At 36.1% G+C, this 144,179-nt stretch overlaps 1 protein-coding gene across 7 annotated transcripts; it reads left to right on the top strand.

The window, feature by feature from the left end:
• Window positions 1-30,027: 30,027 nt before the first annotated feature.
• On the top strand, window positions 30,028-115,321 carry CHD1 (chromodomain helicase DNA binding protein 1). Of its 7 annotated transcripts, none has more exons than XM_079915298.1 (37): window positions 30,029-30,512; window positions 32,580-32,777; window positions 55,880-56,081; window positions 57,116-57,220; window positions 58,490-58,554; window positions 60,484-60,633; window positions 60,772-61,046; window positions 62,100-62,325; window positions 62,511-62,611; window positions 63,041-63,219; window positions 64,472-64,599; window positions 65,280-65,496; window positions 66,164-66,253; window positions 67,136-67,326; window positions 68,038-68,226; window positions 69,544-69,706; window positions 70,565-70,717; window positions 72,411-72,482; window positions 72,938-73,087; window positions 75,629-75,777; window positions 76,145-76,241; window positions 76,351-76,446; window positions 78,157-78,333; window positions 81,038-81,198; window positions 82,485-82,526; window positions 83,220-83,350; window positions 84,274-84,412; window positions 84,638-84,788; window positions 86,107-86,229; window positions 87,244-87,372; window positions 87,836-88,099; window positions 88,447-88,587; window positions 92,665-92,843; window positions 100,189-100,285; window positions 101,252-101,303; window positions 101,822-102,032; window positions 103,572-105,704. In XM_079915298.1, the coding sequence occupies exons 2-37, from the start codon at window positions 32,725-32,727 to the stop codon at window positions 103,915-103,917; spliced, it is 5,394 nt and encodes a 1,797-aa protein (XP_079771424.1). In that variant the 5' UTR covers window positions 30,029-30,512; window positions 32,580-32,724; the 3' UTR covers window positions 103,918-105,704. The 7 variants fall into 7 exon arrangements, with proteins under 7 accessions (XP_079771427.1, XP_079771424.1, XP_079771428.1 ...); XM_079915302.1 differs by having other exon boundaries at window positions 101,985-102,032; window positions 103,572-103,789; XM_079915301.1 differs by lacking the exon at window positions 101,822-102,032 and having other exon boundaries at window positions 30,028-30,512; window positions 105,569-106,133.
• Window positions 115,322-144,179: the final 28,858 nt, after the last annotated feature.

Raw genomic sequence — 144,179 nt, 5'->3', positions numbered from 1 at the left:
GTAATTTGTAATGGACATAGACTATATCAAAATGCACTGCAAGTAATAAAAGTAAGTTTTTTAGGCAAAACTGTTGTTTCTGTAACATATATATATACTAAATATTATACATATATGTGAACTGTGTCATAACACAATGTTTCCTATTGTGGTTAGTGGTGCTTTGAAAGTCTGGTAGCTATCAGGCCTAGCTTTTGATACGTTAAATGTGAGTAAAAAAAAAGATTGGGAAAACCTTTTCACCCTCCAGGTTTGCAAGACAATTATCTTCCTAAAGAGGTCAGGAAAGTCAGCTTTTGAGTCTAAAGCTCATCTGTGTCTTTTTTGGTATAGCATCCTTTGTGTAATAGCCTTGGGCTCCTTTTGTGTAATAAGCCTCAAACCCAGGGGGAGGAAGGCTGCAAAGAAGCACTAAGTTGTATCAGTATAATATTATAAAATAAAATATCATCCTATTAAACATGCCAATTATAAGTCTTGGGTTTCCATATGGATTTGCAATTGCTTAAGTAAGAAAGGCAGTTTTGGGAATTCCAAGGCAGTCCATTGTTTAGGACTCCATGCTGGTCGGGGAAATAAGATCCCACAAGCTGCTCAGCATGGCCAAAAAAAAAAAAAAAAAGGCAGTTTTTCTTAGTGACCCCAAGACATATTTGAGGAGATGAAGCAGTGACGGCTTGCAGATCCCTTAGACAGCTGTGGGAGGAGCTGCTGATACCTGCAGGACAAGCAGTTTCTCTTTTTTTGTTTTGTTTTGTTTTTTGCGGTATGTGGGCCTCTCACTGTTGTGGCCTCTCCCGTTGCAGAGCACAGGCTCCGCAGGTTCAGCGGCCATGGCTCACGGGCCCAGCCGCTCCGCGGCATGTGGGATCCTCCCAGACTGGGGCACAAACCCGTGTCCCCTGCATCGGCAGGTGGACTCTCAACCACTGCGCTACCAGGGAAGCCCCAGTTTCTCTTTTTAAGCCAAGTAGGTATGTATAACTATTGTGGTCAGCATTCCCCTCCCTCATATCTGAGCTTCAACAGATGCACTTATCCCATTAGAATGTAAGGATTTTTGTTGACTGCCCTATCATTAGTAATCAGAATAGCATTTAGCATACAGTGTGGGCTCAAAAAATATTTGTTGAAAAAATTGCTGATTTAAAGTGTATTTTTTGCATATATCTTTTAAAAGACTATGTTCCTAGAATCAACAGTTAGCAGCAAAATATCCATTGTCTCCACACAGGGACTGGGAATTAGGCTTGCCTGGGCTGCAGACCACTGGGCATGAGCATGACTATGGTGACTAAATTACCTGCAAAGGTCCAGAATAGAGAAGGCCAACGCACAGTCCCAAATTCAAGATTTAAGGGCCAGAACTTACACATAAATGCCAAGGTTAGGAAGTAGAAGAGATGGAATGAGGGATCACAATATGTATAAGAAATGGACCAGAACCAAGGAAGTAGAGGCCAGAATGGTTTCTGCAAACACCAATGGGTAGTTTCTTTTATAGCCTACAGGTAAGTGGCATGGTGAGTAACACTGCTTAAGAGATGCAAGGTTGAAAGAGAAAATGGAGGATGATTAAAGAAATAAGATATGTAGGTATGGTTTGGGGCAATAAAAGAAAAAATAGTGAGGGCCTGAATAAAGCAGAGGGAAAAATAGATTTTAGATACTCTTCTGATTAGAATTTTCAAGACTTGGTGACCTGTACAATACAGGGAATATAGCCAAAATTTTATAATAACTACAAATGGAGTAAAACCTTTAAAAATTGTGAATCACTATATTTGTACATCTGTAACTTACATAATATCATACAACTGTACTTCAATTAAAAAAAAAACTTGGTGACCAATTGTTAGTATGATATAAAGGAAGAATAACAATGATTAAGGTAATTTATTTGGGAAACTGGGAAGGTAGTGACTGTATAAAAAGAGATGGAGACTCTGTGAGGGAGCAGTTTTGTTCCTCCATAAGCTCAGTACCTTTATGAGTTTAATTTTGAACATGATGAATTTGAAGTGCCTGTAGAAAATTCAAGTTGAGAGGTCAAAAAGATCTTTGGAAATTTTCATCTAGATCTCAGAAAAACGGTTAGAGATGGCCAAAATAATCTTGAAAAGGAAGAACAGAGCTGAAGGTATTAGGTTCCCTGACTTTAGACTATACTACAAAGCTATAGTAATCAAGACAATATGGTACTGGCACAAAAACAGAAATATAGATCAATGCAACAGGATAGAAAGTCCAGAGATAAAGCCACTCACATATGGTCAACTAATCTATGACAAAGGAGGCAAGGATATTCAATGCAGAAAAGACAGTCTCTTCAATAGGTGGTGCTGGGAAAACTGGACAGCTACATATAAAAGAATGAAATACACCCTAACACCATATACAAAAATAAGCTCAAAATGGATAAAAGACCTAAATGTAAGACTGGAAACCATAAAAATCCTAGAAGAGAACATAGGCAGACACACTTTGACATATATCATAGCAATATTTTTTTTGACTGTCTCCTAAGGCAAAGGAAACAAAAGCAAAAATAAATAAATGGGACCTAATTAAACTTAAAAGCTCCTGCTCAGCAAAGGAAACCACTGACAAAATGAAAAGTCAACCTACTGAATGGGAGAAAATACTTGCAAATGATCTGAGTGATAAGGGGTTAACATCAAAAATATATAAACAGCTCATACAACTCAATAACAAAAAAAAAAAAACCCAATTAAAAAATGGGCAGAAGACTTGATAGACATTTTTCTGAAGAAGATACATAGAAGGCCAACAGGTACATGAAAAGGCCAACAGGTACATCAACATCACTAATGATCAGAGAAATGCAAATCAAAACCACAATGAGGTATCACCTCACACCAGTCAGAATTGCCATCATCAAAAAGTCTACAAATAGGGGCTTCCCTGGTGGCGCAGTGGTTGACAGCCTGCCTGCCAATGCAGGGGGCACGGGTTTGATCCCTGGTTGGGGAACTAAGATCCTGCATGCTGCGTGGCACAGCGAAAAAAAAGTCTACAAATAATAAATGCTGGAGAGGGTGTGGAGAAAAGGGAACCCTCCTACACTGTTGGTGGGAATATAAATTGGTGCAGCCACTATAGAGAACAGTATGGAGGTTCCTTAAAAAGATAAAAATAGAACTATCATATGATCCAGCAATCCCACTACTAGACATATATACAGAAAAGACAAAATCTCTCATTTGAAAAGATACATGCCCCTCAGTGTTCATAGCAGCACTATTTACAATAGCCAAGACATGGAAGCAACCTAAGTGTCCATCAACAGACGAATGGACAAAGAAGACGTGGTATGTATTTATACATATATAATGGAATATTACTCAGCCATAAAAAATGAAATTTTGCCATTTGCAGCAACATGGACAGACCTAGAGACTATCACACTGAGTGAAGTAAGTCAGACGGAGAAAGATAAATCTTATATGATACCACTTACATGTAGAATTTAAGAAAGAATACAAATGAATTTATTTACAGAACAGAAGCAGACTCACAGACATGGAAAACAAATTTGTGTTTACCAAATGGGATAGTGGTGGGGGGTGGGATAGGCAGGGTGGGAGGGATAACTTAGAAGTATGGGATTAATACATGCATACCACTATATATAAAATAGATAACCAACAAGAATTTACTGTAGAGCACAGGGAACTACATTCAATTTCTTGTAATAGACTATAATGAAAAAGAATCTGAAAAAAATATATATATGTGTGTGTGTGTGAGTGTATAACTGAATTGTTTTGCTGTATACCTGAAACTGATACAGTATTGTAAATCACCTATACTTCAATTTTAAAAAATGAGAGTTAGTTAGACAATTACTAAGGACCCCTCATGTCTAAGAAAGGCAACCAATGTATAAACAATTCATCGGCAATGAGTTTAGATAGCATGAAGCACCTGTTACTGAAGCAAGAGTTTTTAAAGCAGAATTACAGGATTTTGCCTCTGAAATATATATAAGCTATAGAATTCTTGAAAGCAGTCTATGACTGCCCTCTTCTGTTAATTATATGGTGAAGATAACAAAACAAATACACAGTGCTTTATTTTTAACTAATTTATAAGATTCCTACCACCCCTCCTGACAAATACTCATTTACTCAGAAAGGAGGAAATATGTTAAAACACTACATTCATGTGGGTTTGATTGTAAAATTTTACAGTGAATGAGAAAGCCCATGGCTATCATTGCATTAAGAAATTTACCCAAGAAAATAATATTGTTAGGCATCATGAATTCATGTCATTAAATATGTGTAATACTTACAAAGCATAAAAATGTTTTTATGCCAAAAAAGGAGCAGAGTTGATCTAGTCACAATTTTGCCTCTCAAAAGGCAGCAAAGAAATTTCTATTTTATATATGCTTGCCAAATCTCAAAGTTCAAGGATGTATCCCACGTATCTTTAATGTCTCCTGACAACTAATTGTGCTGTTTAGATATTTGATTTAAATTTCCTTCATTTTTATCTTGTGTTATTTATTTGTTTTTTTGTTTTGGTTGTTGCTATCATTTTATTCCAAGCATCAGAAATCAGCATTTTAAAACTGCAATGAATTATCTTACTTCTACATTCAAAACACAACTATTTTATTCATTCAACAACTTTAAAAAAAATTGAGGTATAACTCACATATCATAAAATTCACTCTTTAAAAGTGTACAATTCAGTGGTTTTTAGCCACAAGAGACAGCAACTATTTATTGAAGGCCTACTATGTACTAGGTTTCTGTTCAATTTGATATTCATGTACTAGAAGTCAGAATTTTCTAATTACAATATGAACATTTCATAGCTATGCCAGATAAACCAGGCAATGTTGGAATAATCATTGGTTCCTGACCAGAGATGAATTTAGCCAATGTGAAAAATAGAATAAGCTTCCAAAGTTAAAAACAATACAATGTGCAGAGTCAAGAACTGTTTCCCCTTTGCATAGCCTGGCCTGCTCGTGAGCATAGACTAAATCTCTGGTATTAGCTGAACAGATGAGGAATGATTTGTCACCAGGTAGAACAGGAGATCATAGAATTTTAGAACAGGGTGATGCCTTAGAGATAATTTATATCCTATATCTCCACTGTACAGATCAGGAAAGCAAAGACCATAAGAGAGTTAGTGTTCAGCTCAATTCTTACCTAATGCTTTCAGATTCTTACCTAATGCTTGTTCCTCTAGAATAGTTTGCAAACTATATTTCTCAGGGACCCAGGATTCTTGGAGAAACCTACAGGGCTTCTAGGATGATGGAGGGGTGGCTAAGTAGAAGAGCCTCTGCATCTCTCCCTAACTTACTCGAACAGCTTTGACTTCATAAGATTCTAAGCAAGCTTTTGTTTTAAAACAGCTTCACTGCTAAAAAAAACACATTTAAAAATTTTGGCATTTGCTAAACTCCTCCACAGTGTCCAGAGGAGGTACATACCTGGTACTGCACCCACAGTTTAAATATCCTGCCTAGAAAATTGCTCAACACCACCTAAACACTAAACTGGTTTCTTAGTACGTGGTATATGTTTTAGGAATTGCTCTTTTTTCATGCAAGAAGATTTTTTAAAATATATTGTCCATGTTTGAAAGCCCCCTGAAGAAAGCATTTTTCATTTACTGACCTCAAGTTCAGGTTCTGAAATTACAGAGAAAAAAAAACAACAACAAAAAACCCACACACAGGTAGATGACTATATTTATTAACTGAATGCAAATCTATTCACATTCAAAAATGTATTTCTGACTATAGTTTCTGTAATATTAATCTGAATTGAAAATAGAATAGTATCTTCCCTAGAGTACTTCATTTTTAAAAACAAAGTATTTATAAAGTGTTTGAAGTCAAATTATGCCTAAAGAAGTAATAAAGATGCTTTGCTAAAAAGTCTATTCAAATACATATTCTAGTACTAGCATAGTTCTACTACTAGGATAGCAAGTATTTGTTTATTTCCTAAGGCAACTGGCCTTCAAGGAGTATGAAAGTCTGACTTGGCACCTGGAGTACCCAACATGTGTACTAAGTGTCACCAAAATGTGTTGGAGTAAAAAGAGTGGGGTGTAGACACTCACTAGATCAAAGCTCTTTGAAACTCATCTCAATAAATTTACTTCTGTAGAAACTTTAATGCTTTCTTGGGTCACTCACTATATTCTAGGGTTGCCATTACTAAGTGCCACAGACTGGGTGGCTTAGACAAAAGAAATTTATTTTCTCAGCGTCCTGTGATGCTAGAAGCCTGAGATCAGGGTGTCAGCAGGGTAGACTTCTGAAGCCTCTCTCCTAGGCTTGCTGATGGCCATCTTCTCCCCAACTCTTCACGTGGTCTTGCCTCTGTACCTGTTTCCAAATTTCTTCTTATAAGGACACCAGTTATATTGGAGTAGGGCCTACCCTAATGATCTCATTTTAACTGAATTACCTCTTTAAAGACCTTATCTCCAAATGCAGTCACATTCTGAGGTCCTGGGGGTTATGATTCAATAAATGAATTTTGAGAAGACACAATTCAGTCCACAGTGCTCACCATGCACCAATAAATGCTGCTGGTAAATGTTTAATAATTGGCTCTCCAAAAAGAAAATATCCTGAATTTTAGCATTTACTTATTTCTTTGGCAATAAGTCTCCTATTTCAGCCAACGTCAGGCTACCAATGTGATTCCTCTGAGTGCAGAGTTGGGAAGAGATAGGCGGCAGCACAGCATTTTATAGTATTTCTACCACAGAAATAATGCAGATGTAAAAAACTTAACAGAGGTCAGGAGTCAGCAAACTTTTCTGTATATGGCCAGGTACTAAGTGTTTTCGATTTGCTCAACTCTGTGTCGTAGCAAGAAAGCAGCCATAAACAATATGTAAATAGAAGGGCATGGCTATGTTCCAACAAAACTTCAGTTTGCAGTTGGCCTTTGCCCAGTGATAAGAAGTTGGGGACATCTAGCATTCTCATTGTTTCTTCAGCAGCTTTCAACCAGCCTTCATGAAGGTCCATTCCCCCGATCACGTTCTCCTGCTCCAGTTGCTGGTTCCCCCTGAACCTTCTCGGGCTAGATCAATAGGGCAGCCATGAAAGTGCACTTCGTCGATCTCCCTTCAAGATATAACTTTGCCATTCAGCTGCCATGAATGCTAATAAGCTAACTGCCTCCATCTGCAGCAATTTTAAGATATGCTACAGACTTCCAGTTGAGGCCATCTCTTCCCTAGCAGCCCTCAGCCAGTGACTGAGCATGTGATGGTACTAGGGTCGAGCCATTTCTGCCCACTGTAGGATTTCCATGACAGGCAATATTTGCTCCAGAGCTCCACATTGTGTTGACTGAGCTTTTGTCTTATCTGTAGCACAATCTGAAGATGTTTCCCATTCCTGCCTTCTCCCTCTTTTTCTTTTTTACAGTAGACTTCTTGCACACCTAACTTCATGTCATCTTCTATTTCTTGGAACACCCAGAGTGACACAGTGGGTAAAAGGAGTAGTCCAGGAAAGCAGGCAGTAAGATAGGGGTTGGGCTAGATCAGAACTGTCCCACTATCAATGAACCTAATTCCATATGGTGTTTGGGGCACAGATAGTCCCTGGCAGAATGTGGTGGCCTGATTACTAAAACTCTCACCAGTTATGACTTGGAAGATCATTCTGATATGGAGGAATGCCCTGGCTGGGGAAAAATGCAGGCAGTTCAAAACTTTATGTATGTGTATGGAACAATGGATACAGGCTATTGTTGGCTAGCCATTATTAACTTGCATTGAGGCCTACAGGAAGTTAATAAAAAACCTGAAAGCAGTTAACAAACAAGTGAAAACTCATTGCCAGATGGCTTCTTTAGTAGCTTCCAAAGAAGGCCTTATCTCTGGAAAAACAGAAAATTGAACACCAAACTTAGAACTTAATCGTCAAGATGCTTTAAAGGTCATTAAAGCCAAGGAGAGATAACTTGTTGAGAGACTTGGTACCCTGACACACAGAATGGGGACAGCTGGGTGGATGCCCCCAAAGATTCTGGGTCCTGAGACTCCTCTGAACACTCGGAGCCTGCAGAGGTCATCCATCTTCCTTATTAAAAGCTAGCACTCCCCCTAAGCAGAAAAGCCACTGCAGTGAGTGCTTCTGAGCAAGACAACAGAAGCCCTCTCAAAAAACTACCCCACCTCCTCTCAGGGCTGCCACACCAACAACTAGTGGCAAATCACAGCATAACCCACATGGGAATGTGCTAGGTCTGATCTATACCCCAAAGAAACGGCAAGAATTAGTCAGCATATACTGGCAGGAAACAGGGGAGTATTTGGGACTGGATTTTGAGGGTGCTTGATCAAGAGAGCTAGAAGGTGAGACTGCATAAGGGTGAACTTATTGAGTTGGAGGCATTTTTGGAATATGGGATTTAATACCTTGACACTAGGGGATGGTGCCAACTTCCTGTTAGGATGGTTCCTAAAAGTCTGCACAAAGTAATAGTCTGTGCTGAGATGCTGAAATGTTCGAATCGCAGACAGTGGAGAGTGGGATTAAAAAGCTGAGAGAAGTGGGCAGGCTGGACTGAATATATTATGGGAGGCCAGAAGCCCACAGGGAAGGTTATGTTCCATGGGAGGGGCCAGAGGGTACACACTTCACCAAGGTCATCAGGAGTGCCCTGCTAAGAGAGATAACTACCCTAAGAAGCTCAGTGACAGCTCACCTCTGAGGGTCAAGGCTCACAGTAGGAAATGCTATCACAGGCTTGGTGTATTAAATTGCAATGGAAATGATGGGGCCTAGAAGCATAGTAGATCCAGGAGGCAGAACTTAATGCCAAACATCAGGACAGTCAGAATTATCATAATGACTAGCAAAACTGGACTGACAGTTAAGGGAGCTTGACCTGGAACTAGTTGAGGTGTTTTATAGAACCCAGTGTTACAAGGAGAAAAACTGATGGGCAGGCAACAAGAGTACCGCCTACCATTCATAACCAAAGAAAGCAAGACTGGATGAGGAGACTGAGGGTAGTTACTACAATAAGAGAATGTCATTATCTCTTGCCTAGTTCCCAGATCTGAGCCAACCCAGAACGTGCTGACTGTAGAAGTGGCCAGGTCCTGGAGGAAAGTACCCCACAACACTACAGCAAGTGTATATTGTAATAATTCTTCTAGTCCTTCCCTAAAGGCATCTAGGCCATTTTCTCAGGTGACTGCATACCATACTAAGAACCAGGGAATATCCAGACAGTTCATGGAAAATCAGACACAGGGTCTGAGTTGACATTGATACTTAGAGATCTGGAGTATCATCATCTTGGCCTCCCCATTAAGGGTAGAAACATTCAGAGGCCAGGTAATAAATGTAGTCCTGGCTAAATCCTGGCTCACAGTGGGTACTGGGTCCATCAAAACAGCTAGTGGTCATTTCCTCAGTCTCTGAAGGTTACAATTGTGATTGACACACTTGGCAGTTGGAGTAATCCCCACACTGGGTTTTAGCTCCTGAAGTAAGAGCTATCATAGTGGGGAAGGCCAAGCAGAAGTCTGGGAAACTTATACCCAGCCCACTTCAGACAAAATAAACCAAAAGCAACATATATTTTAGGTGAGGATGGTGGAGATCAGTGCCACTCAAAACTCACAAGGGTCGTCTGAGATGGTTAATTTTATGTGTCAACTTGAGTGGGTCACAGGGTGCCAAATATTTGGTTAAACATTCTGGGTGTGTTTATGAGGGTGTTTCTGAATGAGATTAACATTTGAATTGTTTGACTGAGCAAAATGCCCTCCCCAGTGTGGGTGAGCCTTATGCAATCTGTTGAAGGCCTGAATAGAGCAAAAAGGCTGAGTAAGGGAGAATTTGCTCTCTCTGCCAGACTGTCTTTGAACTGGGACATCAGTCTTCTCCTGCCTTCAGACTCAGACTCTAACTAGAACTTACACCATCAGCGCTCCTGGTTCTCAGATCTTGGGACTTGGACTGGAACTATACCACGGGCTCTCCTGGGTCTCCAGCTTGCCAACTGCAGATCTTGGGACACCTCAGGCTATACAATTGCGTGAGCCAATTCCTTACAATAAATCTCTATTTATAGATATCCTATTGTTTCTGTTTCTCTGGAGATTCCTGACTAATATGGTCCCTATCATATCTCTATTTGTTTTTAATAAATTTATTTTTGGCTACGTTGGGTCTTTGTTGCTGCGTGCAGGCTTTCTCTAGTTGCGGCGAGTGGGGCTACTCTTCGTTGCGGTGTGCGGGCTTCTCATTGCGGTGGCTTCTCTTGTTGCAGAGCATGGGTTCTAGGCGCACAGGCTTCAGTAGGTGTGGCTCGCGGCTCTAGAGCGCAGGCTCAGTAGTTGTGGTGCACGGGCTTTGTTGCTCCGCGGCATGTGGAATATTCCCGGACCACGGCTCTCAAACCCGTGTACCCTGCATTGGCAGGTGGATTCTTAACCACTGTGCCAGCAGGGAAGTCCCTATCATCTATTTAATTCACCTGTCTGTCTCCTACAAAAACTGGATGAATCCTGGAGAATGACCATAGACAACAGCAAGCCCAACCAAGTAGCAGCCCTAATTGTAGGTGACAGCCTTGAATTGTCTTTACTCAAGCATATTAACATGGCTTCAGGTATACAGTATGTGAAAAAGCAAACTGAGCACAGAACGTTCTGAATGTTTATGCTATTTTCCTGTTTTTGTTTTTGTTGTTGTTTTTACAGTTGTTTCATCCACACCTCACTTATCTGAATATTTTTAGTCAGTTGCCTTTGGTTTTTAAAAAGCATTCCACAAAAATTTCATGGAAAGAACCGTTTGCCTTCTTAGTTCATCAGTTTACATAAATTTTTCAATTACATAATTGCAATAACAAGTATAAGTAGCAAAAATAGGCTTAAGAACAAAAACATAATCTCTTAAAATACACAATTCAACATATAGGAGCAGAAATGTGTGTGTGGTACTAGAGTAGTTTACCACCTGTAAGCATTTAGAAATTCAGCATTCCAGTGACAGCAGTGTATTTTACAGATGGAAAGGAGAGGATCTGTTATTCATTCCAAGGAGTTAGAGTAGATTTAAAGATTAAGTGGAGCTCAGTTATGAGTGTGTTTACATTCAGAAAGGACATGATTCTCATCTCTTTTTCCCTCCCCCCATGTGTGTGGGAGGAGCATGGAGGATAGTGGTAGGCGAATGTACTTTTGCTCTTTTTCAATGCTAAAAAGATCTGATCTTATCATTTGCCTGCTTCCAAACCACCATCAGTCCCCAATGCCTTCCAGAAAAATAAACTCCTTAAAAGTAGTGTATCAGGCCCATCACCGGCTCAGACTCCCTATCATTTCAGTCATATTTCTACCTCATGCCATTTCCCCCCACCAACCTCCCTGTCATGCCAAACCAGAGAAGATCATGCTTTTTCACTTACTCATGACTTTGCTGCTCAGTCTAGAATGACTTTTTTCCTTCTTTTTAGGGTGACTTACATAATTTACTGTCCAAACTGGTACACATTTGAGAGTGAAAGGGGACATTAATCAGATGGGACATTGAGAAAACAGGTATGAACTGGGGTAGCCCTATGCAGACAGGTCTATGGTTCCCCTACTCATTATGGGCCCACCAATTGCTTCATTAATGTGATCTCAGTGCCTAACACTCAGTTTGTGCTCCAAAAAGCTTAGGTGAAATTGATCATATATTCTATGACCTTCTCCTATTGCTGTTTTTATTTCCCTCTCCAACCTTGTTCACCACTAATACATAGAGAAACTTGGTGTGAATGACAAAATGTGCCCTTTCTTCCTGGAAGCAAAATCCAGACTACACAGTGTGTGGACACAGGCTGGATTTCAGCCACCGCTTTCCCCTCATGTGGACACTTCTGTGTGTACTGAAAAAAATTACTCAATGTGTCTCCAACTATTTAGACTGTATAAAAATTAAGTGGTTGTGGAAGATACTGAAACACTCCACTAAAATATATGTCAGATGACACTTGAAATCTGGATGAGAAAAGACACAAAGTGAATTTGTAGTAGGAGTAGGAAAGTATCAAACATCTGAAATTTTATGTAGAGTGAACACGAGAGCACTGTGACCATCTACTGGGGAGTAATAAATTTGCTTTACATAGAAAAAGTTTTTTACAAGAGGAACATGGGCCATAATATTATGTAGGGAAAGTGTATTAACAATATCACTCTAAGAAAAAGAAAAGCTGATATTCTTACCAGTCAGAAACAGGCTATGATAACCATATATATAAAATGTCCATTTCATTTTAAGAAATCCGTCTTAATAAACAAGCATTCAGTACTTTTTCGGTTCAACACTTTCGCAGCATAGTGCATACATTTAAAGATATTGGCCATTAGACACTTAAACAAAGACATCTTCAAACTTCTTTATTCTTTTTAGATCTAGAACACCAAATATTTTAATCTTTAAACTGCCTTATTAAAGGGAATTCTCTGGTGGTCCAGTGGTTAGGACTCCACACTTTCACTGCCAAGGGCCTGGGTTCAGTCCCTAGTTCCCTGACTAGATCCCACAAGCCACGCGGCAGGACCAAAAAAAAAAAAAAAAGTAATTAAATAATTTTTTAAATGGACTCAATTTAAAATTCTAAACTTCATTAAGTTCTTTTTGAAAAATCTAAATAATTAAGGTACATGTTTAAGAAATCAAATAGTTTTGTAAGGCGAACAATGAAAAAGAATAGCCTGGGGCTCATCTCCCTTCCTTCCATCTCTCGGCCCTGTTTCCAAAAAGAAAACACTTCAACTATTTAAAGCTATTTCTTCTGTTAGCAAGCTCCACTTTTCTAAATAATGCATATTAACATATATACATATAATTTACATATTTTAAATATCTCTTGACTTGTTAAGAGAGAGTTGGATTTTGTCAGTTAGGATGCCTCAATTTCTAGTAATCCCAATCCCACCTGGTTTAAGAAATTAAGAAATGCACTGATTTCCACAATTAGAAGCCCAGAGTGTGCAATGAACCTGAGTCAGCTTCATGCAGTGGCTCTAGCTCCAGTTCTCTGTCATTTCCTCAGTTCTATTCTCCTCTGGGTGACACCCCATCCTTAGACTGCTTCTCCTGTGAGGGCAAAGACCTATAACACCTCCTGGTTTCACACGGACACACCCAAAATCCAGAGGAAGAAAGAGGTTCATTCTCTGATCTTTCACATTGGAATAAGGAAATCTCTTTTTTTTCTGAATTCCTAGACAGCTTTATACTACAAACTGGGTCACAGCTCATTCCTGAATTATCCCCTATGGCCTAAGGAATGTCATGAATTTTTTGGTTTACACCTGCCCACCTATAAATTTATTAGAGTGGCACGGGGTATTGGATTACATAAGTCAATTAGGATTAATCAGGCCCACTTCTAAAGCTGAAGTACATGGCCACTATGCAGGGGGGAAAGGTGGAAGGGATGCTGAATGGCAATGCTGACTTCCACTGTGGGCATCTAGCACTCACACACCCCTCCCACCCCAACCACACTGAGAGAATTACATCATCATATTTATCTGAAACAGTAACAGTGTTAACTTTATCATGATCATGGAAAAGATGGCCATAGGGTACTAGGATTTTATTTCCTTTCTGTAGAACTTTTACACTTTACCTGTAACTTTTTAATTACTTTTTTAAAAAAAATCCTACAAAATTTACTTTCCACATATCCTTTACTTTTCCAAATGTTTCACTGTAGCAGTCTATCAAGGAGCTCACCTTCTTGGTAAGAAGGGGAGAAAGCAATGGGCAAGTAAGACAAGTAAAATGAAGTCATTGTAAATCATGATCATTACTATGAAGAAAACAAAGTAACTAGAAAAGTCACTGACGAAGCCCCCTTTAGAGTATGTTGTTTAGAAGACCTCTGTAAGGAAGTGACATCTGGCCTGCGACCCAAAGGATAACGAATAGCCTGCATGAGAAGAGCTGAAAGAAGCATTCCACACCTAGAAACAACCAAAGCAAAAGCCAGTGAGTGGAAAACAATTTGTAAGGCATGAGGATAGAAAGGAGGCCAAGTAGCTGGAACATAATGAGTAGGGGGGAGAATGATGGGGGTAAGACTTTGGAGAGCTAGACTGAAGTGAGATCATGCAGGCTCTTGGAAGACCATGGAAAGGAGTTTGGCTTTTTCTGAAAGGGTGTTAAACAGTAGAGTGATATGATTTGCTTTATGTTTTTAAAAGACCCCTCTGGTTTCTATGTTGAGAGTGGATGGAAGGTAGGGGGCAGGGTAAGGCAGAAATGGAAGTATGAAAATCAAGCAGGGTACTACCGCCACTCTCTTCCTCATAGCAATTCTACTGGACTGTACATTTTGTCCTATAAAGGCAGTTTTTAAAAAAGAGGGTTTTTTTTAACGTCTTTATTGGAGTATAATTGCTTTACAATGGTGTGTTAGTTTCTGCTTTATAACAAAGTGAATCAGCTATAAATATACATATATCCCCATATCTCCTCCTTCTTGCATCTCCCTCCCACCCTCCCTCTCCCACCCCTCTAGGTGGTCACAAAGCACCGAGCTGATCTCCCTGTGCTATACGGCTGCTTCCCACTATTTTACGTTTGGTAGTGTATGTAAGTCCATGCCACTCTCTCACTTTGTCCCAGCTTACCCTTCCCCCTCCCCATGTCCTCAAGTCCATTCTCTACATCTGAACCTTTATTCCCGTCCTGCCCCTAGGTTCTTCAGAACTTTTTTTTTTTTTTAGATTCCATATATATGTGTTAGCATACAGTATTTATTTTTCTCTTTCTGACTTACTTCACTCTGTATGACAGCCTCTAGGTCCATCCACCTCACTACAAATAACTCAATTTCGTTTCTTTTTAAGGCTGAGTAATATTCCATTGTATATATGTGCCACATCTTCTTTATCCATTCATCTGTCGATGGACACTTAGGTTGCTTTCATGTCCTGGCTATTGTAAACAGAGCTGCAATGAACATTGTGGTACATGACTCTTTTTGAATTATGGTTTTGAACAGTTTTGAAAATGTCTAATCAGCTTTATTTAATAATGTATTGTCACTTTAAATTAAATGTTAATTTTAACTATGAAGACCCATAGGACATCAAACTTAAACAAGGTACTCACATTTATTTTTCCTTCCGTTCAAATATGTCTATTTGTCTTGGCTAATTATTTCAGATGAATCATGTAGGCTCACTTCCTCTGAAAGTTTTGCTTGTGATACATATGAATTGATAGTTTCATGTAATTTTTACTTACATTTCTCTAATTATAGTGATATTAACTGAACAGAGGAAAAAATAGGTGATCCATAGTTACAAATAATACTAAGAAACCATAGAATCAAATTGATTTCTATTTTTTTAAAAAATAAAGCATTTATGCTTTATTATAACTGTTATACCAAGTTTCCAAATACTTCAAATTTCAGGTTGAAAAATTAAAATCTATGGAGAAGCTTCTAGCTAAATAAGCATTCTTACTTCCTGAAATTTGTCTTAACACAAAAATTAGTATAAATGCAAACAAACAATTTTTAAAAATTAGTATGTGAGTGCTCATGCTACTGAAATCACATTAGATTCCTTGCTGTTCCATAAACATAATAAGCCCACTCTAGTCTATGGCTTTCTCTCACTATTCTACATGGTGGAATGCCCCTGCCCTTGCCCCTGAAATATATCTGCAAGTCTCTCTTCTTTACTTTATGCAGGTGTTGGCTCACATATCTATTACCTTTTCAGGGAAGCTCTCTGTGATTCTGTTTAAAATACCATCCCTATCTCTCTCTCTCTCTATATATATATATATGTATGTGTGTGTATATGTGTGTATATATATATATATATATATATATATATATACACACATTTCATGTCTTTTCTTCATAGCACTTACCACTATTAGGTATAACATATGTTTATTTTCTGGCTCCCCTCACAGGAATATAAGCCCCAAACAATGCAGGGACTACTTTTGGTTGTTGTTGATTGCTGTATCTCAAACACTTAAAACAAAAAGCACAATACACAGATGTTCAACACATACTTGTTGAATAATAGTGTGTCCTTTTCAAATTAAGACCTATATTCTTAACATTAACTGAGTCTAGGCTGTCTTAAACTCATGATTCAACTATATCCTTTTCAAATGAAGACTTTCTTTGCTCCTGTATTATGAATCTCAGGATTAGGATCTGGGGCCACTATTCTTTCTCCAAGAATATATGCTCCCTTGAAGCTAATGTTATCAGCTCTACCACTGATCAGTCCTCTGTTGCTGTCCATTCTGGTTACTCTCTTATTTATTATCAACTTTAGTTCCTGGTTTACTATCATATTTTCCCTTTTCAAGACTATATACAGAGTTTCCCTGGTGGCGCAGTGGTTGAGAATCTACCTGCTAATGCAGGGGACACGGGTTTGAGCCTTGGTCTGGGAAGATCCCACATGGCGCGGAGCAACTAGGCCTGTGAGCCACAACTACTGAGCCTGCGCGTCCGGAGCCTGTGCTCCGCAACAAGAGAGGCCACCACAGTGAGAGGCCCGCGCACCACGATGAACAGTGGCCCCCCTTGCCACAACCAGAGAAAGCCCTCGCACAGAAAGGAAGACGCAACACAGCAAAAATAAATAAATAAACTCCTACCCCCAACATCTTAAAAAAAAAAAAGACTATATACAGTCATTCCCAGTGACTTTCAAAAATATATGTAGATGGCCCATCCAACAGCACAGTCTCTTAATTCTTTTCTTTTTTAAAAAATTTATTATTTTTGGCTGCACTGGGTCTTCGTTGCTGCGTGCGGGCTTTCTCTAGTTGCGGTGAGCAGGCTTCTCATTGCGGTGGCTTCTCTTGTTGCGGAGCACGGGCTCTAGGCGCACGGGCTTCAGTAGTTGTGGCTCACGGGCTTCAGCAGTTGTGGCACACGGGCTTAGTTGCTCTGCGGTATGTGGGATCTTCCCGGACCAGGGCTTGAACCAGTGTCCCCTGCATTGGCAGGCGGATTCTTAACCACTGCACCACCAGGGAAGCCCTTAATTCTTTTCTGTTTCACTGTTTATTTGTTTTTTTGGTTTGGCTGTTTATCCCTAGCACTTCTTTTTGGTTTTCTTAGGTTTTCCATCTCTCTGCTTACATTATCTTCCATGATGTCTACTTTATCCATTAGAGCCTTTAGGATACTAATAATAATTGTTTTAAATTCCCAGTCTGATAATTTCAATATTCTTGCCGTGTCTGGGTCTGATGCTTTCTCTTTCTCTTCAAATTATGTTTTTTGCCTCTTGATATAACTGGTAATTTTTTTTTATTGATATCTAGATATGTTGTATCGGGTAAAAGAAACTGCTGGAAATGGTCTTCAGCAATGCAGCAGTGATGTGTGGGGACAGAGGAAGCATTCTCTAGTCCTATGATTAGGTCCCAGTCTTTTAGTGAGCCTATGCCTATGGACTGTGTACTTCACAAGTGTTCCTCAGTTTTCTTTCTGCCCTCTTGGGTGGGACAGGATGGCTAGAGTGGGCTGGAGTTGGGTATTTCCCTTCCCCTAGGTCAGTTAGGCTCTGATAATATCCCAGCAGATTGGGCTCTGGTTAACTAGGTCCCCCCCGAGAGCAGGCTTTCTTTAGAACAGAGTGTTCTTAGATATTTCAAAATGGGTCCTTTTCCCTTCCTCCTGCCGGAAGCCCAAGAAGATTTTTTGTCAGATATGTACTGTGGGAACCTAGTCGAACTCCTAGAGGTAAACGTTATGATTTTGTCCTCCCTACCCGCCCATGACTGAGTCCCCTGAAGTTTTTAACTCTTAGAGTTGTCTGCACTGGGCTTCCAGCAATTCATAATTATAGTTCAGATTTTCTTACCCTGGACTGATTCCCACAGTAGTTTATGCTCACCTCTGCTTAGGTAAACTGTGACTCCCAATATTCTCCTGTCTCTCCAATCTCGGGGACAGAGGTTTGTCCTGTGTCCTCCCCCATCTTACGGATCCAAAAAGAGTTGTTGATTTTTCACTCAGTTAGGATGGAGCGGAAACTTGTAAGCTCCTTACACGCCGAACCAGAAACAACTTAATTCTCTAACTTTATCACCTCCAAAGACTATTACACAACCTAAACTCATATCTTAGACTAACCCCAGACCACGTAAGCCCTAATAACTGCACTACCTGTGAAATGTCAATTTTGGGCATCTTATTCAGCCCACCATCACTTTAGGTTGGCAATAAGTGTTTGGCCTCTTAGAGATGTCCAGTCCATTGACCCCCACCTCCCACCCTCACCCCACTACTTTTTAATTATCTGTATTTACTCCCACATTTACCCAGCTTGAATTTCATGGTTCATCATTATATTCATTCCTTTTTAAGCACAATCACCAACTCTCTCTGTTGAACTCACTTAACAGAATCCCAGAACTGCTTGAACTCAGTTTGGTTCCTTGCGCAGAGAACCAAGCAACTTAATAAAGAAACAATACAATTAGCTGACTGATTTTTTTTTTGAAATTCATGACCACAGACTGCAAATGAACACTCAAGACAACCTAGCAGTCCTACTATGCTTCCCTAGGAAGTTCACGTTCACATTCCCTGAGGTAAAAATGTGTTATTTTTTTCCTGCTTTGTCAAACTCCTTCACTCTACCCATTTTCAGCTGGTGATCCTACTCCATAATTCATTGTGAATACAGAAACCATCAGAGAGGATTTACTTCATTTTCATTCCAACAAATATTCACACCTCTCTGCATCTGTACTCACCTTCTCAGCCTCTTTTCTGTAAAAAATTGAAAGAGTGTCATTTTTCCTATCATGGGCAATTCTAACTCTTAACACCTACAGTTTCTTTTCTTCTCAGTATTTTGCTTCTTCAGTTACTCCATTTGTCTACTGCACTTCATCACATTTTCATTCTCTACTTACTATTCATGCAACATACATTAGTTATTATTCTTCCCACATACATTAGTATTTCCTACTTAAAAATCCTCTGACTTCCTCCATCTATCACTACACCTCTCTGAACTTTTCACAGCAAACGTTACACATAAACACATTTACACATATATATATACAATTTTTATAAGAAAATGATATTGAATATTTATAACAAAAAGTAGCATTCTCTCCCCCACCCCTCTCCACTCCCAACTATCTTCAGCATTTCTAGCTCTTTGATATGTCTCCACATTTCCAAATAATATGTTTGTATTGCTTTTTATCAATTAACGTATTTAGATACTAATGAATGGCAAATGAGGACCTCAACTCAAATGTTGTTACTTTACCATCCCCAATTTATCTTGATTCCATCTTGTCTACATCTCTAAAGCTACTCCTCTAATCCTAACAGGCCATTATACACTAAAGTAGGTCCCTAAGTGGAGAGCTAGAGAGTGGAGAGCCACTCTTGCTACTACTATTATCCATTTTCTACACAGCAGCTAGAACAATCTTACGGAAGGCAAATCAGATAATGCAATTCTCTGGTGTAAAAACTTCCAATGGCATCCTGCTGTGTTTGGAATTAAACCCCAAATGCTTTCCATAGCCCTCAAGGCTCTAGATCAAAGGAGGTTCCTTGGCCATCTCTTCAATCTCATGTCAACCCAGCTTCCCCCTCGCTATGCTTCAGCTATATTTGTCGCCTTCAGTTCTTCACACGTCACAAACCCTTTCATACCTTAGGGTCTTTGCACTTGTTCTCCTTACTATTCTTCTTGTGGTTCTTGCCACAGTAGGCTCTACCTCACTCTTCCAGTTACAGCTCAAAGAGGCCTCCTCTGACCACCCCACTGCTCTTCCCATCTGAGTATGTCTCTCTCTACTCTCTCTGACATTACACTATCTATCTCTCCTTTATAGAGCCCATCCCAGCTTGTAAGCTTATTTCCTCATTAACCTCTCTTCTCCTCCTTCCCCAAACTAGAATGTCAATTCCAAGTAAGAAAAACCCTTGTCCATCTTAACACTATTTTGAATGTAACTAGCCCTAGGATAGGTATATAAAGCCCATACAAGAAATACTTGGATTAATTCTGCAATCTGTGGACTAAATATAAATTTAACTAGCTCGCTAAAGTATACATTGTACCCAGCAGGAGTGGGATAGTAAATAATGGCCCTTGAAATCTCATAAGGCATAGGTTAACTGACCACATTCCTAGTCAGTTATTAGAAAATCTGTCTATATCCAGTTTGGATTCTCTTGTTCAGGGTCCTCCAGGGCTACTCTTGACAAGGGACACTAAGGTTCTTCATTTCGGGAAAGGATACCCACTTCTACCTGGTGCAGATTCTTTTGTACTTGAAAACAGGAGGTGCTTGAGGGATTGAGATAGTCTGTGGTCTGAGTCTACTTTGGGATTTTACGGCATGCAACTGCTCTACTGTGGAGGAGAGCCTGCTAATTTTCTTTTAGGCAGATTCCTTTTCCATTTAGCTAATGCTGAAGACTTTAGTGAGTCTGGTTTCTCCTTAAGTTGTCAATCTGGACTTGTTTCTTAGCAACAGTTGAGACTCTGTCCATCCCCGTTGTTCTCTGCTTTAGCCTCAAAGCAAACAAGAGAAAAAGTAGGCAAGGCAGTTTGCAGTTTGTCATTTAGTAATATTCCCAGACACATACTGCATTCCAATCCTAGTGGCTATTGATAAATAATGTGAAGGATCATCACACTTTTGTGAAGCATGAGAGGGGATGGGAAGTGGAAAATGTTTTGGAAGGAGCTGAGGAATTAGTCCTTAATATCATTTGTTCTTCCTTGAAAGTCCTATTCCTATTACTAAAATTTCACTTTCTGGTATTCAATGTCAAAACTTTAGTGTTAGAAACAGGTGGAAAAAAAAAATTATGTTGCCATTCAATGAGCCCCTTGAGTAATCTCTTGATCTAGTTGTACATTCTCAGCCCAAAGGCAAATTGGCTTCCAATAATTGCTAAATCAAATTTGCTAAATTTCACACAACCCGTTCCAATCTACTTTCACCTAGGAACTCTGTTCAGAATTCCTCTTTTCCAACATACTTTTCAAAACTCCACACATAGAAACCAATGCACTCAATATTTTTTATATTTGGCTACCAAGATCTCTGGGCCCTACCTCAGTGACTACATTAGTCTGAGTTCTGAGACAATATTGGAGAAAGCCTGGGTAAAAGATTCACTATTGCACAACAGAAGCTAACAGGTTCCCATCTTAAGGTAGGAAAGTCTTTATTACCTGCAGCCCCACCTCGATTCAGTCAGTTTTAGTTTCTTTGAGCTTTGTTATTTGCGTTCCCATTCATAGTCAAACTAGAGCAGGACACTTTCAGTTGCAATTGGCTGATCCACTTAGGCAAAGACATGAAATTTTATCATAAGGATAAATTATGATAAATAATTCAAAGATAGGGAGCAGACTACCCTTCTCAAGGGACTGAGCTCAGGAACTGGAAAGCTATCAGGAACCAAGGCAGCTATTATACATGTGTCTGATATGTCAGCACTTCATGAAAACACAGACTGGATTCAAACTGCCCAGGTTTTATTTTAGCTTCCAAAAAGAAAGAGAGAAAGAAAAGAAAAATATTTTAGCTTCAGCGCTTCAGCACGTATTTTTAGTCAAGCTTCTCAGTTTCCTTGCCTGTAGATAACAGTACCAATCTCATAGTTATAACATTTATAACACCAAGTGATACAGTAAGTAATCTGAGATTATTCTTGTTTTTGCAACACAACTCTGACTTTCCATGTGCTGCTTCCAAACAAAGTACCCTGGCCTAACTTTACGTTTCTCAGGAAAAGATCAGCTGTCTGATGAACTTTCCAATTTTAAATTATCAGAACAATCTGATTGGTCCAGATAGGGTTCAGTTGTTCATCCTGGCTAAAGCTAGGATAGTGTTCCTATGAAACCTTTCGCAAACCTAAATGAGGTAAAGCAAAGAAGCAATTACCTTAGGACACATCTTGCTAATGGATGCACAAAATAAATGGAGATAAAGCATTGATGCTCACAGACACAGTTCAAAGCATGATGGCTTGATGCTGAGAGGCTGAGTGTAGTTCCCAGGGAAGGAGCTTGGAAGTGCCACTCTTGCTGCTCAGGGCGCATGCCACCTGGTACAACGGCTCACTGCAAAACAAATGCTGAATGCTATTTTCGCTTTTCATCTTATTTTGTAAAAGCAAAAGTCCTCTTCGGATTTCTTTTGTTTAGTGAAAACAGGTACTAAGGTATGTTTTTCATAAAAGTGAAGTGGCATAAAGTGAACTTTTGAAAAGGGGATACCTATATATATATAGCTGCTGAGGCCCACCCTAAATGTCTCTGGATATTCCTCAGTGGTAGGGGATCATGAATCAAGGCTGAATTTTTTTTTTTAAGAATTTTTTTATACTTCTCCCAACTCACTGATCTTCTATTCTTCCATAATCACAAAGATAAGGTCCCAATGTAAGAACTTGCCCAAAGTCATACGGTAATAATGGATGAAGGTGTGGTTCAAAACTAGGTCTGACTCCAAATCCAAAATTTACTTTCACTATACAATGCACTAGAGTTGCTTTTATCTGTTGAGAACATGTTAGGTAGCCAACCCTTTATTTAACCAAGTCCTTAAGATACAAGATTTCAAGTAGTTCAAAATTAGGTTTCCTGATTTTTTTTCATAATTTTTAATTTTTAAAAATTGGGGTACGGCATATGTAAAGTTCACAAAATTTAAATGTCCAGCTTGATGAACTTTTTCATATGTATGCATTCATATAACAACCAATGAGATCAAGATCCAAAACATTTCCATCATTTCATAAGGCTCCCTTTTGCCCCTTCTAAGTCAATACCCATGCCCAGAGAGGTAACTACTATCTTGACTTCTATCAACATGAATTACTTTTTTTCTTGAATTTCATATAAATGGAATAATATTGGGTTGGCCAAAAAGTTTGTTCGAGTTCCATCACATCTTATGGAAAAACCCAAACAAACTTTTTGGCCTACCCAATACAATATGAATTGGTTTTTGTCTATTTCACTCAACAAATACCTATGAGATCCATCCATATTATTATGTGTAGCAGTTTATTCATTTTTATCGCTGGGTAATATTCCATTGTAAGAATATATTTCACTTTGTTCCTATTTGAGGCCATAATGAATCAAACTACTATGGATATTTGTATACAAGACTTTTAGAAGACACCTGCACTCAATTTCTTGGATATACACTCAGGAGAGAAACTGCTGAATTACAGGCCTAAATTCAGCTGTAATGGATACTGTCTATCCATTTCCCAAAGTGACTGCAATCAAAGTATACCCCCACCAGCAATAAGAGTTTCAGTTGCACTATATTTTTTAAACTAGGAAAATAATGTAACCAGTCTATTGAGCTAGTCACACTTCATAGTTCTACAAATTTATTTTATTTGAGGTTCTCTTGTTGCTGGTTATAAGCAAGGCTAAGTTGTTAGGTGGAGCTAAGTTGTTAGGTAGATCCTCATTCATTAGCACTCTTACTAAACTGTAAGCCCCACCCGTTAAGACTTTACTAAAAAACACTACTTAGGGCTTCCCTGGTGGCGCAGTGGTTGGGAGTCCACCTGCCGATGATGCAGGGGACGCGGGTTCATGCCCTGGTCTAGGAGGATCCCACATCCCGCATGCCGTGGAGTGGCTGGGCCCGTGGGCCTTGGCCACTGAGCCTGCGCGTCCAGAGCCTGTGCTCCGCAACGGGAGAGGCCACAGCAGTGAGAGGCCCGCGTACTGCAAAAAAAAAAACTACTACTTAGCTTGTCATCCTATTTTATAGCAGGGTTTCTCAACAATGACATTATTGTAATTTTGGGCCAGATAATTCTTTGATGTGGGGGGTTGTCCAGTGCATTGTAGTATCTTTAGCAGTACCCCTGGCCTTTACCCACCATATGTCAGCAGCTCCAACCCCCTTTCCCATTCATTGTGACTACCAAAAATGTTTCCATATTTTGTCAAATGTCCTGAGAGGCAAAATCTCCCAGTTAATAACCACCGTTTTCAAAATAAGTGACCTGGCCTCTCCCTACTTCATCTAAACTAAATGTTGAGTCAATGCAGTGTTAACATGATGATGTCCATAGTTTTTAAACGTCAGTGGCACATTAGAATCATCATTTAGAAAGCGTTTAAAGAATGCATATGCCCAGGTCCCTTTTCAGAACAATGGAATGGAATTCCTTGAAGTAGGGCTTCAGCATTTTTATCGTGAAGTTCCTCAGGTATTTCTAAATTTTGGCACAGTTCAGAACTACTTTCTTAACAGATTACTTTTCCCATGAATATATGCTTTAAAACAGATTTCTACCAAAAACTTTTCAAACATTAGTAGAGCACAAGGCATGTATTTGGGGAGTAGAAGGCTCACAGAAACTCTCAAATCACAGCAATTAAATGGCCACCTATAGTCCATAACTATAAACACTGGTTATCTAGTATTCAGTTCCTGATTGAAAAAAAAAATTCTATTTTTTCCCCAAATTACTTTGAAATGTTCATGTATTTTCTTTTTGAATGATTATTATGTGGTAATCTTTCCAGCTAATTCTTGTAGCTAACTCATATTCACTCTCTCTCTCATAATGACATTTTCCATTGTCTTTGAAACACTCTAAATCTTTCACCTAAATAAAAATCCACAAAAGCCAGCAAAAAAAAAAAAAAAACTCATATTCCCTCCCAAGTCAAAGTTAAATCACCTAAATGAGAAATTCAGACTCAGATTCCACTTTTTCATTTATCACGTTCTACTCCAGTCTGGCTTCTAGCCCTATTATTCCAACAAAATAGTTCTTCCTAAGGTAACTGATGACCATCATGTTACTTAATCCAGTGGCTATTATTCAGGCCTTATTTCACCATAGCACTGGACACTATTCACCACTCCTTCCTTGAAGCACTCAGACCTTTGTCCTCTATTGCACAACACCCTTCTGACATTGCAACTCCTTATCCAGCTAATCTTCCTCTACCTAGCCAAAAATTAATTGAAGTTCTTCACTGTACAGTCCTAGGCTGTCTTCCAAGCCTATTTCACATACACTAAAGATTTTAATTTCCCCCTACACACTTAACAGTTTTTATTTTCAGTTTAGATCTCCCTTCTCAGGTCCAGACTTCTATCCAAAAGCTTCTTGGATGACTCAATGACACGAGAAACTCTAAACTAAATTCTAAACTAAATCTATCATCTTCACACCTACCCATTTCCAAACATATTACCATTCAGTTCCATTCCATTGTATGTACAGCTTCCCTCCTTCTCCTAACCCTGAATCCAACTGCATCAACAAATCCTATGGACATTTCCTTCCAAATCTACTCTCTCTACTTCCATACTACTACCCTGCTTCATTAAAGTTATTTCTAATCTTTTAGCCTCCTAATTCAAGAATTTTGTGTCGACTTTGACCCACCTTTAATCCATTTTTGGAATTTACAGTTAAAATTTTCAATTTGTAAATCTTATCATTACCACCCAATTTAAAATCTGTCAAAGGTTTCCCTTTATTCCAGGCAAAGAACCTACTTCTTAACCTGGCCTTTGGGCCCTGAATGGTCTGGCCACCATGCAGCTTCATCATCCTCAGTTGTTGCTCCAGCAGTACTGTACTTCTTTTAGTCCCTTATAGAGTGACAATGTAACTTATCCAAACCAGAACACTTCTGAAAGTAAAAAAAGGCCTATCCTTGGCAAACTGGGATGTAAGTTGATATTATCTTTCTGGCCCCCGAATTTTTGCCATGTTGTTACCGTTTACCTGTTACGAAGCTCTTCACTTTCCTTTTATCTAATCCACATTAAATTCTTAGTTCTCATGGTTTGCAAGGCAGAAATAGAGACACAGATGTAGCGTACAAACGTATGGACACCAAGGGAGGCAAGCGGGGGTGGGGGGTGCGGTGGGATGAATTGGGAGATTGGGATTGACATGTATACACTGATGTGGATAAAATAGATAATAAGAACCTGCTGTATAAAAAAATAAAATTCAAAAAAAAATTCTCAGTTCTCAGATGTCACTTCCTTTAGGGAGACTTTTGGGACTAGGGTTCTGAACTATGAATTCTCACAGCACTATGTTTCTTCATACCATTTTTCTCAGTTATGATTTCCAAGTGTGTTTGTTTCTTGCACTAGACTTTAACTCTTGAAAGTGTCTGTGTTTGCTCTATTATAACCCTCCCTCCCCCACCCCTGTAGAATGCCTGGTATGCAATGTATTGAATAAATGTGGATATAATGCAATGGGAAACAGAGTCTGCTCAAGGAGCTCACAATGTAATATGGAAACAAATGCTTTATTACAATATAACGATATGCTGTATTTGCAGAATACAAAATTTCCTAAAAGGGAAATGAGAGAGCTACATGACATGTCTCGTAGGGTTTTGGCACAATTTGTCAGTGTACTCAACAGCTATTGATTTACTTACATCTAAAATAAAATGATTCATAAGACAGATGGACTATATCCATTTACAGTGATACTGATACATTCCCAAAGACCTGGAGAAATGTATGGCTGGAGTGTCAAGTGTCTGCTAGGAATGATGGGATGCAATGCTGGAATCATATTGTGAACAAAGTAATTAAAATATTACGTATGCAAATATATGTGGTACACTTAAACATATGTATTTGAAGCAGGGGAGTGATATCACTAGATTTCAAATCTGAAGGAAGCCTATAGGGTGACCTGGAGGGAAAGGTGTAGGGAATAGAACCTAAGTAAACAAAGTAGTGGGGATTAAGGAGAAAGGCTGAAGACAACATACATGAGGTAAAATGGACACTAAACAAAGGATTTGGGGGAGAGGAAGGAATGATACAGCATCAAGGCACCAATCTGATATTTTGAGGTTAGCTACTTAAACAACACTTTTCCCCATCTGCACACTTAATTTTTAAGTGAAATCTTTGTATCCACTTCAATACCTATTAGATTTTATACACAGTTGCTTCTTAGTATCATCTCTAAGAGCGTTACATTTGAAATTTTACTTACTATGATTTAAGAATTTATCACTAAAAATCTCCAAATACAGTGGCCATAAACAAGGTGGATGAGCTGTTGGTGGTTATCAGAACAATCTAGTTTTTCCAAACACTGCTTAGAACCTAGAAATTGTGCATTTCAGAAAGGGAGTGTTCAGCATGTGTAATTAGGAAAAACTTTCCAAGGTGACTGACTCCTGTCCCTGCCCAACACTGGGAACCACAGCTACTCTCCTATAATTTTTAAGATCAAGAAAATAGAAAATGTACAGTAAATTTTCACTATAAGGTGACTTGGGATTTCATGGGTTCTATTTATAGCAGACTTTGTAAATTTAAGTATCATATTTGGAGGACACTTTCTCTGTTTGGCAAAAACCCAGGAAATGATGTCATAGATTGAGATTCTAGAGTATTTTAATATTGTCCTGATTGTTTTAGCAGCTTTTTGTATACAAATCCTCTAGGCAACAAGAACATAATTATGGAATTAAAATACTATCTTGGCATCCAAAATGTTAACAGAAAAGCAAGAGTTGTTACTGTCTTTATGTTGCACATCTCACAATTCTGGGTAAGTGGTTTTCAATCTATTCCCACCTAAGGATACCATACCCATTGGTAACTAGTCCTAGTAGAGCATGTCAGAATTAAGAACCTATAAAGTGCTGTCCCAGATTTTGTAAAAGTAATATTCTTTCCAAAGAATATGAAATTTCCCAAATGGAAAATCAGATAGTAATAAAGACCTCCTGGTTGATGTTAATTTTCAGGGATTTTTGCTATTCATGTGTTCAGATTATTTACTGTTTGTCTATTGTTTTCAGTAGACTTTTCAAAAAGTAGACATACAGTTTGTTTAAACAAAGTGAAACTGAGAATTTAACTATGCAGATAAAATATGGTCAAAAAATATTTTTGTCTTATTTATCAACTGACTTTTAAAAAACTAAACTGGTAAGATTTTTCAATTTTCCACTTACCTTGTATTTCTCCACAGTCTCAATAGTCATTCTAAAATCCTGTGACGTCATAAAGTATATTATAATTTTACCAGAAATATAAGTCTCCAAGGTTCAATATATTATTAAAAATTTGGCAAGGTTTTTTCTTTTGTCTGCAAAACAAGTGTCTCAAAATTATACGTAGCATATCACATCCAAACACCAACTCAGTTTAAAAAGGTGCTTTCAAAAAACATATAAAACAGATTAAGTCAATACAGTAAGCATTTTTTGGTGAGGTAACAAAATGCAATATGGTTATAATTGAAGACTTTATTATCTGAATCACACTTCTGATTACAAAATTCTTTACCTGCCATGGTTTTCTCGGGTTTTTATTTTTTACTTACCACTCTAGTAATCCAAGAAATAAATTAGTCCGAGGAACAGGAAGTTCCTATTATCAAGGCACCTTATCATAATTTTATAAAGCACAGTATTAAAAATTAGCACTTAGTTTCTAAGGACTTCAGAGATGAATATTTGAAAGATCTTTTTATTCCTCACAACCCAGAATTATAGCTATTTAATAACTAGGATAAAAAAAGAGGCTGCGCATAGATCATTTTGCAAACTATGGTGGTGTTTCATTTTGTTTCACTATTCATTGACCACAGACATACTCATTTTTTTCGAGAGACTGTGTCTACCTGTTTGCCTTCCCCTACTCCCCAAGGGTGAGTATACCTTTCCATATAATAAATACATATTTGGTGTTATGTTTGGAGATCTTTTTGAGGGCTCGGAACAAACTGTTTAAACAGACAGTAGACTAAAACTTGAATATTTCCCACATGTGAAAATAATTATTTTGGGAATGAAGCTACCGCATTCAAACTCATTTGACTTGGAAGGCAGTCCTTTACATCAGATCAAATAACTGAAGAATGGGATTAGAAAGTTTCAGAAATTATCATTAACCTGGGCTGACTCAAGACTGATCTGTGGACGAGAAAAATAATGGAAGTGTAAAATAATTCTGACTTAAAAAAATGGTTTAAAGGAGAGAAGCGGAACACTCCCGTGCTTGAAAAGGTAGTGTTTCTTTGGACAGATCTAAAAGGTTGTAACTGAGGCCCTCAGTTACAGTTATGAAAGAAACCGTCAACTAAGTTGCAGTACGCTAACCTGCGACAGTTACTAACGTCTCTCGCGTTGCATTTTTTGTAGTGATTTGGCACCGCACCCTCCACCAGCCCTTCAGGAAGCGACCTGGAAACGTTCTACACGTTTTATTCCTGAACCGGGCACGGGCTACCCACAAATGAGTCAAGAAGGGTCACAGGGTGTCAACAACTCGGTCTCTGTTTTCTCTCCGCCTCCTCAGGTGCCCGGCTCGCACCTCCCTTAGGGAGCCTTTGTCTCAGGTCGCCTAAGCGTAGGAGGCGGCGGGAGGTGACCACAGTGGCCCAACAGTTGGGTTCCCAAGCTGCCTGGTGTGACGCAGCATTCCCCTCCCCGCCTCTCCAGACAGGCGCTCAGACCCGGCGCGGGGCCGAGGCCTGGGCTACCGACCGCACGTTCGACCCCGCCCCCTCGGCTTATCCAACACAGCCCTTCCGCGGCTCCCCAAGCCCCATCAGTCTTCAATATCTCCCCACCCCTCTGTTTCCCTAGTTCCTTCTCGGGCTCTCGGTTGTGACGTCCTTACGCAACCGCCCCGAGTGACAGTAGCCTCCATACCCGCAAGGAGCGAGCCTGCAGCTCCCACTTCCCGGAATTCAAGTCCGGGCCGCTAAGGGAGTGAACCCGGGCAAGGCTCAACAGCCCACCACGGTAGCCAGAGTCCAGCAGCCTCTGCGCGGCCGGCGTGCGCGTTCCCATCAGTGCGCGTGCGCGCACTCGCCCTCCGCCCCGACACAGCACCAATCGTCTTCTTCCTACGCCCCACGACTCCAAAACGTAGCCCCTCCCACTGTCCGCGCGCCAGTTGGTGGAGTTCGGCGTGCGCGCGCCCGCTTGCCCGCCTCGCGCCCAGTGGGGAAGGGGAGTGAGCCGAGAAGCTTACGTCGCGCGGGAGGCGGAGGCAACGGCTACCTCTGTGGCGGCGGCGGCGGCGGAGGCGCCTACGACGGAGACGGTTGCGCTAGCTCTCTCGGCGTCATGGCGGCTGCCGGGAGCCGATAAGCGGCGGGAGCGGGGGCGCGCGCGCGGCCGCGGTGAAGACGACGACTCGTTACTTCTTGCTTTTGCTGACCTCGCCGTTGGTGCTTTAATAATGAATTGATTGTTGGATCCGCTCCGCAGGGGATAGCGCGTTGGAGCCGCGGGCCGGGGCTTCCCCTTCTCCTCCGCGTCCTTCCCCTTCCCTCTCGCCCTCACGGACTCCTGCTTACCCCGAAACCCCCGGAGCCCGAGGACTCTTGGTGGCGGAGACCGCGGGCCCGGGCACAGGGGAGGCCGCCGATCGAGTTGGCTCTCTCCGCCCCGCGAAGCCTGCACGCCCGCCGGTAAGAAGGGGGTCGGCGGGCGGGTCTGGATGTGGCGGAGAGGACGGGAGCTGGCCAGGCGGAGGGCGGGGGCGGCGCGGTGTCCGGGCGGCGGCCCAGCGGCCGGGCGCCGGGCATAGGCCGGGGCGGTCTGAGAGGGCCGGCGGCGGCGGCGGATGGACTCGCCGCTCAGGGGGCGTGTGAGTGGCGAGAGCAGGCCGGCGCCGAAGACCGCATCCTCTCTCCGGACGGGCGTGCAGCTGGCGGTCGAGACCGGGCTTCCTCGGCCTGGGGCAGGCCGGGCCGCGAGGGGAAAGCTGCGAGAAGCTAGCTGTGCGCTTGGCCGGTGCGTGGGTCCCGCCGCCACCCGGGCTCCCAGCACGTGGGGAGCGGCGGGAAGGGGGAGGGGGCAGCAGACCGGGCGAGCCCAGGAGGGCGCGGGGTGGGTCTGTAGGAAGTTTGAGGCGGGAAGGGAGACTCCGGGACCGAGATGGAGGCCCTGGGAGGGATGGGAGTGGGGGGGGGGGGTGCGTCCGGGTGGCCGGCTGATTGGAGCGAAGCTGCGACGGACGGGGGAGGAAGGTTTCCAACCTCCTTTCGAGAACCGCTTGAAAACTTAGCAGGAGGAAAGCAACTGATAAAAGACGGGGCAAAGAAAAGGCGAATTGAAGAGGTTTAACGATTTAGGGAAGAATCATTGTTAAGACGAGTGAAAGGCAGGAGAGAGCTGCGGGTGCTTGGAGCTTCAGAACTTACGGTTGTAAGAAGGGGCTCAGAAAGAGGACTTAACTCTGAGAAGGAAAATGAGGAGGAGAAAGGAAGTTACAAAGTACAGAGAAAGCCATTTTGAGGGGCGAAAGGGAGGTGAAAAAGAAAGAACGAAAAGAGGAGTGAACTTTCTCAATGAAGAGAGACTTTCGGGAGAGGCAGTTTGTTAGAGTACCTAGATTTTTAAGATCTAATTGTTTAATAGTTAATCTCTCTGGCTAGTTGGAATTAATATTTAACATTAGGAATAAATGTTGCGTGAAATAATTTTTAGATAACAATTCTTGCTAAGTCTACTGGACTGTAGTTTCTGGATTATTAAAATCCCGATCTAGATGCAGAGTTTGCTATGATTAAGTTGGCAGCAGCCTATTTCCCCCCTCTTTTTTTGTGGAATGGAAATAATCGTAGGAGTAAATTCTCTTTGCTGAGGTCGGAGGACAGCTCTGCTCTCAGTCGTCTGTCTCGGTACTTTCTGGCTGGGGAAGGATCTGACGTCTCCTTCCCCCGCTTCTTCCTCTCCCTCCCCTGCCAGAGATCTCCTTTGTTTATTAGTGGGTGGCTTGTAGGTGACTCTCCAGTGTTGTGCTGATATGTTGAAAGGTGGAAATGTTGTATCTTGGTCCATGATTTCTGCCCCAAACCCCCTACTTAAAAGATCATAGTGTATATTCTGTTACCTTTTTCCCCCGGAGGAATCTCTGCATGTCCAAACTGGATATATATACTGTATTATTTAAACTTAAAACTGCGCTATCGGTTTACCTGTGAAAGGATACATTTATTTTGACCTGTACATTATTTTGGCTAAGATTACATGATACACTTTTACTCTCCTGTTCTCATGTGAGCATTTTCAACACTTCCCCTCGCTCTGGTATACGAAGTCCTTCGTGATAGGAATTAGTGCTTGGTTAAGGTAACCTTTTTCCCCCTTATTTCATTTGTTTGGTCAAGTATCTAATAAGACTATTTTCTATTCTTGGAACGTATGTATATGTTATATACTACCATTTTGCTTTAGTTTTTTGTCTATAATGTGTGGTATATACACACGGTTGCAATTAGTCTAAAAGTTCTATCGCTCCACAAATATTTTAATTTTTTCTGTCAAAAATAAGCAGTGGTGTGCTAAATTCTAGTAAGTAGTCAAGAATGTAGTTAATAGAAGCCTAGGTATTTTGAGAAAAAGACCCCCTACCCCTTCCTTACCACCTCTAATCTAGTTGGCCTAGATAGATTTGTATAAGTTCCAAATAGACTTATTTATCTTTTTGTCTACAGGAAATTTTCTCACTTTCTTAATTTTTTTTTTTTTAGGTGAGTCAGAGGGTCCCAGGAAACCTGTGAATGTTGAAGAAAATTCATCTGTGAATTTTTGATATTCAAAGAGGAGTCAGTATTTATATTCGTCTTTTAAACTGGGAAGATTTATATTTTATTTTAAAACTTCTTGATATTTACAATGAATGGACACAGTGATGAAGAAAGTGTTAGAAACAGTAGTGGAGAGTCAAGGTAAGTACTTTATTATCAAGTTTTTATTATGAAAACAGTTGAAAACTTATGTGACTCTTTTTAGTTTTTCTAATAGGTGGCAGAGTTTTCAGATTCACTGTTAGCTCTCCAAACATTAAAAAGTTTCTAATAAATAAAGCTTTGTTGAAAATACAGAGTTTAATTATTTTTTTCCATTGAGATGCACAAAGAGAAATTTAAATATAGAAAATTTGGGATACTTAAATCTCTTTGGAGGTCTATATTGTTTGGGTTAATAATTGAAACTAGAGCAAGTAAAGGAAGACATTTAAATTGATTTGACTGTTATTGCACTCTCCAAATAAAGGCCATAAGAATTTCTTTACTCATTTTTTTCTGGCATTTTGTCTTCTATACCTGTGCTGTCCAGTGTAGTAGTCAGTAGCCACATGTGGCTATTTAAATTTAAATTAGTTAAAATTACAAAATATTCAAAATTCAGTACTTAGTCACATTAGACACATTTCAAGTGCCGAATAGTCACATGTAGCTAGTGGCTACCGTGATGAATAGAGAAAAATTGAAAACATTTCTATCATGGCAAAAGTTCTTTTGGACACTGCTGATCTGGACATTTGTTAGAGTATTGCTGCAACACTTTTTTCTCCCATTACCTTTTCAAATTTGAGTTTTAATTATATATGACTGAGTTAAGAGTTCTTACGTGGGCCATGTCTTTGCAAAGAAGATATGGTTTATGGGAGTAAGCCATGTTAAGCTATTTTAATGTGTAAGAAACCTCTTCAAATACAAAGACTTTTAAATTCTTCTGTAGCCCCCCAGTTTTAAGTTACCAGCCACGTTAATAATGCAATCCCATGTAGTTACATATGTTTATCATATATGCTTATCATATAGAGAGGTCAGGAATATGGACACTGGGGTCAGACTGCCTGATTACTTACCCAGTTGTACTTATTAGCTGTGTGAATTAGGGCAGATTTTTTAGCCTCTGAGACTTAGAGTTTTGTATTTATAAAATGGGGATTATAGTATTATTTATCTTATTTAAAGTTGAGGATTAAATGAAATGCTACCTGTAAAGGTCTTAAAATAGTTCCTGCTATAATGAGCACTCTATATTATTATAATTAGCATCATATTTTATATAACATAGAATATTACATAACTGAAACATTAATTACAGTGATGGAGAAATGTGAAGGACAAGGAACAGGAAAGTTTTGGCAGTTAAAAGGGCTTCAGGAAAATGTTGGATAGAAAATGAAGCAGTGGGATATGTATTTGACCTGAGGCTTGGGATTTTCTGGTTATGCTAGGTATACTTTATCAGTTTCACAGGCAGAATGTTTGGATAACAAGAACATCATAGAAAACAAGGAGTAGTTATGGGAAGCAGAATGATTTAGTAGAACAAGTATTGGTCTAGGAGTTACAAAACCTGAGTTGACCTGTCTCTGCACTAACTCGTTCTCTGAATGACTTCTGAACTGTAAAATAAGGAGAGTTGAATTAAATGATTTTGAAGTTTCATCCTACTACTTAATATACAAAGTATTTAACAACAGAGTTTAACTGGAAACGCCAAAGTTGAAGGGCTAAACTAGAAGACCTTTGAGTTTCAGCTTTGATTCCAATCTCTACAGGTATATTGACTGGAGTAAGTTAATAGGAGAGTCACATTGTCCACATTCTCTTGTTCGTTGGTGAACAATGAAATGGTTAATAGGTAGAAATATCTAGGGGAAACGCAGGAGCCTAACTACCCACGAAATAGGAAATAAGACTCTTGAGAGTAAATCTTCTGGTTGAGCATGTAGAGAGATCACATGCTGTTATATTCTGACCCCTTACCTTTTCCAGTAATCTTTTATGTATTTTGCTGCCATATGTAAAGCAAAGAGGGAGTCTTAAATCAAATTTGATATAGTAGAGATGAAAAAAAATTAAACCCTGTGAAATCAAGTTTACTTGAATCTTTTACAATGCATACTCATTTTAAGTAAATGCAATGTATATTCTCTAATTATTCTGAGTCATGATTTCTACCATATAGGTTTTATGTACTTCTTAGAATCGTGGCTGTCAGGTTATCTAGTTCTTGCAACTGCCTTGGTGTTTATCTGAAGAAGGGAGACCTGCTTCTGTTTTCCTTTCATTTTCTTCCTTTCTGCTGTTACGCTGTCCTTTTCCTTTGCTCTACCGTAGTTACTAAGCCTCAGTGCCCCCATACCAGAAGCTTTCATAACAAGGCAGTACAGAGAAGGGAGATTGTGCCTAGTTAAAAAGAGTGAGGTGAACTTTATAGATACAGGGATTTTCTTGCAAAAACCAAAAGTCACCATAACTATGAATATTAATATAGAGTGATGAGGGGAGAAATATGCTTTTTTTAAAAAATAAAGCACACATCTTTTTTTTAATTGATTAATTTTTTTTTTTTTTTGGCTGTGTTGAGTCTTTGTTGGCTTTCTCTAGTTGCAGCAAGCGGGGGCTATTCTTCCTTGCAGTGCGCAGGCTTCTCACAGTGGTGACTTCTCTTGTTGCAGAGCACAGGCTCCAGGCGCCGGGGCTTCAGTAGTTGTGGCACGTGGGCTCAGTAGTTGTGGCTAGCGTGCTCTAGAGCGCGGGCTCAGTAGTTGTGGTGCACAGGCTTAGTTGCTCCGTGGCATATGGGATCTTCTTGGGCCAGGGATTGAACCCGTGTCCCCTGCATTGGCAGGTGGATTCTTAACCACTGGGCCCCTAGGGAAGCCCTATGCTTGTTTTTAAAATTGATATATGCTGTAGAATTTGATTGTTATTGGCTAGAATTTTTACATGTATTTTTGCTTCAGATTTCCTTTTTTTCCCTCATGGAAATTTATGAAACGAAGTAGAATTAAGCAAGAAGTCATTTGGCATTTTTAGTTGGTATGATTAGCTTTCTACTCAAAAGTGTCTGTTTTGCTTCTTTTGATGTGAAAACCTTTCCATAACCATTGACAGAAAGGAAGAAGAATACACAGGAGAACGTTTCTTTGGTTATGTTATAACTGACAATTTTGAAACTTATTTACTAAGAAACGTGTGTCAGGATGCACCTGTACCTCAGTTTCAAGTTAGCACAAAGTTTATTATATAACTGAAGTTAAGCTTTCTGAAGATACTATTGGAAGATTTCAAAGCATCAGTTCCCAGCTCTCTAGATTTCTGTTGTTAATTGTAATGAAGTTTTTCAAAGCCTGGTTAGACATTTTTTATTTTAAAGTTAACTTGAATGATGATTTGCTCCAGAAATAGATTTGTGGGTAAAGACCATAAATACATGGTTACATTTTACTAATTTTTGGACAATTGATAAATGCTTAATACTCAGAAGTAATTTCTCTGCTTGCCTGTAGATTAAATTTTCAATAATGTAAATTTGCCCACGTAAATTTGAGAATTTATTTTAATTGTTTAGTCTATATAGTATGCTTATGAAAAATTATCACAGAGTGAAAGAAACTTTGGTGATGTGTTATAACAGTCTTACCTATTTAGAATTGATCTAGAGCTGGCAACTGAGCTATGTTGACCTGATTCTAAAAGAATTTTTTTTTTAAATTATTTATTTATTTATTTGGCTGCATTGGGTCTCAGTTGCGGTACGCGGGATCTTCATTGCGGCGCGAGGGCTTCTCTGGTTGTGACATGTGGGCTCTAGAGTACATGGACTCAGTAGTTCTGACACAGGCTCTCTAGTTGTGGTGCACGGGCTCAGTAGTTGTGGCACACAGGCTTAGTTGCCCTGCAGCATGTGGGACCCTAATTCCCTGACACATATCGAACCCATGTCCCCTGCACTGGAAGGTGGACTGTTAACCACTGGACCACCAGGGAAGTCCCTAAAAGAATTCTTTTCCTTGATATATTATAGCTTTTTATAGCATTAACAGTGCTTGACCTAACATACTTATAAATATGTTTTAAATATATATGTGTGTAAATTTTATATTTACTTAGAGGAACTCTGTTGCAATTAAATTTCCTTGGCTTACTGAAAATATTTTAATTGTTTTAAGCTTCAAGAATCTTTGGGTCTCAACTTTGGAAGTGTTTTGAGTAGGCAGTGAGTAGGAAATATCAATGGAAATGTTCTAAATGAAAATCTCATTTTTAGAAATTCAGAGTCACTTAAACACTTTTTAAAGGCTTTGAGAAAAAAGCCAGATAGTCGAAATGACCTGTTAAATTTAAGGAACACCAAGTCAAAGTTAATTTGAAGACAGGGCTGCGTATTTCACCATGTATCTGTTAGTATCCTATCAAAGACTTCTATGGTATACCGTTTTTGGAAACATTGCTTTTATGTATACACATACCAGCAAGATTTCTTGCCATCAAAATCAGTTTCTTTCAATAAATGAATTTGAACATTTTTTAAAGGCAATAGAATGGTATTTCCTGAGCTTACTTTGATGTTATCTCAGAGTTTTTTAAATTAATTAATTAATTTTTATTTTTGGCTGCATTGGGTCTTCGTTGCTGCGCACGGGCTTTCTCTAATTGTGGTGAGCGGGGGGCTACTCTTCATTGTGGTGCGCGGGCTTCTCATTGCGGTGTCTTCTCTTGTTGCGGAGCACAGGCTATAGGTGTGCGGGCTTCAGTAGTTGTGGCGCATGGGCTCAGTAGTTGTGGCGCATGGGCTCAGTAGTTGTGGCGCATGGGCTCAGTAGTTGTGGCGCACGGGCTCTAGAGTGCAGACTCAACAGTTGTGGTGCACGGGCTTAGTTGCTCTGTGGCACGTGGGATCTTCCCAGACCAGGGATCGAACCCATGTCCTGTGCGTTGGCAGGCGGATTCTTAACCACTGCGCCACCAGGGAAGTCCTCAGAGTGTTTTTTAAAAGGTTCAATTCTTAAATTTCAGAAGTTTTTGCGAAGAAGCATTTTAAGGAAGACAGGAAAATGTGAAATCACAAAGCCAGAATGGCTAGAAATCATTGAGTTAAAGAAACTGGTTTTTAAAATTAACTGATGTCATTAATTGTAGGAAAGTATGACTGTTTTACATCTCATTTTTTTGTTAATCCCTATTTCTTGATTCAGTATGTACTTTCTTCATCTTTTCCTACTAGTTTTCTCTTTCCTCAAATATCTTGTACATGCTGCTGAATCTCAGATCATTTATTAAGATCATTTTTTATGCTTTGAAAACTCAATAAACTGTTAATCAGGAGTTTTGGTAATAGGTTACTCTCTCCAAACCGAATTCACGGAATTAAAATTTTCCTGGGACTTCTGAAAATTGTGGTTAATCTAGATTACTGCAATGTATTTAGACTAATTTTTAATTGGTAAAGATAAGAGAATTGTATGTGATTTGACTTTCAAAGACATTATTTTTATCTTCACAGGCGTGAGATAATGGGGCAAATATTAATGTGTAGTTGCCCCTTTTTTATACTGGTTAAGTCATTGCTTATTTAAGATATTGATGACTTGCGGGTTATAGCTGGTACAGTTCTGTGTTTAAAAATACAAGTATTTGTGGCGAAGACATAAAGTTTGGTGGCGAAAACTTTTTTTTGTATTTTTTATGAAAAATTTTAAAACATTACAGAAGTAGAAAAGTTATAGCTCCAGTTGTGGTACTTGGTGTAGCAGCATTGGCATCACCTGGGAGCTTGTTTGTAATGTTCAACCTTACAAACCTCACCCCAGACCTCCTGACTCATAATCTTCTTTCTAACAAGATTCCCAAGTGATATGTATTCATAATAAGTTCATATGCATTATATATGAAGCTGTTTGCATGGAGTCATTCACCACCTTGCTACTTGTTGTTATTGATGTCATTATCCATGCTTTTTATTTTCTGGGAACCCCTCAGAGAACTGTGTCATAGGCCATGCAAGCAAGAAGTTGGGTACATTTCATTTCTCAGTAATAATGGCAACCAGTAATTATTGAGCTCTTACTCTGACTGAGCCATGGTGTACATGGTGCATTACATTAATTTATTGTAGCTATTCCTTCCAAAATTCCTGTGATGTATTTAGTACTATGTTTACCATTCTCCAGAAGGGGAAACCAGATTTATAGCCTTTTTAAACGTCTTAAAAAATACCAAACAACTATTAACCAAATTTCAGATTTTACTTGGATTTTATTGTTTTTCCATTAATGCCCTCTTTCTATTCCAGGATTCAGTCCAGGGTACCATGTTGCATTCAGTTGTTAACTCTCCCCAGTGTCCTCTGATCTGTGAGAGTTTCTAAGTCTTTCCTTAATTTCTTTAACAGTCTTGAGAAGTACTGGCCAGGTATCCTATAAAACATCCCCCAATTTGGATTTGTCTGATTTTTTTTGCTAGGATAAACTAGGGTTATCAGTTACCAGTTTTTAGAAAGAGTATCACAGAGATGAAGTGCTCTACTGGTCACATCATATGGGGAGCAGAATATCCACTTGACATTACTGATGATGTTAACCTTTATCATTTGACCAAGGTAGTATTTGCCAGGTTTCTCCACTATAAAGTTACTGTTTTTCTCTTTCCATAGTGTATTCTTTGGAAGTAAGTCACTATGTCTAGCCCACTCTCAAGGGATGTGAGTGGTGGCATGGGTGGGAATTAAGTTCTGTCTCCTGCTGGGAGGGAGTAACTACATAATATTAAATGGAATTCTTCTATAAAGAAATAATTTCTCCCTCATTAATTCTGTCATTCACTTATATAAGCACGGACTTATTATGTATATTTTATTCTTTGGGTTATAATCCAGTAGGTTAATTTTATTGTTCAAATTGTTTTAGCCTTGCCCATTGGGAACGCTTTCAAATTGGCTTCTGTGTTCTTTTTACACCCTCCCATTCTTTTGCCCTAGAATCAACCATTTCTCCAAAGAGCCCTGGCTGGTTTCTTTTATTGGAGAAAAGGGTAATTAGAAACCAAGATTTGGGTGCTGGGTTGCTACTCAGGTGTCACTGCTTCAAGTCCTCTCAGTAGACAGAGCAGACAGAGTTATATCAATCTATAGATGTTTATATATACTAAACCATGTGTATCTATAGTTGTTTCTGTGTCTGTCCATCTGTGTGCATTTTTAAAAATTTTATTTATTTATTTGTTTATTTTTGGCTGCGTTGGGTCCTCGTTGCTGTGCGTGGGTTCTCTTTAGCTGCGGTGAGCAGGGGCTACTCTTCGTTGTGGTGCGCGGGCTTCTCATTGTGGTGTACGGGCTCTAGGCACGCGGGCTTCAGTAGTTGCGGCGCATAGGCTCAGTAGTTGTGGCTCGTGGGCTCTACAGCACAGGCTCAGTAGTTATGGCTCACGGGCTTAGTTGCTCCGTGGCATGTGGGATCTTCCCGGACCAGGGCTCGAACCCATGTCCCCTGCATTGGCAGGCGGATTCTTAACCACTGTGCCACCAGGGAAGCCCCCATCTGTGTGCATATTAGGGTAAACATGAATTAGTACTGTTGTCTCCAATTCTAATCCTATACTACAGGATTCATCCTAATCTTCCTTTCTTGTACCTTCATAACTTCCATCTCTAGTAGAGAGAAACTTGGCTGCCACCATCTGCCATCCACCATGCATGCACTCCAACCTCAGTACACAAGTAAAGTAGTTTCAGAATTTTTAGACTATACTCCCAGAAGAAACAGATTTACCAACTAAAATACAGTGTTTATGTACAGTGTACAGTTCCTATTATATTTAGCCTTATATTTTCTAGTCAGAACACTGATTTCCAAAGTTACTTGAGGTAGCTTTCTTCCCCTCATCCCCTTCAGTGTGGTTATGTCATAAGTTTGTAATAGTTAGATTCATATATCAGTTTGCATTCTATCCTGGGATCCTCAGTCACATGGGTTTATGTTTTAAACTTGCATATATTACATTTACTCTGTGATATACAGTTTCGTGGGTTTTGACAAATGCATAGAATCATTTATCCTCCACCCCAGTACTGTACAGAATGATTCCTTTACCCTAAAAGTTGCCCTCTGTGTCCCAGATCTACTGAATCAGAATTTTCATTTTAACAAAATTCCCACGGAAATGTATAGGCATATTAAATTTATATGAATATATATGAAACTATTTACCTGGAGTCATTCAGTATCTTGCCATGTTTTGAAATTATAAATTAAGTTGCGGAAAGATTATTTTGATCTAGAGGTGATAATGGAATAGCCAAGTTTAAGTACACAATCAAGTGACTATGCTCAAACTCATGGGGTCATATAGGCATTCAGGTGAGGTGAAAGAAAATGGAATTGGGCAAATTACTGGAGTGAGGTAATGGGCTATATGGGAAGTCTTCATGGAGTTTTTGAACTTTGTAATCTTATTGATCAGAAATGATGTGGTTTGGAAAGAAAAGAAGAACAAATGGTGTATATTGAGAAACATGATGGAGAGGAAGGTTTTCACAGGATTCATAGTCCCCCAGTAAAAGAAGTACAAGTTCCCTAGTGCAGAGAATGTGTTGGACATCTTAGTTTTGCAGTTCTTTACCCTGAGGTTTGTTTAGTGTCATACTGAAATTTTGGATGGTTTAGTCCCAGGTGGAGGAAGGAGGAAAAAAGGAAGCATAGCTGAATAAACACTACGTGTATTAAGAGATACTAATGGGAGAGTATATTACCCATGTGAATGGACTGGTCAGACCCACTGGTTTCAGAGAGAGACTCTAGGAATCTCTTGTACCAGAATAAAGTTCTTGTGTATTAATGACTGAGAAAATTGCTGTTTATAATTAGTATATTATCTGTCATTGTGATATGAGGTGACTGCTAAGAAGTCAACTTTAAATAAATGTTAAACTGAATTTGAAAGTTGCTTTGGTGTGGATAGATTGAGATTTCAGTTATTGAGGTTAAAATACAGAGACCCACAAAGTTCTGGCTAAACAGTACTGGCTTATGGGATCCACTGTCTACAGTATCTATCAGAGCTGTGGCATAAGGCACAAAAATAGTGGGGAGCACTTTTCTCAATGAAAACCATTTTCATTAGCTGTTTCACATCTCACTGCTTTTAGAAATACACTTCTCTGTTCTCAGATAGTTATTTAGATGATTGAGCAACTACTATGTAATGAATATCATAAGATGCTAAAATTTGAGATTATTCTCTAAAACTTAAAATCAAGAAAGAGACCTAAACCTTTAATGTCTGAGTATCAGGTGGGTGTGGTAAATACAGAGAGATACAGTCTGCAGCAGTTCAAAGGTAGGAGACAAGGAAGTTTGATCATAAGACAGATGGTTAATTTCTGTATCAAACCCAATATCAGAATGAAATTTTGTGCTTTTTTTGTTTGTTTTTGCGAGATCATTTAAAACCTCTGGTAGCCTTAAATTTTATGCATGTTAAAAGTCCTTGTAATGTGGCTTTTATGGTGGTGAGGTGTTTTGACAGGCTTAGGCAAAAAGCAAAGAATAATATTTTATACTGAGGAAAAATGAGGTTAGAAGGCAATACATTATGCTGAAGAGTTTATATGTAAAGGATTGGGGCCATTGGAAGAGTGGAGTTAGTCTAAATTCCCTCAAAGAAGGCTGTTCTTGTTTTTGTGCTTGAGGTAGATTATAATATGATGATTGCCATCTGATGCAAATACTATAGTATTTCCAGTTCTAAATTACTAAATCCTGAATTACATTAATAAAAGGAAGCAGTTTGATCTGAAAGGAAATTTTATAAGAAAAGAATTACAATTAGGGGTACATGAGAGCTGAAAATGTAAATAATCTCCTTATTCCAGTTTTAGCATGTATTTTATACCAAAGGTTTGACCTAGTGTGCAGTAGTTTATCTCAGTCATACTGTACTACATTGATCATTTCACTTTTTTTTTCACTAAATGACACGGTAGATGCAGGTTCTTATGTGCAGCACACTCTCATGGGTATCTGCAGACTGTGATGAATACCAAATTACAAATAATTTTGTTAGAAAGTAAAATATATAGTGCTGGGAACTTTGTTTTCTTGTTAGAGTATTCATTAAAGTAATTTAAAAGTATATAAGTATTTTTAAAACCTTTCTAAAAAAGCAAATTAATCAAATGATTAATCTTTTAAAGATTGAACTTTTAAATGTAGACATTTATTTTATTCTTTGTGCTAATTTTAAAATTGTGGATAATTTCAAACATATGCAAAAGTAGTGACGATAATAAAGTGAACCCTCGTGTATATGTCATCTAGTTTCAACATATTTCATCTCATGGTCAATCTAGTTTAATCTGTAAATCCTACCTACTACTCCTCCCCTCAATTACTTTGTGGATTGTTTTGAAACATTATATAATTTCTACATGTGTTAGACTTCGCATGATAGGTAACACTAATGGGGAAAAAATATAAACGTTAAGTTTTGCCTACTTGTTATAATTATAAATAATAGAATTAGAGGGTTTTATCATATCATAGATATTATAACAAATTTCATACATGTTTTATGAAACTTGTTAAGTGACTTTGAAGTGTATGTATACATAGTCCTTATTTCTCATCTGATTCCCTGAATGCTTATTAGAGAAACTTTTGAGTTTACTGCCTTTGCCTCAGATTCAGCATGACTAAACCCAGTCATCTTTGAAATTAGTCTTGCTAAATGTTACCTTTCTTAGCATCTATTTCTAGCAGTTTTATTCTCATTTATTCAGTTAGAGACTTTAAGAATAATACTGTACTTTAAGAAGAGTTTATGATAGAATTTTGCATTGGATTGGTAATTTAGAATGCTAGAAGGAGCTGCTGTGTGTGTTCTTTAGTTCCTAACAAAGGCAGTAACTGGTTTTCAGACCCATGAGGATGAATACTTTCCAGATTTTCTCAAACCTTTGATAGTTATTTTATAGCCTGTAGTGAAAGATAAGGATAACAAATTTTAATACAGTGTAATTTTATAGAATTTGAAGGTGATCTGATCTTAGTTATCATCTAGCTTCTCATTTTCTAAGTGACTGCTTCTATGCTAATATATTTTAAATAGTGAGTTGCAACACCTTAGAGGACCATAACTGACTTTTTTTTAATGAAAGAGAATAATGTAAACTAATAGTGTTCCTTTTGTAGAGTATTACTTCATCAAACTTTTGTTACATGTGTGCATGTGTATACTACATCATGATATAAAATGTATTTATTATTTAAGTCATCCAAAAAGTTTAAAAGCCATTGCCTTTGACCACTAATTTGTATTTTTTTTTAATTGTAAGTACTCAGTACCTGCTAATTTCCATATTGTTTCTCTAGCCCTGTTGAAGTGGATAATGGTCTATAAAAATAACTAAAGGCCCCAAGTTAATGAATTCCAGGATGTAGTTAGAAGAGAGATACATGTATAAGCATAATTTGTAATATTGTGAAGGAATTATTAGTAACATATGAGCAAAATATTGTGAACACATGGGCTGGAACAATGACCTGTCCCTAGAGAAACTGGGGAAAGTTACATGAAGGATAGGATATTTTTGAGTAATCTTGAAGAGTGAGAAGTTTTATCAGTTGCCTCAGAGAAGAAGTGTTTTCTAGAGGAAAAGTGTGGGGAATACACCAATACCCAGCTCTAAAATTACTCCCTCCATGAAGCCTTGTGCCTAATTTCATTTGCCCTACCTCTGGTTCCTCAATCAACAGCAGATCCATCCTTATGTCTTTTTTTCCTTTTTTTTAATCATCATCCTTATATCTTTGATTCTCACAAGTTTTACTTTTCCCATGGCATTTTGTCCCTGCTAGAAACTCTTGTTCAATACTTGTTAGTTGAAGAGATGAGCAAACAAATTCAAATTACATATGTATAAAACTTGTTATTTCAAAAGTGTTTATTGCAAAAACATTATTATAGCATATCAGTTAGAGAACCAATTAAGGTGCCATATATACTAGAGTCCTCAAAACACAGGGTCTCAAAAATAATTACTTCATTTCATTATCAGGTAAGTGAGCTCTACCTCTTGAGGTTATCCAGGTACTCTGGCTAGTAGGACAGCTTTGTTATCTGTAACATGTGGCTTCTATTGCTCCAGTGGTTGCCATCTTCAGTCAACAGGAAGAAAATGGAAATGGGAGGATTTAAGGCAAGCCAGTTAATGTTTAAGACGAAGATGTAGAAATTTCACATCACTTCTAGCCATAATCCATTGGCCAAAACCTGTTCACATGGCCACACCTAGCTGAAAGAGATGCTGGGAAATCTAATCTTTAGCTGGATTGGCATGTGCCATTTAAAACTGGAGTGCCACTTATGTAATACCAAAGGGCAAGCACAGTGGATACTGGGTGAGTGGGGAGGGGCAAGTAGACAACATTCATATGGCACAACATCAAGGGAAATTAAAAATAAATCACTCCTATCATCCTAAGAAATTAGTGGCTTTCATTTTTCTGAATTTTCTTTCAATTCTTCATAATATTAGTGTTTGTTTTCTTCACTTAGCCTTCTCTGAACCTCAGTTTGTTTATTTATTATATGAAAATGAAAGGATTAGATGAGAACCCAGTGTTTGGCACATAGCACCTGTTAGTAATCACCATGTCTTCCTTTTTTTTATTAGTTTGTTTTGAAAATGTTAGTATTTCTATAGGTTTTATTCAGAGACATTTTATATATTTATACTTATGACAGTCCAAAGAACACCTAACACAAATTTTGAAGTAATGATTCTGATCTTGAACTCAGGAGGAAAAAATCAGTTTTTAAAATTCTAATAGCTATTAATATTGAGCTCCTAGTATATGTCAGATAATATGCTTTACATTTTTTTAAATCTTCACAGTAATCCTTAAGTATGTTTATTATTTCCATGTGGTAGAAACCTGAGGCTTATCTAATGGGTGTAAATATATACATATAATGAGACAAAAGGGCTAGGAGGCGAGGAGAAAATAAGTCAGTTGAATTTCAGAACACCATCAAGTTAGTCCCGAATTTCCCCACAAATGTCTGTCAAAAAATTCTTTCAAAAACTCCCTCAAAGAAGTCCTTTTGAATGGCATTGACAATTAAGCAGTAGTTAAGGAGGAAGGGAGCAAGGCGTAAAGTGAGAATTTAGTGCAATATGCTTGTTCTTTAGAACAGTAAATACAGTTCTTTGATTGCAAATACAGTTCTATTTATTGTAATATAATAAATAAATTATTACTGTAAGTATCAGGCACACAAGCCTCTATTATAATAAAATCAGTTTACCTTTTATCAATGTACCCTATAACTTCTCTTCCCCTCCTCCTCTCCAGAGTCTAATTCATCTAAATTCTACCAGTTTAAAAAAAGGAAAGAAAAATTACGGAAATGTGATATATTAGAAAGAAAATCTTTACATATTAGGAAGTAAAGAAGTAAACAAATGGATATGTTTTTAAAATGAAATCGTTGATTTAAGCCTTTGATAAAGGTAGTCTAACTTACATATGATGTTTAAATACACAGTGTTTTTTTCTTCTTCGTTAGTGCTACTGTTTTGAGATGTTCCTTTCATTCCTCCTCAGTACTTCTACACCCACTTCAGTATTACTTTCTTTTGACTTTTCAATCTATTCCAAGATTTATCAGGGCCAGTTTCTTCTGTTGGCGATCTGGTGGTAAGGAAAGCAGCTGTCCGTTGCTACCACTTTCTTAGAAGGTCATTATTTTATTCATTCTTTCTTTATGTTCCATTGCAGGCTAGTTTCCAATTCCTGTGATTAAAAAAAGCATGTTTTTCCTGTAACGTAGAAGAATCTTTGTTTATTCACTTGAGAGTACATCATTTTCAAGTACTCAGTATAGATAGTAGTGTTTTCTTTAGTTCAAAGGACTGATAAGAGTGGAAAGTAGAGTATAGAGAAAGGAGGTCTTGCAATTCTGTTATAGGCTGGGCTGAGCTAACATAGACTCTCACTCTGAAGCACTTCCTACCCACAAACACGTGAAAATGCTAAATAATATAGAGCAAAGGAAAAAAAAGTAGATGTGCAGCTGAACTTTAGAGAAAACTTTGATGTGCCAGGAACAGAACGGAACTCAAAGTCAGAGCAGTAAGCTCTGAGCAGACAGGGCAACGTAGGATATTTGGAAGGGGCCCTCTGGAGAGGGTGCTGGGATTGGGACTGGAACTTAGTATTTGACTACAGAATTAAGTCTCCTTAAAGCTGGGACCTTAGAAGGGTTGTCTTCTCTGAAGACAGTTTATGAAGTCTCCCTATATGTGCCTTCAAGGACATTTTTTGGTGGTGAGGATAAAATGGAATTCGTTTTACCAAAATATTTTGAAAGCTATAAAGAGATATTAAAAATTTTGTCTTAATTGGAGTATAAATGAGAAAAGGAGCCATAAGGGCCAAACGGATAACATAAATGAATGAAGCTGTCCAGGTATAAGACATTTGTTTAGGGGAGGCGACTGGTGAATTGGAGGTCATATCCTTCATCAAAAGGAACCAGTGCTACTTAGATATAGACAATTGTGACCATGTGGGAAGTGGACCTGGTGTTTTCAGATCGTCTGATTCTTCAAAATAAAAAAAAACGAAGAAAAAATTTCTTCTTAAAATTATTTTCTCCAAAAGAGTTTTAAGTTAGATGACTTGGAGGAAGAAAAAACCCAAAAGAGAAAAGTAGAGGCAGAGAAACCAGGAGTAAGAACAAGAAAATTTCTGTGGAAGATTTAGGCTTATGGTGTTTTTGAATAAAAGTAATGAGGAGGTAGTATTAGCCATTTATTAATTCACAAATATATTTTCAGAATATGTCAGGTAGAGTGCTAGAAAGTAGGGATACAGTTGTTAAGTAAAACACCCCTGTGCTCATACTAGTTTATGTTAAGCATACACTAAGTGCCAGATACCATGCTAGATGTCTAATGTAGTCTGGGGGAAGAGGTCTAGAACTAGGGAAGAAGGTGGGATGAAGATTAACAAGTTTTCCAGGTAGGGAGAATTGCTTCATACCAAGGCTATGAGGTGAGAAAGCATGGCAAATTCAAGGGCTAAAGGAGGTTAGTGAGACTAGGGTGCAGAATAGAGACATTTAAGATAAATTGGAGAGGTAGGCAGAGATCAGATTTTAGTCATTTTATCCCAAGAACAAAAGTGAGTCATTAAAACTCCTCAAGGTACTAGCTTCACCAGAGGCTATGAGATGGGGCCAAGGCATATGTAATTGAAAACTTGGAGAGGGATGGTCATCTTGATGTTTGTTAGAATTTGAAAAGCATTTCTCAGAGCCAATCCATACATACAGAGAATCATAACATTTTAGTTATGTGGAACTCATGAGGAAGTAAACCATTGATGATAGCTGCACTAAAGCTCCTAAAAACTTAACTTGAATAAAATAATTTAAAAATGGATTTAATGTCTTACTGAACAGAATATTAATTTTTCATGGTCACTCAGGTTATTAAGAACATTCACTTACCATAACCTTGGGAATACTGGAAAAGAATATTGGCTTTTATACTAAAAGAACCTTGCAAATGTGAATTTTGAGTACTTTTCCTACTGTCAGACAGCTGGAAATTTTGAAGGCAAATCAGAAGGGCCAAAAAAGGGAGCATCTCCTGGCTGAGTCAGCCTGGTTGAGTAGCCTTCTGGGAAGTACAACCCAACATTTCTGCTTATGTTTCATTTGTCAGAACTTTTAGCTAATAGCCATACTTTAGCTGCAAGGGGTTTTTGCTGTACACTTTTTTATACTTTGTAGACCATAACATTGGGATTTCTGTTACTAAGGAAAAGAAGACATACTGAGTTGGGTGACCAGCAGTTTCTGAGGCAGCTGTTACATACAGCTGGTCTTTAATTTCCCTTCCTTAGTGTTTTTATCTTTCCATATCTCTTAAGGAAAAGCTTTATGCAGTTCTTATATTTTTACCTATTCAGCTTGGCCATTTTATTGGCTGAATATTAGATATTTTATTTTTCATGCCACTGAATGTTTACTTACTTGCCTGTTTCATATGCATTTGACTTCTGCAGCTTTAAAATTTCCTCATCTTTGTACCTTTTACTACTTGAATATGAGATACCACAATATTGAATATTAGTGACACAATCTTGTGGTATTGGAAAAAGTTATATTTGTTTATTAACATTTCAATTTTGAATTAATTTCAAATTACAGAAAAGTTGTAAGAATTTCAAATTACAGAAAAGTTGCAAGAATAGTTCCTGTAATATGCTTCTGCCTGGATGCACTGATTTTTAGCTTTTTGCCACATTTCCCTTTTATTCTTTCTTTTTATACATATATGTTTATATACATGATATTTATGTAATATGTATTTATTTTTCCTGAATAATTTGAGAGTAGGTTGCAAAAATCATATCCATTTATGCTTTTAAAACTTCAGTATATATATTTTTAAGAACCAAGGAATTCCCTTATATAAGCCCTGTATAGTTATTATATTCAGGAAAATTTACGTTAATATAATACTTTAATCTTTATTCTGTATTCCAGTTTGGTCAATCATCCCAGTCATCTTTCAGTACAGGGTTCAGTCTAAAATTGGATTTGGCTGTCATGTCTCTTTAATCTCCTTTAATCTGAAACAATTCCTCTTTCTTTGTCTTTCATGACATTAGCATTTTGAAGGCTACAGGCTAGTTATTTTATAGAATATATTTCTCAATTTAGGTTTGTCTTATGTTTACTTATGATTTGATGCAATTTATATATCCCCTGCACTCTGCATCCCCTGGCTGGAGGACGGTGTGAGTGATGATATGTCTTTCACAAAGGTATCAAATCTGGAGGCTCATAATGTCTGTCTGTCCCTATTGGTGATATTAGTTTTGATCACCAGGACAGGGTGATATCTGGTTTTTCCACTGTAGTTTCTAATTTATCCATTAATACAGCTAATAAGCAATTTGTGAGAAGATACTTTGAGACTGTGTAAATATCTTACTCATCAAACTCTCCCCCTAGATTTAGCATCTTTTGATGATTTTTGCCTGAACCAGTGTTTTCTATGATGATTGCAAAATGGTAATTTTCTAACACTGCCACTCTGTCCACATTTACCAGTTGGCATTCAGAATTCTTTCAGCCTGTCATCTGCCATCTGTCTGTCTTTCTACCTACCTACCTATCATAAGCATGGACTTGAGGATTCCTGTTTTATTTACTAGGTAATAATCCTTTACTGTCTGTTTTGATGCTCAAATCAGATTGAGCTGATGGAAGCTCCTTCAAGTTGGCTCCCATATCCTGTTTTTTCTTCTTTTCTCTTTAGTATTTTGCTTTTTGGCACAGCAAGCTTGTTTAGGTTCATCTGGTGCCTTCCCTGTCCCAGCCTTAGAATCTGCCATTTCTCAAAGGACTTCTAGTTTACTTAAGTGTGGATTTGTATTTAGGAATCAAGACCTGGGTGCTAGGTGATTGTAAATTTAAAATTTCAAAGGGGATATATTTACACTGGTTGATAAATAGCAAATAAGAAGATACACTGCCATAAATACAAAAAAGATATGCAGAGGGTCATTTTTTTGTATCATTGTTTGTGGTATCAAAAGACTGGTTCATCGTTGAGGGACAGGTTGAAACTATGGTGTATCTACAAAATGGAGTATATGCAGTTGCATGAAGGAAAGGGGACTGTATCCCTACACTGCTATGGAATGACCTCCAGGATACAATGTGTGTATAATATGACATTTATATAAGATTCTAAATATGTTAATGATCATTTGTGAAAAGGGAATATACATATACTCTTACTCATAATTTGCTTATATTGAAAAAGGGAAAATAAGTGAAAAACTTAAAAAAATAATTTCTGAAGGGGGAGAGAGGTCATGGTGTAGAGGAGACAAGGATGGAAGCTGGATTTTGATGATAACTTTGGTAGCTCAGGTTGGATCCAAGTAAATAATAAAGCAACATTAGGTCAAAGTGAATAAAAAGCAGTTCCTAAAAATGAAAAAAAAGCAGATGACCCTAATTAAACAAAATTAGTGACCATACAGAAGTTCGGTGATCAAAACTAATATCACTAATATAATATCACTATTTTAGTTGGCTTGAAAGCAGTAATTTGATAGTAGGGGTGAGTATTCCCTGAAGGCCAAGGAGAATTGTGAAGAAATCTTAACTTTTAATTAAGACATCTTAACTTTTAATTAACATTGTTAATCAATGTTATTGCTATTTTGAAACTGTTATGTATATTCTAAGATAAAGCAAATAAATAATTTTATTAGTGTCATTTGGAACCAAGAAACTCAACCCAAGTGATGGTATAAATATAAAATCAGAGAAGTAAAAAACCTACAAATTTGACTTGGAATTACAGTGTAAATTCTTAATTCATTGTCTCTAAAAATACACGTATCCTAGCTCATCTTATTAAAAAAAATATCTTAAAAACAATGACCAATCCAGTAGTAATAGGCTCACCTAGTACTCAGATTGCAATTTAATTTCCAGCTTAAACAGAAGCAGGGCTTTTTGATGAAATGCCTGAGTTACAGTCTGAGGCAAGAAATATATAAGATGAGCGTGGTTCATCTCATCAGACCAGAAAGTGAGGAAGCTATCAAAGACGACTTGAGGTCTTGTGAAAAGGATTCAGGAAGTAGTAAAGGGTTTCCTGTTCGCTAAAGAGGGGACAATTTGGGCATTAACAATGATAATGGATTGTTAAAACTCATCAAATAACTTCAAATCCATGAGTTCATAATGAGACTTAGAAAATTACTGGTCTACTTACTTTGAAAGGATGCTAGCAATTTAACTCATTTTGAAAGCTGGAAAAGAAGGAAAAGAAATGTAAGTGCATTTCCTATATGAACTGTACCTCAAAGTTAACAAATATGGTGAGGGAAATTTTCTCCTTATAGAAGAAGTATTCCACCTACTAGTGAAGAAATGATATAATGGGTAAATAAAGAATGATATAATATCACCATTTTACTGCCTCTAAATAAATAGTGGATGAATTCCCTGTAGGGGTTATGAGGAACTGTATAATGGAAGGATAAGGCTGAAAATAACCTGCACACACAGATCAAACAACCTCATACAAAAAGAGACAACCAAACATTGTTTTTTCTAATAGAAGTCCACAACAACTCTTAAAATACATTCTTGTCAAGAAGAACTGAATTTAAATCTGAGCCTCTAGATCGAACAGTTTACAAGAAATACAAGGGACAGAAAAATCTGTGAAATAATACCACAGAGATGCAGTCAGTAAAATCTGGAAAGCAGGAAATGTCTGCAGGAAAAACTGCCTAACTTATTCTACAAAATAAATTGCAAGGGGAAAAAAAAAGGAGAGGGAACTGTCAGGTTAATGAAAGAGACTTAAGAAATATGTGATTCAGTTGCAGTATATGAACTGTGTTTGGATTTCCAGTCCATGAAGAAACAAAATCAACTAAAGAGATAAACTAAACTGGATATTTAATACTATTTAATAATAATATCATATTTAACATTAAGGAATAAGTGATTTTGTTTTAAAAATGATACTCATTTTGTGGGTGTTTAAAAATAGGAGTTTTTTTGTTGTTTGTTTTTACATATGAGTACTAAAGTATTTATGGATGAAATTTTAACATGTTTGAGATTGTGTGTTTGTGGGAAGCTGGATTATTTGAAACAAGATTGGTATGAGTTGTTAATTGCGAAGCTGGTTGTTAGATAAATGGTAATTCATTATACTACTCTTGTTTATATTTGAAATTGAGCATAGAAACAAGCTTGAAATGAAACTTTAATTTGAATTGCTATTTTATGTTTAAATGTTGTATTTCTACTTAATTTACCCTAAGAAAACTATAATTTTATCAAAGTACCCATAAACATGATGGTGGGTTTTTTTTTTTTTTTTTGGTAAATTGAGAAAGATGAGGAAAAGAATTCAGTGTTTTTATTTTTTTAATAATCTACCACCTTATTACTGTTGGGCTAGTGAGATCTAATATAAGTAATAACTCTTAAATGGTATACAGATACTTACGTTGTATTAAAAAATCAGTGCTATTGATTACTACCTAAATAAATAAAATGTTAATTGGAGCTTAGAAATATTTTTTATAGTCAAACTCAATTTGTGAATTTTATGTAAGACGTTGTATCCATATATATCTTTGATTTGTTTGCTTATGTATACATTTATCCACCCACCAAACATATATTGAGCCCTTCATTTAGTGCTCAGCATACAAAGAACAAGTAAGAATTCCAGGAACATATGGTAGAATACCAAAGGTAGGATACCAAAAAACAAAAGAAAACTACAGTGATTATTATATGCTGTGTGGCAAGATAGTAATAGGTACAGGATGCTGTGGGAATGCTGAGGTAAGCCTGATTTAATGTTCAGGTGATTTAATGTTGGAGTCAAGAGAGATTTGTTGGAGAAGTACCCATGAAGTGAGGCTCAAGTAGAAATTATATAGTGGGGAAAAAAAAAGGGAAGTAATTATGCAAAAGCAGGAAGTGGGAAGAGAAACTCGCTCTCAGAGAATTACAAGTAGTTTGCTATCACTAAAACTAAGGGTTTATGTGGGAAAGTGGCTGGAGATAGGTTGGCAGAGACAAATTCCTGCACCTCATAGGTGTTTGACCTTTGTTACAGAAACACTGAAAACTTCTCAAGTTAGGCCATGTTTAATTTTTATTCTAGAAAGAGCATTATGAGCAGTGGCTGTCTAGAAAGAGCATATGCAGCAGTGGGCTGAAATAGAATTACTTCATTAGGGAGAGGCTTTTCACCTATTTTCGCTCAGAATTTTATGTCTGAATATAGATTCTCCCCCCACCCCCGAACCTATATATATTTTCTCTCAATTGTTAGGATTTCCTTTTAAAATAAATTATGTAAAGCATTTACATGGTTCAGAAACTGACAACTCATTTCAATCCTTGTTCCCTCTACTTTCTTCTTCCCCTCCCTTTGTAGGTAACCATTTTTAATTTAATTGTTTTATGCTGTCATTATTGCTTTTTTCAGAAGCATAAGCAACAATGTGTAAACATTTCCCCCTTCATATACAAAGGAAGCATACTATAAACACTTTTGTATCTTGCTCTTTTTACCTAACTATATATCCTGTAGTTCATTCTATGGAAGTATGTAAAACATTCCTTACTAATTCTTTGTCTATTCTTAATCCTGCTATAAACAACTAAATAAAATAAATACTTTATACTTTTAATACCTAAGGTGAAGACATTCTAATAATAAACATATGCCTTTAGAGTAGTCTAGGCTCAGGCTGTTAGCTTATCTCCAGCCAACTTTTGCCTAGAGAGTATGAAAGGAAGATTCCTACATTCACTTAAGAATTTTGATTTATTAACAGGGAATTTTGACTAGCTACTTCATGACTAATCAAGATATAATTAATAATATAGGCTCATGATAGTTCCCAAATTCAATCATCCGTCCATTTACTTTTCAGGTATTTACTGAGCGCCCACCTGTGTAAGGTATGCTGGGAAAAATAAACAGTACCCTCAAGAAGCTTGTAAGCAGTTAAAATGATACCCCTCTGCTTAATTCTTCTTTCCTAAGGGATTAGTTCATCTTCACTTTCTTTAAATGTTCCCCGATTACTGTACCTGACTTGTTTGTATCTTCAGTGTTGTGCATACTCCTAGTTCAGTTATCTTAAATATGCCCAGTGTGGTATTTATTGGTTGACATGACTGTCTCTCCATAACAGGTTAGAAGTTCTTTTAATGGTAAGGACTTTGTCTCATCTCAGTCTTCCCAGTGCCTAACGAATGAAAGTTCTCAGTAAGGTTTATTGAATAAATGAAAAATGTCTCTTGCCTAGTGGGTTAAAGGAAAAATAAAATTGTGTCAGGAAAAATATCTTCTCTGATATTCTTGTTGAAATTTCAAGGGATCCAAGTAAAATACAGTATGGTAAATTTTGTTTTTGTTTTTTAATTAAGACACTATGCTGTTCTTGAACCAGGTGTCTAGAGGGTAGAAATTGTGGCAGAAATGTAGAAAAACATATATTCCACTAGATTCCCAGATTTTAAAAATAGGCATATGTTTGTTCACACCTTAAGCATTTTAATTTATATCTAACTTTTGGAATCAAAAGTCTTCTTGAAAACTTTTATGTCTGTGTTTCCATGTAGAAACTTCTCGCTCTCGAAAAGGAGAAATTACTTTTAGGAAGGGATTACTTTTTGATATTGCAGGATTTTCTTAGAGTAATACCTCCATCTGGTGGTATTTCTGAAAATTACAGCAAGAGAACATGAAGCTTGAGTTTTGCTGTGTGTTGGTGTATATTATATTACCGGTTGTTTCTCATGAAGCCAGATGAAATTACATCAAAAGCTGAGTCTACCATGTATTTCAAAAATTTAATGCCCTGGTTTTCAACAATTCAAATGGAAACACCAAGTGAACAAATGGCCTTTTGGATAATAGTAATTTATACAATCATTTATTTAGTACAGACCATCTCTAGACTACTTTGGACTGAAAATAAGTACTGGAGAATGAGATATTCTCATTGAACTATTAATTGCTTTCAGATGTGTGTGTATAGAGGCTAGGAAAGATTTGAGAATTTTCTATTTCAGATTTATTACTAAGGAACCATAAAAGATTCAATAATTTTCTCAGAGAAGCAATTACTGATCTTATTTTTTAGTAAATTGTATTTTATCATAGGTTAGTGGTAATAATTTACATTCCCCTGAGATGATAGAACATAAAATGTAAACCTGAAAACAAGTTGAAACTGTAAATTAATTTGTTTTCTACCTTTTGCTATGAGAATTTTTAACACATTTAACCTTTTCTTCACAGAATTCATTCTTTATGTTTACTACATCAAATAGCCTTTTAAAGATAGGGACTGCGGCTTAAACTTTTTGTTTTCCCAACTTTCTAGCCCAGGATTCTGTACTTGGTAGGTTTTGTTCATTATCTTGGAGGAAGATTGTGATCTGATTGCTTGTATTTTATCCCAAACTGTACTAAATCTATCTAGTATGTCAGTTATTACCAGAGATTAACATTAATTCCTTTTCTATTTGTTTGGTTATAGACAGTTGACATATGAACTAAACAAGGTTTAATGATTTGGGGCTTTTTGCTGAGTTAAGAAAAACTAAATTTTTTAATGAATTTTGTTTGAAATCTGTTTATTTTCTAATTGTAGCCAGTCGGATGATGATTCTGGGTCAGCGTCAGGCTCTGGATCTGGTTCAAGTTCTGGAAGCAGTAGTGATGGAAGCAGTAGCCAGTCAGGTAGCAGTGACTCTGACTCTGGATCTGAATCGGGCAGTCAGTCAGAGTCTGAGTCAGACAATTCCCGAGAAAATAAAGTTCAAGCAAAACCACCGAAAGTTGATGGAGCTGAGGTAATAAATAAACTATCAAATGAAAGGTAGATTTCTTGTATTACTTTGGGAAAATTTATAGCTTTAGTTTAGAGCATTCTTAATCTAGCTTTTAGAAAATGTTGATTTCACATATTAAAATACACTTTAAGTGATTCTCAGGCTTGTGGTTCAGTATCTGTGGACTGATTGGCTTGGAAGAGAAGCGGTCTGTAACTATATGAACACATACAAAACTTTGTAACTATACAAAACTTTGTAACACATATAAAAATGAACACATACAAAACTTTCTCTTTTTGAGGCAGAAATTGTTGCATAAACATTCATTGTCTCATGGATAAAAATGTAAGGCTTTGTGAGGTCTTCTTGTTAATCTTACAGTGTGATCTCTACTTTCAAGATCTTCAGAGGAGATACTTTATTGCAAATAGGAGACTTTAATAGAACTCTGCTTCCTTGAAGATACATGGTAGAATCGGCTAAGGGCCATTCTGTTTAAAAAAGGCTATTACAAGATTTACTAAAACTTGTCTATACCTCAGAATAGTGTACAGTAGTGTTACTTAGAATACCAGTCATGATAAGATGCTTGGGCCAGAATATACATACATCTTCCTGCATTCAGGAAGTCTTGCTACCAAAAACAAACAAAAACAAAAAGTCAGTTGAACTAAAACTGTGCTTAGTTGATTTGCATTCTGACTCAAGCTCTTCATCTTCACCTCACACCAATTAAAAAAAATAGCAGCCGCACTTTGAGTAGCACTGGTGTCGTATATTATCACATCTTTTTTGAAAATAATAATCTTAATACCAAAGAACATATTGATTGATTGTCTGTGAAACTCAAAACACCATAAATTATTTATATACAACTAAAGCTCAGCATTTTATTTTAATTATATTGCAGTAATATTGTATTATGTATAATGTAAGAAAAATAGTCTTAATTTATTATTTGGAGGCAGTGAAAATGTTGGTACTACTTTTCAATAAATTAACCTTTTTCCAGTTTTCTCAAAACTTTGTTCTTGTTTATATTTCTATTATAGTTTTGGAAATCTAGCCCTAGTATTCTGGCTGTTCAGAGATCTGCAATGCTCAAGAAGCAGCAGCAGCAGCAACATCAAGCTTCATCTAATAGTGGATCAGAAGAGGTGAGTTTTCATTGTGAAAACTCTTATCTGAAAAGTAGACATGATATGTAATCATTTAGGTAGCTATTTATGAAATTACTAGAAACAGTAAGGGTTTTAAAAGGATAGGAAAATAACTAAATTTAAATATGTGTATCAATAGCCTTGAAATGTAGACATATTTTTATCCAAATTTCCTCTTGTTTCTAAAACAAACAACAGAAATTTGTGTGCATTTGCTCATCACAGCAAAACTAGAATAAACTAAATATGAATACTAGGAAAATACACATACACAAACACACACATGTATGCACTCACATATATGAAGAAATACCATACTGTTAGATCATATTTGTACAGAACATTAATAAGAGAATTCTCAACATGTTTTTAAAAGAAAAGGCTGCAACTGTAAACAGTGTAGTTCCTGTGTGCACATGAGCACACATGCAGGTATGTTTGCACAAAGACATTCAGGAAGAACTGTAGGTTTCCCCAACTATCCGAAAGTAGAGTGTTCCTTTCCTAATCCAAATGGTATAAAGCAAAGAAGCTGTTTCCTTAGGACACATCTTGCTAACTGTTGTGCAGAATAAACGGAGATAAAGCACAGATGCTCACAGACACAGTTCAGAATTATGGCAGCTAGTGCTGAGATGCAGAGTGTAGTTCCCAGGGAAGGAGCTTGGAGGTGCTGTTCTTGCTGCTCCGCATCCTTGATGCCTCTATAACAGCTCTGCAAAACAAATGCTGAATGCTGTTTTTGCTTTTTGCCGGTTTTTGTAAAAGTAAAAATTCTCTTTGGATTTTTTTCAGTTAGTGAAAACAGGTACCAATGAAGGTTTTTTGTAAAAGTGAAGTGGTAGAAATTGAACTTTCAAAGAGTGGGGGATATTTGTATATCAAAAACTGCCTGATGAGGAAGAAACATATTAAATGAAAATTTGACATACCAACAATTAGGATTCCTTTTTGAGGCCATACTAGGCAACAGTAATAGTCTTCAGAGCCAATAGATTATAAGATTTTATACAAAATGCTGGCATTGTGATGTTTACCTAATTTCACTGGCTGTTACATATTTGCAATAAAAATGTTATTAATTACTTTATGTGCTAATTAATGGTATAAACATAACATGAAAAAAGAGCCTTTATTATTAAAGTGAATGTTAATAAAAAGTAATAAAAGTAGTAAAGTAATAAAAAGTTAATAAAAGTAATAAAAATGTATTATGGTTAAATTCTAATCATTAATAACATTAACTTTATATATTTTTCTCTACAGGATTCTTCTAGCAGTGAAGATTCTGATGACTCATCGAGTGAGGTCAAAAGGAAAAAGCATAAAGAGTATGCCATTTTGTTCAACTGATTACTTTTATATCAAGAAAATCCTAATGATTTTGTATTTCTTCTTTTATGAACAATTGTTGCCAAAAGTGAACTTCTTGGTTCATGGCATTTTATTAGGTTAATTTAAACCATTAATTTTTAACTTTTATCTTTCTGTGACAACCTGAGTTTTTTGTACCATTTGTTTATCTCCTATAACCCCTCTCCTCTATATATTTTTAAACTTCAAAGATCTTCTTAGTCACAATATCAGAAAATCTTGATAACTTGAGAAACCTATATAGGAGTGTAGGGACCAACAGATGATAGATTTTAGGTGATTCTGATGTTAATAGCTATCCTTACTATTTATCTGCACATGAAATTTACTTCTTCTGTAGAACTCATTTAGAAACTCACTGTAATTTCTTAAAGATCTTGACCCAGGAAGTGTTAAGAGTACCTCAGATCTCAGTTCCGATATTTTAGATGGTCTGAGTTTTTTTTCCTCTTGTTTCTCATTGTTCCATTGTCTTGTCTCTTATTTTTCTCTTTGTCTTGGGTATTCTGCACTTTCACTTTGGTGCATCCAGCTTTGGATTTGTTATTTATCCCACTTTATGCACTTTATTTTATGCTTCTTTAATGTGAAGATTCATGAGTTTTACTAGTTTCTGAAAATTCAGTCATTGTATCTCTAGGCATTTTCTCTTTCCCATTCTGTAAATCTTCTCTGTTACTACAGTTAATAGATATATATTGTATCTGTCTTACTGGATCATATCTATTGTATATATTTGTTGGATCATCCATCCTATCCATGAATCTTACTGTATCATGTTTTTTATCCTTTTATTGCTATGCTACATTCTGGCTGATTTCTTCATATCTGTCTTCTGTTTTACTAAGTGTATTTTCAACTACTGTGTCTCATCAACTGTAACTCTTCCACTGAGTTAGTAATTTCTGAACTTAGCATGGGTGCAAGCAAGAATATTTTAAAACAAAAGTAATTTGGGATGATGGATAGATTTGGTTGGATATAAAAATCATAATATTTATTATAAAAATGTAAAACGGAGACTTTCATATATGCTGGCTGTTGCTATTGTCTAATGTGCAAACTCTGAAAAAAAATCTCAAGATAAAAAAATTAGCTTCTCTATTATGTTTTTTATCATAAACCAAATTTTATCATGTGTGCTTGCTTTTGTAACCCCTAACACAGTCATAATTGATGCAAGCCATGCAGAGCAATGGAGTAGCACAGCAGCTGTGAGACAGGATGTAGTGTATATGTAAGAACTTAATGTGTATCTTTCATTTGAAGTTTATATTATAGCAGAATATTAATAGTGCATCCAATATTTTTTTCTTTACATGTTAATTGGAATTAAATAGACTAAAAATAGTAATAAAGTTAAGGTAATAATTGAATGTTGGTTAAGATGGAATTTTTTGTTTGTTTTTGCATTTTCTGATACCTTATTTTAAGCTTCTTGATGAATGTGTTGTATTTTAAAAACCATTTTTGAAGAGTATGTTTTTAAAAGTCACAATCTCCAGAAAATTAAAGGGATTAGAATCTCTTTTTGAAATGGCAAGTATAATAATTATACAAGGTTTTCAAAATTAAACACTGTGACTCTTCAAATTAGCATACTGTGTTTTCATCTATACTAATAATCAAAATAGATCCACTTAATTTGCCTTTCATTGAGGTATAACTAAATAATTAACAGAAAACTATGGAGTTGGAGAAACCTATGAAGAATATTTTCTAACATATTTCTTATTCTATAGACATTTGAATATTTTTATAATGGTGAAAGCAATATTTTTGATATCAGCTGGAATGTAATTTAGCCTGATTATTTTTATATCTTATCAGACATAATTTGCAATATGATAAGTATGAATAACATCCTTTATATATTTTACATACAGTGAAGATTGGCAGATGTCTGGGTCAGGATCTCCATCTCAGTCTGGTTCAGATTCAGAATCTGAAGAAGAAAGAGATAAAAGTAGTTGTGATGAAACAGAATCTGATTATGAGCCAAAAAACAAAGTTAGAAGTAGAAAACCTCAAAATAGGTAAGCATAGTATGTTCTTGGTTTGATTCTGAAAATTGTTGGTTATAGAAAGTATTCGTTCTTTTTCTCACAGTTTCTCAAATCTTGTTTTTATGCCAGTATTTCTGTAAAACACCTCTCTCCCCTGGTCTTCACTAGATCTAAGTCAAAAAATGGAAAAAAGATTATTGGACAAAAAAAGAGACAGATTGATTCATCTGAGGAGGAGGAGGAGGATGAAGAAGACTATGATAATGATAAAAGAAGCTCTCGTCGACAAGCAACTGTCAATATTAGCTATAAGGAAGACGAAGAAATGAAAACAGATTCTGATGACCTACTTGAAGTCTGTGGAGAGGATGTTCCTCAACCCGAGGAAGAGGAATTTGAAACAATAGAACGGTTTATGGATTGTCGGATTGGGAGAAAAGGAGGTAGTTTTTTAAAAAACATTTATTTTTTGGTTGTTTCAGTAATATTTATTAGAGTAAAGTATTTCTTGAAGGTTTTTCAACTTTGAAAGCCAAGAGGGTGGATTTTTTTCTTATTTGCTATAAAATATACTTTGCTTAGCCTGAATATTTTCTTCCCAGGAAGTATCCATTTGATCTCATCATACGTTGCGGATATTAGAGAATTTTTAACCTGTGCGTTTGAGTTTTTCTGTTACCATGCCTAAATAAATGGTTGTTTTTAAAGTATTTTCAATTTGACATATGGTTTGGTTTAAAACTTCTTTCTTCTATCTCAAATATGTAAGTTACTTTTTAATTACCTTGACGTACATTTTTTTCCTTTCAGTTTTTTTAAGACATAAAATATATGTCTTAATATATTAAGACATATATTAAAATATGTCTTAATATATGTATATATAAAATATATGTCTTAATATATGTATATGTCTTAAAATGTATGTCTTAATATATGTATATGTAATATATGTATTATATGTATATGTATATATGTAATATATGTATATAATAATATATGTATATGTACGTGTATATGTATATGTATGTATCACGTTTTTTTAAATCCAGTTATTTGTCAAGGGACACTTACGCTCTTTCCAAAGTGTCTTAGCTATTATAAGTAATGCTACAGTGAACATGGGGGTGCAGATATCTTTTCCACATAGTGATTTTGGAAATGTAGTTTTCAAAGATGATTTTTAGTTATTTTAATTTCCAATTATTAATGTTTCAGTCGTCAGTTATCATATATTGCTGTATGATCTCATGTGAGCTGCTGTCCTTCTGACCTTTTTTTTCTAATTTTAAAACCGAGGGAATTAAATTAGATAATCTTTCTGTTCTAGAATTCAGAGTTTCTTTTATAAATGTGTAATATAATTTCCCATAAATTCTTACACCCTGTTTTTTATTTAAAAGAGCATATATTTTTCTATTTATATTCTTGAGTTTTTGAGTTGAAATGCTTCTATAACAGAATTATATGGAATGTATTTGTGCTTTTTTTTTCAGCTACTGGTGCTACTACAACCATCTATGCAGTTGAAGCAGATGGTGACCCAAATGCAGGATTTGAAAAAAACAAGGAACCAGGAGAGATCCAGTATTTAATTAAATGGAAAGGATGGTCACATATCCACAATACTTGGGAGACAGAAGAAACCCTTAAGCAGCAGAATGTTAGAGGAATGAAAAAATTAGATAATTATAAGAAAAAAGATCAGGAAACAAAAAGATGGTATGTTTTATATTAGAGTTAAAAATTAACGATGCTTAACTTTATTTCTTTTTCAGTTTCTTCATTATTCAAACTGATTCACATGATGAGTGGCAAAATGGGAGATTTTGTGCTACAGATGGTGTTTGGGGGATGGGTTATTGGGGGAGATTTTTAAGTCTGTTCTTGGATTAATAATCTTTCAGGTTGAAAAATGCTTCTCCAGAAGATGTGGAATATTATAATTGCCAGCAAGAACTTACAGATGATCTCCATAAGCAGTATCAAATAGTGGAGCGAATAATTGGTTAGTAATAAATGATTCTAATTAAACATTTATCTTTCCATGCTTGAAGTCATCTGAAAAAAATCTTAAATTTACTGCTTACACATCAAATACAGTAGCTTGCTCTTACTGTAATAATAGGGGCTTCCCTGGTGGTGCAGTGGTTGAGAGTCCGCCTGCCAATGCAGGGGACACGGGTTCGTGCCCCGGTCCGGGAAGATCCCACATGCCGCGGAGTGGCTGGGCCCGTGAGCCATGGCTGCTGAGCCTGCGCAACGGGAGGGGCCACAACAGTGAGAGGCCCGCATACCACAAAAAAAATAAAAATAATAATAATAGAGCATTGTAAATCAGCTGGCTAATTTTTACTTGTATAGCTTTTAACCAAGAATTATTCCTTGGATAAGATTCAGTGTAAAAAGTAAAATAAATACCTGATTTATCTCACAGCTCATTCAAATCAAAAGTCAGCTGCTGGCTATCCTGATTATTATTGCAAATGGCAGGGCCTTCCGTACTCAGAGTGCAGCTGGGAAGATGGAGCTCTCATTTCCAAAAAGTTTCAGGCGTGCATAGATGAGTATTTCAGCAGGAATCAGTCAAAAACTACTCCTTTTAAAGACTGCAAAGTAAGTATTGTTTGCCATTTTTAATTATTGAAAATATATTTATGCATCATAAATATTACAAGCCTACATAGAGAGTTGGATCCTGATTTCACATAGGCTAAAGGAGAGAACTGCTTGGATGGTAGGTCTTACAGGAAATGATGTTCCTGTAATTGCTATTCCATCTTACATGTGGCACTGTCTTTTAGCCTTGTTGAGTGAATCTGTATCAGAAAGATAATAAATTGGTGGTGGTAGTTGTGGGGAGTGGGTTAGGGAGATCAAAAAGGGAAAATTCCTTGGAAACTAGATGTATATGCTTGATTTAAAAGGTAGTGAAGGACTTCCCTGGTGGCGCAGTGGTTAAGAATCCGCCTGCCAATGCAGGGGACACGGGTTCGAGCCCTGGACCAGGAAGATCCCACAGGCCACGGAGCAGCTAAGCCCATGCGCCACAACTACTGAGCCTGTGCTCTAGAGCCCGCGAGCCACAACTACTGAGCCCACCTGCCACAACTACTGAAGTCTGTGTGCCTAGAGCCCGCACTCCACAACAAAAGAAGCCACCACAATGAGAAGCCCGTGCACCGCAATGAAGAGTAGCCCCCGCTTGCCACAAGTAGAGAAAGCCCACACACAGCAATGAAGGCCCAATGCAGCCATAAATTAATAAATAAATAAATTTATTTGTTTATTTATTTATTTATTTATTAAAAAGTAGTGAATATTTTCCGTGATGGTAGGAAAAGAGGGATGTCCCCATAAGAAAGTATCCAGGACTACCTTGCCTAATATAATATCTTTGTACTTAAAATTACTATTAGTAATAGTTTGGGGTCTGTACTACTAGAATTTGTTTTCTTATTACAAGATGGAATTAAATTCATAATGGTAATTTAGAAATCAGAAATCAAATGGGAAGTTAAACCAGTTTTATGGTTTATTTCTAGGTCAGTGCTGGAGCAATGGTTAAATGAATGAGTTTAACATAGCTTTTGCTTGTGAAACATGTGAGACCCAAGTATTTCAGTAAGAACTTATCTATCATTTTATTCACAAAAGAGAGTAAAATATTTTACTTTACATTGTTACAGTAATAGAAAACAGTCTTCTTTGACTGAATCCTCAGATATATTTTGAGTCATGGAATTTCTGGGCTTGATGATTTGAAATGAAATTTTAAAATTTATGGTAAAAGATAAAAGATCTTCATCTTTTAATATGATTTCTTATGTTTAAGAATTCTTCATATTAACATTTATTTCTACTAAAGGTTTTAAAACAAAGGCCAAGATTTGTAGCCCTGAAGAAGCAGCCATCCTATATTGGAGGACATGAGGGATTAGAATTAAGAGATTATCAACTGAATGGTTTAAATTGGCTTGCTCACTCTTGGGTCAAGTAAGTATATTTTGAATTGTCTATTATAGAGGGTAAAAATTTTACAAATACAGGGTTTGGAAAAGATTTCTACCAATGTAAAGAATAAGACCCTTTGGTGTTTATATGCAGGTCTTTGAATTTCCAATTATATAAACAGTACTTATTACATATTAAGAAGAAAGAACCTTTTGATCGGTGCAGTATTTAAATAAATTTTTATTGAAATTGAAATCAGAATATGTATACATTCTGTTTCACAGTAGTTCTGGACTATTTCTCTTCCAGTTATTTCTAATATCCATTTAGGCCTCTATTTTTCTTTCCTCTCTCCTATGTCCCCTACTCTGTTCTTGGCAATAGAGGTGACTGAGGTGCAATTTTTTAAAAAAACTACCATAGCTGTAGTTTTATCTGGGCTCTACCACTTGTGATGGGTTGTGTTCTTGTCTACATATCTGATTATAGGTAATGCTGTTAATCTTTTAGCTGCTTCTGGTCTAAAATGATAAACTCTTCTCTTACACTATTATAATGGCCTTGACATTTATTATTTATAGTTAATATAAGTGGCATATTATACATAATACTATCAGATTCATCTTATTTAACTTCATATAAACTTGTACATGGATTATGTAAAAAGGTTTCTTGTAAATTTGAATCTATTGCATACATGATTTTTGTTTTTAACTTTGTAGAGGAAATAGTTGCATACTCGCTGATGAAATGGGCCTTGGAAAAACAATACAGACGATCTCATTTCTGAACTATTTGTTTCATGAACACCAATTATATGGACCTTTTCTATTAGTAGTACCACTCTCCACTCTCACTTCCTGGCAAAGGGAGATTCAAACATGGGCTTCTCAAATGAATGCTGTGGTTTATTTAGGTGACATCAACAGCAGAAACATGGTAAGTTGTTCGTCACAAATTTAGAAATTTAGACAAACTTGTCTTTAGGACACATCTTGATTTGTCTTTATAAAGTCTTAGTTTCTAGCATTAAGCTTGCCACACAGTAAGATTCAATACGTGTTTGACTGGCTTAATAAAAATTAATTTTTGGTTTAGTGTTACTTTATATATATTTTTTCCTGCCTTATTGAAAGTTTCAAATATACATGAAAGCCTACAGAAGAGTATAATAAATTACCATGTGCATAGGTCCAACTTCACAATTTTAACTCCTGCCAGTTTTGTTTCATCTGTACCTCTACATGGTACTTTCCCCCCAGTTATTGTGAAGCAAACCCCAGACATAATATTTCATCCTCAAAAAAAAAAAAATCATTTGTGTTTCGTCAAATGAGAACTTCCTTCAGTAAAAAGTGTATATTAAAAATGTGTCTTTTTTTATAGAAGGTTTTGATATGCTGGAGTATTTATATTTTATTTATGATAAGATCAGTGTAGCTTGTTGGACTATATAAAGAATAGTTAAAATTATTTTATTACCTAAACATATAGACATAGTTTTTTGTGTATTTTGAATGGATTTTATTTTAGATATTCAAGTAACAGTATACTTTTTTTTTTTTTTACTGTTTGTCTTAAAATTGTCTTTGAAATTTCTTGATAGATAAGAACTCATGAATGGATGCATCCCCAGACCAAACGGTTAAAGTTTAATATACTGTTAACAACTTATGAAATCTTATTGAAGGATAAGGTGTGTATTATCTGTGTTTCTCTGTTTGGTATACATCAGTTTTTCCTTTACCATATGTTGTGGATAGGATGAGAAGATAACTTAAATCAAGGGTCAGCAAATTAAAGCCTGTGAGTCAAATCTGGCTTATCTGTTTATTTTTTTTTATGATCCTTGAAGTAAGAATGATTTTTACATTTTTAAAGTGTTGTAAAAACAAGCCAAAGAATATGAAACTAGTTTGGTGTAGTGTCTGTTGATTTGTGAAGTCTTTAAAGAGGAGGAAGATACTTAACAGGATTATGCTACCACTGGGTAAATGCTTTATACCTATTATTTAATTCTTCATAATTATTTTATAATATATTGCTGTCCCTATTGTGAAGAAAAGTCAATTCTCAAGGAAGTTAATGAACTTGCCTAAGGTCATGCAACTATTAAGTAGCAGAATCAGGTTTGTCTCTGTTTTAAGTCAGAGACCCACGTTTATATTATTGGAGATATACAATTCATAAAAATTATACAGTAAATTATAACTACACTTGGAGTAAGACACTGTTCCAAATATATTTTCTCCAAATTAACATTAATAGAGGTTTCTACTGGGCTTAGGCTTAAAAATCTTCTGTAAAATTTTTAAATGATACTATAGTTTTATTTTCAATATGTAAGCTGGTAAAAAAAACTTTCATTTTATTATATTATATTTTGTTTTTCTAATGGCTCAGTTAGTCATGGAAGGAACTTTATTTTGCATGTTGAGTTACTTGATTTGAAGATTCCAATAAATCTTAGAATAATACATAATTTTTATCTGAACATTAGATATAGGTTTGTTTTTAAATTTGCCCCATTTTAATGTTTCTCTCGAAATATTAACTATGTTTTTCTGTTCATTTTAAGGCATTCCTTGGAGGCCTAAATTGGGCATTTATAGGTGTAGATGAAGCACATCGATTAAAGAATGATGATTCTCTTCTGTATAAAACTTTAATAGATTTTAAGTCCAATCACCGTCTCCTTATCACTGGAACTCCTCTGCAAAACTCCCTCAAAGAGCTCTGGTCTTTGCTACATTTCATTATGCCAGAAAAGTAAGATAAATTGAGATATACAATGTTACTGTTAGTTTTGTATGCTAAGTTTAGCAGGAAAATAATTAGTGTAGGTAATAAGGTCAGAAGGAGGTTTTATTGTCCCAAACATTGGACCAGGGATTATTAAGAAGAAAAGAAATGGAAATGGGATGGAATATTTCATGTTTGAAATAATACTTTAATTTTCCAATTTTGTAAATAAGCTTGAGCCACATAAATTACAACAGTTGATTTTGCCTGGGTTCAAAATATACCTTGCTTAAAAAATGGAAATAGTATCATTCTTAGTACTTAACAGTAGCAGTAACAACAGTAACAAGGTGCTCTTAGAAAATTCCATTTTCTAAATGAGGGAAACCAGAATAAGTAAGGGTAAACAACTCGTCCAAGTTCACATACATATTTTCTTTGAATAGATTCAGAACTTTCTTTGAGAAATATTTTACTGATAATTACTCCCGTATTTGAAAATATTTCACCTTTATTTAACTCAAGGAAAGTCAAAAATTATTTATGAAACAACTTATATTTTACCTCTATATAGATATATAATAGATTTCTTGGAAAGATAGTTATTAGAAGTGATTCATTTTAGCTAATTTTTTTTTTCCTAAAAATCTGTACTTTGTTTACATCTGACTATCCTGAAAAATCTCAAATGCAATTTGACTTCTTTTAGTGATTCTTCCATTTGCTTAAATTTTTAAGGTTTTCTTCCTGGGAAGATTTTGAAGAAGAACATGGCAAAGGCAGAGAATATGGTTATGCAAGCCTCCACAAGGAGCTTGAGCCATTTCTGTTACGCAGGGTTAAGAAAGATGTGGAAAAATCTCTTCCTGCCAAGGTTGAACAGATTTTAAGAATGGAAATGAGTGCTTTACAGAAACAATATTACAAGTAAGCTGTAAACAGAGCACATGTTCTGAACATTTAATTGTATATAATCCCTGTCCTTTTCTCATCCAGGTGCCCCCCAGCCCCATTTGGGTCTTAGAGCAGTAACAATTCTTGAATTTTAGAATGGGTTTATTCATTGGAATATTGATTGAGGCAGAGAGATTTAATGGCATGTCCAAGATCATGGGTGACATAAGACTAAATAATTCATCTTATAACACATCATTAATTGTTTTTCTCTATTTCGTACTGTTACATTATGGAGGGTTTCTTTTTAAGTGTTAGGATTGCCATGATACCAAGGCATTATTATGTAATTATGATGATTATATAATTGACAGATAGAAGTAGAAGCCAGAAAAACAAACTTAGAACAAAATTTTAGGCTTCCCCTGCTTTTCGAAGAATGTTAATAATCATATTTTGTATAAATTATGTATGTTGGATCTATATAGTAACACTTCAAAGAATCAAAAAGAAATATGTGTCCTAATATCTGTTTAAACATTTAATTGCATAAAATGCACTGCTACATGCATTTGAATTCTCAGAAACATATTTTATGACAAATCTGTGTCATCCACTTAAAAAATACACTTATTATATAAATTTCACATTTTTATTATGGAAAATTTCAAACATATGCAGAATAGGGTAATATATTAAACTCCATCACTCAGCTTGGTTTTCAGCTCATAGCCAGTCTTATTTTATCTCTAACCACCCCCACTTCCCCTATTTCCTGTCATTTTGAGGCAAATCAGATATAATTGTTTCAAGTCCCTTCGAAGACTAACTTTGTAAAAAGGAAGAAAATAAAAGATATTAGTCAAGTTAGATCATGGTGAGAGGAAATGTTATGTATAATTTGCAGTAATAAAGTAATCACAATTTTTCTCTAAGTCACATGTGTATTGTGTAACTGTAATTTAGAGAAGGCAGTGGGGCTAAACCAGATATCCTCATGACGTATTAGGTACCCAGTATAGTGAAATTTGTAGGAAGGTTAAGATAGATAATACAGTTGACCATTTTAAAAATAAATTTTTGGGGTAAGGGATTAATATACTATATTCACTATGTTATGTTAAGCCTTTACTTTGTATAGTTAATGGTTCGGATAAGAAGTTATGTGTTCTCATGAGTCTTATGAATGAGGTTCAGTAGTCTTGTGAACAGAGTTTGGTCCATTGTATATGCAGTTGAACTTCTTAATGGTGCAGTTTTGCTTTGGTACTTAATTGATTTTTTATGGTTTTAGAATTCATCCTGATAATTGTTCTGCTACATCATTTTCATAATCATTTTTCTAAACAGATGGATATTAACTAGGAATTACAAAGCCCTCAGCAAAGGTTCCAAGGGCAGTACCTCAGGCTTTTTGAATATTATGATGGAGCTAAAGAAATGTTGTAACCATTGCTACCTCATTAAACCACCAGATAATAATGAATTCTATAATAAACAGGAGGCCTTACAAGTAAGAATTTAAAAATTTTATAACTTTGTGGTAAAGCAAAATTCTAGAAAGGTTTATTTCAGTTTTAACTGAAAATGGCACAGTGCTTTAATATATTGGCTAGAAGTTCTCTTTGGTTAATGGTATATTTAAATAATGGTGCTGCTTATTTTTTAGTCTTTATAAAAAGATGTTAAAATTATAATTTATCCATTTAATTATTTCGATCATTTTTCTAAAAACAAATCTCTCTAACCATGGACTGTCGCACTTTATCCAGCAAAAACCCCTTAGTGTATTTTTCATTGTGGAAAAAATTCACTAATAGTGATTGTGCTGAATTCGTGACATGGCAAATGGTAGTCTTAAGAAGGGCATCTGGACCTTAGATCTTACATTTCCTATCACTTCTGGAAGACAAATGAAGAGTGTGAAGAAGGCACAATTGTCATCCAGCCATAGTAGTGCTTTGAAGTGCTATCAGTGACTTATACATATAAATTAGAATACATTTTCGCACTCTTTCAAGACCTTTGATTACTTAGTTGTTGCTTCTTTCAGTGTATTGTTTTTCAGCTAAGATTTTTGGAGAAATGGTGTAATAACTGGCAAATAGAGTGAAACAGTGCTTTTGTTTTTTTGTCTCCAGAAAATACAGCAAAAACCTAGGTGCTAAATGGCAAGGAAAATTTAGCTTAAGTCATAGAGCAAATTGATAAAGCTTCTAGAAAATTTCAAAAACTGAAATAAACTTTCCAACATTATGAAAATTTAAAATCTCAATTTAAAATAAAGAAACAGGTGTTGTTGGGCATTTATTTCATTTGATATAGTTCTTTTAACGCGTCATAACAGTTGTAATTTATTGTTTCCTTATAGCACTTAATCCGTAGTAGCGGAAAATTAATTCTTCTTGACAAACTGTTAATTCGCCTAAGAGAGCGAGGCAATAGAGTTCTTATTTTTTCTCAAATGGTGCGGATGTTAGATATACTTGCAGAATATTTGAAGTATCGTCAATTCCCCTTTCAAGTAAGCATTTCATTTTGTCTTTTTGGTTGATTTAAATTTCATCTAATTCCTGGGCGTGTTCTACAAAATTACCTTTGAAATTCTTTTGTAAATGAAGAATAGATTTTATATAAATCATACTCTGTTTAAGAAAATAGATCTGTTAAAAAAATTTTTGTCATTCTTTTTTTTTTTCTTCTTGACCTTATAGCAAAGCAGTCTTTCTTTTAAGTTTGTATTCCTCTCCTGTGTTCAAATCCTAAGGGGCAGCCTTATGTATTAGGCTTTAGTCTTAGGAAGGATAAGAGAGAGCAGTTCTTGTGAATGTTGCCAGGACTGTTGCAGATTCTGAAGATTATGAGCTCATAGTTATTCTAATGCATAGTTTGCTGAGTAAAACTTACATGACTTTAGAAAATATACCAAAGACCAAAATGGGCTTATATTCCGTCTATTCAATATTTATTTTGAAATTCATTCAATATAATTACAGCTAATATGAATGAGTGTTTACTATTAGAGTCAGTCTTAGCACTTTACTTTAGTCCTTAGAGCAATTTTATGAACAGTACCTGGAACATAGCGAACACATAGCATATACAGCTAATAAATGATGTATATTTAGTACAGGCAGTAAAGTAGAAGTAGAATTATAATGATGAACCTCAATACACATAATCCCTGCTCTGTTGGAGCTTACAATCTGGTGTGGGAGATAGCCATTAAGTAGGTAATTACAAATGTAATGTTACAACTCTGGTAAGTGCTATGAAGAGCAGGTGTTGGGTGATATAAACTTGATTGAGATACATGTAGTCATTTAGGGGAAAAAGTAGAAAGAGTGAAAGGTTTTACTAATTGTAATTTTTAGTGAAAAAGAAACATAATACTTTAAAAACTTTTTTGATTTTGGACATTCTTGTTTAGGTGATATTTAGTAAACACTCAATATGTCAGACACTGTGCTAAGTGTTTTACTATGTTCTCTAACTGAATCCTCTGTATGAAGGAAGTACACTACTTCCTATGTCCATTTAGTGAGAAGGAAACTTACAAGGAGAAAAAGGCAAATTACTTGCCCAAGGCACCCATGAATACTCAGTATACTCAAATGTGGGCTATTCATCTAGAGCCATGGTACCCCAAATCAGTGATTCTCATACTTTAAAACAGAGGGCTTTTGTTGGATCCCTCTCTCACAGTTTTTGATTCAGTAGGTCTGAAATGGGTCTCAGTAATTTGCATTTCTGAGTTCTCAGGCGACGTCAATGTGTTGGTCCATAACCACACTGGACTGTTTTTTAAACTGTGGGCTGTAACCCATTAATGGATCTGGGAATCAGTTTAATGGGTTGTACCAACTTTTTTTTTTTAAATCATAAAATAATGAGGGTATATCACAGTACATTGTGTCATGAAACTTGCTTTGGGCATATAGCTGTATACTTCATTCACATGTAAAATGTATTCTTATGGTGGGTCTCAGGTAAAATGACAGCCAGTGCTATTATTTACTCTTAGCGAAAGTAGTTCCAGTGGTTAAGAGCACAGATTCTGGAGACAGAATTCCTGGGCATTGCTTTCCTACCTATAAGTACCTTCTAGTGTTAGCAAAAGCGATGCTGCATTTTCATACTTAATTTCATAATTGATTTTAATTCCTTTTTAAAGTTTTGATTCTGTTACAATGCAGTATTTTAATGTTTTATTCCAGAGATTAGATGGATCAATAAAAGGAGAGCTGAGGAAACAAGCTCTAGATCATTTTAATGCTGAAGGATCAGAGGTATGAATGCTTTCAAAATTGTAAATAAATTGTTTTAGTCATTATTTTAGTCATACATAACTTGTAGTTTTTTATTGGTGGTAGCCAGTTTCGATTTGCAAGTGAGCTTTTTAAATCAGTATTCTGTGTTAAATCTGAGGAATTTTACCCTTTTGTATCAATACTATTACAATATAGGACAGTTAGATTTGCTTCCAAATAAATTAGCCCACTTTGATTTAGAATTCTTTATGAATTGTTTATTATTCCCATATATATATTTGTATTTTGGAGTCTTGTTGATTGGTTTTGCTAGATGTTTATATATTTTATTAGTAATTTTTAAAACTACCTTTCAGTTTTATTGGTAAAATACTTTTTAAATTCAGAAATTCAATTGTAAAAGTCTCACATTGATTATTCACAGTCCCAGTTTAGAAAAATTTAAAATTGTGCCTATTTGTAATTCCTTACAGGATTTCTGCTTTTTGCTTTCCACAAGAGCTGGAGGTTTAGGAATTAACTTAGCCTCAGCTGACACTGTTGTTATATTTGATTCTGATTGGAATCCACAAAATGATCTTCAGGCACAGGCTAGAGCTCATCGAATTGGGCAAAAGAAACAGGTATTTTTTTATTCTCCTTATTTTACTCTTTTATTTTTATTTTTTTAAAGTTTTTAAAAAATAAATTTATTTTATTTATTTACTTTTGGCTGTGTTGGGTCTTCGTTGCTGCACACAGGCTTTCTCTAGTTGTGGCAAGTGGGGGCTACACTTCATTGCAGTGCGCAGGCTTCTCATTGCGGTGGCTTCTCTTGCTGCGGAGCACAGGCTCTAGGCACACGGGCTTCAGTAGTTGTGGCTCGCAGGCTCTAGAGCACAGGCTCGGTAGTTGTGATGCATGGTCTTAGTTGCTCCGTGGCATGTGGGATCTTCCCGGACCAGCGATTGAACCCATTTCCCCTGCGGTGGCAGGTGGATTCTAGCACCATCAGGGAAGCCCTATTTTACTCTTTTAGAATCTTTTTTATGATCAGTGTTTAGAAGTGATTTTGGTTTATCCTTCTGGTAAGATTGTTGGAACAGTCATATTGCTATTGAACAGATACCGTACTGAGGAACTCAGATTTACCAGAATCACCTGGAAATTCTGACAGAACTGAGAAAACTATGCCTAAATAAGATCGTGCACTCTCTTTTGATCATAATTCAGTTTACAGCTATAGAATACAATGTTCTTCATTCAGTATATAAACTTTAAAATGTCTTCATATACTTATTTTAACTATTGAAAGAGTTTTGCTTAGTACATTGCTTCCTTTTTGTTAGGCTGTGTTTTATCCATGTGCTCACAAGATTCTCCATGCAAAAAAGCCATTCTCATAAGTTTTGTACAACTGTCTTGCACAGTTGTAATAGCCCTTGAGAAAAACCATCTGTCATCCTTTTGATGTCTTGGTCCTTGTACTTTTAATTCATTTACCTCCATCTACAGTAGTGTTCTCAGACTTCTTCAAAGTAGGAGATATGAGCAAGTAGCACAAAAAGGCACGTTTTATTTACTTTTAAACATTCATATTCTCTACTGAAAAATAAATCCATAATATAAAAGGAAAAAAATGTTTTACTCATATAATTCTTATAAAAGAGAGGGAAACTTGAAGTAGGGATAACAACATGCCAAGACAAATTATAGACTGTCAAAGATGAGAAAGTGAGGAAATAGGATATTCTCACAGGTGAGCTGGGCCTAATGTATATGTGAAAAGACAGCATATTCCTGTATTATGAATGAGATGGAGAAAAGTGGTTAATTGCACTGAACAAGATACCTCCTATATTGAAATCCTCAACACATGGCTAGACTAAACATTCCACTTATACTACTTAAAGACCTTGGCTACCACATTTTCTAAAACAGGATAGAAAATAGAGGATACATATTAGGAAAAGAACCAGTAAGACAAGATACTATAGAAAGCTGTGTGGTAGAACTCTGGGATGAATACCTAGATAAGATCACAAAATAATGCAATACAGATTTCTTACCATTGTGTTAACAAAAATTTTTAAACATAGGTATATATATGAAATATATTTTTATTATTAATGAGATAAATTCTTCACTGTTTCATTATTGGTGACATATAAGATTCCTGTGCTTCATGTACTTGCTATTTTAGTAGTAGTTGGTTCTAAATCTGATCAAAGGAGTCTAAGACCTCCTTTTAAATATTTGCATGCAGCAACTACAAACTGAGTAGTTGTAGGTTACTAATACAGATGAGTTTTATTGGTGACCCAATACTATAAATGTTTAGAAATAACTTTTGATAAAGATGCAAATAATATCCAGTTATCTACTGATTTATACAGTAGTTCCAATCCTGAAAAAATTAGTGTGTATTGTAACTTTGTAAAAATGCTTCATGTTTATATTAAAACAGTTATAATTTAGACTCATGATAATTTAGAACGGTTTTTAAAAATCATTTGGAAGACTCAAAAGGCACAGGATAATTTTTCATTGAGCCAAAATGTCCAGTTTAATGAAGAATGCCTGGTATCCCAGGTCCCTATGCTCTAAATGCTGGTAAGCCCACCTAATCACTGAAAACTAAAAATGTTTCCATAAATTTTCATAATATCCCTATATGGTGGTATTGTTTGATATAGAACCACTGACTTTGAGAAGTAGGGCAGAATTACTACACATCAATTTTTGTCTATTTTGGAAAACTTTTTCTTTTTTTTTAATGGCAGGGCTTCATCATTAACTTGGCAGGTGATTTGTGGAATTTTGGATTATTGGAATGATGAAACATTAATCAGAATTAAGGGAACTGGTATAAGGTTGTCATAAGTTTATTACCATTCCCCCTCCTTCCCAGCTAAAAGATAATTTAAAAATTACTGTCATTCCTTTATAAAAAGAAAATGAAGCAAATAAAGTCTATTAACCAAAATGTAAGAAGGAAGGACATACTCTCAGTCTTTAAACTGAAGAAACTTAGTTTTATATTTTTTAATTTTCATATTGCTTTTGACCAGTGAAAATTTTACGTCAGATGAACATCAGTCTGTGTACCGATATTTGGGCATTTAACATTAGCAAAACGAATCCTTTTTACTGCACTTTAAGTTTCATCGTGTGTATCTTTACAGGTGAACATTTATCGTCTAGTTACAAAGGGATCAGTTGAAGAGGATATTCTTGAAAGGGCCAAAAAGAAGATGGTTTTAGATCATCTTGTGATTCAACGAATGGACACAACTGGGAAGACAGTATTACACACGGGTTCTGCTCCCTCAAGGTAGTTACTTTACTTAAAAAAAAAAGTCCTTTTAGAATCATACTATACTCATTTTTCTGAAATGTTACATAGTGTAAACAGGTCATTGAAGTACTATATTTAGTGTTATTTTTTAAAGCACTGAGCTAATTTCTAGTCAATGGCATACATTCAGTACATGGTTTCACCACTCTAGTTTTGTAATCTTGGGGGAAAACCCTAAGCTTCAAGTTCTTTAGTTTTAAAATAAGTATACTAGTAATGCTTCACTTATCTATGTCATATTAACTGTTGTAAAGGTGACTATGTCAATAACTCATAGAAGTGCTATGTAAATGTTAAATTTGTGACTGTTAGTGTTAAGTATTTTTGTTTGTCCTGATTTTAGTTCTACTCCTTTCAATAAAGAAGAGTTATCAGCCATTTTAAAGTTTGGTGCTGAGGAACTTTTTAAGGAGCCCGAGGGAGAAGAACAAGAGCCCCAGGTAAAACAAACTTGTCTCAAAATGTGTCATTTTTTAAGCTATAAATGTAAAGTATATTTATTTTAAAACATAAAGCATATTTAAAATAAAGATTTCTTTCTTATTTTAGGAAATGGATATAGATGAAATCTTGAAGAGGGCTGAAACTCATGAAAATGAACCAGGACCTTTAACTGTAGGAGATGAATTACTTTCTCAGTTCAAGGTAGTTTTCTTTTTTAATTTTTCTTTATAATTATATAAATTGATAAGGGATGATTTTTTTTTGTCATTTAGTGTTTTATTCATCTTTTCTTTCTTTAAGCAGGATCAGCATGATAATCTAAAAAATGTTAAAAACATCTTTGTCTTAAAATTTGCTATGGTGTATAAAAATTTTTCTTTCTTATTCTGACAAACCAGTAGTGACCTGATTTGAAAGGGACCAAATCATTTATGAACAGTTACGTTTTCATGACTGAAGACTTTAGCTAATCTTTATTGGAGCAGTTTTTGACATCAGATTAGTTTAAGCATTATCACAACTAAGAAAACTCAAGTTTTCAAGTTTGACTCAAATCAGTCAGGCAAAGTAAGCAAAGTAAGCAGTAACACTGACAAATACCCCTGGTTAGGTGAGGGCTAAAAGGTTGCAAGGAGTCCTAAAGTCAACCAGCCTCATAAAGTGTGTGCCAGTTGTTTAGCATAAAGAAGCAGCTTCCTCTATATCCTAGCCATTTCCTACAACCTGAGGTTTTTAAGGGTCAATTAATGTCATTCATTCATTTCACACATATTTATTGTGCACCTGCAATGTGCCACACACAGACACAGCAGTGAATAGAAACTTTTGCAATTTTAATGGATCACCCTGCCTGCAGTGCAGAGGATCATTCTGGCTGCAGTGCAGAGGATTTACTGTAGTGGGCAAGAATTGAAGCAGGAAGAAAAGTTAGAAGACTATTTCAGTAATCCTGGTGAGAGGTAAAGTTTTCTGGAACCGGCACTCACTCTGGGTATTGTCTAATGAACTTTTGTTTTTTTAAACATTGTTATACTATTTGCTTTTAATTTGACTAATTGGCAATTTGAAAAAGTCACTGATACGTTAACTTGAATAAATACAGATTATGTTTATACCAGTGAGTTGCCACTCATACACAGCTGGCTTTAAGGCTGTCATTAACATTTAGATAGCATACATGAGAGAATAAGCACTATATTTTCAGCCCCTTTCCTTGTATAGCATGAGCATAGTTTTCTTGTCTTTTCCGTTATCTGTAAGCTTTAATGTACTAGTATTGGCAGTTAGCTTTAATGAGTGCTTTCTGTGTACCAGACTCTGCACAGTTCTTTAAATGCATTATCTTACTTAATCCTCACAAAAGTTAGTGAGCTCTTACTAGCCCTCTGTTTTCAGAGTTGAATAAACTAGGGCTTAGGGAACCTAAATAAATTTATCTATGGTCTCAGAGCTCCTTGTGTCTTGTCATTAGCTCTTTAGGTACTTCGTTTATGATCAATAAAAATAAGAATTTCGGGTTGTTCTATAGCACTTTGTAGTTAATGGACTGGTGTGGTAATTTCTGCAGAAGGTGATTTAGCATATTACTCTATAAATTACTTTGTTGTTACTCTGTTAACTTCCTCTAGTTCTGTTATTGGTAATACTTTTGTTGATAAGCAAGGCAAAAGAGAATCATTCCTGGAAGAGAAATCTTAGAAGTCATTTGGTTTGATCTACTTTGACCTCATGAAGAAATAAACTTAGCAGTCATATTTGGTTTAACCCATAGTCATATTCATTATCCTGAGGCTATTTAAGTTATATTATCTTATTCTGGTGTACCTCTTCCTTCCCACTAAAAAAGAAAAATATAATTTAAGGATGAGTTCTTCTTTAATCTTATTCTGCTAAAATTCTGGAATTTATCAGGTTGCCAACTTTTCAAATATGGATGAGGATGACATTGAGTTGGAACCTGAAAGAAATTCAAAGAATTGGGAAGAAATCATTCCTGAAGATCAAAGAAGACGATTAGAAGAGGAAGAAAGACAAAAGGAACTTGAAGAAATTTATATGCTCCCCAGAATGAGAAACTGTGCAAAACAGGTGACTTTTTAATCTAAAAGATATTTCTGTATTGTAAGAGTATTTACATCTGGACTTTTTTGTTTAGAGAAATATTGATTCTTAGCTTTTTTTTTTTTCCTAGTAATGATTTCATCTGATTTAATAATGCCTGTCTCATAAAGTGAGTTGGAAAGTGTTCCCTCCTCTTCTATTTTTGGGAAGAGTTTGTGTAGGATAGGTTATTATTTTCTCGTTAAATGTTAGGCAGCGTTAGGGAAGCCATCTAGGCCTTTAAGTGTCTAAAGGTGTAAGCTTGGATCATTAAATCAAGACTTTCCTTTTCTAATATTAGCATTTAATGCTGCAAGTTTCCCACTAAGCACTGCCTTTTCTGAATCTCCTAAATTCTGATTTTTGTTGTGTTCTTATTTTCATTTATTTCAAAATATTTTCCGATATCTTCTGTGACTTCCTCTGTGACCCATAGGGTTTTTTTTAGAAGTGTGTTGTTTAATTTTCAAATATTTGGGAGATTTGTCAAGTATCTTTGCTATTGATTTCTAGTTTAATTCTTTTATGGTCAGAGAGCATACCTTGTGTGATTTGAATTTTTAGAAATTTGTTGGTGTTTATTTTATGGCCTAAATGAACAAAATGGTAGATTTTTAAATAATGGTAGCAGCGCCATGCCAAGCTATATTGGGTCCTGTGGCAAAAGGAAAAACTTTAATGTTAGAGCTCTTTGCGTTAACTTCTGTTTTTAGACTACTGTTGCACTACAAGATGGTTTGTCCTGATTACTGAATTTTTTGGTATCTCCTTAAATTTTGAGTCTGAGGGAAGTGAGGAACCCACCCTACCCTAATCCTTGCCCTGCTAGTTTTTTGTTTTCGTTTTCTTTTCCTACAACCATATTAGGTCTTCTTCTGTGTCCTTGGTTCAGTAGGTGAGAAGGGTCTGGCCAGGCTTTCTGCCTGTCCCCTCAAAGGTGACTACTCTCTTTCTCTAGGCCTTCACCGTGAAGGAAAGTTTCTGTAATCTCCAGCCCTGTTTCCAGTTTGTCTCATGAGCAGCTGGTGGAGGTTTGTGGAGAAGCGCCTGAGAGTGGGTACAGGTTCTCCCTGTGTCTTTGGTTCCCAGGGATCTTCTGCTCTCATGGTAGCTCACACTCAGTCTTCAGCAAATGTTAGCTGACTTTCCTCTTTCCTGCTTGAATGGTACTTGATGTCTGCCATTCATGCTCTTCACAAGTGAGCCAGTGTCCAAGTTCCATCTCTTCTTATAATCTGCTTTATTTCCTTATATTTTAGACTACTAGATTGCCTTGTGATTTTGATGCGTGTAATAAAAGTTATGATTTTGGGGCTTCCCTGGTGGCGCAGTGGTTGAGAGTCCGCCTGCCGATACAGGGGACACGGGTTCGTGCCCCGGTTCGGGAAGATCCCACATGCCGCGGAGCGGCTGGGCCCGTGAGCCATGGCCGCTGAGCCTGTGCTCCGCAACGGGAGAGGCCCCAACAGTGAGAGGCCCGCGAACAGCAAAAAAAAAAAAAAAAAAAGTTATGATTTTGTAGATTAGATTTGTTGTTAGGGCAGGAGCAGCATACCAACTTTTACATCCCAGGCAGAAATGGAGCCCAGTAATTTGTGTTTGGCCTGAGAGTAATTGTTTGTGTAGTTTCTTGTTTGTGTTTATTTCTGCAAACCCCTTAGTGGTTTCTTTTTATAGTGCAAGGGAAGCACAGCATTATATTAGATCTAGTGAAAGGATGGGAGAAGGTTAGAACAAATAAGAACTAAATACCATCATTGACTTTCAATTAGTTTTCAGCATATTAGGGATTCAGAATATGTACTGAGGCTTTGGAAGAACTCCAAAGACTTGCAGGAAGAGTGTCTGTCCACTCAGAGATACCATAGTAATAATATTATTATAGTATATAGTATACATAATTCTAGTATTTTTTTCATACATATCATTTGCCAGGTTTAATTGGAGTCATTAATTTGGGACCTGCTTTCTTCCTTTTGACAGTATATAATGAATGTTAGTCATTCTACAAAATTTTTAATGGCTTCTCAGCTTTCTATTGTATAGATTATTTGTCTGATTTTTTTTGATGAACATTTAGATTGTTTGCAATTTTTTTTTATATGATAAAAATGACTTGGCCAGTGTTCGTTTACATTTCTGATATCAAGAAAAATGCCTAATAGGGATGTTGCTGAGTCAGCAGAATGATAAATTTTAAGACGTTTGATACAATATTGCCAAACTGCCCTCTGTCCCAGTTTAAATACACACCAGAGATGTTTGACTGTTATTCTATACCAGTACCAGTATTGGCTATTATTGCTTAGTTAGTATTGGTCAAGTTGATGGATTAAAGAAAGAATTACATTTCATTGTAACTTTAATTCACATTTTAAGAAATATACCAGTGAGGTTGTATAATTCTGTGTTTATGTTATTTGATTGCTTTTTAATAACCTTTCATATATTTTTACAAAAGGACAATGGATATTTTCCTGATTTATGAGAATGTTTTAAGTGTTAAGGCTCTTAATAACTCTTTGTCATTAATGTGCTATTTTTTCTGTTTTGTTTGCTTTTTAATTTTGTTTATAGAATATTTTTGATACATATTTGTTAATTTTGTCAATCTTTTATAATGTTTTCTTTGCCCTTAACATAGAAGCCTGCTTTACCGAAACTTGGGCAAAATTTTATTTTCAAATTCCAGATTAGTTTCAATGGAAGTGAAGGGAGGCGCAGTAGAAGTAGGAGATACTCTGGATCTGATAGTGATTCAGTCTCAGAACGGAAAAGGCCAAAGAAACGTGGAAGACCACGAACTATCCCTCGGGAAAATATTAAAGGATTTAGTGACGCAGAAATTCGGCGGTAAGATGACATAAGACCATTTTTACTTCAACTTGCTTTTAGTAGGGGGTGAAATTAAAACAAATTCCATAAATTTTAAAGATTAAGATGAAAGTTTTAGAGGAGGCAAATATATGATAATTGTGTAGGGATTGGGTGGTTCTGCTTTTGGTTGTTCTTTATAACTATGGGTAAAAAATGAGTTTGGCATTAATCTTTGCTGTGTTATTTATTGGTACTCTATTTAGACTGCTAAATTATTTTGGTTTTATTTATGTGGTTCAGAATAGTGGCCCTTTTGAATAATGAATGTATATTTTAGTACATTAGATTATTTATTAAAAATTCTGACTGTATTTATGACTCCCAACATTACTCTTTACATGGGAGTAATTTAGTTCCATATTTTTCTAGTTTTTTACACAGAGGTGATTGGTTTTTTGAAACTCACCATGTTAAAAGTGTTTCTGATATGTCCAAATAGGAGTTGAGGTAAGATTGGCCAGGCAGGATAAATTGTAGTTTTCTTTCAAAATATGTTTGTTCATATATACAAATTTATTTAAGGGGAATGGGATAGCAGCTTACTTTGTTTATGTAATATTTTTGCATTTGAAATTTGTGAAAGGTTGTTCGTTGTTGTATTTTGAGAGTTTGTTGTTTCTTTCAAGCCACTGTAACTCTTTTCTTTTAAATCATAGACCTGACTAATAAAGTTCTTCCTCATTTTTTTCTACCAGAAAACTAAATATATTGTTAGATTTTGTTTAGGGTACTTTTATGACCACCTGATTTGTTGGACTTTCTGTCTCTAGTTGAAGAGGCATTTCAACTTCTACTTCTCCTGGATATTTTCCCTCATCCATCAACCACTTGGGTAGCTTTGTGCTTAAGTAATATTTATTTTTCCATTGTTGGTATAATACCATACATCTGAATTAAAGCTATATTCAGTAAACTTTTATCTACACTTGAAATGTGAGGAGGTGTAATGTAATTGATAATTCTGGAGACACTTCCTCTGGTAGCCTTGAACCTTTTTTGTCTTGTGGAAAAAATAATTTCTAAAATAAAATTTAGCTTCTGTTTTATTTATATTAGTTTCTAAACATCATCCTGGGTGTTAAAAAATATATCTTGTCTTACTTGGTTTATCTTAATGTTTTGATTCTAGCATAGTTTATTCATTTTTGTTAGTAACAGTGCCTTGAATTTCTACACTAACAAGTATTATTTCTATATATTTATATCTATTTTTTAACGAATAGTGAAGCCCACATTTAAATCAAACAATTATTTTCTGTTAGGTTTATCAAGAGTTACAAGAAATTTGGTGGCCCTCTGGAAAGGTAAATACATCTGTCATTCTCAGTAGAATTATAGAATGTATCACATGCTGTCAGCTTTATTTATACTGTTGTTAAATTTGCTGTAAAAGGTTTTTATAAAGTTAACCTGTAGAAAGCAAATTTCAGATAGATTTTTGAAAGCTTTTTGTACTATCCTTAATCCTTTCTAGTGTCTAAAGTTTTATCTACAAGTGAAGTTTTCTATAAAATACATGGCCTGTAAAACATTTGCATTTTTATAATTGTAAGCTACTTTTCAAATGCTTTTTCTTACCTTTTCATCACAAGCTTATAAAATAGCAGATTCATCTGTAGAGAAGCTAAGTTGCTAACCTAGCCTCTGACTTAAAGACCAATTTTGTTTAACGGTTATTCTCAATAACCGCTATAACCACTATCTTAATTATAGAGTGGCAGAGACTCAGATTGGTTTAATTCTGTTTTTCTCCCCAAAACTCCATCTTAAAATAGAGATATTTTCTGTTTTATTTTGAGATGACTTGCATGAAGTTACAATGAAATACTTACATAATTATTTTAGATGATGAAAAAGATGTTTTGAACATTTATTATTCATATTTTCTCAGTGTATAGAAATTAAAAAATTATAGAACTTTACTCTTATAATATCTGTCTTAAATGGCTCCATTTTATTCTGCATATTTACCTGAAAATTGTATTATTTTATTATAGATTAGATGCAATTGCTCGAGATGCTGAATTAGTTGATAAGTCAGAGACAGACCTAAGACGACTAGGAGAATTGGTACATAATGGTTGCATTAAAGCTTTAAAGGACAATTCTTCAGGAACAGAACGAACAGGTAATACTAAAATGAAAGTGATTTAAAGAGAGGTAAATGGAAGTTTCAAAATATGCTTTTATTGAGTTAGTTAGGTATTATATCTTAAGTTACCTATTCATTAGTCTTAAAAGATGCTTTATAAAACAAAGCAAGGCCATTTCTGGGTAAGAGAAAATGGGCAGCAGAATTATATCATTGAAGGCAGTAGAATCCATCTGCCTGGTATATTTTCTGGCTGGGAAGGTAACATCAGGAATTATTGTTAGTTGTACTATATTTTTAGTATAGATGAGATATTATAAGTATACACATGTGATAATGGTTTTAGCCTAGTTACTTTATACTTATTTTGTAATTCATCTATCTAAATAAAAATAGATAAGATTCAGTAATTATATGTACTGAAAAAAATCATTCTGGAACTCTTATTTAGAAAGGCTGACATATTAATAGATTGATGTATCTTATGCATTTGCTAAAGTACATGAAATGCTTTTTGTGAATCTTCATGTGCTATATTATAATCAGTAGTATGTACTGAAAAATCTCGAGTGAAATTTAGGGTTTGCCAGCAAGCCTCCCCTTAACACAAATAAGTAATACTTTAAAATATAGGTAGGGGCTTCCCTGGTGGCACAGTGGTTGAGAGTCCGCCTGCTGATGCAGGGCACACGGATTCGTGCCCCGGTCCGGGAAGATCCCACATGCTGCGGAGCGGCTAGGCCCATGAGCCATGGCCACTGAGCCTGCGCGTCCGGAGCCTGTGCTCCGCAACGGGAGAGGCCACAACAGTGAGAGGCCCGCATACCGCAAAAAATAAATAAATAAATAAATAAAATAAAATATAGGTAAATAGTACTTATTTATATAAGTAATAACATATTTTGCTTTGCGTTTCGTAGTATATATTTTATACTTTTTAATATTCTTTTCCAAATAAGGTGGTAGACTTGGAAAAGTAAAGGGTCCAACATTCCGAATATCAGGAGTACAAGTGAATGCCAAGCTAGTCATCTCCCATGAAGAAGAATTAATACCGTTGCACAAATCCATTCCTTCAGACCCAGAAGAAAGAAAGCAGTGAGTTTTTTACTTTACCATTGTAAAATATTTGTTGTTATTCAATAATTTGGATATGAATGTATGTTAAAAATGTTTTTTATGCCATTGGCCAATTTGAATAAAATGTTTTTAAAACTAAAATAAAGCATAGTATTTAGAAGTTGTAATGACTCATATGTTTTTCAAAATTAATTTTTAATAAGGCAATTATAACTTGACAGTGGCTGTTAACTTTAATGATAGGTATATCATCCCATGCCACACGAAGGCAGCTCATTTTGATATAGACTGGGGCAAAGAAGATGATTCCAATTTGTTAATTGGTATCTACGAATATGGATATGGAAGCTGGGAAATGATTAAAATGGATCCTGACCTCAGTCTGACACACAAGGTACTTAAATATTTCTTGATTCTGTTGACCGCTGATGTTAAATTGAATTTTTTGCTTTCAAATTATGTTAGAAATAAGCTCAACTGGGAGTCAGGAAACCATGGCTCTAGTTAGCTGTGTGACCTTGGCTTCTTTGGAATCTGGTTTTCATGAAGGGATTGAATTTAAATGATCTCTAGATTCTGCTTTACCTCTGAAATTACATTTTTGTTATTAAGGCATAGGTATATTTTTCTTCATAGTATCAGGTTAAAAGTAAACCTGTCATTCAGTTATGTTATTCAAAAGCAAAAGAGGATTGTTTTTTATGTGTGTGTGTTTATATATTTTTTTAAAATAACAAAGTGTTTAGGTGTTTTGGTGATTTGATGCCACCACACTAGTTATTATAATCATTTCTTTGCCTAGAATGGAAAACATTGGAAGCATTGCCCTATGCTTATCATTTATCTTTTTATATTTTACTTCTTCATGGACAAGTGGGAACCTTCAGATATTTGTCATTTGCTACTGTAAAACAAAATTAGTTTATGTTTTCATTGTAAGAGTTTCCTCACAGTCCATGCTTTGGGTCATCTTCTACATGAATGATACTTTTTTTTTTAATTAATTTTTTATTTTTGGCTGTGTTGGGTCTTCGTTGCTGCGCACGGGTTTTCTCTAGTTGCAGCGAGCGGGGGCTACTCTTCATTGTGGTGCGCGGGCTTCTCATTGTGGTGGCTTCTCTTGTTGCGGAGCACGGGTTCTAGGCACACAGGCTTCAGTAGTTGTGGTACACAGGCTCAATAGTTACGGTGCACGAGCTTAGTTGCTCCGCAGCATGTGGGATCTTCCTGGACCAGGGATGAAAACCTATGTCCCCTGCACTGGCAGGCGGATTTTTAACCACTGCGCTACCCTAGAAGTTCTGATAGATGATACTTTATATTCTAGGAATTTTTGTATACTTTATACTTAAAATATACTGTTGAGAAGGAAGGAAATCTAAGAATACTATGATGTTTAATAACACTGAATGCCAATACACCATTATATATTTGAAAGAAATTTCTAACCTCATACTGTGTAGTCTCATTTTGAATAGAGGGATATTTTTCTCATGTATTTAGAATTCATTCCCAGATAAATTGAATCTTTGTGGCATAGCTATAAAAAATGTATTTTGCATTTTAAGCTGTTTATTCCTACAGATTTTAAGAGTTGTAACTTGTTAGTGAATTACACATAGTTTTTAAATGAGTAACCCTTTTTTAAAGAATGATTATTATTTCTCATGTTATTTATTAAAGACAAGATGAAAAAATTAATTGCTTTTCAGATTCTTCCAGATGATCCTGATAAAAAACCACAAGCAAAACAGTTACAGACACGTGCGGACTACCTCATCAAATTACTTAGTAAAGATCTTGCAAGAAAAGAAGCTCAGAGGCTTTCTGGTGCAGTAAGTTAACATATGCTTAAGAGCATTTACTTTTGAATAAGATAAATCTAGTTTTCTGATCACCCTAGACACCCGTGGTTAGCATGGGCTCATCAGTATGTTTATCTGTAATTTAGCTTTATTTGAATATGGTAATATTTTGCCTTAAATGATCTCAGCATTCATGTTAAACCTCTAGTGAGTCCTATCTTTCAGAATGGGATCTGTATTTTCCTAGTATTTAGAAAGAGAGTGGGAGCAACTTTTGGAGTAGAGTGGAGTGCTTTTTGAGAGGACAGGCTTCCATTATTGTTTCATTTGGAGACATTGGGCAGCTTAAGGAATAGCATTAAAGATCACCAAGCTTATTTATGAGGGCGTTTCACAAAAGAAGGAAAAAGACACTAAAACAGAGGTGATTGGAAACTAAAGCAACCCTTGAAAGTTTACCTGTGACCACAGTGTCAATAACTACCTGTGTATTATTAAAAATAATTTCTGGGCTTCCCTGGTGGTGCAGTGGTTGAGAGTCCGCCTGCCGATTCAGGGGACACGGGTTTGTGCCCCCGTCCGGGAAGATCCCACATGCCGTGGAGTGGCTAGGCCCATGAGCCATGGCCGCTGAGCCTGTGCGTCCGGAGCCTGTGCTCCGCAACGGGAGAGGCCCCAACAGTGAGAGGCCTGCGTACCGCCAAACAAACAAACAAACAAAAAATTTCTAAGGCTATCTCTGGTGACATTGGATTTAGTTGAAGATAATAATAATTTAGGAAGGTGAACAACCCTCCTATTTCTCTCTTTTTTTTTTAAGAAATAATTACAGTTGGTTAGCATTTATTCACATTAATTTGTACTTGATTCATTAAGTTATATCACTTTTGTTGATAATAACTTTCTAAGATTGGTGTAGCTTAGTGCCAGCAGATTAAGGATTGAGTTGGAGTGTGTGTTCTTTAGCTTTATAGATGTGGTATTTAAGATTTTTTTTTTAATGGAATCTGTGGGGTTGGTTAGAATAAAAATAATTATTTTTAGGGAGGTTCAAAAAGGAGGAAAGTAAGAGCTAAGAAGAATAAAGCAATGAAGTCTATAAAAATGAAAGAGGAAGTAAAGAGCGATTCTTCTCCCCTGCCCTCAGAAAAGTCTGATGAAGATGATGATAAGGTAAGAATGTGTTTTAGAAAAGCAACCTGTTATATAGAAAGGGAACATGGCATATTTTTAGTATGCTTTACATTTGAAGTTTGAAGTAAGGCTTGAAATTTTACTTTTAGATACTGAAGTTCTTTTTTATAGTTTGCTATGTAGTCTCATTTACAGAACAGAATTTCTACCCATCCAATAGAATATTATATTTCACTACAGGGATAGAGCAAAGGTCCTTCCTTTTCAAACATTTGCCATTTGAAGACATTCTGTCTCCTTTAATTTTGTTATGAATTTTGAATGGGATTGGCTTACCTTAATTTTTATAGGAAGGTAAATATTGCATGTATCATTACTAATGGGATTCTGAGTTACTTCTCTCAGAATCCACATACACGCAATACGTAGTCATGCAAAGAAAAGAAATTAGTCTTTGTCAAGATTTGGTTAGTAATACATTGGCCATACTTGCACTTTTCAGGATGAGATCACTTCTGTGAAACATCCAAATAAAAAAGTTAAAACAGAAAGAGACAGTGAAGAAAAACCTGAGCCAGATGTTTGTATAAAGAAGGAACCAGAAGAAAAGAGGGAAGCGAAAGAAAAGGAAAATAAAAGAGAACTTAAAAGGGAGATAAAAGAAAAAGAGGATAAGAAAGATATAAAGGAAAAAGATTTTAAAGAGAAAAGAGAAAACAAAGTAAAAGAAGCTATACAGAAAGAAAAAGACATAAAGGAAGAAAAGGTATGCAAATCATAATGTAAAACTTAGAAAGTGACACAACAGCATATTTACAGTTTAGGAGAATAAATTGTCTGTCAGCCCAATTAGTCTCAATAACTGAGTTCTTTAAAAATGCATATGGGTATCTAGTAGAGGAGAAGAACAGGTTTGAATCCTTTTTGATGCCTTACCTAATAAATAATGTTACAGAATAGCTTTATTTTTGGTTTCCCCAAATAAAATGGGGGAAAGATCAAATAGATAAGAATGTTAAATGTGAGTAAACTTTATAGAATAAAATGGGACCGTAATTCTTCTGGAAGTATTAATCATTTTTGCCTTTGTTGTTGTGTTTTTTTTTTCATCAGTTGAGTGAATCCAAGTCTGATAGCAAGGAAAGATCTAAGAAATCTTCAGTGTCGGATGCTCCAGTTCATATCACTGCAAGTGGTGAACCAGTTCCCATATCTGAAGAATCTGAAGAGCTAGATCAGAAGACATTCAGCATAGTAAGTAGTAAAGTTTCTGGTTATTAGGAATAATTCATATAGCATTTTATTTAATTTATATTCATCTTTTAAAACTTTAACTTTAGAAATGTGTTTGAATTTGATAGCATTGCAGTTCAAGCTGACAAAAGCAATAGATTTAAATTTTGAAAGGTATCCTAAATTTAGAATCAACCTAGAAAAACTTCTTCATAAATTAAAGATTTTAAGAAGAGGTATTTAGGGAATAAACTTTTTTTCCTCCAACTTTAGAATTTTAAACTTTTCAATTCCTGAGCCTATTATCCATATAACAGTGCTTTTTATCTACAGTGAAGGACCCTTCTTTTCTAATCTTCTACAGACCAGTGTTTTTAGAAAATAAAATAAAAATGAAATTAGGAAGAAACGAATATAAAATATAAGCCCTGGTGTTGTATTACTAGATTCAGTAGGTATAAATTTGCACTGTCAAACTGATACAAAGGTTTCTAAAATTTCTGTACCTATCCTGCTTTGGACTAACACAGGTTCATAGACCACACTTTGAGGAACATTGGTCTAAAATATTACTGGTTTTACATGCTACCATGCTTTTATATTCATCAGAGTCAGGGAGAATCTATCTTGGCCTTTCTCCAAAGGGTTTATTTGCTGTATATATTCAGGAACGCAAATAATCTTATGGGTGTAATCTTAAGTCAGTTTTATCACTGATACTAATCAAATGCTATACTTGAAAGATGGAAATTTTCACCTTCTAAAATTATATTTGTGTTCGACCTACTACGTCCTTTTAGATCCCCAGCTCATCTTCATGTCCCATTTTCTCCTATTGTGTACTCTGACTGGATGATATTAAGACTGAGAACGCATTTATTCATTTCCTACTGATTCCATTACATGCCCTAATATAGTTCCAGATATGCTCTTTAAATAACATAGTTCCTGCCACAGTTTTCTTGTCCTCCTCACTTTTGGCTGTTTACATCCCTCTAATCTCTGAGAATATTGGGGACATTCCCAAGTAAGCTGTTGCAGCTCCTGTCTTCCATCTTACTTACTTGAATGAACATATATCTTATCTCTTGACTTTCATTTTTATCTTTTCTCCAGGTTCACATGTTGTGATTCCTTAGCAACTTTTAAGGCTAACCTTTCTATTTATGGCCTAGATCTTAATCTAGCCTCTCTATCCATTTTCTATTGTTTTTGTTTTTTACCCCCTCTGTATTGGGTGGGAATGGGTGATGGTGTGCTTTTGCTTTTCTGAGGTGAAAACACTGAACTCTTCTGAACTGCTTCCCCTACACTATGTGCTCCATTACTGAGGTAAGTGAAATTGCACCTCTTGCCTCTTCTTTGCCCACATTTCCTCCTTAGCCATCTGACTTGTTCATGTAACCGATGAAATGGAAAGTTTTCTTTTGTGCCCAGTGCATGAATTTCTTCTTCATTAACCTTCATAAATGATTTAAAATCTCTTGTATTATGGAAAGGAATAATGGAATAGTTTTAAACATGGACTCCAGATTTTCTGAGCTTGTATGATTAAGATTTTCTTGGGGGCTTCCCTGGTGGCATAGTGGTTGAGATTCCGCCTGCCAATGCAGGGGACGCGGGTTCGTGCCCCGGCCTGGGAGGATCCCACATGCCGCGGAGCAGCTGGGCCCGTGGGCCATGGCCGCTGAGCCTGCACGTCCGGAGCCTGTGCTCTGCAGCGGGAGAGGCCACGGCAGTGAGATGCCTGCGTACGGCAAAAAAAAAAAAATTTCTTGGTATATACATTTTATTGTATTCGGGAATAGCTCTGATTATTAAGAAATTCACTGGTCTTTTCCCAGTCTTCATTTTCCTTGACATCTTTGCCTCATTTAGCATCTCTTGATTTTCTTGTGTCTTATTGATCTGCCTTCCTAGATAGCAGTATAATTTAGCAGTCAAGAAAGTGTTTGAGGTCAAAACTGGGTTTCACAGATGTCATTTCATTCTAAGCTTCAATTTCTTTTTCTATAAAATAGAGTGAATGGTATTGCAAAGGTCTATTGTCAGAATCAAATTTAAAGCAATGAACACACAGCCTCTGGTACCTAATAAGTGCTTTATAAACATTAGTTATCATTGCTCCAGTTCCCATCTTTAGGCCTTGACCTTAGCATAGATTTTAGTCATCAATTCCTCTCTTTTTCCTCCACTCACATTCAATGAGTAAATCATATTGGCTCTAACACACTGGTTCAAGCCACAGCCATCTCTTTCCTAGATTATTTCAATAGCTTCATAGCTGTTCTCACTGCTTTCACCCTTCGCATCTCACCCTATACCCTTTTCATACCCCAGTTTGTACTCCACACAGCAGCCCAGACTGACAATAACTGTTACAGGGATAATAAAGTCACCCCTTGTTACTTTTCTGTTTAAAACCCTTGAATGGCTTTCCCTCTCGTTCAGGATAAAAGATTCATAACAATAGTCTAAAAGATACAGCATATGGTTTACTCCCATCATCTCCTGCTGTTTGCCTGACTCACTTGGTTCCAGCGACACTGGAATTCATACTGTTCCCTTGAACATGTCAGACAAGTTATAGGACATTTTTACTTGCTCTTCCCTCTGCTTGAAATGGCTTACTCCTTCATTTTCTTTAGATACCTGCTCAAGCATCACCCTTCTCTGAAAGCTTAAGTAAGGTAGAAAGCTCCCTGTTCTTTCTTGCTTTATTTATTTTTTTATCATGGTTGTCACCATCTTAAACACTATGTCTTGTTTACTTATTGGCTCTATTCTCCTACTAGACTACAGGTTCCATAAAAGCAGGGTCTCTGTTTTATTTACCACTCTGTTTTCTGGGTCTAGAACAATGCCTAGAATATAGTATGTATCCAGCCTACATATGTTGAATAAATAATTTCCCAGCAGAATATAAACTAGAAAATTGAACAAGAAACAGAAAATGTAGAGAACAAATATGAGTAACACTAAAAATTAGAAAGGAAATTTAAATTTTCCCTTTTTTAAAGAAGACATTAGGCTTGGCTGAGTTCTAATTTTAACTAAAGAATAAATGATTCCAGTGTTAAATTATTCCTGACAAAATGGAAAGTTTCCCAACTGATTTGGAGAAATAGGTCAATAAAACAGAATAAAGTACTCATAAACAAATTTGCACATATAATATAGACACTTAATTGATAATAAGAAAGGCCCTTCACAGCAGTGATGTAAATAAATGGTGGCATTGGGTCAACTAAATATATTGTCTGTAGTTGATCCATCCTTACATTCCCCAAACTAACTCAACTTGCTACTCATGGATATAATTACTATAAAGTTGTTTTTGCATTTGTATACAATAAAATTTATCTGCAGTTTGCTTTTTTAGTAATATTTTAATTCTGGTTTTGGTATAAGGTTAACAGTTTTTATTACACAAATTGGACTTTACTGAATGGTACAGTTTGGGTGTGTTGTCCTTTTACTAGCATGCTAGTGCTCTGTAGGCCAAGGAAGAGGTTGGTTTCCATCAACTACCCCCACGTCCCTGACTGCCCAAATACGATAGAAGCAAAATTCATCATTAGCTACTTCGGCCCCAAGAATAGACAGTTTATACTTTTAGCTATATTGATGTTAATAGCTTTGCCAATATATTATATAAAGATTATTATTTATGTATTTATATATAAAAATAGCTTTGCCAATATATAAAGATCTTTTTTTACATTTTATTCTATATTATAGTCAATACATAATATTGTTATACTCTGAAATATTTTGTTATCTTTTAACGTTAAGTCTGTTTAGAATGGTGTTCTACAGTGTAAAAAGTAACCATTTTTATAAAAAGTAAGTAAAATCCAAGGCTTTTACTTAGGCAAAGACTGATTTTAAATGATAATGGAAAGCCTTGCTTTCTGAATAAAGTCTGAAGGAGAAATGCTTGATGTTTAAGAGCTGTGAGGTGAGATTTAATGCTCGTTTTAGCATTAGACAATGCTATATTTACTCAGGTAAGTAAGTATGATTGAAAGAAGTAGATCTTTGTTGAATTCATGGTTTTAATACATGTATTTGTATTCTTATTTTCCTGTTTTAAAGTGTAAAGAAAGAATGAGGCCTGTCAAAGCAGCGTTGAAGCAACTTGATAGGCCCGAGAAAGGCCTTTCAGAAAGAGAACAACTGGAACATACTAGACAGTGCTTAATAAAAATTGGAGACCATATCACAGAATGTCTGAAAGAGTATACAAATCCTGAACAAATCAAGCAGTGGAGAAAGTAAGTGATGTATTTTTCAGGAAGTGTTAAATTTGTAATTTTGTAACCATCTATTTGTCTCTTGTATTTCAATTTTTTTTCTACTTCTGAAGTTTAGGTAACAAAAAGTTTAAAAAGGTAACCTGAGGATGATTGCTTTCACTTTTTCCTTTAACTTTAAAGCTTTTTATAAATAAGTGATTACTTAATTGTGCATCATGATAAACCACAGGTAGCATCTCTGCCTTTAAATAAATAGTGAAAGGCATTTCATTAAAATTCAAATTGCATTTTATTTTTAAAAATCTCCACAATTTACCAAATTATTCTCAGTAATATCTTCAGAGGTTGGTATACCAATTTGTTACATAAATTTAGCAATTCATCTTCTAAGTATGACTAAAGCCTTGTAAAACTCAATGTCCTCAAGCAATGTAAAATGCAGACTTCTGTTTTCCTCTTCATCTTAGAAGTGGCAGCAATTTGATTGATTTTAAAGTTACAGTTGGTTTTAAAATTATAAATCTGAACTGCTATGATATGATACTAATCACTTAATGATTACCAAATCCAGGACACTGTTAAGCCAGACTACTGGACAGGATAGGAAAAAAATAAAATGAGCATAAACCAGTCATTGATATCTGTTTATTAGCCTTCTGATTACTTTGCTACATGTAGTGCAGCTATACATCAAAACAAAAAATTTAATGACACATTCCTGGAGGAGGCATGATGATTACACAAAAGTTAAAAAAAAAATTTCTATCCTTGTCCCTTTTCTTCTTAAATTCAACCAGGACCCCCATTTTAGAAAGAGGAGATAGAAGTTGATCGTGATCACTAGGCTTTTGAAAACAAGTGAAACTGAGCTCATGTCTAAAGAAACTGAAACCATTCACAGACATGAAGAAGAGCCTAAAGTCATGTGCCTATAATGACATGGAATGATCACTGGAGTTGGCATCACAAGACATGCATGCTTAGTTCCATCCTGGCTAATTTTTGGCTTTGTGACCTTAAACAGTTACCAATATCTATGAGCCCCCCAGTATTATCATCTGTAAAATGATAAGGCACTGCATATTTTTCAGTTATTGAAGGATAATGATAAGATATATTATGCAGAATGAGAGGCAATAATTCTCAAGTACTATTCATAGTGTCTAGTTGAATCTTTTATTTATGGTTGGAATATATATACACCGGAGCTTAATGCTTTCCTTAAATACCATAAAATAGAATTACTCCATCCTTCTCAAGCTCTTATCAACTCATACAGGGACCCCTAAAGTACAGAACCACAGGACATGGACATGAATACAGTAGAGTTTAATTATATATACTAGGATTAAATGAGAAGATAGCGGAATTCCTCTATCTTTTTATATTCAAGATCCAAAGTTAAATAAATGTTCTCTGTCAGTGGCTCCCAGACATATTCTTGATTGTTGCTTGTCTGTGATAAAATTAGGGAAAAAGGAAATGCAGTGAGTTATTTTTAAAGCTAAATTTAGTTAATTTAAAGGATTATATTAAAGTTATTTTCTACTTTTTAGTGTAAAGGAGCTTATTTTCTCTCTGACAAAACTTGTGTACTACATACCAGTTTTTAAACCTTAATATAGTTAGAGTTTAGATTTTTGATGTTGTGAAGAAGGCAGAATATCTATTTTACCTGCTTTCTAGATTAGAAATAAGCAGCATCTCGTTGAAATTACATGTCGACTAATACAACTGGATGTTATTTCAGGTTTAGGTTGTTATTAGGAAATGGGGGAGGGGGGTAAAAAAACCTTTAAAAGAAGAGAGACCAAATAGCCAGGAGACATTTTTCTTTGTGTTCGCCCTTACCTCCCAAGGTTTTTTTTTTTTTTTTTGCGGTACGCGGGCCTCTCCCGTTGTGGAGCACAGGCTCTGGATGCACAGGCTCAGCGGCCATGGCTCACGGGCCTAGCCACTCCAAGGCATGTGGGATCTTCCCGGACCGGGGCATGAACCCGTGTCCCCTGCATCGGCAGGCAGACTCTCAACCACTGCGCCACCAGGGAAGCCCTCTCCCAAGGTTTTATTCCTCTTTTTACCCAGCTGGGCAAATTAGCTTTTGTTTTTCTCCCAATCTACCTTGATTTCATATTCCTTGGTACTTATTCCTGCTGCCACTGTCTCTGGTTATACCAGATTCCTTTAAATGGGAAAGAACAGAAAGACCCCAATTGAAAAATATTTCAAAAGCAAATTAGTTTTTGCTCTGGTCTGAGTGCTGTCTTTAGAGAAAGATTGGGGAAAAATGTAGAAGGGAGAGTCCCTTGTGTTAAGGTTGAACTTCCGACCACCCTGCTCTATTCCACTCCAACCCACAGAACACAGCTACAATTACTGATTCTACAAAAGGAAGGAAGATCAAGACCTTACCTGTAATTTTAAAGATAGGGACTTCACCCATAATTATACAGCAGTTGACGTTAAGCAAATTTTTACAGTAACCATAATTATCTGCTTTATTTCTTGCTTATAGATGTTTATATATAAATATTTTGGCCAAATGGTGAAGAAATGCAACACTAGTTTTTATTTAAAAATCACTTACAATCAAGTGATAACCATAATAATGTATATTTGTGTTTCGTTTGTATATCAAAGTACTTTCATATGCGTCATTCTAATTGATCCTTTTAAAAATGCTGTATTTAGGAATCTTAATAGTTAATACTTCCATTTTTACAGAAGAAAAAAATGGACTCAGGTGAACAGCTTTGTAGGGCTGGGACTGGGGTAATGGCCAAGGAGGCGCATAGGGCATGAACTTTAACAACAAGGCGCTCACTCTTATGCTAGTTCCAGGTCTGGAGTTTTGCCCAAGATCACACAATTCAGCAGGTGATATAATTAGGACCAGAATCTAATTTCAACTAGGTTTTTTCTAGGGAAAAAAGTATTCTTAAAAAGAAATTTAATTACTAATAAAAACACAGTTTATTAATTCCTACCTCTTTACTCTTTTGAGTTAACTGTAGAATGTAGATAGTCTAGAGATAGTCTATAAATTCATTTAAAGGCGATGAATTTTCTCAGCTGCTGTGGATTTCACTTCACTCAGGTATCATTTAATTAATTTTCTCTAAGTTTGCTTATAAATTTTATTTCAAGGTTAATGTCATACCAATAGTGAAAGTTTTAATATCATCTGGTGACCACTGCCCTAACACAGTATTCTTAACAATTTAAAGACATACTGATTTTTTTAGCCTTTTGTTGTAGTAACAAAATGAAAACCAGATTACACTCATTTATCTTTAATAAATAACTCAAGTATTTTATAAATTAATAGAACCTCATGAACATTAGTCATAATTTTAACTTCATTTATTTTTAAACAGGACCAAATTTGCATTTTACTTTATTGTTATTAAAATATAGTTGACTTACACTATTAATTTCAGGTGTATAACCTAGTGATTTGTAAATATACAGAGTTGTTGTATTTATTGACTATATTCCCTGTGATGTACGTTACATCACTGTGACTTATTTATTTTCTTACTGGTATTTTATACCTCTTAATCCCCTTTACCTATTTTGCCCATGCACCTATGCACCTTCCCTCTGGCAAGCACTAGTTTGTTCTCTGTATCCGTGAGTCTATTTCTGTTTGTTACGTGTTCATTTGTTTTGTTTTTTTAGATTCCACCTATAAGTGAAATATATAGTATTTGTCTGGCATATTTCATTTAGCATAATACCCTCTGGGTCCATCCATGTTGTTGCAAATGGCGAGATTTTATTCTTTTTTATGGCAGTGTAATATTTGTGTGTGTGTGTGAGAGAGAGAGAGAGAGAGAATGAGAGAAATCGACTTCTTTATCCATTCATCTATGGTTGGACACTTAGGTTGCTTCCATGTCTTGGCTATTGTAAAAATAATGCTACAGTGAACATGGGGGTGCATATATCTTTCCGAATTAGTGTTTTTATTTCCTTCAGAAAAGTACGGAGGAGTGGAATTGCTGGATCATATGGTAGCTCTATTTTTAATTTTTTGAGGAACCTCCATGCTGTTTTCCATAGTGGCTGCACCAATTTACATTTCCAGCAACAGTGCATGAGGGCTCCATGTCCTCCACATCCTGGTCAACACTTGTTTTTCCTTTTTTATGATAGCCATTCTGACAGGTGTGAAGTGATATATCTCATTTTGGTTCTGATTTGCATTTCCCTGATGTTGAGCATCTTTCCATGTGCCTGTCAGCCATCTGTATGTCTTCTTTAGAAAAATACCTACTCAGGTCCTCTGCCCATTTTTAATCAGCGTTTTGATACTTTTTTAAATAAGCTATTCTAATTTAATGTCAAACAATGGATAATAATAGGATTTGGCTAATTAAGTTAGATGTAAATTACAAGGATTTTACTATATTTAGGAATGATTTAATTTTCCCAACTGCTATCTGATAAACTTTTATCAAATTTGTTGAAAGAATTAGCTTTCATGACTCAGTATTAGCTATTTCTTCATTCTTTCATTTCACTGATAATTGATTACCGAGAGTAGTATAATCTAAAGAGTATTTCAAAAGAAAAAACTAAATAATATTGATTCCAGTTAATGATATGCATGCTGAAGTATTTAGGGGGGAGATATACTAATACCTGTTTTTCTTTGAAATGTATCAAACAAAAACTAGAGGGATTGACAGAGGGATGGACATAATGGAATCATATGTGATAAAGCAAGCACAGTAAAATGCTAATAAGAGAATCTAGGTATTAGGTATATGGTTGATCATTGTAAAGTTCTTTTATCTTTGCTGTATGAAAATTTTCATGATGTTGAAAATTAAGAAACAAAATAGTCTGTGCATATGTATTGTGAAAATGTCCCATTAGTTTAAAATAGCCTGCTAATATTAGTCTTTATAACTTGATATGCCTGTTAATATGCCATAATTTATTTAAATAGCCCAGTGTTACAGGCTATATGAAGTATCACTATAGAAGCAAATTTTGAGAGTATTACACACACATATGCACATTAAATATAAGGGTTTGGGTGACTGCTCTTTAAACTGCAGTACAATTTTATAGTCTAGTTTTTGTAAAATTATAGATCAAAATATTGATGAGGAATAGGTATCATCATATACACAGTTAAGCAAAGAGCTGTCACAAACTAAATTATAAATGGTAATTTATAATTAATAAAACAAAAAGGAAAGAAAACACTTGAGAAAGCCACAACTGTCTTAACAACACTGGTAAGAATTCTTTTAGAAAATCACCAGATATCCATCTCTGTATGCACACATGCTGGGATAATTTTGCAATTTTTGTATGACTCACAGATTTCTGATTTCCAAAATTTACTAACACTTAGGAGTTTACTAGCAAGCAGCTCTTCACACATATCAATGTCCAAAATCAAAAGGCTGGGAATTACTCATCTTAGTGGAAAGAGAATTAGGAGCCAGAGCCCTGCCTTCTAGCCTTACCTAGCTATATGAGTTTAGGCAAGTCACTTAGCCTCATTACCCCATTTGTTCATTTATTTGAAAAATTGTCTGCTACATTGACTGTGCCTACCTAAAGGCTGGTTATTTGTGGAATTAAGTAATAGAAAAGAGCTTTGAAAATATAAAAACTGTATAAAGTACCTAGCCAGACACAGGTTAGATACTTTATACAGTTATCTCATTCAAGCCTTTGTAACAATGTATGTTTTGTAGTCATAGGCAATTGATGCTTGGTATTTGAGAGAAATATGTCTCAGCTGTTTAGAAATCCCCAAATTGGGACTTCCCTGGTGGTCCAGTGGTAAAGAATCCACCTTACAATGCAGGGGATGCAGGTTCGATCCCTGGTCAGGGAACTAAGATCCCATATGCTGTGGGGCAACTAAGCCCGCACACCACAACTACTGAGCTCGCGCACCTCAACTAGACAGCCTGCATGCCGCAAACTACAGAGCCCACGCTCTCTGGAACCCGCGCACTGCAACTACAGAGCCCATGCACCCTGGAGCCTGCACACCACAACTAGAGAAGAGAAAACTCACACGCCGCAACGAAAGATCCCACATGCCGCAACTAAGACCTGACGCAACCATAAACAAATAAATCTTAAAAAAAAATCCCCCAATTAAGTACTCTGTATAACTTTATTTCTCCCATAAAAAAGGATGAGAATAGTTATTTTCTAGCTAAGAATTTTTGCTTCCTTAGGCCTTCTTTCTTCCATTAATATCCTGAGAGATGGCTTTCTTTTGGGAAGTCATTATTCACACAACACAGAGTTTATTATTTTTTAAAAATCACTTAAAATCGATTGCTTGGGGCTCCCCTGGTGGCGCAGTGGTTGAGAGTCCGCCTGCCGATGCAGGGGACACCAGTTCGTGCCCCGGCCTGGGAAGATCCCACATGCCACAGAGCAGCTGGGCCCGTGAGCCATGGCTGCTGAGCCTGCACGTCCGGAGCCTGTGCTCCGCAGCGGGAGAGGCCACAGCAGTGAGAGGCCTGTGTATCGCAAAAACAAAAATCTATTGCTTGACTCAGCAAAGATGTTGATATTGGGTAGTCCACTAAACCTCCATCATTGGCTAATTAGTAATTTCTTTCCTCTGTTTATATAAGCAAGATTCAAAATCTTTAACATACCTACTGTAAAGCTAGTGGTTCAAGAAAAAATTGTAAATATATGAAGCTGTTACTTTTTCAGTGATGGCAGATAAACTTCAATTCTAGTGTCACTGATTATTAGTGCCTCTGAAGAAGCTGTGTTGAGAAGGATTCAGAGACTGCATCTGAATTTATCATGAAGGAGTACCATGATCAATTACTGATCCCAGCCTTGGGATGGGAAGAGAGACCTAAAGATACAATACTGTCCTTGGTTTACAGTGTCTGATCATGTTACTCTCATGACGATTACATCACAATTATAAAATGACAGTTGCTTTTTAATGCATTATTCAGGACCTTTAATTCACAGGCTTAATCCATATTATCTGATGGTATCTTTACTCAAACTATTAACATAGTTTATTCCTTTTGTATCTAATCTGAACCACAGTATGAGTCCCTTCCTGATTTGTAAGTTTACTTCCCTTTGGTTTCAAATTAGGATTGATTACTACTTTTCAAATCCAAAGATTGTAAAATGAAGGAATTTGAAAGAGAAGTAAAAGTTAACAATGTCCAGTTTTATTTGGAATCTTATCCATATATGAAGTTTTAAAAAAAGTGCTAGAAATAATCTCCTGAAACCTTGTTCCATAGAGGGCTAAGATGTGTGTATTTCTGTGTAGAGGGAAGGGATTTCATTAAAAAGCTAAATATTTTCCACCAGACTAACTTGCCTTTTCTTCTTCTAGAAACCTGTGGATTTTTGTATCTAAGTTTACTGAGTTTGATGCAAGAAAATTACATAAATTATATAAGCATGCTATTAAAAAACGGCAGGAATCTCAGGTAAATGAATGCATCATTTTTTCTTTATGTTATTGAAACATTTTTCCTTACAGAAGAATTCAGTTAATAAATGTAGAAGGAATAAAGGAAATAGAAAATCTCACAATAAAATTTGTTGCAGGTAAGATCCTCCAAGGGAAGCTAAAATGAGTGGGCAAGAAAACAAGATATTGGCATAGTCTAAAAGTATCTCCTCCAAGATGTTTATTGATTACAAAGAGAAAAATAATAGCTCTGTAGAGGAGAAACCTGCCTCACACCACCTTAAACAAGCTATCAAAGTTAATGTCACCAGTAATAAGACATACTGACATCATGAACCCCCTGCACTGTGTACTGAAAAAGGTACATCACTTCTGTGGAATTCCTGGCAAAAAAGCATCACTTCAATCCAATCATGAGAAAATATCAGATAAACCCCAATTGAGAAATACTCTATAAAATAGCTATCTAGTATTCTTCAAAAGTGTCAAGGTCATGTAAGACAAGAAAAACCTAAAGAGCTGTCCCAGTTTGGAGGAAAGTAAGAAGACATGAAAACTGAGTGTAATGGAGTACCAGATTGGATTCTGGAGGAAAAGGATCTCAGTGGAAAAATATGAAATCTGAATAAAGTCTGTAGTTCAGTTAATAGTATTGTGCCAGTATTAATTATTTAGTTTTGATCATTATACCATGGTTATATAAGATATTAACAGTAGGAGAATCTGATAAAAAGCATATGGGGACCCTCAGTACTATTTTTGCATCTTTTCTGTAAGTCTAAAATTATTTCAAAGTCAAACTTTTTAAAAAGTCATGGGACAAATAGTTTATACTTTTAAAAAATATCTGCAAATATTACATTTATATATTCTAATATCTTAAGTGAGAACTTCTTTTAGCATAAGGGTTTTCTGTATCCTGATTTTTATAAGGGTGTTTGAAGCCACTTAAAAGATTCTTACCTATGTGCATTTATTTTAGCAAAATAATGACCAGAACAGCAACTTGAATACTCAAGTGATTAGAAATCCAGGTAAGTAAGTCTTGCTAATTGTTTTGGAAAGTAAATTTTAAAATTGGGGGGGTTTTTTTTGGCGGGGGGTGTTTTAGATGATATATACCCATGTTATTATATTGTATCTAGTATCTTAATAATCCTTTTTAGCTTATTATTAACTTTCCCATAAATCAACCTATTACCAGTTTCTAGAAAATTATAGAATAATTGTTGAAATGAACATATATTTAAAAAAACATTATTTGGAATAATAGTATTCTTTCTGTGTAAGAGTCACAAAAGTATAGTCTGAGAAGGAAAAGGGCCTTATACTTTTCGGTTGTGATTGTTCACATTTCAGATTAAAGTAACCTATTTGTAAGCCTTAGTGTGGCTTTTGTAAAGCCATTTCTAAATGCTGTAACTGCCTGTATTTGAGAACTGGTTTTGTTAGTTGGAGTTGAAAAGTTCTTATAATCTAGCAGTGAAGTTACTTTTGTTTACCATGTATTTTTTTAAGTCATTAACAAAAGTTGGACACTTCTATCTAACAGATGTGGAAAGATTAAAAGAGAATACAAATCATGATGATAGCAGCAGGGACAGTTACTCATCTGATAGGCACTTATCTCAATATCATGATCATCATAAAGACCGACATCAGGGAGATTCTTATAAAAAGAGTGACTCTAGGAAAAGACCCTATTCTTCTTTTAGTAATGGTAAAGATCATCGTGATTGGGATCACTACAAGCAAGACAGCAGGTAAACTTAACAGTTTTAAAATTTTGCTTATTGATGTCTTCTTTATTTTATTTGTTGTATTTGACTTTATCAGCCAATTCAGTCTTCAGGTAATCAAAATAAGTCTTATGTAAGGTAAAGGTTTTGTTTGTAAATAAGAAAAACTGAAATATAGTTCTTTTGGTTAAGAGCTGAATTTCTCTATAAAAATGGATTTTTAATTATAAATTTAAGATCAAAGTATACAATAAGAAAAAGTTTAGTGTAGGGAGTTCTGTAAGTCATGGGATTCATTATTCTGGTTTGGGAGAATATTGGCTCAAATACTCTTCAAAATGTAGTAAGTAAGGTAAAATAAAAGATTGATGGACTGTGGCTGAAGTGAGGTGGTAGTGAATTCTACATTCTATTCCATTAAAAAAAACTAATATTTATGTGAATAATTAATTTATGTGAAAACAATTCATTGAGGTTAAACTTAAAGCAATCTGAGATAGTCCTGAAATCAGGAAGTTTTCTCCATATATTATTATATTTTTGAAGCCTTTAAGTAGTAAATAACTGGAATATAATAACAATATATTTTACTCCTTTGTTGGTAAGGGAATATTTTCATTATAGTGATCATTACTGTAAGCCAAACAAAAATACTGAGAAGAGTAAAAGTAAAGATCAGAAATAAGGAAATGAGTAGGTTTTTTTGTATTTTAGTTGTGCTCACTGCAGTAATTTCTGAGACACACAGCCACATTATAAACATGTCAATTGTATAATGGCTCTTAAAATTGGAAAAAGGCACACAATGAAAAGGAAAAGCCATATTTGTTGTGGTAAATGTTTGTAATTTCACAGACTTATATAACAATTTATATTGTTTATAATAAGGACCTTTTGTGAACCAAAAACCATTAAATTATGTTTGGTGTATTTTATTTGAAAAGGCAAACATTTTAGAGATTACTTTTCATTAAACTGCCATAATTTTTTTTAGCCAACTGCTGCATTTATGTATGGAGTAAATTTCACAATGACATATATCAAGTCTTACTATATAAGTAATCAAATTAAGGAAGCTTTTAATAGGCATCACCAACCAATAAAAATTCTCTTTTACAAATTTATTTCATAGACTGTTTTAGAGGTTTTTATTTTTTTTCCTGCTTACAGGTTCATAAAAGGCTCTGATTTCAGGGGTATTTTAGATTCATGTAGTTACCTTAATTCCAACTTTCAGATAGTTAAGATGTATTAAGACAAATGATGCATAGAATAAAAAGTAGCAACCAATCTAAAATGAGCATGAGAAATTAGATGCTACCTGAAGTGCTTTGTATGGTTTCACTTTAGTTTAATGAATGGAATAGTTTTTCCAAAGGCAGGCAGAGATATTTCCAGTGATTTTTAAGCTCACTTATAAAGTTTTGTGATGAAACACTGAATTTGTATACAATTAAAAGTATGCTTTAAAGCAATTTTGTTTTATTTTTAATAAGATTTTATTTGGAAACATTTAATTAGCATTATTAATTTAACTAAAATTCCTAATTTCTCTTTTGTTAGATACTATAGTGATAGAGAGAAACACAGAAAACTGGATGATCACAGGAGTAGAGACCACAGGTCAAATTTGGAAGGAAGTTTAAAAGACAGAACTCATTCTGATCATCGTTCTCATTCAGATCATCGGTTGCATTCAGACCATCGGTCAAGTTCTGAATATACACACCATAAATCTTCCAGGGATTATAGGTATCACTCAGATTGGCAGTTGGACCACAGAGCTTCCAGTAGTGGCTCTAGATCACCACTAGATCAGAGGTCTCCTTATGGCTCCAGATCTCCATTTGAACACTCAATTGAACACAGAAGTACACCTGAGCATACCTGGAGTAGTCGGAAAACATAACAAAAACTGATAGTGTCTTTCTGGACTTTTCTTTTAGCCATATATCATAAACCAACACAGTAATTGCCTTACATGACTTGAAAGATATAAACAGATCTTCTATCAGTAGCAGTATTGTTACTTCTTTCCAGGATGCAAGGTCTATTATCCCAACAGAAGAGAAACTATTTTTATATTTAAGGATTATGCTGCACTGTACTACAAATATTGTAGTACTTTTTCTTTTCTTTTTTAAAGAAATGGAAAATGTTTACTATTACAGGGACCTCAACACTGCCCTTCCATATAGGCTGGATAAAACTGTTTTTAAGTCAGTGGTTTTAGACTGACATCCATTTAAATTATGTTTGTATATGAACTTTACTCTGACCTGTGATCTTGTTTCAGGAAGGAATGAAAGAGAGTTCTTTTCTTAATAAAGAAAACACACTCAAGGACTTTATTCACTTTCCAAAGCTACTTGTTTACATGTACACTGCGACCACCTTGCCGCTTTTCATCACAAGCTTGAATATTTAAATTCTGTACTTATATCTGTAAAATAGCCAGGAATTTCCTGTTTGTGATCTATTATTATGCCTTTTTACACACACAAACAATGGCTGTAAATTACTGTAAATGTATTAAATGAGCTTTCCTTACTTCCTTCCCCTTCTCAGGCTTTTTTTGACTGTTCCTTTCCCTACCAACTCAGGCCTTCTTATCATTTAAAAATATATATATCAGTGTAATAACACTTTTTAATGATTTGTCTTGATGGAATCATTGTTTAGAATGTAAAAAAATGGGGAAAGGGGCCACTTAATTCCATTAGTCCTTTTTATATTGACTATTTTATTAGATACATGTTATTTCTTTCCTTTCCCTTTTTTAGTCAATATTGTGTAACAGAATGGTGAGATGATAATGTAAAATCTAAACTGCATGCTCTGGAAACAGTTTTTTCAGATGCATTTGGTTTAAAAGGGTAGGTGTATGAACACTTTCAGAATCCAAATGGCCAAAAGTTATTGTAAATCCATTTGTTTTCCTTTTCATGTGGGCAATAATGTCAAATGTGCTATGCAGCCAGGTAACATTTTAGATAAACTTGATTGACTTTTAATAAAAACTGTTACAATGCACACTGATTGTATATAAAAACCTTATATATGACAAATTAAATTTAAGAAAAAGGATATGTGGGCTCCTGTAATTTTCTGCTGCATTCTTATTCCCTCAAGCACTTAACTTTTTTTTTTAAGTAGTAACATTTAGCTTATAGAAAAGGATATTTTGATAAGCAGTTGAATATTGTTAATGTGTAGCACTATAATTAAATCTATTTTGAAGAATATATGAATCTATGAAGTAAAATTTAGATCATAGAAATCTGTTGGACTCGATTTTCTGCAGATATTATTTTAGAATGCCTTATATTTATTTACAGATTTTTTTATTTTGTTATATTCAGTGGGAATTTTTTAATCATGTGGCGTACATTCTTGGATGTGTGCTGTGATCTAACAAATTTGAACCTTAACTGACAAATATAAGTGTATTGATATATTCCTATAATATTCTTAAATGTATCTGTTGATTAGCTGTGGGAGTGATGTACAGAAATTTGTCCATAGATATATTTTTTAATATTTTCCTTTTATCCAATTAGGTCTAAAATTTACACTACGTGTACAAAACAGAGCTTTTTTATCCCCCCCACCCCAGAGTTACCCTGAATGTCTTTTCCTGGTATGTCAGGTAACAAGAGAAATAACTCAAATTTTAAAACATCTGATTATAATTAAATATAAAAGTGATAAAACAGTTTAGTACTGGTACACATTTTTTAAGCTTTTTCAGTTTTTTCCACTATTAGTATAAATGATTACTTTATTCTATAAGATCGCATTAATAAAAAATTATAATGCTTAATAAAATCATAATATTAACATAGCAAACAGATCAGGGTTGGCATTTTTAATTCATCACTTTGTAGCTGGGACATTTGCATTATATCCTATTGTGAAAATTTCATAAAACAGTATTACATTTTTGAGACAATGGAATGGGCTCTAACTTTCTTAATAATGCTACGTTTAGTTGAATATTTCAGTCAACTAATAGCTGAGTTGAATGAAAAATCTAAAACTGTATGTAACATTTATTAATTGATGAAAAATATGTTCATTATTTTTAAGAATCAGCAATTATGTAGAAAAGGAACAAGGCATAAATTTTTTAAGACACATGAAGAAGAACATTAGTACATAGATATAACAGGAAAAATTCTCTATAAAATATGCTTAATTTTTGTCTTTTTACATGCTCATTCTGATCTGCCATTTTTATCCATTTGTGTTTAATTTTTCGAGAATGAGAGATTATGCATAGTACTGTACCAATTAACCCTCCACCTTAATAATATACAATAAATGATTCTTACTAAAAGCAATGGCTTGTTTGCGTATAAAGAAAATATTCTTTGCTTAGGGTATGTTAGAAGATAATTTTCAGACTGGAAAGCTGTGGAAAATGAGGGTGAATGATTCATTCATTAACTTCACAGTGAGTGGGCTTAATAAAATTAGAACCTTAAAGTTGCGTAAAACATAGATTACATATGTAATTTCCCTTTTGTGATCTGTTTTTGAGGTTAAGTAATGAAAGTTTTGTGTAGATTATAGGCTGGTTTACACAGATTTCATTTCCTTGAAATTTATCAAGAGTATGCACAAAGGGTAAATGGCATAATTCTGTCTTTGCACCACATTACTGTTTCTGACTAGAAAATGATCATTGGACTATAGATAACTCTATGAGGGTTTTTAAGGTGGGGGAATTTGAAAAAGCAACTAATCATTAAAACATAGGATTTTTTCCCTAGAATTTCCCAGCTTCATCTGAAAGTTAAATGTAAACTGCTTAATGGGGCTTAACTGTTAAAATTTTGAGTAGTTCATTACTTAGCAAATAATGCAAAAAAAAATTTTTAAATGTTTCTGAATTGATACATTCAAGCATATTAACATAGATACCTCTATCAAACAAGATTATTTACATTCAAGACTCAATTCAAAAATACAAACAAAACCTATTACATATTATTGCAGCACTTTATGCAAGATTGATGGATGGAACATGTTTAAAAGGAAGCAACTAGGCAATAGTGCCACAACAAAAATATCGAGACAGTGTCAAAACTTCTGTGTTAAATTCTTAAGGCATTTACTTTAGACATTTAAAAGAAAATAATTCAACTGAAATTACATTTTCTCCTGGAAATGACTATATATTTATAGTGATTTTGCAGAATGCTTTACGCTAATTTTGTTTCTTTTTTCTTTTTTTTAGCACCTACCTAATAGGTAGATTTTATTACAGAAAATCTTTGGATTCTTTATAAAGAAAGACCTACATTTAGGAAATAGTACCTATGTTAAATAATGAAAGATGAGATTACTTGGTAAAGTAGAATTTAAAAAATACTTTTCAGATTTTTTTCAAGTATCTATACAAGTTCTCCAGTGGGGCTTCATGTGCCAGATTTTCTATTGTAAAAGGCCATTAGCCATCTTGTCCTTCAGTTAAAAAAAAAACCAGAAAACCCAACCTTTACTTGAAATGGGATTGGTAGTTCAAACTGCCAAATGAAGGAGATGCCTAATTTAATTCCAAATTCTATTCTACATTTGCGTTTTGATCTAAATATTAAATTGAAGAGGTATAAACAGTTTCAAGAAGCTCCCTAGCTTATAATGATTCTATTAAATGAGCTAAGGATAATCGATTGTATTGATGACATACATACTTCACATGCAGAAATGTGGGTTGCATTGTAATTTCATTATTGTAGGCTGCCATTAGGTTTCCAGTCTATAGAATGAGCTATGGAATTGAATTGGCACTTATTGCTTTATTGTCTTTTTACTTTCAAAACCTTTGCTTTGTCTCTGGTGTTGTGCAGTTTCACTGTGCTAAGTCTAGGTGTGGTTTTATTATTTATTTGCTCACGTCTTGCCTCTTGCCCAGTTCTTTTTACTTTTTGGAATTCCTATGGTATTGCTAGCATACGACCTTTGAATTTCTTTTCTCTGTCTCAACAGCTTTACTGTTTTTCCTTCTCCTTCCATTTCTGTGCTGAGTATCTTCAGCTTCAACCACTCCCCATGAAGTCATCTCCACTTAGATATCTAATAGATACCTAATTTTAAAATAATAAAACTTGGGCTTCCCTGGTGGCGCAGTGGTTGAGAGTCCGCCTGCCGATGCAGGGGACACAGGTTCATGCCCCGGTCCGGGAAGATCCCACATGCCGCGGAGCGGCTGGGCCTGTGAGCCATGACTGCTGAGCCTGCGCGTCTGGAGCCTGCGCGTCTGGAGCCTGTGCTCCCGCCTGTGCAACGGGAGAGGCCACAACAGTGAGAGGCCCTCATACCGTAAAAAAAAATTTTTTTTAAATAAAACTTGATTCAACTCTTCTCCATCACTGACAGTTAAAAAAAAAAAAAAAGAAAAAAACCAACTTCCAAATGTTCCATAATTTTTGATAAATGGACCGGCATTCACAGCTCAGTAATCTTTGACACTTTCCCCCTAGCTATTTGTTTGTTTTGCCTCACTCACGTTACTTCCATTGTTTTTAGAATACACCCGAGAATACTCCTGGGTCTTTGGATTGTTGTTTCCTCTATTAAGAATATTTTTATCCCTGATTTGCAGAAAACTTGTTCCTCACCTAATTCAGATCTCAGCTCAAATGTCATCTCAGGTCTCCAAATTAGTATTCTGCTCTTATTTTTACATTCCTTATCTTGCTTTCTCTTCTAATGCTTAACCATTACTTGACTTTATTATTATTATTTTCATTTGTCATTGTCTCTTCACTAGAATGTAGTTCCAGTAGGGCAGGGCCTTTATTTTGTTCATTGATGTATCCCCAGCACCTAAAACAGTGCCTCACATATCTGTTTTTTTCATTATTTTGATGTCTCCCAGAAATGCTATGTTCCATAAATGGCTAGTATTACCAAACTTTTCTTTCTTGTCATTGTTACGTGATCTGTTAGTATTATTGGAAACTTTTGTATGCCTTATCAGCATCTCTATTACTAGAGTCTGTTTACTATCTTCCAGTTTTTAAACCTGACAAATCACCTGAGACACTTGAGAAATAGAGAAACAACTAAGTGTCATTTCCATAAATTAAACTTGGCAGAGAAGGGCCCAAGTAATATTTTTAGGGATTTTAATATTTATTGACTTGAATAATAGAGGTTAACTCCACTGTTATAAATAATATGCATGTGCTTACATATAAATGAAAAATTGGTTTCTGTTATTTATGGCTACTTAAGAAATTTAATGATACTTTGTGAAAAGATATTCAGAGATGTGGTATGTAGTAGGAAAATATAAAACATTTTGATTTGTCTATTTTATCTTTTGAGAGGAAATATGTTTTTAGATGGCATGCCACTATCTTTTCCTCCTCACAAGTAAAGAACACGACTTGTAAAGACACTATAATGCAAGAGAAATAGGTTGCATTTGCAATATTTCTCAAGTGAAATAGCAAAAATCCTCTCCTTTTTATTACTGAGTAGCATTTCTCGTATTGGATGTACTACAGTTTGTTTCTAACCATTCACCAACTGGGTTTCCAGTCTTTGAGTTATGAATAAAGATGCTACAAACATTTCATGTAAGGGTCTCTGGATAGACATATTCTCATTTTTCTCTGGTAAATACCTTGGAGTGGGATTGCTGGGTGGTATGGTAAATCATGTTTTACTTTATAAAAAACTGCCAAACCATTTTCCAAAGTGGATGTACCATTTTATGTTCCCACCAGATATAGATGAGAGTTCTTATTACTCTACTCATGTGAGCATTTAGCATTTTAGCCATTCTGATAAGCGTGCAGTGGTAACTTAATTTGCGTTTCCCTAGTGACCAGTGATAACATCTTTTAGTGTATTTATTTGCCATCCTTATCTCTTTGGTAAAGTATCTGTTCACATTTTTTCCAACTTTATAAAACAGGATTGTTGATACAAGTCATCTATCAGATAAGCTGCAAAGATTTTCTCCTACTCTATGGCTTGTGTTTTCATTTTCTTAACAGTCTTTTGAAATGCAGAATTTAAAAATTTTTGATAAAGTCCAGTTTATCCATTTTTTTCTCTTACGATTCATTCTTTGTGTGTAGAAATCTTTGCCTAACGTGAGGTCACAAAGATTTTTTTCTCCTATGATTTCTTCTAGAAGGATTATACTTTTAGGAACTGCTTTTAAGTCTGTGATTCATTTCAAGTTGATTTTTGTATGTAGTATGAGATATGGATCAAAACTGCATGTTGGAGTGGGGTTTTCATATTTTGTTTTTGGAATATGTATATCCCATTTTTCCAGCACCATTTATTGAAAAGACTGTCCTCTTCCACTGAATTTTTATTTCACCTTGTTGAAAATCAGATGTCCATATACGTTTGGGTCTGTTTCTGGGCTCCCTGTTCTGGCCTATTTATATTTCTGCCCTTATGCTAACACCACACTATCTTGATTACTGTACTTTATAGTAAATCATGAAATCAAGTGGTATGATTTCTAAATTTTGTTCCTTTTCAAGATTGTTTTGGCATTCTAAATTCCTTTGCTTTTTCACATACATCTTAGGATTAACTTCTCAATTTCTACCAAAAAGCCTGCTGGGATCTTTATTGAGATTATATTAAATCTATAATCAATTTGGAGAATATTGACAGTTTAACAATATTGAGACTTCTGACTTATGAACCCAGTATATATGTCCATTGTTAGGTCTTTAATTTCATCACATGCTGTGGTTTTTCAGTGTACAAATGTTACACATATATTGTTAAATTTACCCCTTAGTAGTTCATATTTTTCTACTATTATGTTTTTTTAAATTTCAATTTTTAGGTGTTCATTGTTTTTTGGATTTGACCTTTATTTTGTGACCTTGCTATACTCACTAATTAGTTCTAATTCCAGATTCTTTGAGATTTTCTACGTAGAAAAACACATCTTCTGTGAAAAGACAAAAATTGTATCTTCACAATCTTGATGCCTTTTCTTCTTCCCTTAATGTCCTTTCAATGACCTCTAGTATAATGTTGGTAAAAATGGGCATCTTTACCTTATTCCCATCTGGGTTGGAAAAGGTAAGAATTCAGTCTTTCACCGCTGAGTATGGTATGAGCCATAGGTTTTTTTGTATATGACCTTTGTCATGTTAAGGAAGTTCCCTTCTAATCTTAGTTTTTGGAGTATTAAAAGAAAAATATTTGTTTTTTATTCTTAAAATAACCTTATGTACTTTTTCATGGGATATGTGCACCTGTTGTACAACTTCTCAGATCATGGAATCAGATTGGAGACAGCCACCCTTATCACCTGTTTCATACTGATTTTCTCCCAGTACTTGTTTATCAAAGAAACCATCAAAAAACCGGTTTGCAATGTAATGGGATATAATGATGAAACTGAACCATCTCAAGCTGGTAGTTAATGTTGTTTTGGGCCAATAGATATTTGTCACTGTGTTTCCCTTGAAAATTTAAAATTTCCTGAAGCGTCCCTGTGTTTTTGCTGCATTTGCAAACCACAGCAGTAGCCCACACAGTCTTTAAGAATTCATTCAAACTGAACTGATTTCTTCCTACCTGCTTTATAAAACACTCTCTTCCTGTCATAATATGTCAAATATAGTATACAGTTAATGTATATTAGCTCCTCTTGGAGAATCTTGCCATTCTTTATGATTCGGCTCACTTGGTTGCCTGGTGACCTCTGCTCTCTAATGGGTTCAAGAAAAACTGTTGTTTGTTTTTTTTTTTTTAGATTAACCATCTTTTTTCTTGTTAGAACAGGAGGAATGTTCTCTTGGAGCTATTTACATCCTGAGAAGAGAAACTCTCAAATGAGAGGGTTTTTTAAGTCAACTTTACTGGGGTGTAATATATGTACAATAAGTTGCTCTGTAAGTGCACAGTTCTGTAAGTGCTCTGTTGCTCTGTAAGTGCACAGTTCGGTGAGGTTTGAGAAATATATAACATACTCATGACATAGAATATTTTCGTCACTCCAAAAGTTTTCATTGCCCCTTTCCAGTCAATCTCCATACTTAAACGGTAGCCCAGGAAACTACTTACTGGTCTGCTTTAAAATACTACATATTAGATTTGTCTAACAAGTTTAATACGTAAATTAATAAAAATCATACAGTGTATGCACTTTGTCTTTTCCTCCACATAGTGTTTTTGAGATTAGTTCATGTTGTTGCATATATCCGTGGTTCGTTCCTTTTTATGACTTTGTAAAATTCCATTGTATGGATATACTGCTCACCTCACAAATGGGTTTCCAGTGTTTAGCTAATATGAATAAAACTTCTTTGAACATTCCTTTACAAGTTGTTTTTTGCATGTTTTTATTTCTTGGGTAAATACCTTGGAAAAGAGTTGGTAAGTCATATGGTAAGTACTTAATTAGCTTTTAGAGAAACTACCAAACTGTTACATAAAACAGCTGTGTCACTTTGCAATGTATGAAAGTTCCAGTTGTTCTGCATCCTTGTCAGCATGAGCTACTGTCAAGTTTTTTTAAGCTATTGTAATAGTTGTGTAATGCAGTCATATTATGGTTTTAATTTGCATTTTATTGATAACTGATGATATTGATCTCTTTTCATGTGCTTTTTGGCCATTTGTATGTCTTATGTAAAGTACCTGCCAAATCTTTTGCCTATTTTGTTGTTTGTTTTCTTGCTAGTGAACTGTAAGCTTTTTTATCTGTTGTAGTTTTAAAGACATTTTATTTTTTAGAGCAGTGTTAACAAAATGGAGCAGAAGCTATAGAGATTTCCCATATACCTTCTGCTCCCACACATGTATAGTGTCTCCCATTATCAACATCCTCCATAAGCACTTTTAATATATATTATGAACACCAGTTCTTTATCAGATATGTATATTGTAAATATTTCCTCCAAATCTATGGTCTGCCTTTTTTTTCCCTAACAGTAATTTGCAAAGAAGTTTTAAATCTTTACGAAGTCCATTTTCTAATTTTTTTCCTTAATATTTTATACATTTTGTATCCCATGTAAGAAATCTTTGTCTAACCTAAAATCTCAAAGCTTTTTTTTTTCTAGAAGAGTTTTCGCTGTTCTATTAGATCATTGTTTCAGTTCAAGTTAATTTTTTCTGTGCAATGTGAAGAGTTGAGATTCATTTTTTTCCCTCCATATGGATGTCCAGTTTCTGTAGCATCATTTATTGAAAAGAGTAACCTTTCCTCATTGAATTTTTTGACTCCTTTATAAAAAAAAACAAACAAATTGACCACATGTGTGTCTATTTCTGGACATTCTCTTCTTTTCTATTATCTATATCTAATATCCCTGGGCCAAAATAAAATGATCTTGATTACTGTAGCTTTATAAATCTTGAAGTCAGGTACTAAGAGTAGTACTCCAACTTTGTACATTTTCCAAATTGTTTTGGCTACTCTAGGTCCTTTGTATTTCTTTATACATTTAGTCAGCTTGTAAATTTCTACCAAAAAAATCTTCTTAGGATTTTATTGAAATTGTGTTGAATCTACAGATAAATTTGGAGAGACTTGGCATCTTAATAAAACACTGAATCTTCTAGTTTACAAACATGCTTTATCTCTCCAATTATTTATGTATTTAATTTCTGTCAGCAGTGTTTTTTCAGTTGTCAGTGAATTGGATTTACACTTACTTTGTTAAAGTTATCTCTACAAATTTAGTATTTTTTTTAGATGACTTTTGATAGTTTTTTTTTTTTTTTTTTTTTTTGGCTGCGTCAGATCTTACTTGCAGCACGCGGTATCTTCGTTGAGGTGTGCAGGCTTCTCTCTAGTTGTGGCGTGTGGGTTTTCTCTTCTCTAGTTGTGGCGCACAGGCTCCAGGGCACGTGGGCTCTGTAGTTTGCGGCATGCGGGCTCTAGTTGAGGTGCGCCTGAGCTCAGTAGTTGCCGTGCGCGGGCTTAGTTGCCCCGCAGCATGTGGGTTCTTAGTTCCCTGACCAGGGATGGAACCCACATCCCCTGCATTGTAAGGCGGATTCTTTACCATTGGACCAGCAGGGAAGTCCCAAATTTAGTATTTTGGATGCTATTGTAAGTACTTTATTTCAATTACCAATTTTTTGATTCTAGTGTATAGTTATACTGTTGATTTTTGTGTTGACCTTGCATCCTGCCAATGTGCTAAACTATTAATTCCAGTAGATTGCAAGGGAGGGGGAGGATAATTTCCTTAGGTCTTTCTATGTACATGATCCTGTTTGCAAATAAAAAGAGCTTTAATTCCTTCATTCCTAACTGTATACTTTTTTCCTTTCCTTACCACCAGTACAGTGTTGATATGGGAGAGGGGTTGGGAGTGGACATCCTTGGCTTATCCCTTATCTCAGCATTTGTCTTCCTCTGTTAAGTATGATCATAGCTGTAAGTTTTTCATAGATGCCTTTTATCAGGCTTAGTAAGTTAACCTCTTCTTGGTTTGTGGAGACATTTTATCATAAATGTCTGTTGAGATGTGTTCTTTGTTCTTTCTTATTAATATGAAGTACATTGGTTTTTAAATGTCAGACCAACCTGGCATTCCTCAGATAAGCCTTATTTTATCAAGGTGTATTTCCCTTCTCCATATACTGTTGGATTCAACTTGCTAATATTTTGTTTAAAATTTTACATCTATATTCATGGTGCTATTTGTCAGTAGTTTTGTTGTATTATTTTATAACTTTTTTTTTCTAGTTTGAGTAGGATAACGCTGATCTTGTAGGTTGAGGTGACAAGTATATTCCTTTTCTCTTTTTTTTTTTTGAGCTATTAATGTTTATTTGGTATCAAAAATAAAGGGCAAAAATTGTGAAAATAAGACATAGTGAAAATGACAAAGTTCAGACTCCCAGAAAAAAAGTATCTTTTCCCATGGTAGAAAATCTGGAAAATGTGGAAAATACAAAGAAGAGTAAAAAAAATTCCAGCACTGTCCCCACTGTCTGTAGGTAACCACTGTTAATTTTTTTTTTTTTGCAGTACGCGGGCCTCTCACTGTTGTGGCCTCTCCCGTTGCGGAGCACAGGCTCCGGACGCGCAGGCCCAGCGGCCATGGCTCACGGGCCCAGCAGCTCCGCGGCATGTAGGATCCCCTCGGACCAGGGCACGGACCCGCGTCCCCTGAATCGGCAGGCGGACTCTCAACCACTGCACCACCAGGGAAGCCCACACTGTTAATATTTTTTAAAATATTTTAAATATAATGTTTAAAATATTGTGGTCACACATGTATGTGTATTTATATGTTTGATGTGTGTATGTGTATTAATTTATAGCCTGCTTTTCACTTAATAATGTGATATTACAATGTGATATAACAGCAATATGATATAAAATGGGTTTTATATATTTTTTAATAACTGCATAACACAAATTTGTTTAACCAATCCCCACTGTTGGGCATATAGACTCTATTTTTCCTTATTATAAATAAAACTTTAAGAAATATACCTGGCACATCACTATTTCCTTACTATAACTTTTTAGAAGTGGAATTTGTGGGTCTTAAGATTTGGGGCAAATATTTCCAAATTGCCTTTCTGAGAGATCATTTTCCAATCCCACCAGCAGATCCCTGTTTCCTTTTTTGATGACTGAAAATAGTGGAGGTGAAAATTTTTAAAAATATGTTGGCTAATTTTTTAATTGTCCATTTTGATTTTGAATATTTTGTCATTTTCTTACAGGTTTATAAAGGATCTTACATATTAGGGGTATTAACCATTTGTCATTTTGTTTATGGTGTTGTGTAATTTTTAGTTTTTTCAAAATTGAATTATAGTTGCTGTACAATATTGTATAAGTTACAGGTGTACAATATAGTGATTTAAAATTTTAAAGGTTATACACCGTTTATAGTTAATATGGGTTATATTCCTTGTGTTATACAATGTATCCTTGTAGCTTATTTCACATCTAATAGTTTGTACCTCTTAATCCTTTACCCCTGTATTGCCCCTCCCTCTTCCCACTGGTAACCACTAGTTTGTTCCCTGTATCTGTGAATCTGCTTCTTTTTTGTTTTATTCACTAGTTTGTTGTATTTTTTAGATTCCACATATAAGTGATATCATACAGTATTTGTCTTTCTCTGACTTATTTCACTTAGCATAATGCACCCCAAGTCCAACCATATATATACACCACAACCTCTTTATCCATTCATCTGTTGATGGACACTTAGGTTGCATCTATATCTTGGCAATTACAGTTTACAAATATTGTCGCTATGAGCATTGGGGTATACATATCTTTTCAAATTAATGTCTTTGTTTTTTTTCAGATCTATACCCAGGAGTGGAATTGCTGGGTTATATAGTAGTTCTATCTTTAGTTTTTTGAGAAATCTTCATACTGTTTTCCACAGTGGCTGCACCAATTTACATTCCCATCTATAGTGTACAAGGGTTCCCTTTTCTCCACGTTCTCACCAACATTTGCTGTTTGTGTTCTTTTTGATGATAGCCATTCTGACAGATGTGAGGTGGTATCTCAGTGTGATTTTGATTTGCATTTCCCTGATGATTAGCAACGTTGAGCAACTTTTCATGTGCCTGTTGGCCATCTGCATTTCCTCTTTAGAAAAATGTCTATTCAATTCTTCTGCCCAATTTTTAATTGGGTTGTTTGTTTTTTTGATGTCGAGTTGTATGAGCTGTTGATATATGCTGGATATTAATCCCTTACCAGTCATATCATTTGCAAATATTTTCTCCCATTCAGTAGGTTGTATTTTCATTTTGTTGATGGTTTCTTTTGCTGTGCCTTTTCTCTGTTTTCTAAAACAGTTTGTGTAGGCATATTATTTCTTCTTTAAATGTTTGATAGAACTTTACCAGTGAAGCCATATGGACTGGTTTTAGTAGATATAGGACTATTCAGATTTTCTGCTTTTTCAGTTTTGACAATTTGTGTCTTTCAAGGAATTTGTACATTTTCTCTAAGTTGTAAATTTTTTGGCCTATAGTTATTATCTTTTAAATGTCTGTAGGATCTGCAGTAATGTTTTCCTTTTCTTTTGTTCCTGATATTAATCAGGAACATTGTAGCTTCTTTTCTTCTTCAGTCTAGCTAGAGGTTTACCATTTTTGTTGCTCTTTAAAAAACAAAAATCAGCTTTTGGTTTTATTGATTTATTTTATTGCTTCTGTCTTTAAAAAAATAGATTTTGTTTTATAGAGCCATTTTAGTTTCACAGCAAAACTGATTGGAGGGTATAGAGATTTCCCATATACTCCCTACCCCTACATATGCAGTCTCCCCTACTACCAAAATCCCTCACCAGAGTGGTAAATTTGTTATACTCAATGAACTTATATTGACACATTTGTTATCACCCAAGGTCCATAGTTCACATTAGGGTTCACTCTTGGTTGTTTACATTCTATGGGTTTTGACAAATGTATAATAAAATGTATCCACCATTATAATATACAGAATAGTTTCACTGCCCTAAAAATACCCTATGCTCTGCCTACTCATCCCTTCCTCCCCGCAGCCCCTGGCAACCACAGATCCTTTTACTCTCTCCTTAATTTCGCCATCTCTAGAGTATTATACAGGTGGAATCTTATGGATGTAGACTTTTCACATTGGCTTCTTTCACTTTGTAATATACATTTAAGTTTCCTCCATCTTTTCATGACTTGATAATTTTTTGTTTGTTTGTTTGTTTTTAGTACTGAAGTATAATCCATTTTCTAGATGTAACAGTTTACTTATCCCTTGATAGATCGAAGGACATCTTGATTGCTTCCAAGTTTGGGCAATTATGAATGAAGCATTCATTCACATAAACATTCATGTGCAGGTTTTGGTGTGGACCTAAGTTTCAACTCATTTGAGTAAATACCAAAGAGATTGTATAGGAAGAGTATGTTTAGCTTTGTAAGAAACTACCAGACGGTCTTCCAAAGTGGCTACCATTTTGTATTCTCAGCAGCAATGAATGAGAGTTCCTGCTGCTTTACATCCTTTCCAGCATTTGGCGGTGTCAGTGTTTTGGATTTTGGTCACGCTAATAAGTGTGTAGTAATATCTCATCATTATTTTTATTTGCAATTCCTTAATGATACATGATGATGAACGTCTTTCCATATGTTATTTTTTTAATTCTCATTTTTGTTTTGCATTTCTCTGGATTAGCAGTGAATTTGAGCATCCTCTTAACATACCTTCATATATCTCATATTCATTTATGTTTCTTCTGTGAATTGCCTGATCATATATTTTAACCATTTTTCTATTGCTTTTCTTTTCTCTTGTTGATTCTTAATTCCTTTGGGATGCCAGAAAATTAGTCCCTTATTGGTTTAAAATATTGTAAATATCACCTCCCAATTTATTATCATTAACTTTTTCATGGTATTTTTTATTGAATAAAAATTCTTAATGATAATCAAGTCCATTATCTTTTCCTTGCCTTATGGTTTATACTTTTGGTACAAAAGTCCTTTATCTGCACATTGGTTACAAAATGTTTTCCTCCATTATCGTCTATTCACTTTTTATAGTTTTAGATTTCACATTTAAGTTTTAATTCATTTAGAAGCTACTTTGTTCATAGTTTTAGGTGAGAATATAGGTTTACTTTTCTCCATTATTGTGAACCAGTTCCTCTAACATTATTAGGTAACAGTCCTTCCTATTCCCATTGATCCGTGGTGTAAACTTTGCGATATACCAAGTTCCTACATATACATGGCATGAGTCTAAGTTTGTGCTTCCTATTTTTTTTGCATCATCCACTTGTCTGACCACTTTATTATTATATCACAGAAGTGTTATTATGTAGTAGGGCAAATCTACCCTCTTTGCTGTTCTCAAAGCGGATGTGGTCACATGTATCTTTAAGCAATATATATTTTCTTTGCATATTGTCTGGTTATTTGGGACTAAATGTTTCTAATTAATTTGTACAAATAAAAATGTGTAAGGAAAGATGTGTGATACAATTGATGCAAAATTCCTCTGGCTGGATTTATGTTTTTTGGTCTATGCAAATAAAACAATAGTTAATACCTCTTTTAATGATATGCTTACACTATATTTATGCCAGTGTGAGAGGAGTTAGTAGAAGTATTTTTATGTTTTAAATTGTTTTATTCTATACTCCCTAAATATTTTGGAATGAAATATATGGATACATCTAAAGGTTTTTATTTATATAGAATCAGAGTCAGAGATTAATCTTAGAATTTGCTTCATGTGTTTCAATTAATAAATAAGAGAGACGCAAAGAGGTCAACTGACCTGCCCAAGTGGATACAGGCTAATTAATTGTGAAATCAGTAGTAAACACATACTTCTTGACTTTGCCTTTTATATAGTTCTGAACATATCTATGATTTATTTGCCACTGAGACTATAGTTTGACTATAACATAGAAAAACATGTTTGGCAAAATAGGTTTTTCAGATATTAAATAATATCTTTTTTACATTTACTTTGTTCCCACATGACCTTCATTATGGGGTTAAATCTTCTGTGTGGGGACAACAGTACTTTTGATAAATTTGGGCAAAATTAAGACTAGAGGATGGAAGTTTGGTAGAAGTTTCTTGCCATCAGAACAAGGAATTTATGTCTGTAAAAGCAAGTGCTTTCAGAATATATATTCTTACTATCTGCATATTCACCAAGTTTAGTGGTGATATGCTCTCTTATTTATAACTTCTAATTGAAATAGTAGGATGCCTGAGCAGGTGCAAGTATTTTTCAAAACAGATGCTACTAAACGGCTCTGGTAAGGATGCATATTAATATTTAAATGTTCTTTCCAAAGGCCATCTTATTAGATTACAAAAAGTAACACAATGATATTATTGACTCTTTCTTTCATAAGAGACAGGCAAGTTTTGATGACTTTGTAATGTGTCACCTTGGCTAGGCTACATTACATTCCCCTAAATTCCTTTACCTGTTTGTTGCCAGTTAGGGTGGGCCACAAGGGATATTTCTGTGGGGGATTTGGAGAGCAGAGGTGAAGAAGCAGCCATATGTGTGTTAGACATCTTGTTGCTTATCTGCTGGCTCACCTAGGGTGAGGAAGTGGCCAGGACTGCACCCCTGGAGTCTGCCACCCCTGGAGTTAGTGTCTCTGTCTCCTTGACTTGATGAAGGGCCCTGGTTCCCACAGGACTCTCATTCCATTAAGGTGAGAGGCAACAAGAACGGACACATTTGTCAGACTGTTCTCATGGGCTCTAGCTCATGCTTGTGAGTTTGAGATTGTTTTTGCTCTTCCTCATTTTATATTCATTTTCCCTTCCCAACTGTCTGCTATGTGGACTTCAAGCTACAGCATCAGATGCAAAGTCAACAACCTTATAGAGACTACTTAACCAGCTCTCACAATCAATAAGGTCAAATCCTTGTACCAAATCCCCCCCCCTTTTTTTTTTTTTGCGGTACGCGGGCCTCTCACTGTTGTGGCCTCTCCCGTTGCGGAGCACAGGCTCCGGACGTGCAGGCTCAGCGGCCATGGCTCACGGGCCTAGCCACTCCGCGGCATGTGGGATCTTCCCTGACCGGGCCACGAACCCGTGTCCCCTGAATCGGCAGGCGGACTCTCAACCACTGCACCACCAGGGAAGCCCCAAATCCCCTTATTTTATCTATCTACCTACCTATTCATCATGCATGCATCCATCCATCATCTACCTCCTAGTCATTCTTCTTTTCTAATTAAACTCTGACATATATTTTTCATTTATTCACACAAGTATGATTAAAATGTACTTCTAACCTGCATTCATTTAATACAGCACATGTATATTTTACAAAATTAGATTTTCGTTTTGGGTTTGAAACTAGACCAATGACTTTTTTTCCTTATTCTTGAATTATCAGAAACATTTGACACAGTTGATCCTTACTCACCTTGACTCGAAGTCTCTGACTTTAATTCATGTATTAATTTGCGCTTTTGGCTGCAAATACAATAACAGAAAATCTTACTCAACTGATTTAAAAACGCTGGGGAGAAGTTACCTCCCATAGTTCTGAAATATTTTGTCTGTAGGGTAAACAACAATTCAGTGACGTGATCAAGAGCCAAGATTCCTTCCACTTTCTACTCTGCCATCCTTGAGCTAGTTTCCTTCATTGCTACAAGGTTGTTGCAGCAGTTCAAAGAGGCACAACAACCACAGGAGAAGGGGACCTCCTCTTCACATGTGTTTTTTATTGGTAGCAAATATATCTTTCCTGGCAGTCTCCACAGCAGGTTTCCCCTCATAATGCATTGGCCAGGCTTGTGTGTATGTATACATGTATGTGTATGTGTATATATGTAGTGTGTATGTGCCTAAATCAATCTACGGCAAGAGGAATGGAGCATGATGATCAGCATAGATCACTTAGAATTTAGCCCTGGAGCTGGCAGTAGCTCACCATTCCCTGAGTGAAGTACGGCAACATGGAATAAACTGGGACTTGGACAGCAAAAATGAAAGAGGAAAAATGTGCCTGAGAGGCAAACAATAGTGCCTGCTACATAGTGCATGTTTTATCTCCCTTATCTCAGACCTCTTTCCTTGTTTGAAATCCATAAAAATGTACAAAGCTCTCCTTTTTCTCTTGACACATTCTCCCTTGGCAATCCCATCGACTTTCCTATCTTTAAGTACTATGTTTCAGAGCATGGTTTCCACAGCATTGTAATGGTGACCTCTCCCAAACTCTAGAGTGCTGTTTTTAGAAGCCCATGGGATATTTTCATCTAGCTATGTCACCAACAAAGCCCATTAACAGTTCCTGGGAAATGAAAATAGAATCTGCACTTAGTCTAGTTTCACTTGCTCATAGGGTGCTGTATGTAGAAGCTTTGCACTCAGTGCTTCAGACTGGAGTTTCTAGTGCAAAATGGTTACATGCATTTCAGCTCAGTGGGCCATGTGCACAAGCACTGCACAGGACACTTCAAGATGGCAGCAGCTTACTGTGTGAAGAACCTGGCACTTTGATCTGGAGTGCTGGGAGCAGCACACCTGTGCCTGACAAAGATACCACAGAAAAAGAAAATTACAGGCCAATATCACTGACGAAAATAGATGCAAAAATCCTCAACAAAACACTAGCAAACTGAATCCAACAATACATTAAAAGGGTCATACACCATGGTCAAGTAAGATTTATCCCAGGGATGCAAGGATTTTTCAATATCCGCAAATCAGTGTGATGCACCACATTAACAAATTGAAGAATAGAAAACACATGATCATCTCAATAGATGCAGAAAAAGCTTCTGACAAAATTCAACACCCATTTATGATAAAACCTCTCCAGAAAGTGGGCATAGAGGGAAACTACCTCAATGTAACAAAGGCCATATATGACAAACCACAGCTGACATCATTCTCAATGGTGAAAAGCTGAAACCATTTCCTCTAAGATCAGGAACAAGACAAGGATGTCCACTCTCCCCACTTCTATTCAACATAGTTTTGGAAGTCCTAGACATGGCAATCAGAGAAGAAAAAGAAATATAAATTGGAAAAGAAGAAGTAAAACTGTTACTGTTCACAGATGACATGATACTATACATAGAAAATCCTAAAGATTCCACCAGAAAACTACTGGAGCTAGTTAATGAATTTGGTAAAGTTGCAGGATAAAAACATTAATACACAGAAATCTCTTGCATTCAAATACACTAACAACAAAAGATCAGAAAGAGAAATTAAACAATCCCATTTACCATCGCATCAAAAAGAACAAAATACCTAGGAATAAACCTACCTAAGGAAACAAAAGACCTGAAAGCTATATGATGCTGATGAAAGAAACTGAAGATGACACAAACAGATAGAAAGATATACCATATTCTTGGATTGGAAGAATCAATATTGTCAAAATGACTATACTACCCAAGGCAATCTACAGATTCAATTCAATCACTATCAAATTACTAATGACATTTTTCACAGAACTAGAACAAAACATTTTGTAATTTTTATGGAACACAAAAGACCCCAAATAGCCAAATCAGTCTTGAGAAAGAAAAACAGAGCTGGAGGAATCAGACTCCCTGACTTCAAACTATAGTATAAAGCTACAGTAATCAAAACAGTATGATACTGGCACAAAGACAGACTTGTACATCAATGAAACAGGAAAGAAAGCCCAGAAATAAGCCCACACACCTATGGTCAATTAATCTATGACAAAAAAGGCAAGAGTATACAATGGAGAAAAGACAGTCTCTTCAAAAAGTGATGCTGGGAAAACTGAACAGCTACATGTAATAGAATGAAATTAGAATATTCTCTAACACCATACACAAAAATAAACTCAAAATGGATTAAAGACCTAAACGTAAGACTGGATACTATAAAACTCTTAAAGGAAAACATGGGCAGAACGCTCTTTGACATAAATTGCAGCAATATCTTTTTAGATCCACCTAGAGTAATGAAAATAAAAACAAAAATAAACAAATGGGACTAATTAAACTTAAAATCTTTGCATAGCCAAGGAAAACATAAAATGAAAAGACAACACAGAGAATGGGAGAAAATATTTGCAAAGGATGCTACTGACAAGGGATTAATCTCCAAAGTATACAAACAGCTCATGTAGCTCAATCTCAAAAAAAACAGAACCCAATCAAACAGGCAGAAGATCTAAATAGATGTTTCTCCAAAGAAGACATACAGATAGCCAAAAAGCACATGAAAATATGCTCAACACCACTAATTATTAGAGAAATGCAACTCAAAACTACAATGATGTATATCCTCACGCCAGTCAGAATGACCATCATCAAAAAAGTCTACAAACAATAAATACTGGAGAAGGTGTGGAGAAAAGGGAACCCTCCTACACTGTTGGTGGGAATGTAAATTGGTACAAACACTATGGAGAACACTTTGGAGGTTCCTTAAAAATCTAAAAATATTGGATTTCCCTGGTGGCGCAGTGGTTAAGAATCTGCCTGCCAATGCAGGGGATATGGGTTCGATCCCCGGTCCAGGAGGATCCCTCATGCTGCAGAGCAACTAAGCCTGGGCGCCACAACCACTGAGGCTGCAAGCCCCTACTACTGAAGCCTGCGTGCCTAGAGCCCTGCTCCACAAGAGAAGCCACCACAATGAGAAGCCTGTTCACCGCGACAACGAGTAGCCCTGGTCACCGCAACTGGAGAAAGCCCACGTGCAGCAATGAAGACCCAACACAGCCAAAAATAATTAGAAAAGAAAAAAAAACCCTAAAAATAGAGCTACTATATGATCCAGCAATCTCACTCCTGGGCATATATCTGGAGAAAACCATAATTTGAAAAGATAGCTGTACCCCAGTGTTCATTGCAGTACTGTTTACAATAGCCCAGACATGGAAGCAACATAAGTACCCACTGACAGACGAATGGATAAAGCAGATGTGGTATGTATATACAACAGAATATTACTCAGCCATAAAAAATGAAATAATGCCATTGGCAGCAACCATGGATGGACCTAGAGATTATCATACTAAGTGAAGTAAATCAGAGAAAGTCAAATATCATATGACATCACTTATCTGTGGAATCTAAAAAAAAAGATACAAATGAACTTATTTACCAAACAGAAACAGACTCACAGATATAGAAAACAAACTTATGGTTACCAAAAGGGAAACATAGAGGGGAAGGATAAATTAGGAGTTTAGGATTAACATATACCCACTACTATATATAAAATAGATGATCAACAAGGATTTACTGTATAGCACAGAAAACTCTACTCAATATTCTGTAATAACATTTATAGGAAAAAAATCTGAAAAAGAATATATATATATATGTATAACTGAATCACTTTGCTGTATATTTGAAACCAACACAACACTGTAAATCAACTATATTCCAATATAAAATAAAAAAATTAAAAAACAAATAAAGTGCAAGATGTCAGAGGAAAAAAACAATAAGAAAAAGAAAAAGCAATTACTAGAGACCCCTGCCCTGGCCCTCCCAGATTTAACTAAACCCTTTGACCTTAACTAAACCCTTCATGAGAGATGGGGAATCGCCCTTTGGGCATCAGCTCAAAAACTGGGACCCCTTGCTCAGGTGATTGCTTATTCCTCTAAACAGTTAGATCAAACTGCTGAGGGATGGCCTCCTTGCCTAGGGGCAGTAGCAGCTCCTACAACCTTGCTAGAGAAGGCTGAAAAGTTAACGTTTGGCCAGCCAGTCACTCTATGGACCCCACACCACATTCAGGCTTTAGTAAATTCTAAGGGAACAGAGGGGCTATGCCCTGGAAGGTCGATTCAAGTTCAGGCTATGCTTTTAGACAACCCAGTGGCTAGCATAGAAACCTGTCACACGCTAAAATCTGCCAGCCTGCTACCCACAGAAACGGCATCCCTCGAGCATGACTGTATAGAAACCATAGACACAATCTATTGTAGTCACCCCAACCTAGAATGTTTGGAAGTGAGCCTCTCCTAAACACTGAAGAGGAATGGTTCACAGACAGGAGTGATTTTATGAGAGAGAGAGAAAGGTTGGTGGGATACACAGTGACCTCCCAGGCTCAAGTCATAGAGGCAAGAAGCCCACCCCCAGGGACTTCTGCCCAAAGGCTGAGCTGATAGCCCTCACCTGGGCCGTAGAGCGCGGGACAGGGAAGATCTTAAATGTTTACAGATTCCCGGAAGACATATGCCAGCCTACATGCACACAGAGCTATTTTTTTTAAAAAAGGGGGTGTGCTTACTGCATAGAATAAGCAGGTGAAACATGAGTTAAACATATTGAGACTCCTAGATGCAGTACAGCTTCCAAAAAAGGTGGCAGTGATTCATTGTAGGGGTCACCAAAAGGAGATGCAGAGACAAGAAAGGGAAACAAAAAAGTGGACGCAACTGCCAAAAGGGTGGCCCTAGAACCACTAACTTGGCAACTACCTTTTATACCTCGAAGGCCAGATCCATCCAATTACTCCCCAATCTACACAAAGGAAGAATTAGACAAAGCCCGTTAATGGGGCTTCAACAGAAATCTAGGAAGCCATGTGTGGCTAGTTAATGATCATGAGCAATACTTCTCCCAAACTGCAGCTTGTCAAGCCATCAGGGAGGCTCATCAAAGACCTGACTATGGGAGGGAAGCCCTATATAATTGATTAGTGGAGCTCATGGTAACTCCTGGCATGAAAAGTATAATCAGTCGAATAGTCGAGACATGTCCCATATGCACAGTAAACAACACAAATACCAGACCACCTTCCCCCTTCCCCCCCGAGGAGGCTCCCAGATAAGGCCCTTTCAGCCAGAGTGGCATACGCTGGGGAAGACTGGCAGATTGATTTCACTGTCAGGTATTTCAGACTACTGGAAAAAGAAGCTTGACTAGCAGAACCGAGTCAGCTGAATTTGGCCAAACAAATGTGGAGCAACGTAAAACAGGTCCTCCCTGGCATCATTTGGTTTTTACTTTTCCTGGGCCCCTAATGACCATGATTCTCTTGCTAATACTTGGGCCATGCATCCTAAATTGTCTGGTGTCCTTCATCTTCAAAAGTTTTATGAAAGGGAGCAGAAGCCTATGGGGACTTTCTGGGACAGACACCCCCTCTGCCCCATGTCCTTCACCTGCCTCTTGTTTGTAGAAAATCTTTAGCCTCCTAGGCCTTCCCTGAGTTCCAAAGAATAAATTTGATCAGAGAAGTGAGAAAATACAGAAACAAAGGAAAAGAGTCAAGCAAGACAAAATAATAACACTTTAGCCATTAAACAAAGTCAAGGACCCTTAGTTCCTCCTCAAGGGCCATAGGTAACATTCTGAGCCAATTCCTTGAGCCGTTTCACAGATAGTAAAAGCCCGATCAGGTGGAAGATGTTAACTGCATACCGCCCACAAGCACGTAGACCCCAGACTGGTTGGAACCAGCAGGTTGATGATGTTGATTCCCAAAATACCATCCTGTTACCTCACCACCGACCAATCAGAAGAACATCCATGAGCTGATCGTGCACCGTGCAACCTTCTCCCTCACCCTGTCTTTAAAAACTAAGGACACCTGAAAGCCATCAGGGAGTTCAGTTCTTTTTACCATTAGCCACCAGTACTTGCTTGGCCTTGCAATAAACACTGCACTTTTCTTCACCACAACCCGAGGTGGGTAGTCTAGCTTTACTGCACAAAGGCAAGTGGTAGACCCAAGTTTGGTTCAGTAACAGAATCTATAAAACTCCAAATCCTGGTCACTCAGGAATGCAAACAGTCAGGGCTAGGGCCTGGTGACCATCAAACGCATCTAAAGGCACCGGGGAGAAGCTCTTCTCCTCCACCCAGGGTTATGACAACACACACTCAGCAAGAAGCAGTTTCAGAAGATGGAGCTGCACCCCTCAGCGCCCCTCAAGAAAGAGGAGCAGGACAAAAGACAGAGGACGGATTTGTCATCAGCAAAGCCTGTTAACAATTCCCAGGAAATAAACATGGAGTCTGGGTAATAAAATAAAGTCTAACCTTTTTTTCTTCTTTTTCCTTCGTGCGTCATATAATTTCACTTGCTCAAAGGATGGCGCGTGCAGAGCCTCCTACCGGCAGCTTCAGACTGGAGCTCCTAGTGCGAAATGGCTGTGCCTGACACCTCAGCTCAGCGGAGCGCGGGCACAGGCCTCTGCCACCAGGAGCCAGAGCAGCTCTGCTGCCCCCAGCCCTCGAGAACTCCGCCCCTCCCCGCTGAGGAGATCCCAGTGAAGCAGCTCCTTCACAGCTGTGCCCCTTTTGCTGTGGACCAGAACCCTACAGAGCAGCCCCGCCCATGGGCTTTGGAGAGCACGTGTGCTAGAGAGCTTGCTTGTTCTTTGACCAAAGCAGAAAGCTTTCCTTTACTTCTGAACTGAACTGGATCTCGTTCTGTTGACAGGAGCAACAATGGGCAGAAAGACTCCTTGTAGGGAGCTGACTTGGGAGGGTCATAACAGGTGTCTTCTAGCACCCTGAACTGTTTAATTTAGCATCACATTTTCCTTCCTCACACCGTGTCTCCACACCTCAGTTCCTGCATAACTTACTTTCTAGTCAGTAGAATTCTAGTTAAATTATGGATCTACTCTAACTATAAATGATGTGAAAATAAGACACACAGACAAAAACAAAACACCACCTCATCTATATTTCTTCAGTCATTGTAGCATTTGGATAAGTATTTTATATTTAGAATGGAATTCAAGATAGTCTTTTGCTATCCTGGAAAGAAGGGGGCAAGAGAAAGGTTTACTAGTGACTAGTTGCTGTCAGAAAGTGAGGTCAGATTCCTTCCTACTCTTTTCCTTGGGCTTCTCATCTCTTTGCTCCGTTACAACGAACCTTTCTTATACATAGGGTATCTTTTGAAACTGTCACCTCTTCTCTTACTCCAAGAATGCAGAGGGTTCCAAAGTATCTTTCCTACTTTAATTCTAGCTATAAAATGTCAATAATGATAGAAGAGATTGAAATTAAATTATGTAACTAATAATATTAATTGTATTTATTTGAATTGATGACACAATAAATAGTAATGAACACATACTAATATTTTAATATTATTGTTGGCCAATCTCTACTTGAGCATGCATAACTGCTTATAAGTTTGAGATTCTCTGGTAATCCTAAATATAATACATCTGGGTCACTTCTGCCCATACCTTGTGCTCTAAACCTGCTCGCCAGCCATAGGGGAGACCCCTATGGCCAAGCTTGTTCTTTGTGACTGTGTCAGTCAGGGTTTTCCAGAGAAACACGATAGATTTTTCTCTCTCTCTCAGAGATCGATTTAGTTTAAGGCATTGGCTCATGTGAATGCAGGGCATGGTGTGTCTAAAATTCTTATGGCAAGCCCACAGCCTGGAAAGTGAGTCAGCGTTTCTATGTTGCAGAGTCTGGAGGCAAAAGCCTTTTTTTTTTTTTTTCTTCAAAACCTCAGTCTTTGCTCTTAAGGCCTACAGCAGATTGAATGAGCCCACCCACATAATGGGGGTGGGGGGGAGGGTCATCGGCTTTACTCAAAGGCTACTGATTTAAATGTTAGTAACATCTAAAAAATACCTTCACAGCAACGTCTAGACTGATGTTTGAGCAAACAACTGTGTACTGTAGCCTAGCAAAGTTGATGCATAAAATTAACCATCACCATGACCCTGCCACTCCTTGGCCATGGCTAATTGGGAAAAGATGCACACTTTAAGCAGGACTAGTCAAGTTTCTCTCATTGGAATTTATTATGAGGGACTTAGGGACTCTTGTGGGTCTTTGTTGATCCCTTGACCTAGAAAGGTGTATATATCAGTCATCTTTAAAGGAGCATAAGCACGAAGCAGACATGCAGAGAGAAGCAAAAACAAGAGACCATGCACATTCAGAGCAGCCTAGTGAATTATCTTATGGGGCTTAGCTGTACTTCCTCCTCTTATTGTGTGAGATAATATTAGATTTTTTCCAAAAAAATTTTTTTCTATTTAAGTTACTTTGACTGAGTTTATATTCTTTACCACAAAGTCATCCCTACGATGCCATTTTCACATACCATATTTTTTCTCATTCATGTGGTCAACGGTCAAAAGTTGTTGAGTCACTTAAGATAAGAACAGAGAGGTTTTTTTTTTTAACTGGATTTGGTAACAGAGAATTAAATTTCTGACCTTGACAAGTCTCAGCTAAGTGGAAGGATATTACTGCAAGTGAAGTAGATTGAAGAAAGCATGTGAGGTGGGGAAATAGAAACTGTGACGCACAGACATTTTCAAGAAGTTCAGTGGTGAAGGGGAACAGAGTAATAGGTCATTATCTACAGGGTTATGTGGAATCGAGGAAGATTTTTTAGGGGCGGAGGTTGTTTGAAAGAGAAGGAGATACTTGAGGATATTTTTCATTTGTGGAAATGACCCAGTAGAAAGAAAAAAACATGATGCAGAGGAGAGGGGATAATTGCAAGGATCAAGCCTTTATAAAGGTGGGAGTTTATGAAGAGAGAGTTTCAGAGCACAGGGGAAGGAGTTACTGTCCATAGTAAAAGAACTGTGAGTGGCACATGGGTGTGATTGCTCACAGGCTGGTAATTTTAGAGGTTCTATCTATTTTCTCAGTATAAACCAAGTTTAATCATCTGAGAAATGGAGAAGGGAGAGGAAGTTTAATAAAGATGAAAAATGGTGAATTATTTCTCTTAAAGGGAAAGAAACATTTAAGCAAGATACATATAATGGCACTGCTGTAACTAATTAAATAAAAATGACCAAGATACCCCAACAAGTGACTCCCTGTGACTATATTTCTTATCCCTCAAATGATCAAACCTGCTTATCTTTCAAATGTATAAAATAGGAATAAGTTCAGTTGGTTGCTCTTATTGAGCACCTTACCTATGTGTTTTTAGTTTTCCATGGCACCTACGAGGCCGGTAGTTTAACTGTTTTCCTGTTGTGGAAACTGATCAAGAGAAGTTAATTTTCCCAAGATCACAGCTAGTGATGGCTGGGGATAAAATTCAGATATAGTTCTTTCAAATTTCATTATGCCCCACTCTTTCCACTATGCCACACTTTCTCCATTATGTTCATCCCAGTTACTGACATCCTCAAGGCATGGAGTCCCTGGGGGCAGAGAAGGGCAAGGAGGGAGGATGCTACAGGGAGAGCTAAACGAAGGTAAAGCTCCACGATTGCACGGAGAAAAACCCGAATCTAAACGCCGATTTTACATTCAGCTGATGGAGTGTCTGTATCATGTCTAGAGACTCTTTTTTTCCCTTTTTTTTAAATAATAAATTTATCTATCTATCTATTTATTTTTGGCTGCGTTGGGTCTTCGTTGCTGTGCGCGGGCTTTCTCTAGTTGCGGCGAGCGGGGGCTACTCTTCGTTGCGGTGCACAGGCTTCTCTTTGCGGTGGCTTCTCTTGTTGCGGAGCACGGGCTCTAGGCGCGCGGGCTTCAGTAGTTGTGGCTCGTAGGCTCTAGAGCTCAGGCTCAGTAGCTGTGGCACACGGGCTTAGTTGTTCCGTGGCATGTGGGAAACTTCCTGGACCAGGGCTCGAACCCGTGTCCCCTGCATTGGCAGGCGGATTCTTAACCACTGTGTCACCAGGGAAGTCCCCATGTCTGGGGACTCTTGAGTACTGTCTGGATATCTCTGGAAAGCAAAAATCTGCTTGCTTGGTCAATGCCAAATTACAGTTATTAAAGGTGGACAAGCTGATTTTTTTGATCCATTGGATGTCAAATCCTAAATTTCAAAATCCTGTCACTATATCCACATTTCATAAAAACTGTGATTATGTGTGAAATGTAGTCATCTCTACAACAAATTGCTATTTTTTCAATGCAGCAAAAAGGAAATGGAATTCTGTTTCCAAAATGCCACAGGTCCAAATCTGTACTTCATGTGTTCCAACCTCTGTAACCACCAGAGGGCAGTATGAATCCACCCATTAAAAGGAACCATAGAAAAGACAGGTGTTCCGCAAAATTTTTGCTCTGAGATTCTTAAAAATAATTTTTAAAATTATGAATCCCTCCAAAAAGTTTAAGTCATATCTAAAAAATTTCAAAATAAGGACATAATTTTTGTATGTTATAATAAAGGATATCATTTCTGGTATATTTTGAAATATTTATATCACCTTTTCCATATATCCAAAGGAAACTAAATACTATGGCCAACTTGATACCCATCACCATCCATTCAAAAATAAAATGGTGGATGTAGTGGAGGGAGGACCCCAGGTGGTTCCCCCCTACCCCTGCCCTACCTGGCCTCATCCTTGTATTTTACTAATTAAACAATCTCTTGTTTTTTAACCCCTAAAAAATATACATGGAAAAAGCTTTCTTAAGCAATTGGAAAATTTGCATTTTTCTATTTTCTTCTTAACTTGTATATAAATTCCACTTTCATTACATCACATATACTTGTAGGGTTTTTGTGGATCACCCTCACACTTTCCTGCAACAAAAATACATACATAAATCGAAATATAGTTTTTAAAAACTTCAAGTGACCATAGTTATTACAGATATTACTAATATACAATTAATCACAATAGCATACATGTATTATAAACATTGATATAGAATTATTAAACCTAAAAAGTAAAATTGTATTTTAAATGTAGATATTAATGAGGTGAATGAGGATATATTTATTTTAGAATAAGATAGGATTCAGCATCAGTTTTATTTTTATTATGCTGACAAACTCGATCATATCAATAAGTAGAAGGAAATGGAAGGAGTTTTGTTCAGGCAATGTCACAAAGTTATTTGAACCCCTCCCAGGTTACATGCTGAAAGTCACATAGTGATTGATCATCAGAAATGTTTTAATGATCTAATAGTTGACGACTGGATTAGATCTTCCTATTTTGTGCTAAGAAATAATTGAAAACTATTTCATTTGCATAATGATTGTTACCCATTCATTAGAGTCATTCACTTGCTTAAGCAATATTTTGAATTGTCCCCTGGCTTGATGCTCCAGAGGTTTTTCAAATCAGAGCATTGTTCCATGGGAAGACTAGGGATGGTTGAGGGATATGCATTTCAGGTGTTAATTGGGAGAAGGCTGGTTATGAAGAGGGAGCAGGCAAGGAAAACAGCATGATCTTCAACTTCAGGGATGGCTTCAGGCAGAACAGTTCTAAGAAATATTACCTATGAAACAAGAGGATCTGGAAATCACATGCACATATGCCTTAGAAAGTCTTCATGTGCTTCAGTTGGAAGATTATTGTGCTAACTAACTTAAAACAAAATAAAAACACAGAACTTCTCTCACTTCCGGACTTTTGAAATCAATTGAGTTGAGAACATGTGATGAAAACTGAGAAGTACGCATGCCCCAAAATCTGATTTTAATCTAAGTAAACATATTATTTTAAGGTCCAATGAAGAAATTTCTTTCTCCAAATCAATGTGCTTATTAGTCTATACCTTCTTCTAATTCTTGTTCTTATCATCATAGATATGCTTTTGTATTCTGCATTTTAACTGTTTGAAATATACTTTTTACTGAAATTAAAAATACTCATGATATAAAGATAGAGATACCTCCACAAAGCTTTTATGAAAAAGAACAGTCCTGGGTCTTAATCACCTCACCACAGCATTGTTTACCTCCCTTTTTAACGCTCTTGCCCTGTCTTATGATTGTAACCGACATATACCAAAATACAATGTGGGTATTGCTGCTTTTCTGTCTTACAGTTTTAGGCATTAACTATTATAACTTTCCATTATGAAAGATGAGGATTGAGTTCAATTTCACCTCCATCTGCACCCCATAGAGTTCCCATGCTCCAGTCTTCCCTGTATAGATGCAACTTTAGCAGGAAACACATTCAGTTTCCACATTATGAGGGTCATGTTAAACACTATCTGCACCTGAGCCACATACTCAGTGCACTGTGATTACTCTGTCTTGCCTGCACAACATTTCATTTTCCTTGGAATTTTTAATAGCTTTCTGTGTCCTCAACTCAGTTCCAAACTCCCCCTGAATTGTATGTCTTCAGTTAATATGTTCAGACATGTTAGGTTTCAATTTCATCTTCTTGAAGAAGTCTCTTCCAAAGTCTTCCAACCTTTCCTATTTGGGATGGGGCTGCCTCTAGCCTGCTGCATGACCATGGCCTCCTTTAGGAATTCTGTCGGCTTCCTTCCTGCGATGGATCCCCTGGTTCCTGGATCCCCTAGTTCCTCCTGGGTTTATCCCCTTATTCTGGTGGAACATATTCTCCAGTAGCATTCTGAGAAAGGATGAATAGGAATTAGGTTTTTGAAAGTGTATTTCTAAAAATATCTTTTTTTTTTTTTCAAATCTGCAACTTAATTGATAATAGAGAAGCCTTTAAAAATCTAGGTTGGAAATCATTTTTTCTTTTTTCAAACCAGTGGTTTAGGAGAACATGTTGCTTTCCAATCCTTGTCCATATTGTAACATCTTCTTCTCCTCCTTCTTGAATCATTCATTGTGCCAGACACTCACAATCTGATCTGCAAATTCTTTAAGATCATATATGCTTCCACCTTTGAACAAGCTTTGGAAAAAAAAAAAGAGCTCAAAAGTTTCAAAAATAAAGTAAATGGAATTTTTATAAGTCATCACTGAGGAAACAAAGAATTGCCCTTTGAATAACCTTTGCAGTTGTTTTCCATCTCCTATATACTACTTCTTCACCCTCAGGCACTGGTCTACTCACCACCCCCAAACTTACCTCAGTTTTCACGCTTCTGTACCTTTGCATGTACATTTCTGGGTCCTGAAATATATCTATGAGCAAAGTCTTACTTGTCCTTCAATTCCCACTTTATTTCCTATTTTCTTTGTGGCATTTTCACCATTTACTTCTTAAAAAAAAAAGATACTTATTACATTTTGAACATTTTATGTAAAGCTAACAGTGGCTGTGGGCCACTTTATAGCCAAAGTTTAGCCGCTAATTTTTAGGCAGATCAAAAAACAAGAATTCATCACAATTTACAAAAGGGGAACAATACTTAAAATATGAATGATCTTTGTTTCAAACCATGAAGAAGTATGACAGTGTGTGCAGTCTTCATGAAGGTAGCGTAATGAGGTTCCACATCTGGGGTATTTCTTATTTTGATCTCTATTTTAACTGGATTAGAAAATCACATTTGTGTATCATTACGAATGGGAGAAATGTTTTGATAATCAGTTTTCCATGTTTGTATTGTACATAACATTGAAGTTAGATTGCTCACTGAAAATAACTTTCATCACTTTGCTGGACACTGTGTAGATGAGTTATTACACTGAAAACAACACCAGCAACAATAAAAACCTATAAAGTTGATTGCTTCAACATATAAAGTTGAACTTATAGGTTTCATTTAGCTGTGGAACATTTCTTCATGCTCTGTTTTAGCATTTAAGTAGAGACAAGGTTTGTACTGTAATATATCATTGATTTCATTCTCTGAAGGATGAAAAAACATCAAGTGCTTGTAAACAGTCAAACTCAGCAATGCAGTGATTTGAACCCAAATTTTGTCTTCTTAGGAGAATTTATCTTCAACATTATTTTCAGTCAAATTCTTATTTTCAAACATAAGCCTTGTGGAATTTTGGTCTTGAATTATTAGATTCTGGCTAATCACTAGAATAATAACAATATGAAAGTAAAAATACTGTCTTCACTGGCATTTTCATTGTCATGATGAACTGTCTTATTTCATCTTTCCTTTTACAAACTCATGAGAGCAACTTTCCCTTCAAAAGCCAGTTTACTGTGATATGTAAAAGCAGAATCATTTACGTATTATTTCTTCACATAACATGAGGAAAAGCAGCTACAGTCATCACAACAATTTAATTATATTAATAATTTTCACAACTTCATTTAGTGGCAAATCATGATTGAATGTCATATATTCTACATAACTGTTCTCTGTAAATAAAGCAGTGTGTAAATTCGCACTAATGTATAAATTATTTGCAATTTACGTCTCTTCCTTCCTGCATATCAGCTGGAGTGTTTTGAGCTGCATTTATATTCTATATCAGAGGGTCAGCAAACCCTCTGTAAATGTCCAGAGAGTTAATATTTTAGGTTTTGCAGGCCTAAATGTAGCATCAAAGTAGCATAGACAATATAAAGATGAAAGCGCTTGTGTTAAAAAAAAAAAACTATTTATGAACACTGAAATTTTAATTTCACATAATTTTCACATATCAGGAAATTTACTCTTAAATTTTTTTTTCCCATTTAATAATATAAAAGCTACTGCTAGCTGGTAGGCTAATAGGTGGTGAGTCAGACTTGGCCTGTGGGCTATAGTTTGCTAACCCCTGGCCCATATCATGGCTCAAAAAGAAACCAGTTAACAAAATGAAAAGTCTGTTCTTACGTAGCCTGGGTTTTCAGTAAAAAGCAAATAAACAGTAAATCATCACATACTTCTACCTTATAAGTTTCGCATAGATGCCAAAATCTGAACCATACTTTGACCACTGGTGATTAACAATGAAGTAAACGATCTGCTAGCACCCAGAGGAAAATGATTGCTCATCCACATTATGTGCCATTCATTTTATATAACAACTAACAGTGTCATTTGAATAAGGAATTTTACCAGTAGCCGTTCATTGGCAGGCACATGAGAATATATAATTGTTGGTATTCAAGTTTCATAATACATTTGTTACGTCCCATCCCAGACACTTTTATTCTCTTGGTACAAATTGTAGCCGAAAAGATCTCAGCTCAAACTCAATTTCTCTTTAAAAAAAGTGTGTATTCATAAGAATTCATGAGAGGGTGTGTGTATATTTATATCTTGATTCATGTCTTTCATCAATTTTAGAAAATATTCAGGCATTATCTCTTTGAATATACCACTCTTCCATTCGCTCTAACATTCCCTCTGGAACCTGTGTTTTACATATGATGGACCTCACATTCTATCAGCATGCCTCTTAAGCATTCTTTAATTTTTTTTTACTATAAACTATTTTAAGCATAAAATAGAGAAGTTACAGAAGACAATACAACCCACACCAGTAAGTCAACTTCGTCAGACCATAGCATTTTGCCATATATGCTTGTTATACATATTGTTGAGAGATAAATTATAGATATAATTGAAATCTCCTGGATACCTTCCCAGAATCTTTCCCTTTATGCCTCTCCCAAGTTGACAATGATTCACTTTTTAATATTTTTGTTCACATAACGAAATAATATGTCCTAAAATTTTGTGTCAAAGTTAAATATTGCAGATGTATCAATCTTTTTTTCATGTAGTTTGCTTCTTGTGCTTTTAGTATATGGTTTAAGAAATTCTTACTTAATTTAAGGTCATGAATCAATCAATCAATCTATATTTTCTTCTCAAATTTAAAAAGGTTTTTCTTTTAACATTTATGTCTTTAAATCATCTGGAATTTATTTTCATCTAGAGTGAGGTAAGGATGCAATGCCAATTTTTGCATGTGAATAAGCAACAGTTCAAGCACACTTTATTAAATACTTCATTCTTTTCTCACTGATTTGAATGATCAATTCCATTATATATCATGTTCCTATTTATGCTCGGGTCAACTTCTGACCTCTATTCTGTTTTCCTAGCTTGTTTTTCTCATTCTGAGGTAGTTTCACACTGTTTTAATTGTTATGGTGTTATATAGTTATAGATAGCTGGTAATCATGCTGTTTGGATATGTTTTTCTTCCGAATTATTCTGCTTTCTCTCTAATAAAGCATACAGTATTGACCTTTTTTGGTTTTAGTCTTCACAGCAATAAAGAGTAGGAGGTATATAAATATGAATAAATATCAGTCTGTGATATTGGTCATTTGCCTGCCTTCAGAAAAAATTTCAGCAGTTATGTAATGAATAGCATTATTTTGCATAGTTTTGTAAAACTGTGATTGATTTTACAAGACTAGTCACTATGCAAGAAATACCCTACAGCTATATGCCACTACAGACAAGTGTTTTAACAGATAACGCACTGGGACTGGTGGCAGTGGATCAATTTTCCAATAAAGTTCATTTATCTTATATTCACCATCGTACGTAATCACACTTTTCTTATTGGCTGCTTGTGCAAAATCATTACAAGTTTAATTTTCCTTGCTCTAGCTTATGAAGATTCACATTCTATATTCACCCTGGAGTTCTGCTCCCTATCTATATTTCCACTTTTATTCTTTTTTGTTGTTGTTGTTGTTTTGTTTTTTTGCAGTATGCGGGCCTCTCACTGCTGTGGCCTCTCCTGTTGCGGAGCACAGGCTCCAGACACGCAGGCTCAGCGGCCATGGCTCACGGGCCCAGCAGCTCCGCGGCATGTGGGATCTTCCCGGACCGGGGCACGAACCCGTGTCCCCTGCATCAGCAGGCGGACTCTCAACAACTGTGCCACCAGGGAAGCCCTCCACTTTTATTCTTAGTTGCAGTATTTATACTACCACTCCTACCACTCCACTATCACTCCTTTTAATCTTTAAAGAACTATTTTTAAGCTATGGATATACTTCCTTTGAATTAGAATGATAGCAATGAAGAATGAAAGTTTAACAGATTTAAGTGATGATACTTAATTGACTTGAAAGCACCATGAGCATTGAGATAATATTTCAGTTTAGTTGAATATCAAGCAAGAGTTTCTTGATCAAATAGTCCAAATAGCACATGTACAGCCTCTAAACGTTTAGAAATCATTAAAACATAATGAGATTTTAGCAAAAATTATGATTAATATTACATTTCAAATTTATAAAATATATGCTAACAGCTGTACTGTGTTTCAGAGAAGTAGAACTTTAACAATCTGAAGATAATGAACTCAGATAATTACATATGAACCAATAAGACCCCAGGTCTCCACTCAAAAACTGGCTCAGAGGAACAACTTGGAATCACCCAGGCCTTTCTTGGTACCTGGTTTCTCCCATTCCTGAGCCTTTTAGAAGAGCTGCCGGGCAAACTGACTTGCTTCCCACTGGTATCTACCTTTACCTTTATCTGCATTGGGTGTTTCTTCACTCTGGTAGATGAGTGACCGTTCCCCTATTCACTTCTGACTTACACCGGGTTTAGGAAATATGGATTTATTTTAGTATCATCAAAAACTGAGTTTCTGTTTCTTTTCTGTTCTCATTTTTGGGCTGATTTTAAAGTGGATAACAGGCAAAAAGATTTTTTTTTTTTTTTGCCATTTTGTACCTGGTAATGAGATTAGTCTTGTCTGATATGATAATGCCTCTTTCAGCCTCTGAATTGTCCAGACCCAGACACAAGGGTGTAATATCAACCCAGGAGGAGAGGAGCACAGCACTTGGGAGTAAAGAACTCATTCAAGTTTACTCAGCTAATCAACCCAGATGTCCGTGATTTTCAATAATTCAAGAAACAATTTACAGCCTGCTGCACTAAAAATCTCCAAAAGAATCCTTGAAACAATCATGGAAAATCTGTTCCTCCACTCTCAGGATTTCTGGAGACTTGGGTTACTTATTCTCAGGCAGCTAACAGCACTATTAACCGTAAGATAAGATGAACGACTGAGGCCATTCACTAGGGCTTGCATGTCCTATAAAGAGGTGGGAAACACATCCCTCAGAAGGCCAGGAGGAAGTGTGCCAGGGAGCATCAAATCACTGCAGCGTTTCCCCACCCAGGTGTCTGATTAGCTGTTAGCTGCCTGATTAGATCACGGTGTGTCTTAAGGATCTCAAGAATACAATAAACACTTTAACATCACTTGAATGTAAGCATACACCTCTATCTATATCATACACCTCTGGTATATTTGACACTGCTGGGAAATAAGGATACATTTAAGTAAATTTTCCAGTTAATTTTATTAGCTAATTGTTTATGAATTGCAATATATTCTCTTATTTTCCAAAAAGACTTTGTGTAGATTAAAGGATACATATGATAACGAATCTCTCAGTGTCAGTTTTTAATGATCTATAAATGGATATCACATAGCATAATTATGAGAAATAAATGAGTTAATATTTGTAAAGGGCTTAGAACGGCATCTAGCGCATGACAACTTCCATACAAGTTTTCAATAAACAAACTATAGAGCAAAAAGATATACATTCAAAATAAGTGAAAAGGATGAGGCAAATGGAAAACAAAAGGTATGGAAACAAAACGCAGTGCACAACATAACACCCATGAAATCCCTTCAATAGTGAGAAGTGGGTCACTGTCTTAGCTTGCGCTTTCTGGTACCAAGGCAAGGCAGTCAGTTATCTGCCTAATAGAGCCCATAACTTAACAAGAGATAGCCTTATTCCTTATATTAAGAACAGAGAGACTGCATCCCCAGGTCCTAATATCTATTATTTGCACTAAGTTTCTCACAGTTAATAAAGCAATAGGTTTTAACTGAGCTGTGTCTCATCACTCCATTCAGACACATCAAGCAATCCACTGACAGCAGTCTGAGGCTGCAGCAAACCTGCAGAAGGGAGAGCACCGGGGCAGTGATGTGCTATCTTTATGGCCCGGCTTAGTCTCAGCAATTTTGAGAAAATTGTTAGGAATGAGCAGATAGCTTATCTTCCAGGCCTCAGTTATCTAAAATTAAAAACAAAAGGCAGGGAATGGAAGTCGAGCTCAGCACATAGTAAGCACTCGATGTCTATTTAATAAATGAATGACCTGAAATCCTTTATTTCAGCCATTTTTATTGAAAAACTTTATGTAATGGGCAATACACATTCTGCCTTCTTACTGGAATTCAAAATATAATTTAACCTTTTCTTGATGACTCAGTTCCACTGTACTGAACATCAGTGATGGCCTCAGGCGATGTTGCGATACTCCCACGCACTGATTTAGAATGATGTATCTTTTATTCTGATGTACATTTTGAAGTTCTCTTTCTCATCCAAAGCAGTTGTCAGGTTTATTTTGGTTATTGCTAGTGTGCCTGCTTCTACCAGCCTTCTTTCTTCCTTCTGAATATTTGTTGGTTTTCTTGTGATGTTGAATAAGAAGTTGGTTGATTATCATGTACGAATTGCACGTAAAATAGAAGTAAATAAGCCCTGAGCGATGGCTTGAGATTCTTCTCTGAGTAAAATGAGCAAGATTTTGTGTACATATTCTCTGAGTTTCCTTTAGTGGCTCAGATGACTTTTTATCTTCCTCTTTACTCTTGGCTGTGTTCTGGATAGCTGAGTTTTCTAGATAACTGATCTTGGGACAAAAACATTATTAATCTACACAGGATACAGTATAAGTATAAGGTGTCAAAGGGAGCGCTGTCTTGCAAAGCATTTCATGAGAAAGAGATTGCAGAAGTGTTGGTGGGAAAGTCACCTTCTTATACACAATAGATTGGTTAAGCAAGAGCTGCAGGTGAATGGGGACCAGAAAAACCAGGCTGTAGCACTGAATCATCCAAATGAAGGAGACAGAGGCATTGAAGGCCCAGGGCTTGGAGCTTGAATGTCCTAGATACCCGTCTGCACCTATCTGCAACATTGTTGGCCTGCCCTTGGAGCAAGAGTTTGGGGGTTAGTCAATGCCTCTTTCTGTCATTTTCATACTCCATAGGTGGAGTGAAAAGAACATTCCTTTCTTTTTTGAAATTTGGGCAAGTTGTATCCAATTTTCATTTAGTGACTTTATTGTCTACCCTAAACATTTTTAGGTACCTAGAAATATTTGGGAATGGTACAACAAAATGCATGGACCACATAACACAACATGACCTTAAGGAGTTCAATTTTAGCAGCATGAACAAAGATAACTGAGGTCAGTTTAGTTTTTTAAGTGGATCAGTGTAGTTCAGTAAACTTGAGAAGTGGAGTAAGATTCTCAAGAGAACAAGGGATGCATAGTCTGTAAAGAATAAGCAAATCCTTGAGATTTTTTTCGGACGAAATGGTACCCCATGTACTACTGATACAGTCGAAACGAATGCACTAAGGGTATTTTAAATCTTATAAAATTTAGTCCACACTCTCTACCTATTTGGACATATTCTTCTTGCCATTTTAATCAGATAATCATTTGCTAGCAATTGAGTTTGTTGATACTGTTGCCAACTTGATTAATGAAATGGAGTGTTTGGAACACTGACCCATTTATTCCTCTAAAAAACAAACCATTTATCTTTGTTTCTGAAGTTTCTTCCCACACTTCCACCACCTTGGTCCCTATCCAGTTCTTCCCAAAGATCTAAATGCATCTCTTTCCTGTAAAAAAAGGGCTTCATAGTGGCCGATCATTGCACTGGGGATTGGCTTGTTCAATTTACTTTAAGGTCATGTTAAAACAACATTGTCCCAACTATAAATAAATTGCTTAAATTGAGGTCAAAGGTAGCCCAAGGAAGTAACCTTCATTGAGCCACCTGGGCACACTTCCAGAAATTCATTGACCTACATACACAACACACGTTCACAATCGATTAAAAGTGCCCTCCAGTGAACCAGCCTCTTGCTACTTTCTTTGTAACCTCATCAGAGAGCTTGGGGGCTATCAGGACTGTCCCTACTGATAAACGGCGGCAAGGCTCATGCTGGGAATGGGACCTAGTAAAGGACTGAATCTTTGCTCTCCATCGTACCAAAAAGTGAGACAGGAGGAATATCTTGTCAGGAAAAAACGCAACTTTCTAATACCTTTATCTCTCTTCCTGCCATGACAGAACCTGTGTATCAACCATCTGGGATTTTCTAGGTCCCCACTTAGGTACATTTTCTTTTTTTTTTTTCTTTTTTTTTTTTTTTTGCGGTATGCGGGCTTCTCACTGCTGTGGCCTCTCCCGTTGCGGGGCACAGGCTCCGGACGCGCAGGCTCAGCGGCCATGGCTCACGGGCCCAGCCGCTCCGCGGCATGTGGGATCCTCCCGGACGGGGGCACGAACCTGCGTCCCCCGCATCGGCAGGCGGACTCTCAACCACTGCGCCACCAGGGAAGCCCACATTTTCTTTTTAAGAAGACTAAAAGATGCAGGGACATAGAAATTTTTAAGCATTGGGAGAACATTTTGGGGTTTTCCAAGCCTATCTAATGACCATATTCAAACATGAAGAGTTAATAGTTTAAAAAAATTAATTTATGTCAGTTACTGTGAAAATTGTTCATATTTCTCTTTTATATGCAGCACTATGGAAAAATGTTGAGACTCTTACCACAATCTTATCTCTACTGATGGTAAACAAGAAATGCTTGAACATGTTTCTAAATTAATGCAGGTTAAAAGGCAGCCTACGCAAAATTAATTCTGAATTTTGTGCAACTTATTCTGGTAGCCATTTGGGGGAAAAAGGCCAAAACCCAATAACACTCAAAAATAAGGGACACATCAACCACTGCTGAGACCAATCATGAAGAAGAGACAATATTTTTCTGCCCTTTGGCATAAGTTGTAAATGACAGGAAGACACGGTTTCTGGATTATAAGCTTTTATACAGTCTAAAACACTTAACAGTATCATATAGTTGATTTCAATAGATTAATTTCTGTTTGAATTGATGAAGAGCTGAAAGGACATGACACTCATAGATAAGCATTTAGATTTATTATCACCGAAGACTGTCTGGATGTATTATCTTGCCCTGGATATTAAAGACTTGTTTCTGTGCTACTTGGGGTGTGGGTGTGCATGTTAGACCTGCACTAGTACTTGTCTCACCATTGGAGGGAAGTTCTTTCCCCATGTGTGGCATTTCCTTCTTTCCCTTAGGTACGTGTAGATGGGAACAACCTTGCTTGTCAGACAGATAATGATTTACTGCATTTGAAAGTTTTAATGCTAGGTTAACATAATTTAGGACTTCCCTGGTAGTCCAGTGGTTAAGACTCTGTGCTCCCAATGCAGAGGACACAGGTTCGATCCTTGGTCAGGGAACTAAGATCGCACGTGCCATGTGGTGCAGCCAAATAAAAATTAAAAAAAAAAAAATTGAAATGAAACATTGCTCAAAACAATGACTTTTCTATCTGTGGCAGATGATGTTTTCCAAAGATATCTAATGATAACTCTAATCCCACATTATTCTACAATGTGGTCTTGATACTCCCTCATCAAGAGATAGAGTTTATTTCTCTATGTTCCTAAGTTTGGATAAGCCCTGTGACTGCTTTGACTTATGAAATACAGTGGAAGTGATGCTGTGCTAGTTCCTGGTGTAGCCCTTAAAAGTGTTTGATTTATCTTAACTGCTTTTGCATCATGCTTACTCTCCATGTGCTCCCTCTTAGAGCTGCCATGCTATGTATGAAAAGCCCAAGTCAAAGTCACATGGAAAGCCACGTGCAGGGATTCTAGTGTCTAGCCCAGCTTACCTCCCAGCGAACAGTCACCTCTGACTGTCAGCCAGTTGAGCGCGCCATCTTGGATGTCCAGGCCAACTGAACTTTCGGATCACTGCATCCTTGAAGACTGCTAACCACCACTGCATGGGAGATCCCAGGGAAGAACCACCCAGCTGAGCCCAGCCAATCTGTAGAACCATGAGAGAAAGTACTTTACTTTATTGAAATTGTGGATTGATATTATAGAAATAAGTTACACTTGATATATGAAATACATATTAGTCCATTTAAAAACATTTCATTTAAAGTTGAGCCCTGAGTGATATGATCACAGCCCTGTCCAACACCTTCATTGCAGCTTTGTGAGGTCCTAAGCAAAGTACCCAATTAAGCCATGCCTAGACTCCTGGTCCACAGACAATATGA

The sequence above is a fragment of the Stenella coeruleoalba genome (genome assembly GCF_951394435.1).
Source record: "Stenella coeruleoalba genome assembly, chromosome: 3".
In the NCBI taxonomy this organism is placed as follows: domain Eukaryota; kingdom Metazoa; phylum Chordata; class Mammalia; order Artiodactyla; family Delphinidae; genus Stenella; species Stenella coeruleoalba.
Note: the sequence above shows the minus strand (reverse complement) of the source record. Positions and strands in the feature narration are given on the sequence as shown.

Bases quoted from the DNA above. Each gene is read 5' to 3' on its own strand.
- CHD1 (XM_079915298.1), top strand. From the start codon at position 32,725: ATGAATGGACACAGTGATGAAGAAAGTGTTAGAAACAGTAGTGGAGAG. The intron at 78,334-81,037 runs GTGACTTTTTAA...TTCAAATTCCAG, and splicing joins TGAGAAACTGTGCAAAACAG to ATTAGTTTCAATGGAAGTGA. The intron at 83,351-84,273 runs GTAATACTAAAA...TTTCCAAATAAG, and splicing joins TTCAGGAACAGAACGAACAG to GTGGTAGACTTGGAAAAGTA.